The sequence below is a fragment of the Rhinatrema bivittatum genome, chromosome 17 (genome assembly GCF_901001135.1).
Source record: "Rhinatrema bivittatum chromosome 17, aRhiBiv1.1, whole genome shotgun sequence".
Lineage (NCBI taxonomy): Eukaryota > Metazoa > Chordata > Amphibia > Gymnophiona > Rhinatrematidae > Rhinatrema > Rhinatrema bivittatum.
Genome location: NC_042631.1, coordinates 15624281 through 15768459, shown reverse-complemented (window position 1 = coordinate 15768459; position 144179 = coordinate 15624281). Strand labels below are relative to the sequence as shown.

General features: G+C 43.4%; 1 protein-coding gene across 9 annotated transcripts; it reads left to right on the top strand.

Moving 5' to 3' along the window:
* The first annotated feature begins 31237 nt into the window (after positions 1–31237).
* Positions 31238–97149, top strand: WT1 (WT1 transcription factor). Of its 9 annotated transcripts, XM_029582213.1 has the most exons (11): positions 31238–31452; positions 31585–31637; positions 37029–37271; positions 53689–53808; positions 54181–54283; positions 67302–67379; positions 80318–80420; positions 82767–82917; positions 87361–87450; positions 92397–92480; positions 96265–97149. In XM_029582213.1, exons 1-11 carry the CDS (start codon positions 31328–31330, stop codon positions 96384–96386), a joined length of 1272 nt encoding a protein of 423 aa, XP_029438073.1. In that variant the 5' UTR covers positions 31238–31327; the 3' UTR covers positions 96387–97149. The 9 variants fall into 9 exon arrangements, with proteins under 9 accessions (XP_029438073.1, XP_029438066.1, XP_029438068.1 ...); XM_029582206.1 differs by lacking the exons at positions 31238–31452; positions 31585–31637 and having other exon boundaries at positions 36797–37271; positions 54181–54340; XM_029582208.1 differs by lacking the exons at positions 31238–31452; positions 31585–31637 and having other exon boundaries at positions 36798–37271.
* Positions 97150–144179: the final 47030 nt, after the last annotated feature.

The following is a 144179-nucleotide window of genomic DNA, read 5'->3' as shown; positions in this document are numbered from 1 at the left end:
TGCCCTCCCCTTTCTGCCACTTTGTACAGTAATTCGTGATTCTGCATTTCTCCCGCTGAGTGCCCTTCCTCATCTTCCTCCATCCCCTCCTGGCTGTGCAGGAGCCATGGGGGAAGCACGGCAGCAGCCCTGGCAGCAGAAGGGAGGGAGGGAGCCGGCGGGACTCAGGCCGGGCCCCGTCAGCGGCAGGAAAGAGGCCGAGAGCTAGGCGGCCTGGTCTGTATCATTTAGGAAGCAGAAAGAAGGGGGAACTGGCTCGAACTCTGCAGCAGCGGGCGGCGAAACTCGGACAACCCAGGCACGTTTCCTGTGATTCTGTGGCACGTGGTAAATTCTGCGGCAGGTGATGCAGAATCACGGGAAATCTCAGAACCAGAGTACGTTCTGTTTACATATGAAATAGTTGTAATGAATCTAACAAAAAGTAATGAAACCGGGGACGGTAACTTTTAAACAGGCATGCAGGTGCTCACGTACGCGCGCTCGTTGGCCGGCGCCCAGGGACGCGGTAATTCTATAACCTGTGCGAGTATATGCGCGCTTGTTATTAAACAGCCTGGTCACGTGTACGTGTGTGCTCAATTTTAAATGGACGCGTGCATGTGCATGTAAATGCCACAACTACCGCATAAATGGGGACATTTTACAAGGGACGTGCGTCGACGCCATTGTTATTTTTCCCAGTTCGCTCCCAGATTGCCCAGTTGAGAGATAGGACTTCCAAACCCCCCCTAGTTTAATAGCCTCTCTTACCTCCCTGTTAGCCCTAACCCTTAAAACCCTGCTGACTTGTTAGATTTTTTTTTTTGTTTTATGACTTACTCATCATCCATAGCAGAAGTATAAGTTTGCAGAAGGAGACCCCTGCGTGCGCCAGTACGCGTAAGGATTTACGCGTTCATCTCTTGGCCAGATCCCCGCCGTGCCCACGCCCTGCCCGTTTGTCTTCACGTTGTATTTGAGCGTGCAGCGGGAGATACGAGATACACGGGCTTGTGTGCGTATCTCTCGATTTTGGCGCACACGAGGCTTTTAAAATTTACCTATAAATGTACATTAAAATGCAAAGCAAAAATATATTTGCCCTCTGTGTGTTGGGTCTTAGTACGAGACATTGCTCAGAATGAAAACATCCGTCCTCTAGGTCCCAGCAGCAAGCTTACAGGGAAGGAACGGAAAACCCAGGTGCGCAAAGTTCCTCTGGATCCAGGTTTTCAGGACATTTGTTCTGCTGTAGCTGTAAGTGCTCCTCGAGGATGAACAAATATCCTACAGATTCAGCTGAAGGCTCATCTTTGCCACAGGCAGCAACTTATAAAAAGCTCGTCTTGGCGGCAGAGTTACAAGGATGGGCTTGGAATGTGCAGTCTGAAAGCTGTGCTGTTCCTGCCCTGCAGATAAAGTACTTTGTTTACATTTTAGCCATTACAAAAACTGGGCTAATACTTGCTTACATTTCACTGTTCTACCTGGATTATTGGCTCACATCTATTTATTTAATTACATATTTGTTCTTTTATCAAAGCCATTCGCCTGGGTGAAACGACCTGGCAGAAGTCTGCCTCGTCTGCCTCTCTGAACGTTCATGTGGTCCTTCACAGCACCTGGACTCTTAGCCAGGTTAAGAAGCGCTGCGCTGAGTCAGACCCAGGACCTAGCAAGCCCAGCATCCTGTTCGCTGACAGTGGCCAGTCCAGATCTCTAGGAAGTACCTGGCAGATCCTAAAGAGATCCGTTCCTTGATGCTCACCCCCGGGGGATAAAGCTGTGGCTTTCCCAAATCCAGCTGACTAATAACTGTTTATGGACTTTTCCTCCAGGAACTTGTCAAAACCCTTTCTAAAGCTCAGCCAAGCTACGTGCGTTGACCACATTCTCTGGCAACACATTCCACAGCTGGATTATGCGTTGAGTGAAAAAAAGACTTTCTCCAATCTGTTTTAAATCTGCTATTTGCAGTTTGTCACCTATCTACCTGTTCTACCCCATTCATAATTTTATAAACCTCTATCTTATCCCATCTCAATAGCAATTTTAAATAAACAAATATTATGTTGTTTAAGGTCCTTGCTTTTCCTTATGGGCAAACTTGCTGATATTCAGAACAGAAATGGTGAAGAAAATGTCCCCAGATCCTGCACAGTTATATTGTGCATGCTCCATGTTTAAAAGAAAATAATGCAATAGAATTATTGGGAAAACAACAGTCCTAATGCTACAGGATGTTTATCTTTGAAAGCGAGTGTGTAACTGACTAATAACCCTATTGGTCCATTAGAGGACTGGATTATTTGCCTGTTCTGATATTTTTAATTGGACCAAGATCAGAATTCTACCAAGATGGTGATGTACATGAGCTCTGCAAGTCTGCAGTGAAATGATTTTCCATTGATTATAGACAGACTGACCTGCTCCAGGGCCTCACAAGGAATGAAATCAGTTTGCATGCACCAGAGACCTATTAAATGCAGACTTATCTCCTGCATGTTCATTGTGGATATTCTGTAAATCCAGCTAGCTGTGGGGTCACCAGCACAGGGTTGGGAAGCCCTGATCTGTGCAGTAAATGATTTCCTGATAGGTAGAAAGGGAAATGTGAAAAAAATGCATACAGTGCACTACCAGCCACAAATGCTCCGGTTAAGCCCCCGCTATTTTAGCTTAACTGGAAAGTGCAATAACATGTTTTTATAGATCTATAAAACCTCAATTTTGCTTTGTGTTTGGTCAGGCTGTGTCTGAAATAAATCTATGACACCTGCGAGGGTAATCTCTGCTTCTAGTGCATATCTCTGCAATTAGGACTAATTTACTGCCTTCATGCACAACATACTCCTTGGATAAATATACCTGGGGTATCAAGAGCAGAGTTTCTCAGTTAAGTTATCTGCCTGCATGCGAGCAGTTTGGAAAGGTCATTCCTACTGCTGCATACCGCAGACCATGGAGCTGGTGGTACCACTTTGGCTGCGTTAGCTCAGCCTCTGATTCCATATTTCTCTGGTTTGTATGATCAGCTTTGGATTACTGCCCATATTTTTCCATGTACACAAAGTCCTTAAGTCTGTTGTGGAAGAATGCCAATGTTTCGTAGAAACAAGTGAAATGTTGGCTTTTCATATCATACCTACAATCACACGTTTCTTTAGTGCTGCAAGTGTGCACACTGATATACAGACACACGGAAGAGAGAGTCCCTGCTCCTTGGAGCTTCCAATTAGTCCACAAAAGGACAGTGAGGAGCAAACATGCCTCTTGAAGTGTAGTCAGGATGCATTTTCTCTCTGTCTCTATTCTTCTTCCCTTTCGTTCCTTAACAGATGGCAAGATCACAGTGGAATCTGTAATAGGAACTTTTATTATAGGGGAAAAAAAATGCTAAATAAAGCGAACCTGCTGCAGTTAGGGAAGGCAATAAGCACTACCATTGTGGATAAACATCGCTGCAGCCCCATGGAGCCAACACATACGGGAGGCAATCCCCATCCCACGGAGCCCACCAACTGGCTACGACACCCATGAAGTGAGGCAGCCATGGAATTTGTTTGTGAATAATGGGAGAGGCGGGACAGGAATTGAAAGCAGTATTCAAGTTCTAGTTCTATAGCACCCTATATCCTGCACCTTGTGACTATGTCTCTGTCCGGTGTCTGTTTCTTCTTCCTAGATGTCTTTTACACATACAAATCCTTGTCTGAAAGAAGCTCTTTATAAAAGTAATAACTTCAGAATTATTTCTGCAACAGGTAGGTGATGCCAGATACAACTCTCTCTACATGGAATGCTGAGCACTTTAATACATTTTCTTCATAGAAGGTGCCTCTGATTCCTTTGTCTGTTATCCGTGCTTTTTACCCTGTCCTTTCGTTGGTCAGGCAGACTGGAGGGACGTCTCACTCCTGCTCCTTCAGTATGCAGGGGATGCCCACGTAAGGGCCGTCACCTTTCCTTCCTCCCCAGATTCAAGCCCATTCCTGTCAACCTCATTGGACAGGAGACCCAAACACGCCTCTCCTGCACGCTGCAATCTGCACGCTGCACGCTGCAATCTGCACGCTGCACGCTGCAATCTGAGTCTCCAATTTCCGTTCTCTATAATGACTTGAACTGGAATCCAGTTGTGTGACATACACTCTTTGGTTATTGGATGTATTTTGGAGGAATGGCCAGGTAGTAAAGACTTCTGCGCATTATAAGATGTGCACGGGCACCAGAAATATTAATGAACAAAGGAGTACTTGGGATCCTGCCAGGTACTTGTGGCCTGGATTGGCCACTGTTGGAGACAGGATGCTGGGATTGATGGACCCTCGGTCTGACCCAGTATGGAAATTTCTTATGTTCTTATGTTCTTGAGGAGCTGTAGATCAGACCTGTGAATGGAAATGAATTGAATTGCTCACTTTTTCAAATCCAAATTACAATTCAGGTATAGTCGGTAAATCCCTACTCCAGAGGGTCTACAATCTAGTTGGTACCTGAGGCAACAGAGGATGACACGACTTGCCCAAGGTCATAAAGTGGGTCTGTGGGAGCAGCAGTGTTTGAACCTCAGCTTTCTTGGTGCTCAGCCCGCTGCTCGAATCATAAGGACCACTCCTGTTATCTTACAAAAGGAAAGTCTCAAACAGAAGTAAATCGAGTTACTGGGTTTTATATGGGAAAAGAAAGACTATAGGGTGCTTAAAATAGTCTAAACAGCAATGTCAGAATTTGAAAATGTTTATTTTTTAAGTGACACATGGAACATCAACCACCAAAATGATGACCTCTACTCATGATCTCATTGCTTCCTGAGCTCCAGGATTATACATTTTCTTCGAAGCCTGTCACAGTCTCTCTATTGCCTCAACCTTCTTTCAGAAGTAGTAAGTAAGGAAATGAAATGTAAGAAGACTGGGAAGCTGAGAAACTGTTTCACTGGGACGGATAATAAAATATGTTTTACTTTCCTTATGTGCATTTCATTCTCTGGCAGGTAGAAACATGAGAGAACTGGAGGGATTAAGTGAGCAGAGCCCCAAGGTTTGGGGATTTATGACACAAATTGTTAGTAATTTGATAATTCTGCAGCTCTGGTTCTATGGTAGTGATGAAAGTCAAATTTCACAAGTACAAAATTCAAAGTTGGTTTCAGAATTTTAGCAATAATGTTTCCAACTTTTCCGAATTCCATGACTATTAATTATCACTTTAACCGTCAAATCTTTCTCAGAAGGATTGGCGAGATGCATTTTTAATAGCTACTTATTCTTCTGGGATTTCTTTTTTTGATTGATGGGTCACAATAGGGAATCTTCTAATACTTGGGGGAAATAATCTAAAAAGTGTGTGGATTACTTTTCATGAGAGAAGTCAGAATGTGATTGCTAACTTTTGACTGTGGCTGATAAATTGATTTGGGTGGGACATGGACTCAGTAATCAATGAGGGTGGCACTCAAATGCATTCACCTAAATCTAGTCACAGATATATTAAACTAGTTCCATGAAAAGTTGTCACCTTGAAATTAACTTACTTGTTAACCTTTAGATCTATGTGTCCAGACATGAAGTAAGAACATAAGAAGTGCTGTGCTGAGTTAGACCAATGGTCCATCAAAGCCAGATTCCCATATAGAAGAGCATAAGAAGTGCCATGCTGGGCCAGTCCAATGGCCCATCAAACCCAGCATTCTGTACATAAGAACAGAAGAATTGATATGCCGGGTCAGACCATTGGCCCATGGAGCCCAGTATCCTATACATAAGACTATAAGAAGTGCCCTGCTGGGTCAGATCAATGGCCCATCAAACCCATGGGTCAGATCAATGGCCCATCAAACCCAGCATTCTGTACATAAGAACAGAAGAATTGATATGGTGGGTCAGACCATTGGCCCATAAGACCATAAGAAGTGTCATGCTGGGTCAGATCAATGGCCCATCGAGCCCAGCATTCCATACATAAGAACATAAGAAGTGCTGTGCTGGGACAGACCAATGGTCCATTAAGCCCAGCATCCTGTACATAAGAATATAAGAGGTTCTGTGCTGAGCCAGACCAATGGCCCATTGAACTTAGCATCCTATACATAAGAAGTGCCATGCTGGGTCAGACCAATGGCCCATCAAGCCCAGCATCCTGTATATATGAACATAAGAAGTGCTGTGCTGAGACAAACCAAAGGCCCATCAAGCCCAGCAGCTCATACATAAGAAGTACTGAGCTAGGACAGACAAATGTCCTATCAAGACCAGCATCCTGTAGATAAGAACATAAGAATTGCCATGCTGGGTCAGACCATTGGTCCATTGAGCCCAGCATCTTATGTGCCATTCTGGATTAGACTAATGGTCCACTGAATTCACCATCTTTTCTCCTACAGCAGGCAGTCCAGATCACCTGGATATACCTGGCAAGTCTGTTTCATGCTGTCTTCCCATTAATTAAGAGATACCCAGGTCTAGATGGCTAATTCTTATTTAAGGACAAGTCTTTCAGAAACTTTGTTAAAACATTTTTTTAAACTCAGTTACACTATTATCTGGTACCTCCAGGTTAAAGCACTATTATCTGGTACCTCCAGGTTAAAGCACTTCCAAGCTTTAACCCGTTCTCTCTATCGTATCTTTCATAATTAATACTTGCCTTTATCTTCCTTCCAGCTTGTTTTAAGCTTCCAAGTTCTTGACTCCCGTTGATTGTAACTTTGACTTATTCCTATCTATGGTTATTTATTGTTTACCTGAATTGTTCCTTCAGTTATACCCTATGTTAAATGTAAACCGATCCGATATGGTTATTTACTATGAAGGTCGGTATAAAAAACTGTTAAATAAATAAAATAAATAAACTATTAGCCTTAACCACATTTTCCAACCACAACTTCAGTAGTTTAATTGTGTGTTGACTGAAAAAATACCTTCTTAAATTTGTTTTACATCTGCAATCTGCCAACTTCAGGGAGTGTCCCTCGTCTGAGTACTGTTTGATAGTGTAAATAACCGCTCTCTATTAACCTGGTCTGTAGGGTAACTAATATGGCAATTGCATGATTTTATTGTAGGACCACATACAGTGCAAACGTACGATAATCTTTCATGACATTTTTAAAAGCTGAATATGTGCAACTGGAAGAAAAGGAAATTTGCCTGGGAACCTGAGGTCTGCATTTTCACAGGTTTTCATTTTGCTTTGCTTTTCGTTTTATTATTTTCTTTATTCGTTTCATTTGATTTGTTTCACTTTGGTGGGGGTTAAGCTGAGGTCACTGACTTGAGCTGAATGGGCACCACTTATGACCTCAGCTGAACCCCCCACCACCAAGGCAGAGGAGAAAGTGTTCCCTATGTATATATATTGGGGAGCTGTGGGATGCAGGGGGTGTAGGGTGAGGCCTTAGGCAGGTGCAGGGAGGTGTTGGGGGCTGTGCGGCTTTAGAACAGAGGCCTACTAAGTCAGGGATCCCAGGACTGCATCAAAGAGTCTCCAGTTTTTTTACATTAAAAACAGCTGTAAAGTCAGAGCACTTTTTAATTATACGAGTGTTTTTAGCACACCTGATGTAAAATGGTGCACTGTGCTTTTTAACAAACCTTTTTATTAGTGCTTTTTTTAACGCTCTGCATTTGAATACCATTTGCTTATTGCATTGGGAGTTATGAGTAAATTAAATGTGCGTTAATGTTTTAGCTCAGACATTTTACTCGCCTTTTCTTACATCGGGTTCTTAGTTTCCCATATTTAGTTGTGAGAGCCTTTTCACGAAGGCCCCTTCGCCGTCCTCTCCCAGAGATTTATTGAAGCAAAAACATAAAGAAGAGACGGCAGAGTGAGCGCAAAAGAGCAGACTGCGGGTCCCTCTAGCACCTCCCAATCGGGTATTTATAGTGAAGAAAACGCTTTCTGGAAGGGGAAGCGTTTCCAGCAGATATCGGAGTAACCAGACAGGGAAAACTGCAAAATGCTCCCCTTCAATGGTTTGCTAATTTAAAAAGATATTTTGAAAGCAAACAATGCTCACTTTATTTTGTGCCAGCCCACTGATGCTGTTTGCGTGGGTGCATTTAATACACTGGGAAGAAGGAACCGCGCTGCGGATTCGGGGAGCCACATCTACATTACAAAGGGAGCAACAGCGAGTTCCTCGTATCGTTAATGGACTGAGTGAGCGCAGGCAGCACTCGGGTTTTCCTTTTAATAGTGAACATTTATGCTTTGTCCTCATGGTGCCACACGAGTATTCTGTGGCAGGGGCTGCCCCAAGTTGCCTTCTGCCACAGGAGAACGAGCTATGGCTTTCTTCGTCTTGAGAGAGCTCACAGGGAAGCTAGCTTAAACTCAAAATATGCACGAGAAAAAGAGGCAAGGTATTCTAGTTCAGGGTAAATGTAGAAGGGATGGGTACCCGGCAGCGCACTCTATTGCTCACGGATCCACTGCTCCTTTATAGTGGTGTCGCTCTGCTGGAAGATGGGCCCTGCAACCCCCACTGGGTTTTCCTCCTCACTTTCTGCCTCCTGGTGCGGCTTATAATTATTTCGCCAATGCCAGGAGGAGATTGGCCAGACAACGCCGGGACTGGATAGGACATTTGGACAAAACAATAAACAGGACAAGGGGAAGCTTGAAGAAAAATGCAATATAAATGTTTTCAATAAATGTTTTCAATAAGAAATTAAAAGGTTCAAATGCGAACACAAAACAAAAATATGAAAAAAAGAGCAGGAAGGAAAGGAATCTGGAAAGTGCCTAATGGGCCAATGTATAATTTTGCAGCCTGCTGCACTGAGTGGTGTGCACTCAAAAATCATCAGCAATGCTCTAAGTGACCAGCAGGTGTCACTAGAGATGTTGCATTGTCCTATCAAAATCAAACGTGAAACTTAAGATTTTTGCCTCTTCAAATTATTGGAAAAACATACCCATTTTTCATCCCAATTTTCACCTCATTTAGTTTGTGCAGTTTTCTATTCATTTTGCATTATTTTCCCTATTTAGGTTAGCATGAAAAGTTTCCCCAGCTTGTTAACTGTTTGCTCTAAGATTTGGCCTTACATCCTGTGGCGGAAGTTCTAATAAAAATGTAAAACATTTCTTAAATGCATTTGCAGAATACAAAGTGAAGGCTGTGTTTTTCTTGTCGATGTCAGCATCAGGGTGGTTGTGGGTGAAGGGCAGTAGCTGAGCCTTAGAGTCATGTGCTGTGTGCAGAGAGGGGACCTTGGACCTCTGATGCAAGCAGGACCTGGGCTGCATCAGGATTTTCCACATAAAAATGCACATTGTAGATTTATAATTTTGATTCATTTTATTTTATTATCTTAAAAAAAAATCAAAATTGATGTTTGTCCTTGTTGTTATACCTTTGGGACTTTTACATTCTGTTCCACATCCTCATTTACTGCTTTAAAGATTTCTGGGGTCACCTCGAGTACTTTTGTTCTAGAGACCTTTTAAGTGAAGCCACAGTGAGTCTTGTTTAGAGAACGGTTACTATTTGTAGACAAAAATACATTGAAACAACCAAGGGAGCCATTATTCTTCCCCGTAATTATTCTTGATGTCTCATTGGACAAGAATGAAATGCCTTTCATTTCCTATGGGAGAATTAAAAATACTTTTCCTTTTTTTCAGCTTGACTTTTGCTAAATGTTAAATTTCTATTATATTTTCCATTGTGTAACCCTTGAAAAAATATATGTAAGCAAGTCCCTGTGTCTTCCCTGAGTATGGCTGGGTCTCCTTTGGATTGCACTGGTGACCAGCTGTGACCACACAAACCATGTTTTCCTGCATTATAAAATACTTTCTGTATCAGCATAGTAACTGGATTTGTAGCATTTTATTTATTGTTAGCTCACTCTCATTGAGTATAAATAGTAGTTCTGTAATAGACATGCAGTCAGAAATGAAATGAAACTGTTTTCCCTGGCAGCTGGATTGAGAAGTACAATGTAATACAACTTATTAAAATGGAAATCTCTCGGTAGGAACCCAGCTACCTGGCAGTTAGCAAGTGGCCAGAGAAAAGGCTCCAGCTAATATCCTGTGCCCCCATGCATGGTCTAAAGCCACTGCCAAGGCAGGAATATTGCTCTCATGCTGTAATGGAAAAGGAACATTGTTCATACCTGTTCGTGGAACACAGAAGGAACGGCTATGCCATATAGATAATTTCAATTCCTGGCTCAAACTCTGGGGTAAAGAAAGGGGTTTTGGATACATTGGAAGACGGGGCAGTGTATGGAGCAGTAAAAGGTTATATGGTAGGGATGGCCTACATTATTCTGTGGCAGGAAAGAGGATGCTAATCTAAGGGTTATTTCTTAAAGGTAAAGGGCCAGATTTAGACCTATGGGACTTTTTCCTAATCCTTGGGGTCTTTGCACAATTTTCTTGCAATATCCTCTACTAAAATTTGCAGAAAATGAAAAGCTTGGAAAAGATGCACGATTTCTTGTTGTACTATTGCCAAAACTGAAATCTGACCCTAAGCTTCTCCTGTCTTGCATTTGAACTATGCAGTAATTTAGCCTGTGGGTCAAATGGGTTAAAAATGATTGCATAAGAAATAACCCTTGATGTGTCACTAAACGTCTTGCCTAAATTATCAATCTTGGCATAGATGCTCAGACTTGGGGTGCTGGGGCTGGGGTAGCACCCCCTGGATTGAAGCACAGGGCTGCTGGTTCTTTTACACAGAGAGGCTAATGGGTTTTTTTTTAAGCAGCCCCTCCACAACAACTTGTTCCAGATTGGTTTGCCCTGTACTCTCTGGCTCCCGGGTTCTGAGATCATCATGGGTAAGTGTTTAGGCATGGGGGAAACTCTCTTTTAGGGTGCTGTATAAATAAAGCAAGATCGATCTTCCATTCCAGTGTCAGCCTTCACATCCTCTGGGGGAGGGAGTCCCAGACATTGTGACTGGATTTAGGACTCTTGATTGCAGGCCCTTCTGCATGTCCCTTCCCTCCCTGGCTGAGAAGTTTCCCGGCCATGGCTTGGCTAAGTGAATTAGAAAATGGACAGGGAATATACAGGAGGAGGGAAAAAATCCCCAGGTATTTGCAAATGAAGGCTCCTGATGCTGGATCCCACTTCTGGTTCCAAATGAGCTGAAAGTCCAAAAGAGCAGGAGGAAACTATTGAGCCATACTCTTAATACAATGTAATTATGTTTGTAACCTGGGGTCTGCTGTGCAGTAAGGGAACCCTTGGTGCCTGCTTGGAGCAGTTTCAAACTGTTAAGGGGCTAACAGAGAGTCCGAAGTGCATGCAGCTGCTCCCTGCTAGGACGAGACTCCAGCAAATGCCTGAAAGTTATGGAGGAACAGAGGGATTTGTCTCCTTGGGATATATATTTTAATGTGAGACACTCAGGGTGAGTGGTTTAGAGGTATTCAGGTGACTTTCTCACCAGAACAGTAAGTTCTAGAGGTGGAGTCCAGATTGGGGTCCGGTTCTTGCCGTTGGCTACACAGCAACCCCAAGACCAATTTTTCTGCATATCTTAGATATTATTTTGTGGAAGAAATGTTTCATGAACAGTTTTGAGATGTCCCATTCTCGTGATTTATGTTAGGATTTGTAATTCTAGTGATATCGTCTATCCCTGATCTCCTTTACAGGCAAAATAAACAATTAAATAAAGCACAGGAGAGGTGCGTGTGCTGCAACTGAAAACAGGTCTGTGAGAAAACACAAGTCTGACCATTATGTGCCGGGAGCCGCCTTCCTGAGAGAATGGTTGTGTAGGCGGGGGCAAGCAAAACAAGTCAAATGCAAATGCATCTATACCATAGGATTCCTGATTCAAAAGAAATCTTGGGAAGGTTTTGCTGGCTGAACTCATGTGTGTATACATGTAACACGTGCTAAAGGCTCAATCCGTCGTTCAGTACGTGCAAAGGTTGAGAGAAACCGAGTCTGCCACTTTCTGCAGAATACTCAAAGACAAAGATACCTGCAGACTGCAGATGAAGTCCTCCAATGAACCAGCACACTTTATGCATAATATTTATTATCCCTGCTCTTTGGAGGGAGGGGGAAAAAAAAAAAAAAGAAGAGCAACACTGTTGATCGCTTATCAGTAGATACATTCTGGGATGTATCTAATTTCTCCTGCAGAAAACATAAATTGTGTGGTCTGGAAGACTGATCAGAGAGGACGCTCATTAGCTCAGGATTTATGGAGGCTTCAAGTCTCTTTCAGATTGTGAACGCATGCCCTGCTGACCAGTGTCCCATTTCCATTTTGCTTTGCTTTATAAACTTGTCTTGATTTTTACGGGCTTTTCTTCAGGTCCTTAAAGATGATTCCTGAAGAGAACTCGTAGGTTTTGTCTGCAAACGTCTCCATGTGGTTTGCAGGATGCCAGGGGGGCAGGAGCCCTTAGTGCCTGCTGCTGGGCCGTCTGTGGTACCAGCTGTGAGCTCACACCGGTTCTTCCAGCCTGCTCCCTTCACTTTTAGGACAGACCTTTCTAGCTGTCTGAAGTGCTGGAGAAGCACCAGTTGTAGGGTGGACACCGGTGTTCTGAAGCCATTCGGATGGCTTCTCATTTAATTGCGCTCCTATTCTCTCTGCTCTCTGCTCTAAATTAACTCCAGTCTGGTTACTTTTTCTTTCATCAACGGGTCTTTCATTAAATGTTTGCATGCAACAAAATACTTGATAATTGAATTCTTTGTGAATTCAGGTACCAAGATGCTAAACATATCAAGTCCAAGCTGATAAAGATCAGCCCACAAAGTCCAGAATTAGGATTTCCTTATTTCAATTATTTCTTCTGTCTGTGTGCAGTTTTTTCAGATTTCCCCTACGAATTATCTCTTCCTATCCATGGTGCCTTTTTGCGGAATAACATTACACAAAAAAAGTCTTTTTTTTTTTTTTTTTTTTTTTAATCACAAAACTGATTCTACTCAGTCAAGAAGTTGAAAGGTTCTTGTAGTAGATGAACATCCTCCATAGTTTTCTGCAAAATTCAATAAAGGCGCTTAATTTCCTGGGTTTGTCTTGGGAGGCCTAGACCAGATGGCACCTTTTCGGACTGGCTAGATTTATCCTAGTATTGCCTAGGGAGCAGAGTAGCTACTGACTAACAATCAGCCACTGGTTTGTACTGAAGATGGCAAAACAGAGATACAAATAATGATGTGGATACCAAGACAGAAGCTGGGAGCCCTTTGAGTGGCAGAGAGCGGTTTCTTCACGCTCGCAGGCAGAATGGTGGATGTAAGCGGCGTTACTTTCTCTCCCCTAGGGATTTGCATCTGAGCACGTGGACCCTTGCCCTCTGAAGCTCATGCCTCAGTATACTGGTCAGTCTGTAAGGTGCCATCTGCTTCCGTCTCCTTTTTGCTGGTTCAGATTAACAGGGCTCCCTCCTCTAGATATTTTCATCCCCAGGCTTGGAGACAGTTTCTGCACAGCAGGATAGGAAGGTAGGGGAAGCTTGAACGTTTACTGCCTGGGCTGCACCTGCTCTGTGGTGGTGGGGGCGGCGTACGCGTGTGCACGTGTTACGGAAGCTCACGCTCTTACTGCCGCTGCTTACACTGTTCTCTGGTGAGGCAGTAAGAATACGCAGGGATAAAACATTGATTTCTTTTTTTGTTTTTTTTTTCAGTTTGGGGTGTTTTTTTAAATGTGGGCTTCGGTTTGTTTAATGTTTCTTTTGGTTCGTTTTGTTTGATGAACCGAATTAAATTTCCTTTCAAAAGAATAAAAAATAAATGGTGCCTCTGCCCCGGGTCCTGTGCTTAACCCTTCCCTGGGGGTCTCCGATGTAGAAGGGGGGGAGGAGCGGTCCTCGGTCATTCCTGCCTTCTGGCTCCTGGTTCAAAAATAGCACCCGCCATAAAACAAAATGGCATCAGACGCAAGGCCAGCCGGCGCCATTCTTTTTCACTCAACGCACAATAAAGCTCTGGAATTTGTTGCCAGAGGATGTGGTTAGTGCAGTTAGTGTAGCTGGGTTCAAAAAAGGTTTGGATAAGTTCTTGGAGGAGAAGTCCATTAACGGCTATTAATCAATTATACTTGGGGAATAGCCACTGCTGTTGATTGCATCAGTAGCATGGGATCTTCTTGGTGTTTGGGTAATTGCCAGGTTCTTGTGGCCTGGTTTTTGGCCTCTGTTGGACACAGGATGCTGGGCTTGATGGATCCTTGGTCTGACCCAGTATGGCATTTTCTTATGTTCTTATTCTGCATCAGGAGCCAGCAGAGCAGCAGCGACTGGAGATCGCTCCTTCCTTAACTACATCAGAAATCCCCACTGAAGGGGGTAAGTGTGCTCAGGGTGAGGTGGGGAGGAGCGACTTTTGCTTCTAATTGTTTTTTATTTCATTGACTTTCTCAAATAAAAGAAAAAGATTATTCTTTTTTGGGGGGGGGGGGGGGAGATAGGTTTTGTTCTGTTTTTAAATTAATAAAACAAGCATTTTGTTGCAATGTTTTCCAATTCATTTAAAAATGAACGCGCACCCCTATGAAGCAGGGGGAAGAGGGTTGCAGGGCTGCTGCCTGTACTCTACCTGTTCTGTAGAGCGGCAGTGTGTGTTTGTGTGTGTGTGTGTGTGTGTGTGTGTGTGTGTGTAGGGCTGGAGCAAAGGGATTAGGCGCCCTAGCACCTTCTGCCTCACATTGCCCCCCCCACCATCGCGCCAGCCCCACCCGGTCACGCTGCTCCCCCCCCCCCCCCCCAGTCATGCCGCCACCTCCATTAGGGAGCGTGAGCCATGTGGGGTTGCGAGGGGTGGCCCCCACGTGGCTCGCGCTCCCTAATGGTTGGTGCCTTAGGCCTAGTTCAGCTAGTGGTTCCGCCGGCCCTGTGTGGGTCCGTGAAGCTTGCAGGGCTGCTGCCTCTGCTGTATGTGAGCTGTTGATAAATATATAGGGGCGCCGATGCGATAAAGTGCGCCCAGCCTGGCGCCCAGGTTTATGTGTGGTTGGGCAGGCGTTCTGGGCGCAAGACTAGCACCCGATTCAGTAAGGATATTAGGTGGTCCAAAATGCACGCCCTAACAGACGCAAACCCGATAGCGCTCAACGCGTGCAAATTCCACGCAGATGAGGACATTGGATTTTAACGCCCGATGCGGGCAAGCGCTGGGCACTCAATGCACACTTTTTAATGCCAGGGGATTTAACTCCAGCTCCAAGGGTGAAGTAAAGTCAACTCCCAGTCAAGGGATCATGAGAAACATTACAAAATATGGACCTCTGTGCTGCGATAAACGTGTCCTCCTCCTTAGTATGATCCCGGCTCTTGAATTCACTTGCTTGCATGGTGAAAAATAAATATATATTGATTGGCTCAAGAAGAAGCACACATTTCTTATGACCGCAGAATTTAGACGCCCGTAGCAATGGGCGCCTGAGATAATAAACTGCAGCATTGAAATCGGCAAAAGAACCAAAGTAGGCGCGATCTAAAGGACCCTTGTATTGAGCACCCAATGCAATAACCTCATTTGAGCGCCAGAGACGCACATTCTCCTGTAGTGCACCTTTTTTTTTTACACTGCCTCTCATTTACATATTGCATCAGGGTGCACAGGGATGTGGCTGCACATGTGTCTTATTGCACCAGCCCCATAATGTGCCCAGTATGAGCACTAAAATTCAGTAGGAATGAACTAAATATTTAAATAATGGTTTCTGCTCATGGTGTTTCTAATGAAGTCAGAGGGAAAACCAAAACCGCTTAGAGGTGATGTGAATGTGAAGCAAGCTCATAAGGAGGAGGCAGAGAATTCACACATGGATGGCTGTGTACAGTTCCTTGTATTTTTTATAAAGATAACTAAGGGAGAAAGATTTGTGATTAATAAGGTGGTGACACTCCCTGTTCACGGGGACATGCACACAGCACTGTAAGCTCCAGTGGGTATCTTCTCAGTACTCTGAATGGCGCTTAATGAATACCTTCCACCCCAGGTGATTTTGCTGTGGTCACCGAGTGAAAGCCGTAGGGACCTGTTGTAAGTCATTTCTGTCTGATACGTCTGTAAGTGTCACAACTAGAAGTCAGGGAGCTCGTATAACAAAGTGTGGGGAAACAGTGCAGCTTGTCTCTGAATGTTCCCCCCAATCAGTTTTGTGTAATTACACATTCCCTAACACGTAGATGTGTATCTTACGGGGTCAGCATTCAGACAATTGAAAATGGATGCATGTGTCTTGTACAAGAGATGCATTGTAAAACATTTCCTTTTAGTAAGACATAAAAGCTGAAAAGCTGATGCTGTCCACCCTTAGAAAGCAAAGCTGTGAAATTGGAAGATCCAGATTCCTTCCAACACCACATATATCACTTATTGAATGACCTCCATCTCTCTCCCTCTCTCTCTCTCTCTCTCTCTCTCTCTAATTTCTTCAGTGCATGGCTTTTTTTTTTTTTAATGGACCCAGTGGTTCTGGAGCACATGTTAGCTTAGAAAGCTCTTTTGAATAAAAGTAACATAGAAAGGGTTTTGTATAGTCAAATCCTGTTCCTTCTTTTCTTTCTTAGTTGTGCAGCATGTACATGTCACTTTGTTTCTGGCCTGGGAGCTTCCTCCTGCTTTTTTAGGTTTCCAGCAAAATTAGAGTTTGCTCAAAGGGACTAAGCCTCCATGAACAATTTGTTATGTGATGTTACATATTTATTTGCCTTTGTTTCTTTTGTTGTTCAACTCAAAAGCGGTTTATAGCAAAAACACCAAACAACAAATCCATCACAATAACATCAATAAAACCTACTTGGGGCGGCTTAGAGGTATTTCACCTTCCCCTACAGCATCAGTCTTCTGAGTGACAGGCAATGAGGTGGCACAAGCACATCTGTGGTCTGGGGACAACCTGCAAGTAGGACCTTGGAGGCTCCCTCTCTGGGCACAGTCGCCCCAGCCGGGATGAAACCTGCTGCTATCTCTGGAGCCAGCCTCGGGCTGCTGCTGGGGATGCAACTTCACAAGTTTAGGACTCTCTTCCATTTGACCTGCTGTTTACTTTCTTCCTCTCCAGAATTTAAGCGCCTTTAAAGCTAATTTCTAGTAATAGTTTAAGGGCGTTTTTTGCCATAAGTCTGGCCATGAGTCCAGAATCTTGTAACAAAGGAGCTGGTGAGTTCTCTAAACTTTGAGTTTAAAGCTCAACATTAAGCTTCCACTGACATCATAGGGAAAAAGGTTACTTTCAATTTTTGATTCTTATTTTTAATGACCAGAAAGACCCAAATTGCATTCTGCACATCAGTTTTATCTCTTCTAGATATATTACATGGATCTTAGACTTTTTAAATGTCCCGTATATTATATCTGAAACACTCAATTTTATATGAACTTTTATACACTGGATTCTTGGCTTGGAGTCTGTGCTTTAGGAAATTTTATGACCCTTATAGTCTTTATGATTTACATTCAGTTTTGCTGACGTTGTTCCCTAATAAATTTAAGAGATCTATGAATGACTGTACCTTATACTATAATGTGTTCATTTTTTTTTTCTCCATAAGGGGTGCCAGATGAAATGGAATCAGGCAGCAAGGGTTATTAACTAAAGGAGAAAAGATATTGGAATAATTAACAGACGCAATTTTCTGAAATTTTCACCAGCGAGACAAACAATTTAGAGGCAATGGATTAAATCATATATATGGGAAAAAGGAGGACACACATCTTAAATCATTCATTTGATCATCGTTGCCAATTTTATGTGATATTTAATCAGGTGGAACATTAGAACTTGTCAAGTATATTCATATTCATCCAACGCGTAACAAAGAATTCACTTCTGCAGTTTTATTCTGAGTACCTTTGGAATTACATCTTTATTTGCAAATGTGTGTTCAAACAAGGATTACAGATATAGTAACCTGAACTTCTTAATTTTATTTGTGCTTTCTGAAAGAATTGTACTCTAATATATTCCGAGAAAAACCCAAGATGTCTTGGACTTTTCTACAGGTGCAGAAGAGTAGGTTTTGCTGGTTGGCTCAGTGGAAAGTTGAATCTGGGGTCAGAAGCTCTCCTCCTAACCTCAGACTGGAATTCCAGATGGTGATTCAGGACTTGCGGTCTCAGGCCATCAATTTCATGTGCTTGGCAAATCTGCTCTGGTTACAGCCCCGACTCCAGTCCCAATGTGGCATTAATGCAGAACAAATTGAGACATATCCTCTGGATAATTAGTTCCAGAATTTAAAAGATTTACGGTAAACTAATAGCAGGAGCTCTAGAAAATTGTTTTATTTTTGACTGGAAGAGAACCTGGGAATCCTTAGTTGTGCCATGCTGCAAGATCTGGACACTGAATCACTGATGATATTGTGGACTTTTTACATGATATTTAAAAGGTCACAAGGCCTTTTTTTTTAAATAATAAAAAAAGGGTTTGCTCCTATTCTGTATCAATAGCAGAAGTCTTTTGGAAATAAAATCTTATGGGTTTGTGCATCCTGCAGTCAGCAGAATTTTCATATAAATATCCCTGAAATCAGGATGCCCCGAACTTGCCCTGGGGACCCCACAGACCGTTGGGTTTGCAGGAGGCCTGCTATGAATATGCATGGGACATATTTGCATACATTGGAATCCTGGTTTATGCATGTTCATGGAGGATATCCTGAAACCCTTAAATGCATACAAAAGTACATAGAGAAGTGAACAAATGTAATGCCTGCGAAAACGTAAAATAGACTTCTACACAAGACTAACTGGAGTTTTGTGCCATTAACCTGCATTTCTATTTAAATTAAACCTGGTGTACCCATGTGCTGACGCACGTGCTGTGTACAAAGATGATGAATGTGCCAGAGAACACTACCCTTGTTATTCACTTCATTGTTAGCTCTATTTTTTATTGCAACTATAGGCGCCTGATTTCATCACCAGTGCAAAATTATGTAACATGAAGGAATGATCTCATGCATAAATGGATTTATTTGGTTTAATTTAATATAATATAGACTTGGCCGGAAGACTGGGAGTTGCCCGGCCCAGGTTTAGAAGATGCTAGAGATCCCTCAATTGTGGTATATGTAACAACAGAATAATGGTAATTGATTTCTTTTATTGTTTGCTAAGTTGATATACATATTTTCTTGTTTTCATGATGTAAGTCACTGATGAAAATTTAATAAAGATTAAATATATATATATATATATATATATATAAAAAAAAAAGAAGATGCTAGAGGGTTCTTTAAAAGCCTTGGTCTTATTTGGAGGACCAGTTTGATAGTTACTAAAGAAAATGGGAAATCTGGATGTACAGTGCAAGCATAATGGTTCTTTTTTAGCGCATTGTATTCCCTGGGGCTGAACAGGATTTCTCTTTCTATGTCCTTGAAATCTTTCTGCTTGGGAGTTTGCGCGCTCCCTGCTGCTCTGTGTTTCCGACCCTGAGCTACATTTGACTTGATAAATTCCCTCATTACCAGCTGTCCCCTTTGCTCTTTTTTTTTAATTTGCATTTTCTATGAAATCAAAACAGATAGGACTGCGCTTTTTTACTGCCTTTTAATACTTATTAAGAGCTGCACTTAGTGGCTCCGGATGGATTTTTTTTTTTTTACCCCTTTTTCGAACACTCAATCCTTTACTTAAAAAAAAAAAAGAAATCCTGCAGATGTTTGACCAGGAAGCGAGGTTTCACTCTCTGATAACAAAGCACAACCCCATTAAAAAAAAAAAAATCTGAGATTTATGATCCTGAAAGGATGGGTTTTAATGTTAACAAGAACAGATGAATGTAAGACAAAAGGCATAACTGGGTTTCTTATATGTGAATGTACCGGGAGGTGACTGGCGCACAAAGAGCCGCGCCTATTTCACCTTGAAGATTTGCTTCGGTTTTATGTTTTAGCTTTAAGAGTTGCTTCAGTTTTCGCTGGATGGTGCCATGGGATTCCAGCGCGTCTCCCTCCGTTTCCTTCCCTCCTCTTTTTGGATCCAGTACTGCAAAGTTTTGGTGCAGCCTTAGGCCAAAGGGAGGTCAGTGGCACCATTTATTACGCCTTTAAGTCCCTTCACGAAGGAGTACATGGATCTTGACAGCTTGCTGGTCTCCTGCCTGTTTTTACAGTTCTACGCTGCCTGTAAGGTTACAGAGGAAGCAGGGTACAGGCCCACTCGAAGTGCTTCCAATTCCCTTGTGCAGAAGAGCTAACAGAGCCCAGCCATGTTTTCTTTAGATGTTCAGGACAACATGCCAAAGTTACAAGTAGGAGGCTGGGGGCAGAGCGGACTCCCTCTCTCTCCGAGCACACTCCTTTCATCTCGCAATAATATATAGATGTAAGGCTCAGTTTAACAAACAGCGCTCTTTACACTGTTGTTTCCTGCCCTCAGAAATGCACTTTTGGGAGTTCCTTTGCCTTGCTAGTGTTCCCTTCTCTCTCGGTCACGGCGTGAGTTTAAAACCACAGCTTTCCCCAGCGACCTTGCTCGTAGCACCAAATCCTTCTTCTATGCTGTGGGCATGAAAAATCTCTGGGAAAATGTTTATCACTGGAACAGCAGATGTTTGGCATTCATCGTTTGTAATCTATGATATCATTCCATCCACATGAATTATTGCTGAATAATATTAATACAATTATTATTTAGAAACTTTAAAAATGAAAGTTACATTTATTAAAGATTTGTGCCAGACCAAACATTGTGGCGGATAAAAAAAAAAAAAAAGTCCCATTATTTTCAATGGGGAAAAGAATTTTTATATTCAATTTAATTTAGCTCATAGTTTCTCATTCCTAGCTCAAGGTGAGCTATAGTCAGATACATTAAGGTATCTTTCCTGTCCCCGGAGGGCTTACAAGTGTGCACCTGAGGCTACAGAGGGTTAAGTGACTTGCCCAAGACAAGACAGTAGGCAAAATGGGATTTGATTCCTTGTTTCTCCCATTCGCAGTCTGCTGCTCTAACCACCCAAAGTAATAATCGGAAAGGAACCATTGTTTGCTTCAGGCAGGGCTGAGCTTAGAAGGGTGGGGGACCCTGGATGCTGACCTACGTTGCTCCTCACTGTCCCCCACCAAGCTGACAGGGAATTATAGTATTGGGAATGGGTCTACCCTGGCAGCATGGGACTCAGCTTCAGAAACACGACAACCACAAGGCTAGTTCTAGGATCTGATGAGATAGGAACTAATGACCCACTAGTCTACAAGATTTGTGCTCTCATAGCAACAGAATGTTAGGCATTCTTAGCAAAGAATTGGGGAAAAAGAAATTGCCTCTGTATCAGTCCCTGGTACCACTGCATCTAGACTACTGTGTGCAATTATGGTTGCACATCTCAAAAAAGATATAGCAGAACTAGAAAAGATACAGAGAAGGGCAACCATAATGAAATAGGGGATGGAATGATTCCCCTGTGAGGAAAAGCTAAAGTGGTTAGGGCTCTTTATCTTGGAGAAGAGATGGCTGAAGGGAAACAGCGATCAATAAAATCCTGAGTGGAGTGGAATGGGTACATGTGACTTGATTGTTTTCTTTTTCAGAAAAAAATAAAATAAAGACTAAGGGACACTCTATTAAGATACTAAGTACACATTGAAAACATATTGTAGAAAATATTTCTTCACTGAACATACAATTAAGATCTGGAATTCAGTGCCAGAGGATGTGGTAAAAGCTATTAGTGTGGCTGGGTTTAAAAAAGGTTTGGAAAAGTTCCTGGAGGAAAAGTCCATAAGCCATTATTAAGGTGGATTTGGAGAAATCCACTGCTTATCCCTGGGATAAGCAACATGGAATCTATCTACTTTTTTGGGATCCTGCCGGGTTCCTGTGACCTCGATTGGTCACAGTTTGAAGCAGGAGACAGAGTTTTGTGGACCTTTGGTCTGACCCAGCATGCCAGTTCTTATGTTCTTAGAGCCTATGGCAAAACTAGTGCAAACCTTTAATAAATGTACCTTTTTATTTCTTTTTTGGAGGTCTATATTGTACTAGATTGCGCTTTTTTATGTTATCTACAGATAAGTAATGACACTCAGATGAGTATAGTAAAAGTGCCTGATTTTTAAAATTTATTCTTTCTTTATTTGATTTATATTCCACTTTTTGGCACTTCAAAGTGGATTCCTAATACTTTGAAGCTCCTATAGGATGTTTAGATTGGATCTAATTTAAATTCACCTTTTTTTAGCACCTGACATCTTGAGCTCCTTGTGGTTCCTATGGTAGTGGTAGAGTAGGGGATGGGATTTCCGATGCCACTTCTGCTTTGACTGTCCTGCATCTCTGGACAGAGATTGTGGCTCGGGCTCGGTAAGGCAGAATATTTTGGCAATTTTCTCCTTCGGTTCACATCTCCCCCCCCCCCCCCCCCCTTCAATCCACCACAGACAAATATCCCAAACAGAAAAGAGGTGAGAAAGAAAATTTGCCTTCCAGTGAATGGCAGTAAAGTCGCAGACCATCTTTGGAGTGAATGCGATGGGCCAGCAGGTGGTGAAGGTTGAAGGTGGTCAGAGGAGCCAGGAACAAGAGTGGACCCTGATAATGCAGTCAAAGATTGCAGACTTCACATTCACTTTTCAGCCAAGAACAGAACTATTTATTAGAAGCTAGAGGATTTCTGTCTCACCTCCTTTGCTCCTCCATGCTCTCCTTCACACTCTTAGCGCTGCTGATGTTGGCACTCAAGACATAAACCTTGATCAACTGAGTGAGAGGAGAGGCCCCCAGCAGTGCAAACCAAGCTTTCAGGCTGTGGGAAATGGATCTTTCTTTAAAATGTGAAAAGCGGATCATTCACTAAAGCTTATGAAGTCTGCCAAGAATGAATTATTCGTGCTGTTAAGATGGCTGGCATTTGAAATAAATGCGTTAAATACATAAAACTTGTCTTTTCTGAATATTCATCCTGCCAGGTTCGGAGGTTCTAGGACAGCCCGAGAGGCGATTTAACCTCTGGAGATGACCCTGATGGGTGTTTTCAGCCTGAAATCTGCCTTTCTTTAATCCCCATCCCTGTTCCTCTGATTTGGACCGATGTCAGTAAGAATCGGTCTTGTAGCTCAGCAGGTTTGTGTTCAGTCTCCCCTTCCTGATATCTGACGTGCTTGACCTTGGCATTTAATTCCTTCTTAAAAACAGCTTGAACAATAAAAGTTGTCTATTTTTGGAGTATTAACCTTGTGGCCATGTTGAATGTGAGGAAATGGAAGGGAAAGGTAGAGATTGGCCAAGTGTCCTCCCTCTTGGCGTTCCCTTCCCAGTTATTCCAATTGGCAAGGCGAAACTAATGGAGCGGCAAATAGACTCTTAGCAGCTTCTGATTAACATCACTCAATCTTGCCTTACCTCAGAATATCTCGCAAACATCTAATTGATATTTCGAAGCTACTGAAACTTCAGAGCCATATTCATTAAATTCCATCTTATATTGTAGCTCAACAGCCCTGTAATGAAAATCTGTTATTATTACAGAGTGCTCTACAGTACTGTGTTAAAATGAGCTCAAGCCAAATAAATCAACTGCAAATACAATGAAAACGTGAAACTCTCACTAGTTATAAAATATAGAGAAATAGAATTCGGTGCTCATTATTAATGATATTTATTCTTCATGGCAGTGAGGGTACTCAAAGAGCTATTTGCACCTGTAGCCGATTCAATTGTTAATATTAATTCAGTCCTTTTGAGCACTATAAGACAACATAGTTATACAGAGATTGATACAGATATTTTAGTCATTTGAAAAACATACTGAATAATACTTGTTAGGTTCTGGGCAAATCTAGCTCATGCTCTGATATATTTGGAATATCCAATTTTGATTCTGAAACATTCAACAATTTCTATTTTTCCTTTGCTGAGGTAATAAACAAACCCAAATGCAGGAAAATTATATAATTTCTGGAACTTTGTATTTTATAATATATCCATCTGAAGAACATTTTTAAGAATAAAATAAATGATGATGCAAAGCAAGACCTATGCAGGGAAAACCTCTCCTAACATGTCGAGTTTGCTGGACATTTTTAAAACTGCAATATCATAGCATCACAATTTGATTGAAAAATGTTTGTTTTATTGTTAAATCCAAGAGATTTAAATGTTAAATTCATTGGTGATCAGTTTGGTCTGCGAGAGATGGGATTAAGCACCAGAAGAACTCTTTCTGACAGAACACCTGACCTCTTATTTCATGGAGAATATTATTTTCAATTATTATTGCAAAAAGGCAGGAAATATAGTTTGAAAGACAATTGTGGATTACAGGTTAAATAGCCTTCACATTTACGTTTTCTATTCATTGATATTAATATGGTTAGAGAGAGGATTTATAATTTGTAATTTAAATTAATTTGTAATTTAAATTACACAAAACGCCAAATTACTGGCAGAATATCCTGAAATGTTATTTGCACCAACCTTAATTTTTATAATTGAATATATCATTGTAATATTTTAAATGCCCAAAATATAAGTAAGTATAGTTAGAAAAGGAGCAAGGAATTACTCCAGAAATAACCGCAAAGCTAGATTTCAAAAGGCCCGCGCATTCATCCATCTGCTCGCGGTTCCCGGAGCGCACACATTGGCGCAGCTATTTTATAACATGCACGTGTCAACACGCACATGCTATAAAACTGCACCGGATTTTAATGTCCGTGCGGGCAGTGGCCTCCTCTGCGCGTAGGGGGGGGTATTTTAAAAGAATCACGTGGCCACACGATCGGGCCTTTCCCTAACCCTATCCTTCCTCTCTCTTCCCCTCTCCTCCCCGACCCCTAAACCTACCCTAGCTATCCCCCAATTTTTTTTTGTGTTTAAACTTCCTGCTCCTCCGAAAGCCGGCAGCGAAAACACCGCGGTGGTGCGAAGGCTGCCAGCTTTCGCAGGCCCGCCCCCCCCCCCCCCCAATTTTCGCTGGATTCACCATTCTGCGACAGAATGGTGAATCCAGGCCTAAGGTTTTCAAATGTTTTCCTGAGATTATATGACCAGAAAGCTCCTCGCTTGAAAGAAATTCTAGTTAGATGTGATTTTACTTGATTTTGGATGACAGAGGTTTTTCCTAAAGGCATGACAGAACTGTAGATTAATGTAATCAGGCCCAGAGCAGTAGCAGCAAGGTATTGGTACTGCGTCTTTATATTTTATACCCGGTCTGCTTTGGAGGTGAACGCAGAATGGAACGGGGCAGCTCAGGGATTCAGGCACAACCTCCTCCTCCCTGACCTCCAGTGCAGCCACCCTAGAGATGCTCCTCTGGGACATCTGTAACCACTGAACCGTCTGAATGTTGTTTGACAAGGAGGAAAGGATTGTGGGAGGGGGAAATGGGACTTTTGGGGCTTCCTCTCTGAGAGAGGCTCACCTGCTTCTTTCTTTCACCTTCCAGAGAAACAAGAGGCGTCGCTTTCCACTCATTCTCTCCGAGCCCCGGGAATGAGACAGTGCCTGATCCTGCCAAGGAACACTTTGCAATATGGAAATATTGGGAAAAGACCTCACAGTCCAGCTCCACCAAGAATGAAAAGCAGAAAAAATATATTTACAGAAAACATCATTTCATTTCCTATTTTGTATTTTGATGTGCTTATTTTTGCCCCCATTTTGAAAGAAACACATAAGAACATAAGAACATGCCATACTGGGTCAGACCAAGCCCAGCATCCTGTTTCCAACAGTGGCCAATCCAGGCCATAGGAACTTGGCCAGTACCCAAAAACTAAGTCTATTTTATGTTACCGTTGCTAGTAATAGCAGTGGCTATTTTCTAAGTCAACTTAATTAATAGCAGGTAATGCACTTCTCCTCCAAGAACTTATCCAATCCTTTTTTAAACACAGCTACACCAACTGCACTAACCACATCCTCTGGCAACAAATTCCAGAGTAAAAAAGAACTTTCTCTGATTTGTTTTAAATGTGCTATTTGCTAACTTCATGGAGTGTCCCCTAGTCCTTGTATTATCCGAAAGAGTAAATAACCGATTCACATCTACCCGTTCTAGACCTCTCATGATTTTAAACACCTCTGTCATATCTCTCCATTAATGTATTCCTGCTACATCTGTCCCATGTAATAATTAGAAAACTGAAATATTTCCTTTCTAGCAACCAGTTCTAAATATACTGCAAGTGGCAGTCCAGTCCTGTGTTTGTCTGTGTGGAGCTATAAATATCTCTGCATAGATAAATATAATATTACTGACATCCTCAATAATCAGCCTTGGACTCTCCCACAGGTTTTCCTCCTAAACTATATTCAGTCCTATCCTGATCATTGTTATCTCCTAATAGCACTTGGGAGCACACACAAATAATTACAAACGAAATCAGAAACGAGCCCCTAACTCTGGCATGCCGCACACGCCCCCCCTCCTCCCACCAATCAGACAACCATGCCCTTTCTTATTCCCTCTCAAACATTTATTCAGCCACCCATAAAACCAGCAACATTAGGAAACATGGCAATATTAATCTGTTAATAATACCCTTAACACTAAACCTTCCTGACAATGGAGGAATGAGGGCACAGCTTTGAATATCTATCATAATGCAGCACTCACCACCAAAGAGGCTTTTACTGCGTAATCGTATTGTTATTCTCTTTAACACCACATCACCATTATTCGCCTCTTAGCCCCAGCACCAAGCCACCTGAGGCATGGGACAGCCGTGCCATGCTGCTCCCGCCATTTATTACCATATTCCTTATGCTGGCTGCATTCCTGGCCAGTCCGGGTATGTGGGGATATCTGAACCAAGCAAAAACTAACGCCCATTACCAGTCTGCTGTAGAATGGCACCTGAGTGCCCTGCTATTTTTCTCCTTCCTTTTTCGGCTGGTGAGCTGCCGCCACAGGAGGGTCCAGTAACCCCTGCCTTGGGCTCGACCTCTCCATCACCCTAACATAGTGACCTAAGACCATTTTGATGGCTGGCTGCATGCACCATTCAAAATGTCCAGACCTATATCTGTCCGGTGTGCCCCATCTGTTCCAAATAAACCTGTGCATTGAGTAATCAATTCTGCATGAAGTATCTGACAACCCCCTCCAAGGACTCACGTAGCCAGTTATTTCCTTATTCACTGTCTTCCTGCTCTTCTCTATCCCTTTGTGGCTCCCTTCCAGTCTAGCCTAGGAATGACATGGAATAACCCTGCCCCGATCGGTGTCCAACCTCTATTAATCTTTCTTCTCTTTTCTTTTTTTTGCATCATGAAATCATTTCTCCACAAGTGCATGAAAATGCTATCTATCTTGGGGTGTGCTTTTGTCATCAGCCAGAGTGTGGAGTATCAGCTGGTCCCCCTGCACACCTCTCTGGTCCACCCATTTTATAATTATAATTATACTTTCTTATGGTATTCCCAGCATTTCGCCATCTGTCCTCCTCAATGCTCTCTTATTGCCTAGAAAATATAGGAATGTCCATTGATCCACAACTGTTTTTGATGGTGCGCCCAAGCCATCCTTTCTCCTGCTGCAATTGAGGACCGTACGGTCATTGTGTGCCAAAAATCCTCTCTCCCCGGGCAGCCTTATGCTCGAGTAGTCTTCTACTGCTGTAACTGGACATAAAACATGACCTCGTAACCAGCCCAGCAAAACCCCTGCATCCTTCCCCATTACTGTCTGTCTTAGACTTTCTTAACCATATCTGGAGGCATTAATTTTTCATCTCATGCCTCGAATAACACCACCGTGATCTGGGTTAAATATATTCTATATAATACCCCCCCCCCCCCCATCTCCAGGCTCTCCCAGGCCACTTCATTATAATCTGTGTAAAAATAGTTAAGCCTTTGCCCTTCTGATGAGATCAGTGGTTCTACTATTGCTATGTGGTTGCCACCTATGTCCCTGCTGAAAGTAAAGTTAGTATCAGTGTTCCCTGTTTATGGGCAGCTGGCTTTAGTCACCCATAACACCACCTCCTTATTTCATAATCTGACCGCTAGCCAGTGCCTCCTCCCCTCCCATTTACCAGTGATGCTGCTCAGTTCTACTCATTTATATTTATTTAGTTAATTCTTTATTATTAAGACTGATTATGAAAAACAATCTGGGTCTTTATAGCCCCACAAAGTATCTTTGCTTTCTAATATTTCAGGGATAAGTATGGCCGAGTTATTGAAAGTCCTTCCAGCTTTTCTGGGAGGGCAACAACTGTGATCAGAATAGATTCATCTCCCCCATGGGCAGTTATGATACTCAATTTGGAGCCAAATAATTGCCTTTTCTTCTAGACCTTTCAGTAGCCCTTCCATAAACGTTCTACTTTGCTTAGTGGTACTATTGCAAGAACCCCAGACCCAATCGCCATGATGGCATCCTCACGGCTCACCCCTTTGCCTAAGATGTCAGTAATCTGTAATAAGACGACTGGAAATGTGTCAGCACATGACATTCTGCTATAAAATGCAATTATTCTGGAACATTCCAAAACCCATTTCTTGCAGCAGCTGTAGTGGCATGACCGAATGTGAGGAAAGGCATTTATATAGCTTTGTCTATCTCACAATTAGGGTGCAGCTTACTATTGTCTCCAGTGGCAAACAAGGCCCTTGGCTTGAGCTATGGTGCATGCATGTTTTACCTCATGCATATTTATTGTGGATATCCTGAAAAGGTCCTCCAGGACAGGTTTGGAAACCACTGGTATGGAGTATACTCCACTAGCAGAAATTCTCCCAACAATCCTGAGAGGCTTTCTTACCATTGGAAGAAAGGCTTGAGGAATACAGTTCTCTCCCCACCCTAACCAGGAAAAAGGGTGGGGAGAGATAGCCTCCCCCCCCCCCCCCACTGCAAATCTACCTGAATTCCGTATCAGCCTAATTCGGTTGTTGGAGACACAGGAGGAGAGGAAGGTAAAGAATTGGGAACTATTTCTTAAGCAATAGGGTAAGCCAGTCAGCTTGTGAAGTTTAATGCAAAGCAACATTTGATATTTTACAGCTTTTGGGGGAGATCAAGTCATACTGATTGGCTACTTTGAGGCCACAATTAAGTTATGCGTTCAACCTATTGTAGGCAATCAAGTGGTGCCAATGGTTAATCATTATTTGGGCAAAGAATTGTGACACATTCTGAGTATAAGGTTAAATGTAAATGAGCAAACCCTCAATGGATTGCTGGCTAGAATGTGGGCCTCTTGACTCCATCTAATGACCTCATAAGTAGTGTTAATTTCTTTTTTGTTTGAACCCTTTTGTTCATCCCTGCTCTGCAGATATCACTGTCTGACCGCCACCCATCAAGTTCATAAACTCCAGGGCTTCCTCTTGTTCACAGGTCCCTGACCTGTTCTGCTCAAATTATTTCAACTTCATCTCTACCTTTTTCACAAGGTCGGTTCCTGGCTCTTGCATCCACATAGCGTGTCCCACTGTAATTACCAAGCTGGATTTGCAGAAACTAGTGAAGACCTGAAAATACTTTGCCAATGCAATTACTCTGTAAGACAAAAGCCCCATTTCCAGCCTCCTGGGTAAGCTCCCAACGCATGCCGTGAAACCTCCCCAGCTTTAACATTCCTCCACCTCACAACACCTCCACTCACTTATTCTCAACCTTTTACTTTCACAAGTGCCTACCCTTCCGCCTGTCCTGCTTCTTTTTCCTTTTTTTTTTTTGTCTTTTTGAAAGAGGCAGAGTAACAAAGCCCTGACGGTAAATAAACCATCCTTGAATCAATCTGTTAATTCATTGAAAGACTGCTGGTATTATAAAAATAATCCAGAAATGTTTAGAACTTGTGTTTCTTACATTGCCCTTTAACTTATAATTTAACATCAAAGTAACCTTCTCCACAAGTTTAGCAAAATGTAATTTCATTGTTATTTTCTTGCACTGTACGTATTTGCCATTTCTTAACTCCGTGAAGGTAGAACTTGTAGGCAAGCTGGGCAAAATCATCCATGTCTCACACCTCTCCATGTCGCATATAATGTTAGGTAGTCATTTATCTTTCTATACACATATACATAAACCTACAACCTCTCTCCCCCTCCCCCTTCCCCTAACTGGAAACCCCGTGGTGATGGTGGTGTCAGATTCCTCCAGCATTCCCTAACTGGTGAATTTGCTACTAGTCTGATCCTTTCACAGAAAGATGCAGTCTGTTATTGATGGGGAAGCCATCCATTTACCTGCCTTTGTATATCTAAAACAGCTTCTAATATACAGTGCACTATCACTACAGGCAAATTCAGATTACCTGTTTATTACTCCTGGCTTGTTGCCACAGCTCATTCCACCTGCTGCCACAGTTAACTGCTAATACCTGTGGATCTCTGCTCCTACCAATTATTATAAATTATCTTTTTTAAAAAAAATAAAACTCAACCACTAATATGGCTCTCACAGCATTTTTCTTTCAAAAGGGGTCAATCATCTCAGAAGTACCCCTCTCCCAGGCACATGTAGGTGTGTACTTGAACACACACCACACTTCTGTTCTCTGCTCTTGCACACCACTTGATCCACCACCTATTGACTCAGCCGTGAGTGTGCACGAACACACACACCAAAACCATGTTCTCTGCTCTTGCAGACCACTTGATGTCTAGGCCAACAGAGGCACTCTGCAGAGCCTCTCATCTGTCCGGATCTCTCTCAGGTCCCTCGCAACTCTGCACCTGAATCTCTTCCATGCCCCTGTCTGATCCTCCTCCATCTGCCTCTCTGTCTGGTCCATCGACGCTCTGTGTCTGTCTGGGTCTCTCTCAGGTCCGTTCCTCTTCTGTCTGCATTTCTCTCTGGCCCCTTGCCATCCTGTGCCTCTCGGAGACTCTTATCTGCATCTTCTTTATTGCATCCACATCCTTTGCTGCTTCACAGGCTCTAATGCCATGCAGTGAAACTGTAAGTTCAAGGGGCATCTGAAAATCACCCTCTGCCCAGTCTATACTGGTTCCATAACTGCATGTGCCACATAAACAGTCACCTTGTTCCAGCTCCTTTCGCCTGTTTCTCGTAAGAAGGATCACCTTATAGACCACCCCATGTACCTGATATTCAGCACCGGGCAGCAATCTCCCCTTCTGTTCTCCCCTTCTGTTCTGAAAGAGGGTCTCTCTCAGGTCCCTCAATGCCTATTGCAATGCGCCTGCTGGAGCTGAGAAGGGAAGGGAAGGCTCCCGGTGCCTTTGACAGCGGCAGCGCAGCAGCAGCAGCGTTAGGAGCGGAGGGGGTGAAGCCACGCGATTGGCCGCAGCCTCGCCTTGGTGCCTGTGAATGGAGCGGGGGCCGCTCAGGCTCCTCCTCCGGGACGTCAGCGCTACTAGAGCTTTGCAAACTTCAGAGGGAGAAGGCAGGCACCTGAGCGGCAGCGCCGGGGATTTCTGCTGCCTCCAGCCCCAGCCCCAGCCGGCAGCAATGGGCTCCGACATGAGGGATCTGAACCCCCTGCTGCCGGCCGTCCCCTCGCTCCCGGGGAGCAGCAGCTGCAGCGGCAGCCAGTGGGCTCCCGTGCTGGACTTCCCCCCGGGGGCTTCCTACGGGCCCCTGGCCTCGCACCCTTTCATCAAGCAGGAGCCCAGCTGGACCCCCTCGGACGCTCACGAGGACCAGTGCCTGAGCGCCTTCACCGTGCACTTCTCGGGCCAGTTCACCAGCAGCGCCGGGGCTTGCAGGTACGGAGCTTTCGGGGCCCCTCCGCCCAGCCAGCCGCCCCCTGCCCAGCCCCGGATGTTCTCCAACGGCCCCTACCTGCCCAGCTGCCTGGAGAGCCAGCAAGCAATGCGGAACCAGGGTAAGAGCAGCAGCCGGGAGAGGGAGGGGTAACGGTGCCAGGCAGGGAGAGCAGAGAAGGAGCCGGGGGCTGGGAGTTGTAAGAGGCGCAGTATTCCCGATCCCTAAATAATCGTTCGCATTTCATTCACCAGGGTTGTCTCTCCCTCCTTATTAGTCCTGTAGCCCTTCCACTGCTCCTGATACTTTGCTGAGTGCAGAGCTTAGAAAAGTCATCGCTGAGGCTACCCTGACTGCACAGTTCATCTACAAAAGAAATTCATTTTTAAAAGCCCTCGGACATAAGCCCAGCGTCATCTCCGAGGGAAGTTACCCTGTGCCGCGAAAATCTGTGCGCTTACACTGGGCGCCTGGTAAGAGACACAGGGAGGGCTCACCCTGCTGTGAATATGAAGACAGCTCAGCACAAACTCATCTCACTCCCACAGGAACTGAGAAAAAAAAGTTACAACCAGTGCTCAGTGAGCTCACTTACATGTAAACGTCCATGTGAGATTGACTATATAAGCGGCAACTGTTCTCCGATAATACATTCATGATAGTGAAGCTTTTTGAAGCAATCGTTTAAAATAGTCCATCGATGTAAAATCTCTCACTGCTGCACAGGCTGCAAACATCACAGATTCTTTTCTCCTTCTGATATAATTGTGAATTGTGTATTTTGTATTTATACCCATGACTGCTACAGTAATCTCCCTTAGATTGACTGTTCAATGACGTTTCCCTTTAGCAAAGGTCCCCTTTATATAACACAGTTTAATTGCCTTCCAGTATGAATTTTAAAGTTAGGGTTCGAGTACAAAATGCGTATTTCAGTGTTTAAATTCTACAAATTAGATATCAAAGAAGAGAAGTAGAGATTCATTAAAAAATGTCAGACAATGTATTACAGCACTAACCGGTCCTCGGTCACTGATTCAATTACTTCATATTGGTCCAAAAATGTTCTATGGAACTTATTACACAAAATAGCATGAACTTGAAGAGAAAGCTTTTTATTACTTGAAATAACTACACAAGTTTGATTTAATATTTAATCGTTCCCGTGTTAAATTCTTGCACAATTGTGAAAACGTATTTATATATTTATAATAAGTATAGAAAGATTTTTAGTTATTATTTGTAATGCACAAGTGAGGAGCAAAATACAAAACATGTAAAAAGAATGTAAAACACCTCCCTGAATTCTGTTGTATGTCAAAAGCCAAAAACATTTTTTATATTTGAAAGGAAATACATTGAAAAAATTTTTCTGGACCTAAAATTATTTGATGAAAAAAATCCATAAGCAAGCTATCAGTTTCCTTTACATTTGGATGAATGCAATGTACTCATATTGCAAACGAAAACAAAGCCTGAGTTTTAATTTTATTGTACATAGAAATATTTTTGATTGTTCAGATTTGAGGGTAGTTCTCTCTGGGTTTCAGGGTTTCCTGCGATGTTTATTCCACATTTAAAAACGAAATTATACATTTCAGGAAACAAATTAGTGAGCGTTGCTGGAAAGAATGACAATAATTACTGAGGCATTTATATAGAGCTCCGAACAAGAAACTGCATGCAGGTGCAATCAGTTCTGTTCCGAATAATATTCTGGCATATTAGGTGTAATTTAAATACAGTCTGTAATTTGATTTACAATAATTGAGGGAACCGAGGTTATGAAATTCTGCGCATCTCCTTCGGGCAGACCAGATGGGCCGTTCTGGATTTTGTCATAAGCGAGTCCCCGTTTCATATTTAGAAATGAAACCTCACCAGGAATGTTTTCTGTGATGTCTGGGTGATGTAAATAATCCTTTTTACAGCACTAGTAAGGAGATTGGGGAATGAGCTGCGCCAGATATGCACCTTGACAGAGATCTGATCAGCTGCTGGGTTTCCCGGGCTCTGAGCTGTAACTCGCAGCTAAGGGGGTTTCTTTGCGCCAGTCAGAAATGCGATGAACTCCTGGCATTTCATTCTGAAATTATAATTTTCTTCAATTGTGTTAAAGGTTGGGTCCGATGCAGCAGTTCCCCTCTGCTTTTCCGATGCTAACTAATACCTGGGATTAGAGTCTGTTTGAATGCTCTGTTTATTTGCCCAGGATCAGCTTGTTCGCTCAGCTAAAAGTTGGACGGCTGGCTCAGGGCGCTCTCCTGCTGCGACCACAGCTTGGGGTCTTTCCTGCTCAGGAGGATGTAGGGGGCGGTCAGTTACCTGCTCAGGAGTGGGAAGGGGTTAGTTACCTGCTCCCTTGATGCACCTCTGTAGCATTTAATGTATTTGATTTCAATTAGGGAGTTACATTGCTGGGCAGCCTTTGTGGATGTTTAATTTTTAAAATGCGGTGCAATTTTTTTTATCTGCTGTGTTTTAAAAATCTCTCTCCCTTGTCTATAATTTTTAGTTTTCTGCTCTACTACCTAGGTTTTCACGCAGCTCGTTACTTGTTTAACTTACTAACTAGAGAGGTGTCCTTATTACAGAAGCACAAACGTCCCCTGCTCGGGTAAGGCAGGAGCGGGAGGGGTGTAAAACAGGCAGGGAGCCGAAAGCTGCAGCTCGGCTCTCTCCTTATAGTACAGACCTCCGTCTATAAACCTGTTCATTACCTGCAAACTGCACTAGACAGCGGGCATCCGCCAATGTGAGATTCTCGTGCCCGCATACCTTGCTAGTTTGGGACAGGTGAGCTTGACTCCTTTTTGGTGAAAGTGGAAGATACTCAGGTTAGGGCACTTTCTACGCTTGTATAAAGATTTTGCAACAGGAAAAGCATCCTTTATGTTTATTTATTTTTAACATTTATAATCCAGCTATAATGTGTGCATGCAATAATACAATTATTGTTATTTTCTATTAAAATTAGTAAAATAAAACTAAAAATCCTAAAACAATGATATCAACCATCACCGTTACCAAACGCTTCTATAAACAACCATGCCTTCAATTTCTTTAGAAATAATTTTAAATCTGTCATTACTTTTTAGGTCCTCTGGTAATAGTTTCCACAGTATGGGATCAATAAGAAAGAAAACCCGATTATGTGCCTTTTTGATGTGTGGAATATCAAGCAAATGGTGCTACGATGATCACATGGATCATATATATATATATATATATTTTTTTTTTTACAAGTTTAGAAACTATTCTGGTGCGATTTCTTGCAATGCCTTGAAAGCTACGATTATTATCGTAAATTTTATGCACTGTGCAACGGGTAGCCAAGACAGACTTTGCAGAACAGGGGGGGGTAGCCTAGTGGTTAGAGCACTGGACTATGGACCAGGAGACCAAGGTTCAAGTCCCGCTATCGCTCCTTGTGACCTTGGGCAAGTCACTTTACCCTACATTGCCTCAGGTACAAAAAACTTAGATTGTAAGCCCTCTGGGGATAGAGAAATACCTACAGTACCTGAATGTAAACCGGTGTGATATCTCAATTGAGATGAATGTCGGTATATAAAAATAATAAATAAATAAAATAAATAAAATAATCGACATGGATGATCTAATTTGGGGTAGATAGCTCAAGTCAGAATCTAATTGAATCCCCAGATTGCACATTTGCTCAAATTTGCAAGCTCTGAAGTAATAGTCCTGCGAATTCTGGAAGTCTTTTTGGGGGAGAAACCCAATTAAAATTCTGTTTCGGTTAAGTTGAAAACCATAGCATTCACCGACATCCTGTAAACAGGAGGACATTAGTTTGACTAATGGCAGCAGCCCAGGGAAGTAAAACTGAATATCATCAACAAAGCACTTATTCTGGATGTTCTGCTGTCCAGAATTAAACAAAGTGCCTGCATGAAAATATGAAAAATTGTAGCTGATAAAATTGACCCTTTGGTTAGAAGGAATCTGTAAGGCTGAAAACAGTTTTTGGGTCTGAATAAAATCTTCCTGATCCGAATGAGTCGCGGTTGCGCTTGGCATTTTAGAAACTTTTCTGGATGGGGGAGAGATATTACCTTGGGCTCAATAGTCACTTGATGCCGAGGGAGCCCCCCCTTTACTGTGCCTTTCTCCAGCCCTGGCAGCTCTGCCTCTGAATCTCTCCCGTGTCCCTGTCCGATCCTCCTCCATCTGCCTCTCTGTCTGGTCCATCGCCGCTCTGTGTCTGTCTGGGTCTCTCTCAGGTCCGTCCTCTTCTGTCTGCATTTCTCTCTGGCTCCTTGCCATCCTGTGCCTCTCGGAGACTCTTATCTGCATCTTTTTTTTTTATTGCATCCACATCCTTTGCTGCTTCACAGGCTCTAATGCCATGCAGTGAAACTGTAAGTTCAAGGGGCATCTGAAAATCACCCTCCGCCCAGTCTATACTGGTTCCATAACTGCATGTGCCACATAAACAATCTCCTACTTCCAGCTCCTTTCGCCTGTTTCTCGTAAGAAGGATCACCTTATAGACCACCCCCTGTACCTGATATTCAGCACCGGGCAGCAATCTCCCCTTCTGTTCTGAACCAAGCTTGGCACACTGTCCTTGTGATCTCCCTGATGGTAGTGTAATGGGAGTGCCACAGTCCTCCTTATAAATAAATGAAACCAACAGGATTCCCAGTTGTACCTCCGGAAAACTAAAAACCTCTGTGTTTCAGCCTCGCTGCTCTTCGCCTCTGCTGTCCCGTTCCTTCTGCCCTGACCGAGAAGCATTCAATGTCTAACTTCCCCTGCCTGCTCCCTTTTCTCCCCTGCTCCTTCACATCCGCTCCTATACCTGTTCCTGCCTTGCTAATCCCCTGTGCCCCTCCTGTACCGGCTCTTCCTGAATCCTCTTCCACCCTCAATTGTTTGACACCCCAGGGATCCTAACAGTTAGAAGTAAACTACGGGGGGGGGTGGCTGAATGCGAGGGCCTGTTCCGCACCTCTGTGGCCAGCGTTATACTTACCCTGGTGCCTGCCTATTGCAATGCGCCTGCTGGAGCTGAGAAGGGAAGGGAAGGCTCCCGGTGCCTTTGACAGCGGCAGCGCAGCAGCAGCAGCGTTAGGAGCGGAGGGGGTGAAGCCACGCGATTGGCCGCAGCCTCGCCTTGGTGCCTGTGAATGGAGCGGGGGCCGCTCAGGCTCCTCCTCCGGGACGTCAGCGCTACTAGAGCTTTGCAAACTTCAGAGGGAGAAGGCAGGCACCTGAGCGGCAGCGCCGGGGATTTCTGCTGCCCTCGCCCTCTGCTGCCTCCAGCCCCAGCCCCAGCCGGCAGCAATGGGCTCCGACATGAGGGATCTGAACCCCCTGCTGCCGGCCGTCCCCTCGCTCCCGGGGAGCAGCAGCTGCAGCGGCAGCCAGTGGGCTCCCGTGCTGGACTTCCCCCCGGGGGCTTCCTACGGGCCCCTGGCCTCGCACCCTTTCATCAAGCAGGAGCCCAGCTGGACCCCCTCGGACGCTCACGAGGACCAGTGCCTGAGCGCCTTCACCGTGCACTTCTCGGGCCAGTTCACCAGCAGCGCCGGGGCTTGCAGGTACGGAGCTTTCGGGGCCCCTCCGCCCAGCCAGCCGCCCCCTGCCCAGCCCCGGATGTTCTCCAACGGCCCCTACCTGCCCAGCTGCCTGGAGAGCCAGCAAGCAATGCGGAACCAGGGTAAGAGCAGCAGCCGGGAGAAGGAGGGGTAACGGTGCCAGGCAGGGAGAGCAGAGAAGGAGCCGGGGGCTGGGAGTTGTAAGAGGCGCAGTATTCCCGATCCCTAAATAATCGTTCGCATTTCATTCACCAGGGTTGTCTCTCCCTCCTTATTAGTCCTGTAGCCCTTCCACTGCTCCTGATACTTTGGTTAGAAAAGTCATCGCTGAGGCTACCCTGACTGCACAGTTGATCTACAAAAGAAATTCATTTTCAAAAGCCCTCGGACATAAGCCCAGCGTTATCTCCGAGGGAAGTTACCCTGTGCCGCGAAAATCTGTGCGCTTACACTGGGCGCCTGGTAAGAGACACAGGGAGGGCTCACCCTGCTGTGAATATGAAGACAGCTCAGCACAAACTCATCTCACTCCCACAGGAACTGAGAAAAAAAAGTTACAACCAGTGCTCAGTGAGCTCACTTACATGTAAACGTCCATGTGAGATTGACTATATAAGCGGCAACTGTTCTCCGATAATACATTCATGATAGTGAAGCTTTTTGAAGCAATCGTTTAAAATAGTCCATCGATGTAAAATCTCTCACTGCTGCCCTGGTGGATATTTAACCTGTTGCTCACTTCTACGGAAGGCCAGAGGGCAAGGAGTGGAAGAGCAGTGCCAGGAACTTCCGCCACCCCCTCCACCCCGTTATAATCCACCCCTGTCAATCCATTGAGGAGTTTTAGGATGTTAAAATAAGTGCAAGGAAAATATTTTGTTCTTTTTTTGTTTCCTGCATGCAACTCAAGCTCCGTTTTCTCCCCTTCATGAAAAGCGTTTGTTGAGGATATATCCCTTTGTGAAAATAAATTAGAATCCACTGAAGCAGCTTTATAAACGTAATGGTGCCCTTATGGCACGCGGGGGAGATGCTAAAAGGTTACACAGAGGTGGCAGTCAGACCCCTATGCTGGGTCTGTGACTGAAAATACTGTGCAATGGAAAACTTCCATTTTTCTTGAAAAATATTATTCTGGTAGTTTCGCCATAATAGGAGAGATCAGGCTGTGCCTCACCCAGGAATAAAAAAGCAAGCTGGAAACATCACAGATTCTTTTCTCCCTCTGATATAATTGTGAATTGTGTGTTTTGCATTTATTCCCATGACTGCTACAGTAATCTCCCTTAGATTGACTGCTCAATGACTTCTCCCTTTAGCAAAGGTCCCCTTTACATTAATTGCCTTCCAGTATAAATTTTAAAGTTAGGGTTCGAGTACAAAATGCGTATTTCAGTGTTTAAATTCTACAAATTAGATATCAAAGAAGAGAAGTAGAGATTCAATACAAAATGTCAGACAATGTATTACAGCACTAACCGATCCTCGGTCACTGATTCAATTACCTCATATTGGTCCAAAAATGTTCTATGGAACTTATTACACAAAATAGCATGAACTTGAAGAGAAAGCTTTTTATTGCTTGAAATAACTACACAAGTTTGATTTAATATTTAATCGTTCCCGTGTTAAATTCTTGCACAATTGGGAAAACGTATTTATATATTTATAATAAGTATAGAAAGATTTTTAGTTATTATTTGTAATGCACAAGTGAGGGGCAGAGTACAAAACATGTAAAAAGAATGTAAAACACCTCCCTGAATTCTGTTGTATGGCAAAAGCCAAAAACATTTTTTTATATTTGAAAGGAAATACATTGAATCATTTTTTCTGGACCTAAAATTATTTGATGAAAAAATCCATAAGCAAGCTATCAGTTTCCTTTACATTTGGATGAATGCAATGTACGCATATTGCAAACGAAAACAAAGCCTGAGTTTTAATTTTATTGTAGATAGAAATATTTATGATTGTTCAGATTTGAGGGTAGTTCTCTCTGGGTTTCAGGGTTTCCTGCGATGTTTATTCCACGTTTAAAAACGAAATTATACATTTCAGGAAACAAATTAGTGAGCGTTGCTGGAAAGAATGACAATAATTACTGAGGCATTTATATAGAGCTCCGAACAAGAAACTGCATGCAGGTGCAATCAGTTCTGTTCCGAATAATATTATGGCATATTAGGTGTAATTTAAATACATTCTGTAATCTGATTAACAATAATTGAGGGAACCGAGGTTATGAAATTCTGCGCATCTCCTTCGGGCAGACCAGATGGGCCATTCTGGATTTTGTCATAAGCGAGTCCCCGTTTCATATTTAGAAATGAAACCTCACCAGGAATGTTTTCTGTGATGTCTGGATGATGTAAATAATCCTTTTTACAGCACTAGTAAGGAGATTGGGGAATGAGCTGCGCCAGATATGCACCTTGTCAGAGATCTGATCAGCCGCTGAGTTTCCCGGGCTCTGAGCTGTAACTCGCAGCTAAGGGGGTTTCTTTGCGCCAGTCAGAAATGCGATGAACTCCTGGCATTTCATTCTGAAATTATAATTTTCTTCAATTGTGTTAAAGGTTGGGTCCGATGCAGCAGTTCCCCTCTGCTTTTCCGATGCTAACTAATACCTGGGATTAGAGTCTGTTTGAATGCTCTGTTTATTTGCCCAGGATCAGCTTGTTCGCTCAGCTAAAAGTTGGACGGCTGGCTCAGGGCGCTCTCCTGCTGCGACCACAGCTTGGGGTCTTTCCTGCTCAGGAGGATGTAGGGGGCGGTCAGTTACCTGCTCAGGAGTGGGAAGGGGTTAGTTACCTGCTCCCTTGATGCACCTCTGTAGCATTTAATGCATTTGATTTCAATTAGGGAGTTACATTGCTGGGCAGCGTCTGTTTCTTAGTTTATCCAATAAACCTGTTCATTACCTGCAAACCGCACTAGACAGCGGGCATCCGCCAATGTGAGACTCTCGTGCCCGCATACCTTGCTAGTGTGGGACAGGTGAGCTTGACTCCTTTTTTTGGTGAAAGTGGAAGATGCACCTTCTAAGCTGTGTGCAAATATTTTTAGGAGAAGCAAAGCCTCCTTTGGTGTGACAGAGTCTGTAAACTGGAAAGCAGTCTTTGGGTCTGAATAACATCTTCTTGCTTTGAAGGCGTCAAGGTTGCACTTGGCCGTTTCGCTGGATCTCGGAGCGTGGGAAAGCCCTTACCTTGGCTCTGCCATCACTGGATGCCAAGTCCTGCAATGGCAGCGCCCGTTTTTTTTTTTCCCTTGCAAACCTCTCCCCAGCTGCCCTGTGGCTTCCCTCGCACGAGCAGGGAATGCAGCAGATGCATCACTTTCAATTATTTCCAGCACATTGTAATCATCGCTGCCTCTGCTAAGGTCCTAATTAAAGAGACCTTGTTATCAAAGGCTTCGTTCACAACTAAACCGTCTTATCAAATTCCGGAAAATGTGGCCAAAATATCACTCTGCTTTGAGCAGAGTTTTCAAGGTCACTCAAAGTCTGCAGCAGGCCAGAAGTATCCAAGAAAGTGTTACAAAGAAGAAGAAGAAGAAAAAAAGAAAGAAAAGAAGAAGAAAGCGCCCTTTATTGAATGGGTTTAGAAAGCGAGAGAAGGGGGAAGGTCGTGGATGACATGGGGGGTTTACTGGTGCCTTTAGCTGAGATTAATAACAGTGATCTTGGTTTACAGAAGTAAGCTAGGAATATGATTACCACATGAGAAAATATTTCCTCGTGCAGTTTGCGGATCCAGCTTGGGACTATGATTTTAATTCGGGTATGAGAATTACCTGCTCCCTCTTGTTTAATTCAGAGCTTGCAGGTATCGTGCGATCCCTGCCGATCGCCTTTATTGAATAAAAGCCTCTGTCTGTAGTATCCCAGGGACAGGAAGGCTCTGGAGAGAGATGCCCTGCCCTGCCACGGACTTTGGATCTTTTTGTAATAACTGTTAATGCTTTCCATTTCATGTTAGGAGCCAAGATAAGGAGCTGATTTGCCCCTAATAATTGCCACTTGTGCTTTTGGAGAATCATACATGGGTTTCCTAGTTTTCAGATTAAACTATGACAAAAGTATCTAAATTCTGCTGAAGCAGCAGGGTACCAGGATGAGGAAGGGCTAAAGAAGTTAGGGCTCTTCAACTGGCTAAGGGGACTTTGCAGAGGTCTATAAAATAATGAGTGGAGTGGAAAGAGTAAAGGCAAATCTGTTGTTTAGGCTTTCAAAAAAATAGAAGGATTTAAGTAGTACATTTAAGACAAATAGGAAAACATGTGGGTTTTTGTTTTTTTTTACTCAATGCATAATTAAGCTCTGGAATTATTGCAGGAGGATGTGGTGAAAGCTGGGTTAAAAAAAAAGGTTTGGACAAGTTCCTGGAGGAAAAGTCCATAAACCATTATTAAAGTGGGCTGGTGGAAATCCTCTTCTTGTCCCTGAGATAAACAGCATGGAATCTATGGGCCTTTTGGGATCCTGCCATGTACTTGTGATCTTGCTTGGCCACTGTTGGAAACAGGATTCTGGGATTGCTGGACCTTTGGTCTGACCCAGTATGGTGCATCTTTAGCATGTTCTGAGGTGCGATCTGCACCGAACAGGCGCCCGTCAGTGACAGCTTGCACTGTGTGCGGATATAATTCTTTGTAAACCATATCAAGATCTCACAAGATGGGAAATATGAAAAGGTGCAGCACCTTGAATATCTTTGAGCGCGATGTGGCGATGGATCGCGAAGCCTCACAAAGACACCAGCACTTGTAATTACTTTCTCTTGCTGCAGTTGTTTAAGTGACTCAGTGTAATTAATGCAAGTTGGTGTCTGGGTGTCTGATTTACGGTTTAGTGTCGCTCCTGGGTCAGGAAGAGAGGTGATTCATTTCAATGAAAAAATATAACTTGTTTATTTTATGGACAGCAACTTTCGGCTGAAGTAGGAGTTTGTTTTCAATTTGACATTCCGTGATAATTGCAAACTCTTTAGAAAATGTTTGTGCAGATTTTTTTTTTTTAAACTAAATTAGAAACTGCAAACAACAGATGGAGACTATCCGTTTTAGGGTCTAATTTAGGAACTAGCAGCCGTCAACTTTGCAGATATTAGAGGGCTGTACAGGGGATAACATGGTACATTTCCCATAGGCAGACAAGTTTGCATACTTTGTATACCTGATGGAGTATGGAAAGAGTGTACCTTTGTACGAAGTCCTGATTTGTATAGCTCACCAGAGCCTAATTTACTAAGGGAAAAAGCTCAGTAAATGAAGAAAAGGTAGATTCCTTAAATTCCTCTTTGAATCTCTATGAAAAACTGAAAAAAAAAATTTGTAAAAATTGCAGCCCAAGTACTAAACTTAACAAAGGAGCAGCTTCTGGCATAGAAGGTTAATGATACTTGGAAGATTTGGCGTTATTGAGAGGCTGCTTAAAAGGAGCTGGGTCTGACACTACTGACACTGGCAGGGCATCGGCTGCAGCCCTGCAGATTAGAGATCAATGGGAAATTTTTCTGTTTTGGGTTTTTTTTTTCCCGAAAAGATAGGAGGCCTAGGAAACGGTCTTCAGAGCTGTGTAGCCACATTTGCCTCGCCTTTCAGCGGCTGTAAATTTAAAGCAGAGAGAAGAGGGGGCAAGCTGGCGTTTGGCAAATGTGATTAGGCAGCCTGCCTACCCGATGCGCCCTAATTTTAAGGGTAAAAACCAAGGTGCTCGGACAGGATGGACAATTAGGCCTGTTTTAGGGGCTGATGTAAGAAGCCGTGTTGACCCTGGTGCGGGTTTTCGCCTGTGTTGTGCTTAGCGCAGCTTTTCTGGGCTAAAATGGGAAGTAATGAGGTTTTCAGTGTGGGAAAACCATGCTAAGCCCCATGAGCGGGTCTCCATGCAACTCCCATGCAAAGGACTGAGAGTTAGGTTTATCCCTGCAATGCAGGGAAGCTCAGGAAGGTGGGGACTGCTTTGTGCTTTGCACTGTGGCAAATGTAAGTCCGGGGGTCAGAGCTGGAGTTAAACTTCCTGCGGTGCCGCCGGTGGCAGGGCTGAAAACCGGAACCTTTCCTCACCCCCGGCAACCACACAGCCCTTCTGGAAAATAGTCGGAAATTGCCAGCAATTAACTTTAAACATGTTAGCAGCTTACGTTGGGACCGACTTGGACCTGGACCGTGAGAGATCATTGGTAGCAGCGTCCACAGGGCACAACTCTCAGACCCTCCACTGACCATTTATCACGCGCCCTCCGAGCGCGTCTTAATTATGGTCTGGGGGGCGGCGGGGGTCTCTTTTATTCAAACAGCAAGTCTTATTGAATTGTCAAAATGTTATTACAAAAAAAAAAAAAAAATCAGTTTCCATGACACCAAATCAAGAAATCCAGACCGAACCCTTTATTCTAAAAGAAATTCTCTTTATCTGCCTCCGGGAAGAGCTGATGGGAAGGTGGCCGCAGAGTTGTATTTGAATTTGGATACGGATTGTTACTTTTCTTATGAAATAAACAAATACATATTAGTGCCGGAAGAGGCTGTAATAATTTTGATTTCATTGTATCGGGATGGGGGGGGGGGGGGGGGGGAGGTGGACATTTGAATCAATTGCATTTTCCAAACATTTCCGAGGCAAATCTAATTTCAGTGCACCGTAGGTTTTGTAAATTCTGGGAGAAGAGGAGGTGCTGTTTGGGACCGTACTAGAGTGGTAGGTAGGGAGGAGCTGAACGGGGTTTGTAGTCCTGCAGTCTGTGGCTTTTTAAAGTCACTCCCCATCCTTGGCTCTAAATTCACCTCTCATTCATTTAGGAGAAAAGCTTCAGTTTCGGTGTTCATTTCATGGGCCCGCTTAAAAGTGAAAGGGAAGTTACTAAATTGTCTATAAAACATGAATGCGCCCTTTTTGCTAATAGGTTTTTAGTAGATCTTTCTTTCCCGTGGATTTGCATTTCAATGCTTTCAAATGCCCCTGCTTTACAAAGCGCGTTTTCTGTTTAGCGCACTTTTTGTACTCTCGGGGCACCTGCATCCCATGGGGGTCACATAAGTAAAGTAAAACCAGTGCTCCCTTATTGCAGTGATATTAGTAGGATTTTACCACATTGGCCCTGTAAAGAGATTTTTATTCCCAGCGCTAATAGGTGCGTTTTATTTAGCACCCGCGCTAAGCATTCGTAAATGAGGCTTGGTGAGAAACATTGCAGATGGAAAGATTTTACTTGATGCAAATTCTGCCCTGCCATAAAATTCAACAATATCATGACATTTCTTAAAAATGGGAACTTAGCAAGTCACATCACTCTCCATTGCCTCAGGTAGGGGGTAATTTTCAAAAGGGTTTACTCATGTTAGCATACTTGCAATTTTCAAAAGCCATTTACCTGCATAAACTTGGACAGGTTAATCCTAAGGACAATTCAATGACATATACTGTAGCAATTTTCCAAAGCCAGTTTATATGGGTAAAGCATTTACTTATTTTTAAGCGTGTAAATGCTTTGAAAATCAGGTCCTTAGAAGGTAAGCCCTCTGGGGACAGGGAAATTCCCCCAGTACCTGAATGTAACTCATCCTGAGCTATGAATATAAAGGTATGAAGTAAATCTAAAATAAAGATGCCTCTGCTAAGATAACCAGTGGTAGGTAAACCAGCCCTGCCGGTGCCAGCATGAAGAACGTCTTCCTGGAGGAATGTGGTCTGCACTGCTACATTAGTGAGGATCCCCCAGTCTCTGAATAGTGGGAGGCACAGTCATGCATGTCCTGAGCCCCGAATTTCCTGTGGAAAGCTAAGGGATATTTGAATAGCCAGAGGTTTCCCCAGGTTCATGTTTGCGTTTGTACATGAGCAGATCACAAATGATTCTACATTGGTTCGGGGGGGGGGGGGGGGGTGAAGGGTAAAAGGATCGGGGCATGTGTAAGACTGTAAATCTGGGACTGTATATCATAACAGCCAGCATGCTTACTAAGATGATTAAAATAGATTCTCTATCTAAATATTTCAATGACATGGCTAATGAACTCTCTTCTTTTCATTGTTCATCCCCATATAGCCTCCTATTTATGTTATTGTCTGTGAATAATTGATTCCCGGTGCTGAATCAGCTTCCATAGTGCTAGTTGGTTTTCTTAGCACTATACAGAGCACATTGCTGTTTTGGGACTAATAACAAGTCTTGGCTAACAGCCTTCCTGGAGGGGCCACAGGAGAGTGGTGGCTTCAGGTCTCACTCATGAGAGGGCTTGCAGTGTTCCTGGGCTGCACCATTCCCCATGGAGATCTCTAATGATACAGGGGCCGAAAGAAATCCTGAAGTTTCCAATGACCCATTAGTACAGGAGAGCCATAGTTAGCAATATAAAGCCTTCAGTTTATCAAGAAATCTGTTCCACCATTTTGCTTTCAAGAAAACGAAGCTAGTTTTTAATTTATTGGTAAGTAAGTGCAGTAAGTAGCGGGGACTCTCCCTGCTGCCTGTAGCTCCTGCTTGAGGTTCACTTTGCCCTCCCCTCTCTGGCTTTCCAATGAATGTGGGATTCTCCCATAGGAATACCCGGAGCTGGAAGAAGACGGGGTTGTTGGCTGCAGCCATGAAGGAGGAAAAGTCAGGGGCCTCTCCTCCCTCTCTTTGCCAAGCACCCAAGCTGGTAAAGGTAGGCGGGGCAGCTATTGCGGTAGCTTGGGGATGGGAAAGGGCACCTGAGTGAATGCACCCTCAAAGGGTGGCCCCCTTGAGGCATTTGACACATCAAAATGGTAGGAGTAACACTCATCGCTGGCTATCTAGTGGGCCTAGATACTGCCAGGCCTACGGATTGGCATGAGGGACTCACACCCAGTTGATGGCTTCGCCAGGAGGGCCAGAGAGTGTGGTTTCTCTCTTAACAAGAATGAACCGCATTCGTAAACCAGAGTATGCCGGGAATGATTTTAATCTCTTAATTTACTGCTAATGCCCTTCATAATACTTTCATTCTTCTTCTGGAGTTCATAGGATGTAATATGTATAAGCACTATATAATATGTAATATATAATATGTATAAGCAATATATCAAACTGTGCTTGGAAATTCTTCTTAATCAGGCGAATGGCACCCAATATAATTGGGAGCACTTCAGTATCTTTCTGCCACACTTTCTTGGTCTCTAATTGCATTTCTTGGTACTTAAGAGTCTTTGCCTACTCCATATGATCCACAGAAAAGTTGCTGGGTACTGACATCTGTATCAGCAATGGCATTTTTGTGTTTTTCTTCTTTACCACAATGTCCAGTTTTCTAGCATCGACCTTATCAGTTAGAATGGAAATGTCCCAGGTCAGCATGGCTTCCTTGTTCCCTTCAGTTCTGTTAGAACTGAACACTGATTCCAGTGCATTATGGTACAGCAATGCTATGGTGGTTACGCAGTTTCCAATGCATGAGTCGCACAAACTTGTGCCTTTCTGTATGAAGGACTTTTGCCATCAGCACGCAACATGCAGGAACGAGATGTGTGACCGATTCCAGTTCTGTTTTGCAGGATCTGCTTTGCGTGTTACCCTTTTTTCTCTATGCTGGCTGTGAACCATCTTGTCTGTAGTCCCATTATCCTGTACTGCAATTATCAGCTTCTCATCCATAGGCTTGAGCTCACTTCTCCTTAGCCACTGCTGTGTCAAATTTTCATCTATGTGGGGATTCTGAATTAACTTTGTATTTCCAACTGTATTTGTGTTTCCGTCAATTATCTTTCCTTGTTTGCAGGTTTGATTCTTAAGAGGTTTTTTTTTCTCTTGTTTTGCAAATTGGTTGCATCTTTCCCCTGGTGCAATAGTGGATTCTCAGTCATTCCTTCTGTTCGCTGGAATGATTGTCCAAGCTTGATGATGTTTGTTAGCTTTCATAGTTTAGTACTACTTAGGGATTTGGGTCTGTTCATGCAGTAAGAATGCCTGAAGGCCTATTCTGTGTAAGGAGTTTCAGTGAGACTCATACTGCCTTCATCTCTAGGGATACACTGTCTTGGCATACACTGGTTCTTATAGATTACCTGTTGGGTGTGAAGGAGCTTTCTTGTTCTTACATCCAAATGTTGAAGATATTTATGGGAGCATCCTGCTATTCCAAAGCTGTATAAGTGTACAGGAATTGCAAGCTGATTAATAAGCTTGTACCATTTTCCATGCTGTCAGGGTAATAACAGCTTCACTCTCCAATAGCACTCATTACGGATCTTTTCTATCAGAACTTTATGCAGAAGTTTTCCACCTTCCTCTACTGCTAGATATTTATATGCATCTTCCTGCTCCAGTTCCTTTACATTGCAATCTTCAGTCAGGGAGATGTTTTCAGTTTTGTTTACTTTTCCTCTAAGGAAGGTTGCCTTAGCATATTTGTGTAAATGAAATACCATCCTGATGTCATCTGAGAAACTCTTCACTTCTCTGAGTTGTTTTGTTAAATGAGCATCACAATAATTGTAGAGTCTCAAGTCATCTACAAATAGGAGGTGAGATATCATCTGTTGGGGATTGGTAACGCAAAGATTAAGGCTAATCCCATAACCCAAGGAGTTTATTACTCAATGATTTTGTGCCAGACAAAATAAAAGTGGTGACAAAGAATCTCCCTGAAATGCCCTCACTGGATCTTAATCTTAGGAATGACAAATTGTCCATCCTCATAATTCAGGTGGAGTGTAATCTGCCACAATTTCATGGTGAACACAATATTCCTGATCAGTGCAGGATTCTAATACCTTGTACATTTCAAGACAATGTAGAAAGTGGGATGCTATCGAAGGCTTTCTATAGTCAATCCATGCTATACTGAGATTTCGACTGGTTTTATTCATCAACTGGCCTTTGTTTCCATATACTCTTCTTTTGTTAACTTTCTGTTTTGTTGCCAAGATGTTAGTCAAGTTATCATATATTTTTTCTGTGTCTATTGCAGCGAACAGCTTATAGATTGTAGGAGGCAAGTTATTGGCTGATAATTTCGGGGAGTGTTGTTTGGATCTGCCTTTGGAAGGAGGAGTGCTCTCGCTGTTATTAGCCATTGTGAAGTGAATTCTGGCTGTCTGATTGATTGTTTTTTTGGTTTGGTTTTTTTTTGCAGTTAGCCAGGTCTTGGTGGAGAGAAGTAAAATATTTGAGCCAAAAGTTGGGCAACTCCATCAGAGCCAGTCTGGGGCTCTTTTCAACCTGGCTTCCAGTTTAATTGTTGTACCTTCAGGCCATTCCAAGGTTTAGATGTTTACTTTTTCTGTGCTGCCCCGTATCTTGGGCAACCCTTCTGTTTCTCTGTTGTGCTCTGCAGGGCCTTCATAGAAATTCCTCCCAAAATATTCTGTTTCATCTTTCGTTGGTGGTGTTTTAATAGCACGTATGTTTGTTTTCCCCAATTCCCTGTAGAACTGCTTTGGGTTCTCTCTAACTGTTTTATTTTCTTCCTCTGATTTTATATTTTCCTATATCACCACAACTTTTGTGCCTCTACTGTTGTTTTCATTTTATTATTGGAGGATATGAATTTAAGGTCTTTTTCTGTTTGTTCAGCGTATCTCAGCCTGATGTTTTAAATTTTTCTCATTACTTTTAGTGTCTTCAATTCCTTGAGGTATGCGTCTACCAGCAACACCTCTACATGTGGTGATTTAATTTCTTTATTCTGTATGTTTTTTTTTCAAAGGCTGAGTAATTATCTTTCTCCTATTCTTCTGGCCTTGTGTCCTTGTTGGCAGGATTCTCTCAGAAATTATCTTTGCTGACAAATGCTGTATTCAACATATGCCTGTGATATCAATAGATGGCTCCTTAATATGGATTATGGCTTGCTCATCTCACTTATCATGCTTCTCTCGTTGGGTATTACAATTTCCCTTAGGTAGTCTAAATGGACCCTAGAATACATATCCCCCTGCCAATAAACCAGGAGCTCAGCCGCCAACTCATTCTGCTTCCTGACCTGTTTGTTGCTCCCCTTATCTTTCACTAATATCTCACTCACTATCCCAATTGTTCTAGGTGGTATAAAGAGATTAGAAGTTCAACATCTAATTTCTTTATAACATCTAATAGTGGGACCCCAGACAGTGAAAAATTAGTTCACCTAAGATAAGTACTAAATTTTCAAAAAATACTTAAGTATTAACCTCTACCAGAACAGCTTTATGGACCATACGTGAGATTTTAATTGTGAAAAGCCAAAAAAAAAAGAGTCAAATTTTCTTATGAGAGTCCATGACCAATGATTAGAACCACTTAACAAGACATAAGTCACAGAAAATATCTGTGCAGTCGCAGTGCCATATATGATGGTCACATTTTTACAACTGTAATTCTGTTTGTTGCTTGTAAGAGTGAGATCCTATTTTTTGGTAGTTCAATATTTTCTCCCATACAGTTAACTTTATAGTGTTGTTAAAGAAACCAACATTTGTCTGTTTCTTTGTGGGGTTATTTGGAGTTGCAAGGAGCAAGTGTGAGCACTATAGTTGCCAGGATTAAAGAAGAATTAAGGAAATTGATTACCAAAAACTGTAGCTCAGTGATTTTTTTTTTTATATATATATATTGCTGTTGGCATCACAAGTTAAGTGAATCTGTTTCAGGAATACATTTAAAATGCCATTAGACCCAGGGTCCATCAAGCCCAGCATCCTGTCTCCAACAGTGGCCAATCCAGGTTGCATCAGCAGCATGGGTTCTTCTTAGTTTTTGGGTTCTTGCCAGGTTCTTGTGGCCTGGTTTTTGGCCTCTGTTGGAAACAGGATGCTGGGCTTGATGGACCCTTGGTCTGACCCAGTACGGCAATTTCTTATGTTCTTATGTTCAAGATCCCAGCAGGATCTCATAAAGTAGATCTATTTCCTGTTACTCACTCCCAGGGACAGCAATAATTTTCCTTAGTCTACCCTGTTGATAACGTGTTTCAGACTTTTTCTCCAGAAGCCTGTCCATGCCTCCTTTAATTTCTGTATTACTAATCACTTTGACCATGTGATCTGGCAACACATTCCATGGTTTGCACACTGAGTGAAAAAGTACTTTCTATGATTTGTTTTAAATCTGCTAGTTGTTAGTTTCATGGAGTCTCCCCTTGTTTTAGTATTATTTGAAAGGGTAAATAACCATCCATCATTTACCCGTTCCACCCCACTCATGACTTTATAAACTTCTATCATGTCCTCTCTCAGCCTTCCCTTTTCCAAGATGAAGAGATCTAATCTGCGTAGCCATTCATCATAAGAGAGTTATTTCATCCCCTTTATAATTTTTGTTGCCCTTCTCTGCACCTTTTCTAGTTCCACTATGATTTTTTTTTTGAGATGGGTGACCTGGACAGCACACAGTCCTCATGGTGTGGTCACACCATGGGTCACTAGTGGGACAATATGAACATAAGGATGTAACCGCTGCCAGGAACGCAAAGCGCTGACATTGAAATTGTGTTCTGCTGCATTAAGAGTTAATCTGATGACTTCCTCTGTTCCCAGGATAATAAAGGAGTTTTCCACACCTCCATAAAGAAATCTGTACATCATGAAGACTAGAAACATTTTTTTTAAGAAATCCCACATAGATGAAAGCTAAGAAACATGTACTTTGTATGAACAGAATAAAGTCTTTTGTGCAGCTACGTCTGTAAAATGTTAGAAATGTGCTTCTGTACTATTAACAGCTTTGATTTTGCATTTAAGGTTTTCCTTAAACTGCATGCCCAAACAGCTTGCAAACTAAACAAGCAGCAGATGCAATATTGGCTCAGGTTAAGCAGGCGCTCATGACTGACTCACATTTTTCTTTAGCGCTGAAACGTTATGTATAAAGTTCCCAGCGCTGGTGGCAGAAGCGGCTGGGCCAGTGCTGAGGGAGTGTGAATGCCGGACAACCCCAAAGCCACGTTTTGATATTAAATAGGCAGCAGTGGCTAGGAAAGGCTACCCAGAGCCCAGCTCCTTGCCATCTGCGTCGGTCCCGGGCAAAGCGGGTCATTCTCGTCCCGTGGTGGCGGCAGTGGCAGCTCCGGGGAAAGAGACTCTCTCTCTCTCTCTCTTGGAGGCAGCGCTGCAGGTTACAGCGCGGCCCATGTCCTTCTCTTCTCTTTCTTACGGCGCATCCATGCTAAACAAGGCTTCTGGGGGCCTGGTTATCGAAACTGCAGGATACTGCCGCGCCCCCTGTGCTGAACGCACATTTTAACTCGGCGGGCGCACGTTTAATTCCCGCTGCATTCGCATGGCGTTAGCAGTGTGTAAAGAACACAGGAGCTTGTGCGTTAGAGAACGGTGCGCAGTGCGAGCGCGCGGCTTTCTGAATCCCTGCGCAATACTAAAACGCCGTCTGAAGCCCAGAATTAGACTAAGCAAATCCGAGTAGCAGAAATGCAGGTTTCAAAAGCGTTTGAAAGGATTAAAAAACAAAATAAATCTGGTAATGGGTAGAAACAGCTTTGGAAAGGCCATTTCCTGCTTTATTAACATCGGAAATCGCTGACCTAGCCTTACAGTAGAGTTTCCTTCTGGTTTTCAGTGCAAGGAAAAACATTTATTGTTTCGTTTTTTTACATCCATTCGTTTTTCATTTCATTTGATGTTTATTTTAGTTCGTTTCATTTATAAGAAGGAAAATAAACACCAAAGCAGCAAGAGCAAAACAGGGACTCCAGCACCCCACCCTGGGTGCCTCTAACGCTTTCCTGGCGGCTCCTGGACACCTCTTAGATGGGGGATAAGACTGAGACATAGGGAGAGGGAATAGGGGAAGGTCCTGGGTGGGGCAAGTTTTCAATTTTTAAATGGCAGTGCTGGGTGGGGGCTGGATTTTTCAGGGGTTTTTTTGTTTTATTTTCTAATAAAATGGCAGGAAAGGAGGGTTTTTCATTTCTTTAGAAAAGGAAGGCGCATCCCTAGTTTTCAGAGGCAGCAGCTTGTAGGCACCGTTCCGAGCATTTGCTAAATCTCCTTCCGCACACCCGTTTGTGTCAGTGGTGTCCCTTTCCAGTTATTAGCAAAGAATTTACTCCTTGCCTACCTTGCTTTTAATAGTTTAGACACAGGGCAGTCTGCACTGCAGTCTTTGTTAGGATCCTGGGCTATTAGTGTTGCTGCTCAGGGTCCAGCAGTGGCGCTCACCTCTGAGAAGTGGTGGACGCATTTAATGGCATCCAAAGCCAGCAATTTCCCAGTCACCTGTGCCAGAAACCCTAGAGAAAGAAAACCAAAAAAGTGCCTTGTATAGCATGTGCTCCAGAGTGCTCTTCCTTGAGGGCAATCCCTTCGCAAGAATCCGCAGCCAGGACGGGGGGCACCAGCAGAGGTGAAATCCCGCGCTTTGCTCCACTTTGAGATAATGCGCAGGAGCCAACTTTTCAGGAGGATCTGGGGTGCTGATCGCAGCCCACTTACCCCTCCCTGGATACAATAAAGTATTGGAGGTACTCAAACCCCCTCTGCACTCACAGATTTGGCACCTAACATGGATCATGGATTTAGGGGTTTTTTTTCCCACCAATGTGCAGAGGTGTAGCCTAGTGATTAATACATTGGGCTATAAACCAGGGAAGCCAGGGTCCAAATCCGATCGCCACTCCTTGTGACTTTAGCAAAGTCACTTTACCTTCACTTGCCTCAGCTACAAACTTAGGGCAAGATTCATTAAGGCTTTTCTCCCATTTTGTATCTAGGGGAAAACCCCCTTAGTGAATCAGATTCTCAGTTTCAGGCTAATTCTGTAAAGTGTGTGGGGAAACGTCTCCTGGAGCGCGATCCTGTATTTAAATGAGGGTTTGCGCTAAAAAGGAGGCGCTAGGGACCATAGCGCATCCCTAGTGCCTCCTTAGCAACGGAAGCCCAAGAGAGCCCAATTTTACCAGTGTCCGTTTTCCATACCAGCTGACAGGCATGGGTTAGGAAAATGGATGCTTGTAAAATTGAGCATCCATTTTCCTAACCTGACTTGTTGGCATTAAAAAAAAAATTTTTTTTTTGTAAATTTTATTTTTAAATATTTTAATTTAAATATTTTTTTACCTTTTGGTTCCTCTGACTTAATATTGCTACGATATTAAGTCAGAGGATGTGCAGAAAATACTTCTGAACACTTTTCTGAGTGCAAAATATGCGGCTCGGCCGCACCTTTTTTATTTTTGGTATCCCGGGCAACACGCATCCAGCAGCTGGTTAAACAGTGCGCTCAGTTGAGCGCACTCTTCAGTATCGGCCTGATTGTGAGCCCTCTGGGGATAGGGAAATACCTACAGAACCTGAATGTAATCCACTTTGAAATGCCAGAAAACAAAATAATAATATAATGAAAGCAATGATATTTCTATAATCTACCGAGGCTGTGGCATCCAGTAGATTATAGAAATATCATGCACAGAAAAGATTACCCATTTAAAAGTTTCTTTGGTGTTGTTCTTAGGTTCTCAGGATTTTGGACACATTTTGTAATTTTAGAGTAAAGGTGTGACGCTGGATGGAAATTCTTGAGGGATGTTACCTCCCCAGGAAGTTAACGCTGCCTATTTCTTTCTTTATTTTGGAAGGTTACAGTACAGTGGCATTTGATGGGACACCAAGTTATGGTCACACTCCTCACCACGCAGCGCAATTTACAAATCACTCCTTCAAGCACGAGGATGCAATCAGTCAGCAGCCTTCCCTAGGTAAGTGAGACACTTCCTACCCATATCCAAACGCTTCTTGGTTTAGAGCACAACACAAGAATGTTGCATGCTCTTAACGTTCGAAGAGTCACTTTTATTTTCTGCTCTTTTGAATGATGAGATAATTTAAGATCAGTTGAAAGTGAAATACTATTGCTCCGGGTGTTCTGTAGTTTTGCAGATAGTTATGTGCAGCTGCCACCTGAGTGCCAGAGTATTTATTGGTACCATTTCATGCAGGGTGGGAGAGGGGTTTGCAGGTTTCCCGGGTTTCCAGCACTAGAATAGACTGGCAGAGCAGGGTCCCCGTTTGCCTGTCTAGAATCACACCCTTCCATAATGTGCTAGTAATTGGTTTTCATTTCCCTGCAGGAGATCAGCAGTATTCCGTTCCTCCCCCAGTGTATGGATGTCACACCCCCACAGACAGCTGCACGGGCAGCCAAGCCCTGCTGCTCCGAACGCCATACAACAGGTATCCTCCGCTGCCACTGCAACCAGAATGTGCCATTATCCGCAATCAGTATGGGGGGTATGTGAATTCAGACATAGATAGCATAGACCGTACATGCATGTAAGGGAACAGCATGTTGATTGTACACAGACATCTGGGTTAACCCGTTGCAGTGCAGTTCACGTCTTACCAGGGAATATATACTGTGCAAATGCCTTTATCTATTCTGAAGTCATCTCTGGTTCCATCTTGCTGTTGGCTGTTTTCCTACAAATGTTACTAACCATTAATTCTACATTTCTCCCTTACTCATATATAGGACTAAAAGTCTGAACACTTTGTTTTTGGCACCTGAAGCCTTATTGTGTCTTCTGCTACTCTTCCTGTGTTCTCTTACATATCAAAGAAAAAAACGAAATGTCTTGACTTTGGTCAGAGCTTGTGACCCCTCTCACTAAATGTAAAATCATTAAAAATAAATCCTTACTGGCAAACACATCTTAACTATTGTATAGAGAAGGAACAAGGACAAATCTGTCCTGTGCTTATAACTAAACTTTAAGAGAGATCTAAGGGAGTGGAAAGCTGCCACTCACTTCATCTGTGAGAAAACAATGGGGCCGTGTATTGCAGTGCATATAAACCAGCTTGTGTTAGTGTTAACACAATGTCTATGCTAATGAGATGCAAAAGCATGCTAAATGGCTCATTACCTATTAGTGCAGCAAATAATATGTGTTAAAATGCACAAAATTTAATGCATGCACGCAAAGATCTTTGGGTTACCATCTGCATTAACGTGCATTCTTTACCATTTCTTTTAACACATGCCTCATCTGCATCTCATTAATGCCACCTTCAATATGTGCATTAAACACCACATTAATGCATGTTAACAACCCCATTATTTTGCAGGTAGATGATCTATGTAACAACCAGCTAATCGTAAATTGCCTTTTATGTCATAAAAATAATAACCATGCATCCTGAAACTGCAAAAGGTAAGATGGATAATCCTATGGATTTCCAAACGGAATTCCAACAGGTTCTAAAAGCACAGTAGCTTAGAAACATAGGTGCGGCCACCTCTGAGTGGGGTGTTCCAATGAGGAGGGAACAATTTTGATATTATTAGCCGATTCCAGTTCATTAAATTCTAGACATGGTGACTTAGCTGAGATCATTAATCAATAGTATTACAACAGATACCATTACTCTAAATAAGAACCTGTTAATACAATATTTTACAGTGTAATCGAATGCAATTTATGTAAACCGTTGTGATCTTCTGTTGGAATGACTGTATACAAAAAGCATAAATAATAATAATAATAATAATGCTGGTGATTTGGAAAGCACTTACAGGACAAGGATAGCTCTTGTAATGCTTGGAATTGTATCGCAGGATGGTCCTGTCAGCTATAGCTATTTATCCTCCATCATTTTCTATAATAATTACAAGTTATTCTAATGCCCCACTAACTTGCCAGATTCATTTGTTCCATACAAATTATATTTTGAGACATTTCAGGAGTATAGCAGACTATGGCGATTTCTTTTATACTAAATTTCAAGGGGAAAGAAGAAGTTATCCAAATTTATTCTTCAACTTTGTGTGACCTTGCGGCCGATCCCATACTCCTCTGATAAAGTTGCTTAGTGACTGCCCTGCACAAAACATTGTAACTCTAGGAAGCAGCATGGGAGTGCTGCTCCAGGCCCCCGATTGGCTGCGTGTGACATCATTTTTGATAATTAATGACAGGGAACATGAGATAAACGAAGTCTTGTACAACATCCTCAGTCCATTCTGCTCCCGAGCGGAGCTGACGTCAAGGGAAAGCAGTAACAAGGTGATGAAGGAGGAGAGAGCCCCTAGCAAGACAGATTAGGTGGAGAATAATAGTGACAAGGAGAAGTTTTCAGCTCTTATTTAGACGCAAAGAGTTTGGGCACATCCCACCAGAACCCATCCAAGGAGGATTTGGGGCTAGAGAAACAGGATGGCCCCCTCCAGACGTGGGCTGGGTGTGCTTCTCTGTTCAGAAAGATGCATCGTTACCAAACTTTTCCTTCTTTTATTTTCTTGAAGCGCACGCAGTAGATTTTCTGGATGCAAAACTACTGCTAAAATTTTTTTGTGTGTGTGTGTGTGTGTGTGAAATAATTTTGAGAGCAATTAGAGAAACCAGGATCGGTGCCAGGGCCTAGGGGTTCCGTTTCCGTTCCTGGTCGCTGCCGCTGGGCCTGAGAGGAAAGAAGTGGCCAGCTGTGGCGGTTTCTAAAGGCGGACCTGGTCCAGGCCCCTCGGCAGGAGCGTGCAGGCTGCAGAGGGGATTGAAAAGGAGAAATGGTTAAGTCATCTATAAAGGAAGGGGGCTTGCAGGGCCCCATGCTTCTATTAGGCAAACTAGGCGGTCGCCCTGCGCGACAAAATTTCGGGGATGGCAAAATCCCGGCAGTGCGAGGCATAGAGTGGGGCTGTGCCCGTTCTAATGCTGCCAAAAAAAACAGAGCACTTTGCTGGGGTCACTGCTGCCAGTAGAAGGGAGCACTGTGCTGGTGCTGACCCCGGTAAGTAACTTGGGGAGGGGGGGTGCATAACCAAAGGTTTGCCTAGGACACCAAATACTCTTGCAGCAGCCCTGGGTGTTTGGTGTTCCAGCTTAGCAGTGCGCAGTCTCCTCCTCAGCTCTCGATTGAGGCAAGAGGCTGGTAATAATGAAATCAGGATGCTGCACAAATTTCAAGTGCAGATCGGAGATAAAAAAAGAGAAAATGTGACTTTCCCGGGGGGTCACGAGAAGCGTGGGTCAGTGGGAGAAGCATGATTTGAACTCTGATCTTCTGATTCCTAGGTCATTACTCAAATCGCTGGGCCACTTGCTCTCCCAGATAATAAAAGAAAACGGAGAACTCCTGCCTCTTTTTTTTTCTTTTCCCCCAGCTCTGTTCCCAAACAGAAGCGAGTGTCTGAGGGTTTTCAAAGCTTCTCCTCCCTGGCGAATGCCTGTGTAAGTAGCGTGTGCTGGCTCTGTTTAAAACTGTCGCTGATCCGACAGAGGCCACTAAAGGACAACAAGGTCAGGTCCCCTCCCCCCCCCCCCCTTCATCCCGGGGGGACCCATAAGAAGCCGATTTAGCTAAGACTTGCATCTGGCTTTGCTGCCAAGGTTCTTACTGGGAAGAAACAAAGTGGTAGGGGGTGTGCCGAGGAGGCTCTCCTGTTTTATAAGAACTACATTCAGAGGTACCAACCTGGAGGCCCTCAGCGGCAGAGCTGTGCCCTGCCATGCAGAGAAGCCTGGGTTGGCGGGCTGGCTCCCCTCAGTCAGGGCCGAGGATGCTCCCAAAGACGAGAGCATTAACGCTGCAGGAACATTGCTGGTACAGGTCCATGTGCAGTGGAATTTGGTGGTTGCATGCAGATGGTGTTAAACCTCGGAGTCCAGATACTTATCCTATCGTGGTTCAGGAGACAATGAGGAGCGGAGAAAAAAAAATCATTATATTATTTTATGAGCTAACAGTTGAGCAATATCTTGACTCCTATAATGGATGCAGTAGCATCTCTAGAATCTCAGCAGTTTTGACATCAGATTTTTTTTTTTTCCCTGTTAACACTATCTGCAGATTTGCCAGAAAACACAGACTTTATTTTTATTGGCTTCCATCACATTGCTGACAAGTGCGGATGAAACAGCAAACACACAGAGAGGCTATTAAAAAGGCAAAAAATGAACTCTTCTGCCTTGCACGGCTGGGAGCTCTGTAATAAACACATTTTATGTTGAACATTTACTATGACTCACACTCACACAGATTGTAGGAGAGGGGGGGAGCTCTGTGAGAGATTACAGCTCTGTCTGTGCAGAGGTCAGGACTCGGCAATGCTCCACTCCAAGCCAAAACAAACGGCCCATCATCTACTACTGCATTCCTTTTAAGTTTCTTATTTTTTTTCCTTCAGGGTCGATTTCCTTTTATTTTCATCCAATTTGCTTTAATTCTTTTTGGACAGAACTTTTCTTCTTTACTTCCTGCTAAGTAAAATTGCAAAGCTTTTTAGATGACTTCAGGGGGGAGCAAGCTAGATTTCTTTTCAGTATATGGATACCCCCATGCCTTTATGTCCCCTCGAAGTGAAGGGACTGTTGTAGGCAGCGACAGCCAACAGTGTGGGAAGTTTGTGTGGACACTCCAAGCAGTAACTGCCTGTTTAATTTTGAGTAAGATGGTGACATGGATAATTGAGTGTTAACCACACAAGGATAAAGAATTGTGGCTAAGTGACAATAAACTATACAAAGTTGATTTGTATTATTATTAGTGAATTCATCTTGTGCCTACATCCAAAATGCTTCACTTGTTAAGTCAGAAACAATTATCATTTCCGGTAGTGGTGGCTTTTGGAAGATGGCAAGGGCTGCAGAATCACGGAGGGGTGGCAGGGCAAATGGTGCACAGTAAGGAGATCTCCTTGGGATCTCCATCATGCATGAGATAAATCTGCATACATCATAGACCCAGTGTTTGTCAATAAATGTATCTCATGCATATTCATTGAGGGTATCCTGAACGAATGACTGGCTTGTTGGGAGACCTTGACAGCAGATGTGTGTGAAGAGAAGGAAGGTGCGAACTGAAGGGCCGATGCAATAAGATGTGCCCAGCCTAGTGCACGGGATTACTCGAGGTTGGGCATGCAAGAATAGCATCCAATGCAGTAAGGAGATTAGCACATCCAAAACGTGCGCCCTAACAAACATGTACCCGAAAGTGTCCAACTCGTGTAAATTCCATGTACTGTATATAACACTTGTGTATAAGTCGAGAGATTAAAGTTTTAAAATTCATCTTTAAAAACAGGGTCACCTTACCCACGGGTCAATGTCCAATAATTATTCTCATGACTATTCATGGTCATTCACACCTTCCCGCCCTCTCCCTTCCTCCCGATCCATTAACTTACCTGCTGCTATCAGGATGACGATGGCACTTGCGGTTGCTCAGGACATCCTCCCTCCTCCCCTGCCAGGGCCTGACTGGCACACTTAGAACCACGTAGTTCAAAGCATAACACCAAGACCCCAAAGGGGAAGAGGGACGATGTGCCTGAGCAACCGCAAGTCCCATTGTCGTCCTGATAGCAGTGGGTAAGTTAATGGATCAAGAGGGAAGGAGTGAACAACCAAGTTCTACCCTTGACTTATCCATGGGTCACAACAATTTTCATACTTTTTGGCCCAAAAATGCCCTCGACTTATCCACGAGATCGACTTATACATGCGTGTATACAGTAGATAAAGCCATTAGATATTACTGCCCAATGCAGGAAAGTGCACCCAAAGGCTGGGCACCCAACGCACATGTTTTACATGGAGAACTTAACTCTAGCTCCAGAGGTGGAGTAAAGTTAACTCGCAGTCAAGGGCTCATGAGAAACATTAAAAAATATGGTCCTCTGTTTTACAATAAATGTGTCCTCCTCCTTGGTATCATCCTGACTCTAGAATTTAATGCTTGCGGTGAAGAAAAATATATGCGCATTGATCTGATCAGAAGAAGCAAATGTTTCTTATCACCACACAATTTAGACACCTGTAGCAATGGGCACAAGATGTAATAAACTTCAGCATTGAAATCAGTAGGGTTGTGAATCAGGTGCCCCATCGTTTCTGCTATCGGGTTCATGTGGCCGCGGGAAAATCTCGGTTTCCCGCAGATCGGCTTTTTTTTTTTTAGTGAAAAATCGTTTTTTCGGCTTAGTGCGCATAACAAAAATAGCAAAAAATAACAAAAAGTAACAAAAATTAACATTTTTTGTTAGTAAGCGCTAATGGGAGTTAGCGAGCACTAAGCCGAAAAACGATTTTTGACGAAAATTTGGGGGAAATGCGATTGTTTCTCATTTTTCACGGATTTTTAACGAATTAAAAAATACCGTACGATATTTTAATTTGTCAGACAAACGATTCACATCCCTAGAAATCAGCACCTCAGCAAAATAACCAGAAAGAAGCGCAATCAGAATGGAGGGTCGTGTTGAGCACCCATTGAAATTGTGGGCACCCGATGCAATAAACTCCTCTGAGCACCAGAAACGCACAATCTCCCTTGGCGCGCCCTTTTTTACACCTCCCTGATTTCCCTCTCATTTAAATGCTGCATTGGGGTGCACAGGGGAACGTGGCTGCGTGCGCGTTGGGAAAACTGGTGCTCAGCACGAGTGCTCATCTTACTGCATCAGCCCATGAAGGTTTTGCACAGCTTGGGATGGAGAAATGGAAAGAAGAAAGGAAGTGGGGAAGCAGAACATCTCAAAGTTTAGTCTTGCTCCTGTTGAGTTTGAAAGAATCACTCTTCCTCCAGCTTCCCTGCAATTACATCTGGGGTTTGTTCTATAGCATATTAATCAGGATTTAATTCATCTGTTAATTGGAGGAGGAAGAGGACAATGTTTCACTTAGCAAAGAAAGTCAGGATTATTTTTCTGGGTTGTTTTTTTTTTTTTCCCCCACTTATGGATTCTCGATTTCCTTGCTGGAATTGACAGCTGGCTGAGAGCTTGCCTGTCAGGTGGCAAGGACTCAGAGTGGTCATCAAGATGGTTCAAGAACCAGAGTTTGCCGGCTATTTGCTGCCCCTTGAAATTCTCTCAGCCGGAAAGGGTCAGGCATTTGACTTGAGGACCTGCAAGCTATGCGCTGCGGTAGTGGTTCAGTCGCAGGCAGGGGTCCTGGGAGTCCTGGAACAGGGTTATGGTGAGCTCGGCCAAAGAATGGCCGAGCTCACCATTTGTCATCCGAACTAGAAGAAACCACGCTCACATCCTCAGATGTCAATTATTTTGAATTAAAGCAGTATTATCTGGTCTATTTTTTCACTCTTGGATCTGTTGGTCTAATTCTGAAATATCTGTTTTGCTTTCTCCAGAAATCCTAGTTTTACAATGAGTCAGAATAAAGGGTGTGCTGGTATACTGAATGATAAACAGATTCTTGAAAGCTGGGGGAAGGCACTCTTTTTTGCTTATTCTCTATTTATTCTTTAGACACCTGGGAGAGACACAAGCAGGTTTCTGATGGTAATTAACACAGAAATATTCAGACTTACTATTTCTGGAGATTTGGGAAGAAGCATTTGCAAAAACTTCATTGTATTTTTTGAGGAATTGCATAAAATGAGAAAGGAGAATATCTTAATGCAGTTGTTTGTTTTAACAAACAATTGAACTCTTTGTCAGAAAGGTGCTGAACATTAATGTATAGATCAAGGTGGATTAGGAAAGGGAGGGTCGTTTTACAATGCACAGACACAGGCAGATTTTCCTGAGGATTGTTGAAGTGACTTTATATGCATGAATTTATTTGCTTGGAAAATGTGTGGGTAAGTGGCTTAGTCTGTGAGGGGATTGGCTGATGTAGAGTTGCACCCGCTCTTCAGAGGGGGAAGCCATAAAATCAAAAAGTGCCTGCAAATACCGCCCCCTGTTCAGTATGGAGCTGGCTTATGCCGGTTCTTTTACACACAAACAGGCTGATGCAGTACATTAACCCATCATTGGACACGTGTTTTGGATGTGCATCCACAGCCCCTTGTGCTATAGGGGGATTAGTGCATCCAAAATGCGCATCCAACCCTCCACAAAGCTAATAGCGTCCATCGTATGCAGATGCATGTTGATGAGGCTATTAGCTATTCTCCCCCAGATGCAAAAAAAAAATTGTGTGCCTGACGCACATATTTTTACCCTCAGAAATTAATGCCTGCCCAGAGCAGGCGTTAATTTTTGAGCAGCCCAAAAAGTTGGAGGAAGTACATAAAATACTGCTTGCCTGTGCTTCCTCCAACTTAATATCATGGCGATATTAAGTCTGAGGAACTAAAAGGAGGAGAACCTTTAAAAAAAATTGTTTTTTAAAAGTGTGCCGCTGTCAGGTTAGGAAAAGGGATGCTCGAAAAATGGAGCGTCCGTTTTCCTAACTCACTGACAGCCACCTCTCCTGGGCGCCTGCTGCCAAGGACGCACTAGGGCCTCACAATTTCTCCTAGTGCCTTCTTTTTACTGCAGCAGCCAATTTAAATATTAAATCCGGCGCCCTGGAGAGGTCGATTGGCGAGCGTTGGGCGAGCGGGCACTCAATCACTAGCACCCGTTTTCCCCGCGCTGATACTGCATCGGCCTGACAGAGCCCAGGTCAGTTTTGTAAGTTCATTTCTGTGCACAGATCCAGGTTTTCGGTGCCTAAATGACGTTGAAAATCTCCCCCTTTAGATATTTGTGTAGACATTAAGAGGACAATCTTCCAAATCAATTCCATGGCCTCCAGTGATGTACCCAGGCGAACTGGCGGTGAGAAGATTGCCTTCCCTCAATAACTGCAGGCAGGGGTGGGGTTCTGGGGGATCGGAAAAGAACACGCACGGGTCGGGTGTTCAAGTCTGCCCATGTCATTGTCCAAAGAAGATCTTCCAACACGAGAAGCAGATACAAAAGTCCTAACAGCAAGTTTCAAAGTGAAGCTACAGCTCACTTTCTCTTTCTCAAATAAGAAGAACTCCCAGACTTTGCCCCAAAGTGGAGAGTCTGAGAAGGTGGCTGGAGCTGCTGACTTGGGGGAAGGGGGGTGCATCTGATAGGGGGGCCTCACGTTGCAAGGCTTGGAAAAAGCACCAGCATCTTTTACCTAAACTCCCAGGGATGTATCTCATTCTGGATCCTTGTGCGTCTTAACCCACAAACCGCCGAAACTTCTGTGGCACCCTCCAAAGCAAAATCCCACAATTCCTGTTCTAATTCCTCTTCATGCCATGCGCTGCAAATCTGTCCAAGCGCCTCCTGTTTCTGGAATTTTTCTGTTGCATTGTGGGTACATTCCACATCTGCATTAAAAAAAAAATACAGAAACAGTGCAACTCAGCCTAGGTAGTGCCACTATTATTGCACAAACTCCCAGGTTTTGGGTTCCCTCCCCACCCCATAGGAAATGGATGTGGCCTGTTGTGCGCCCAGGACTAGAATATTTTGCAGTCTCTGTGTGGTTTGTGACAAGAGCGCTCCATTGGCTGGTGGGGCAGGACGGTGGGCTCAGTTTAGATTAATGACGAGAGACAAATAAATGAAGCACTTGATGAAAAGGCGAAAGGGAACAAAAAAAAAAAAAAAGCAGCGAGGCTGTGGAGGAGAAGTCTGAGAAATGAACTGTCAGCCCCCGGGGACCCGCTCAGGGAACTCTCCTGCTGTAAAATGCAAATAAAATTCAGGGTCCTGAAGGAATTAATTACAGCAACCTTACAGGAAGGAATTTCTGGAATTGCAGGCCGTGGTGGCACCGACCAGCACGAGCTGCTGTAACAACTGGGGGTGGGGGGGAACTGCAGGACAGTCTCCTCCTCTCAGCCATGGGATGGAGCCTCAGAGCAGCTCAGACGGTCCCACAATACTGACAAATGAGAAGACCCAGATTTGAAGTTTGGCGTCATGCAACTTTTCTTTTTTTTTTTTTTTTTTAATGATTTCTGTGTATGCCTGACACCTGCCCGCCAGAGATCTATTATGATTTATTGGAGAAGGGGTTTAGACATTTTGACTCCTGCTTACCTCTACGGTGAGCCGTCTCGGTGCCCATTGTAACAAGTGATAACAGCTCAGCTACAGTACAGATTAAACAAAGATTTGGTATTAGAGCTGCTCTTTATCATGTGACAGCTAATAATGAACCCTCGCTTATTTGTTATTTTCTTATCTGGCTGCTTTGGATACTTTTTTTTTTTTTTTTTGATTTAGTAATTTCCTCTTGCTCCTTTGTACTTGTATCTCAGTTGGATCTCGGCCTGAGATCTGGCACCAGATGCTTTCATTTGTGACTCAGTTGGGATTTTCACCCCCTTCCAACTTATTTTAGACCAGTCAGCTAGGTGTTGTTTATCAGAGCTCCTTTTGGAGCCCTGCAGTCCAAGGGTTCTCTAGGTGTCGCCATTGCATAATGACTATGACTCCCTCTCTTCCTCCCAAAGACTGTGAATGCTGCTTCTGTTTAGAGCTGTAATCACCGCTCCATGCAAGTTACTCCCAGGCCTTGTGTTTAGGGTTGTAACTGCCGCTCCATGCAAGTTACTCCCAGGCCTTGTGTTTAGAGTTGTAATCACCGCTCCATGCAAGTTACTCCCAGGCCTTGTGTTTAGAGTTGTAACTGCCGCTCCATGCAAGTTACTCCCAGGCCTTGTGTTTAGAGTTGTAATCACCGCTCCATGCAAGTTACTCCCAGGCCTTGTGTTTAGAGTTGTAATCACCGCTCCATGCAAGTTACTCCCAGGCCTTGTGTTTAGAGTTGTAACTGCCGCTCCATGCAAGTTACTCCCAGGCCTTGTGTTTAGAGTTGTAATCACCGCTCCATGCAAGTTACTCCCAGGCCTTGTGTTTAGAGTTGTAATCACCGCTCCATGCAAGTTACTCCCAGGCCTTGTGTTTAGAGTTGTAACTGCCGCTCCATGCAAGTTACTCCCAGGCCTTGTGTTTAGAGTTGTAACTGCCGCTCCATGCAAGTTACTCCCAGGCCTTGTGTATAGAGTTGTAATCACCGCTCCATGCAAGTTACTCCCAGGCCTTGTGTTTAGAGTTGTAATCACCGCTCCATGCAAGTTACTCCCAGGCCTTGTGTTTAGAGTTGTAACTGCCGCTCCATGCAAGTTACTCCCAGGCCTTGTGTATAGAGTTGTAACTGCCGCTCCATGCAAGTTACTCCCAGGCCTTGTGTTTAGAGTTGTAATCACCGCTCCATGCAAGTTACTCCCAGGCCTTGTGTTTAGAGTTGTAACTGCCGCTCCATGCAAGTTACTCCCAGGCCTTCTGTTTAGAGTTGTAACTGCCCTTCCATGCAGTTTACTACCAAGACCTCTTGGAAACACAATGCAGTCATATCACTACTGATTGGGGCTGTAACTGCCACACTGTGCAGGTTACCCCAATGCTTCATTACCATTCTCTTGCCACTAGGGATCCTCTGTGTTTATCCCACACTTTCTTTTATTCTGTACCTGGTTTGTTTTTTTTTTATCATCACTACCCTCTCCGATAAAAAAAATATTTCCTGGATGTTGTTCCTGAGCTTACCCTCTTAAAGCTTTATATCATGACCTCTCATTCTACAGCTTCCTTTCCACTGAAAAAGGCTCACGTCTTGTGCATTAATGCTTTTAAATGTCTATAACATATCCCCCCAACTTACTGCTCTTCTAGGGTATAGATATTGAAGTCCTTCAGTCTCATCTCACTATCTTGGATGCCTTTCTCTGCATCTTCTCTAGCCCTTTCCATATCCATATCTGTGAGAACCAACTGAAGGACTGAAATAATTCATGACTCTTATATGTATTGAACAGCTTTGGTAAGAATGCCGATTCTAATATTGTATTGCTTACACGATGGAGCTTGTAAGCATGAGATCTGCCTTAGATGGGGCTGTGTATGCTGGCAGCATGATTTTTTCCTATATGATGTGCGGCTCTGTGAAGGAGAGTTCCTGGGGGTCATCTGGGTCTCACCCCTGGCTGAGGCCAGGCTCTTCCAGCATGGTCAGGGCTGGAACTTGGGGACCGAGCCAAGCACTGACTTTAGGCCAACAGTGAGTAGCGTTGGAAGTATCTCTTATGGGGGCTGCATCTTGCTTCCTCCAGCGAGGAGGATGCTGTTTTATCGCAGGGAGGGGATGTGGGAGGAAGATCGGGAAAAACTCCGGAGGATGTGAATAACTGCTCCAGATGGGAAAGGCCTTGAAGGGGGAGGAAAAACGGCAAAAGCATCCACTTCCTTCTGGAAGATCAGATGATAATTTCCAGGAAACCAAGATCCATAAAGACAAACCAAATGGATTTTCCATGAAGAAATTTTGCTTGATATGCAGCAACATTTTGAAGATAACAGGGTACTTCTATGCTTTAAAACAATATAATTCTATATCTAACCTTCCTCTGTGAGACCAGGATAGATTGTCAGTGAACTGCGCCATTAACTAATGCATGCTTTAATTTACACTCGGTTTATCTACTGATTTACTAACAAAAATATGTCTTCAGATATAATTAAAATAAGATGAATGATTAGGAAGAAGGCCTTTATGACTAATCTGTTATCATCCAAATATTAAGTTCACTTTGTTTTCTTCTCAGGCGGCAGCCACATATGCGGTGCATCGTTAAGGACAGATTGTAAATCATAAGCTGGCCGCAGGTTATAAGTTTACTATTTAAATGAATACTCAAGATGTAAGAATTGCCTTTCTCACTATTCCTTGTTCTGAATCTCTCATGCTGCTGATTTATAGAAGAATTTCTCAGATGGGATTTCTTTAGCTTCATGTTTTTCAAACAGCAACATGGAAAGGAATACCTTTGCTGTAATGAAGTCTCCATTTTTTTTAGTTGTTTTATTATCATAGGTACAGTATTACTGAATTGAAAGTACTCCTTATTTCATCACAAAGTTGGTCCAATATAACATGGATTAGTGTGAGCGTAGGTCATTGTTGCCTTCTGGTGCTGTCTTATGGCTCATCCTACAGTGCAGGAGATCGCAGGTTTGTGTTTCCTGTGCAAGGGGGCCCTCGAGACTATTGATTCATGGAGGAGATGCAGTCTGGTCATGGGGCAGGTGATCCCTGCTGGCTTCAGATGGTCTCTGACAAGCCCTCAACCCAAAGGGGGGAAATAGGTGATCTGGAAGATGCCGGGCAGTGGAGAAAACCGGGTGAATACAGAACTCAATCTGATACAATGTATCAGTGAATACTGTCCAACATCGCGCAGGAAAGTGTTAATGTATACAGGGACAACATGCAGAATTGTTTTACTTTTAGCACACTGCTTAGTGTACTTGTCTTTACTCTGCAGTAGTAATTACTTTAATTAAATACATACATTTGATATGATATGGTATTTCAGAGATTTTGTTCTGTAGAAAAGTCAGCACATTGCTTTTGTAAAGATGACTGTTGGAATGGGTCAATTAAACTTCTAATTCCCGATATTTTTGTAACAGTGACAATGTATACCAAATGACCTCACAGCTTGAATGCATGACATGGAATCAAATGAACTTGGGATCTTCACTTAAGGGGTAAGGTTGTTATATTATTTTGTAATTGTCTTGGTGACTTGTAAGTTTGGAAGGATAAACTAGACGTCCGCCTTGTGCTTCTGTTAGATGCGCCATTTAAATATCCTGTTCTCGTTTTGGTGTCTTTTCCACCACTGCCCTCCATCTGTCTACTGGCCACTTAAATACGCTTTATACTTTTCAATTAATTCCCCATTATCTGGGAAGGAAGTGCTGGCATATGACAAGGTTTCTAACAATTTGGGGGATTGGGTTAGTAGTCTATGGAGATAACTTTCAAAGAAGGCTGAGAAGTGATGTGATAGAGGTCTTTAAACTATGAGGGGCAATTTTCAAAAGGATTTATATGTGTGAAAGTAGCATATGTTATAGTAAATTTCAAAAGCCCACTTATATGGGTAAAGTATATTTACATGTGTAAAACCCAATTTTAATCATGTAAATCTTTTTTAAAATTACCTCCTAATAATTAAAAGTGCATATTAATGCCAAACAATGTAAATTAAATCTACTAAAACAGAGTAAGAGAGAAACAGGCAGCTTCACATTTTGATGGGAATAATTATTTTCACTTTCAGTCGTATTTTGACATAAGATCATCTTTTGATATCAGCAAGGATAATTTGCTCCAAAAAAAAAAAAAAAAATCAGTCTAAGGCTAAAAATCAAGTGGCAGTTTGTGCTCACCATACCTGATAGGAATAAAATGATCTTTTACAAGAACTCTATTCATAGGCTCTTCTATGACATTTACAATAGTGGAACTTGCATAGTGAGGACAGGAACAGAGTTAGGTGCTTGTCTATAACAAGAGGTTGACTTTAAAAGGGAAGTACCTCTGATTCATGGAAGGTCTCTGCATGCCCTCGGGACAGGAGAAACCCTTTGATAAATACTTGTACCTCTTACCAAATCACCTCCTCCCTTAACGCCACCCTCCCAAAGTGAGAAAGAAGCAGGTCTCTGGGAGCAGTGAATGTCCTGTTCCTGTAAGCACTGAAGTGACTAATGCAGCCCAATGGGGGCAGGTCTCAGAGTCCAGTGCTCTCTGAAGAGAGGACGGGCATTGGTCAGTGGAGGTTGGCTCTAAAGTGTTTATGTGCTGGGGGCTTTATGTTGCATGTGCCGCTTGGTTTCCTCTCCACAATGTTTTTGCACGAACACCTCCAGTTTTGTCTCATTGAGAGAAAATATCCCTTGCAACCACATCAACCTTGACCGAAGTTCAAGATATCAAAGCAAGGAAGAGGCTTCTCCTCAGGGAGCGAGGAAGAAATCGGACACAATGGGAACATTAAAGGAAGGTACTGAACAAAATAAATGTATTTTTACAAGTGCAACAGTTCACAGACTGCTAACAGCACAAAGTATTTGACCCCGTGTATGCTTAAAAGGGGAACGGAAAGGAATCAAAATGAATGATCTGTGGCATTTTTTCAATAGGAGAGAAAGTTAAAAAGTTTTGGTAGGCCAAGAGTAGAATCTGTGGAAAATCAGTCCTAGACATCGCCTCATCTCTAGGAGCTGGAGCCAAAAAAAAAAAGGGATCTGTCTTCTCCAGCCAGCAAATACTGTGCAGCACACCACCTCCCGGAGCAGAAAATCCTGCTCCAAAAAGATTTACATCTTTAAAGTATGTGTGCGCTGTGCAGAAGTGATTCCTGAGTGGTTTTTCTTTCAGATTCCTTCTGCAAGCTGCATTTTGTGAATATTAACATTTTTTTGTAGTCTGTAGCAAGGCTTTCCTTCCAAAGATGACATTTATCTTTTATTCTCTTTCCAAAAGTCCCAGCTGGGATTTCCCAGCAGCAATATATCCAGATGGAATATAAAAAAAAAAAAAAAACATTTGAAAAGTAGAAACGATGGAGCTCTTGTAGAAGAGGTTAGCACCGGCACTAATCTAGTGACAGTGTCCAAGGATGCCTTCGGACAAAATAGAGGCTCAGAGGTCGCTAACAGGGACCGTTGGTGCTTTTCTGGTGCGGCGGGCAGCCGGGCTGCAGAAGGCATATTGCACCTGCCTAGCATCGTGGCTCACTGCGGGGGGGACGACGGCTGGCCCTCGACTTTGAAACTCTTTATTTTGAAGTGTGAGATTTGTCCAAAAAAAAAGCTGTCCTCTTGGGATAGTTTTTACAAGTTCATTTCAGGAAAGTTCAGTTTTTTCCACAGATCTGTAATAAGCAAAGCTCAGGCCGATACTGGCACTTTCAGAGCCAGCTCCTTTTCCTCTTCCGTCGTCGTTTACAGTGCAGAGTCTTATAACAGCGCTGCATATTATTTATTGCCGCCTGGCGGGGAGTTTAGTACTTGAAAGCATGTCGGCCTTGAAGAGTGGTGTGCTCTGCAGATTTAGCACTCGCAGAGGATCTCCTAGAGCCGGCCCATTCAACTCCTCATGTCCTGAAAATTTGCCGTTTCTGGACTTGGGTTCAGCTTGAGTTTCTTGCTCTGGAGGCAGGAGGCGTGGGCTGGTGCCAGCTGTAGCATTGAATTATGAGTCAGGTGCCGGCCACAAGTTTCCAATTCCCCTCTTCCTCTTCTCTCTCTGAGACCTTCTCCTCCCTGTACCTCCAGGACCTACAGTTGCATCTAATTTTCCCCAATCAAGAATAGCAATAGCAATTCTGGAAACGTTGCCACAAGGTCTTATGGCCCCGTTTGTCAACCCAAACATAAAAGTATTATTTTTTTAGGGACTTCAACGCCTCTTCAGTTGCAGGGCTCCCTGATCACATAAGGAATAATGTTCTGTTCTGGTTAGAGACTGAACACACAATGGCAAATGCCACGTTTTAGTACAGCCCAGCTTCCTGCTGGAGAGAGATTTCAGACCAGGACAATCGGCCTTTCTCTCTGGAATTTTTAAAAGAAAAGCCCTTGCCAATTATTTTTCAAAGTAAAGAGGTTTTTAATTTAAAAACATCAGGCACTATTATCTGGCCTTGAAGAAAAGAGAAAGTTCTGAGCTAAATGCATTTTATTTAATTTATCATAATCATGATTAATGTAATACTTTGTTCCAGTGAGTGGAAGAATTTCTTTTTTACAGGATTTCATTCCTATGATAAAAAGATACTTTGTAAAGTCTGGTTATTTTAGGACTGTTAGGTCACAGGGTTTCTGGAGAGCTCAATTTCCCTCTCTATGTTGGAAGAATAGGATAGACAGAGTAAAAGCAGTGTTTCATGTAGTGTCATGTTATACTAGTATTCCTCACCATTTAAATCTGACTGGTTAAGTGATCCTAAACCTTATTCAAATAAGAGTCAGTGCAGTGATGGCTGTCGTACATGCAATGTATGCTATAGTGCATCTAGAGTTGCAGTGCTGGCTGCTGTGCATGCATGCAGTGTCGGCATGCTGCTAGCTATCCTGCATGCAGTGTTCATGCAATGCTAGTTGCATCCTTGCAGTGTCAGTGTGTTGCTGGCTGCCATGCATTTATTTATTGTTGTTTGAAATACATATATGGTTGGTGCAGTACTGCCTGTGTATGTGCAGTCTGGGTGCAATCCTAGCTGCTGTGTGTGTGCAGATTTGGTGCACTAGTGCCTAGTATGCATGCAGTGCCAGTGCAGGGCTATACTTTCACAAGCTAGGGGTGACAGTAATTTAATTATAAAGGATGATATTCAAAAGATCCAGGTGCCTAATTTAAGGAGTTTACTTTCTAGATTTAGCAAATTAACATTTTCTCTTATCTGAGCCCCTAACTTCAGAAACCTCACTTTACTAGGCATCTAAATTTAGGTATCTAAAGTGGGTGGGGAAAGGGGAGGGGCCAGGTCAAGGGAACAGTTTGATGTCCAGCGATGCTTTCCAAAATGAAGCACCTAAGGTTAGGACTAACTTTAGAATCCTCAGTTTTAGGCACCTAGTTATGTTCCATTTCCAACCAAACATACACATTTAAGTTTACAGAAAATAGGAGCTTAACAGGTGCCAAAATGTAGGCACTCAGCTTTTTTGAATAGTAGCCTCACACTTTTTCTTCTTCTTAGACAGGTCATCAGGACAGGCTGAGCCTATCTATGGATTTCTATAAGTACAAACCTTAGAACTACAAGCTTGTGGATACTGAAGGACAAAACTAGACAAACTGAGTCTTTCCCTGAGTCAAGGAAGCATTTAGGGACCGAACCCTTGGCTTCTAGCAGAGGATCTGACACTGATAGAGGCACTAGGACAGCAGCATGGAACATTTCCCGAGTTAGATGTGTTATTATTGATAACAGAGACATTCCTGGTCATCAACAGGTTGTCCACACTCACCCTAAGGCATAGTAAAATAACTGTGATGATGTAAAAGTCAGTTTGAATGAGAAGTTTCTTTCAGAACAAATGGAGTCTACTGGAGTGGGCATCCATTTGTGCATGCACACTTAGGTGGACCCCAGGACGAAATTCTCGTGCCCCATTCCTTAGCTCCCTGAAATCTGAAAATTGATTGGATAGAATGTGTGGATCCCCCAAATATGCTCCTTCATGATCCTCATAGACTCTGAAAATTTGGTGTGGATCAGATGCAAAACCAAACAAAGATGTTAGAGGATAATAATTGCAGACTCATATCAATGCGCTACATGGATAAGAAATACCCAAACCTACCCCAGGTCAGAATCCTTCTGTCCCCCATGGCAAGACCAGGAAATCTGGCGTTGATACAGAATAGGAAAGTTAGTAGGGGAAAGACAGACAGACACCCGTGTTTGCACGCACACACACACAGAGACAGATTGATCATATAACCCCTCCCCCTTCAGAATTGGATCAGTTCTTCTGTGTCTTGCCCCAGTAAAAAGGGGCAGAGAGCACTTCTTCTTTTTCTCAGCCTTTTTGATGCCAGGGACCGGTTGACTTATCACCTGAACTGATAGGGACTGGTAGAGTTGGGGAGATTCCTGAAGATTGGGGGAGGAGGAGGACTCTCCTATTGCTGAAGAGCATGGAGATCCCTATGTCTCCCATGAAGGGGGGTACACGCACACTTGCCCCTCTTAGGAGTCTCCCCCAGTCTCAACCCAGCCACCCCCGGACGTTTGAGTTACAAGAATTATGACAAAGGAGCCGAGCTTCTTGCAGCCAGAGCAAGGGAGGAAACAAAAAATCAGGTCTCCTCATTCCAGAGGATGGTGTAGCCAGGGGCTAAACATACTGAGATTGGTAGCAGTGGGGGTAGATGCTTCCAGCAGCAGCCCCTAGGATTTTTTTTGTAGTTGTTTATTTACAGAGCCAGAGTGGGGGAGCATTCTGGGGCTCAGCTAAGGCAAGTGGCCATAACTAGTCTGCCAGGCTAGACAGCTAGTAAAGAGCTGGAGCGTGCCATCAGCCTGTCCCCTCACCAGAAGCAGCGGCAGCGTACAGCACGGTGGGACCCAGAGCCATCAGCCTGTCCCCTCACCAGAAGCAGCGGCAGCGTACAGCACGGTGGGACCCAGAGCCATCAGCCTGTCCCCTCACCAGAAGCAGCGGCAGCATACAGCACGGTGGGACCCAGAGCCATCAGCCTGTCCCCTCACCAGAAGCAGCGGCAGCATACAGCACGGTGGGACCCAGAGCCATCAGCCTGTCCCCTCACCAGAAGCAGCGGCAGTGCACAGCACGGTGGGACCCAGAGCCATCAGCCTGTCCCCTCACCAGAAGCAGCGGCAGCATACAGCACGGTGGGACTCAGAGCCATCAGCCTGTCCCCTCACCAGAAGCAGCGGCAGCGTACAGCACGGTGGGACCCAGAGCCATCAGCCTGTCCCCTCACCAGAAGCAGCGGCAGCATACAGCACGGTGGGACCCAGAGCCATCAGCCTGTCCCCTCACCAGAAGCAGCGGCAGCATACAGCACGGTGGGACCCAGAGCCATCAGCCTGTCCCCTCACCAGAAGCAGCGGCAGTGCACAGCACGGTGGGACCCAGAGCCATCAGCCTGTCCCCTCACCAGAAGCAGCGGCAGCATACAGCACGGTGGGACTCAGAGCCATCAGCCTGTCCCCTCACCAGAAGCAGCGGCAGCGTACAGCACGGTGGGACCCAGAGCCATCAGCCTGTCCCCTCACCAGAAGCAGCGGCAGCGTACAGCACGGTGGGACCCAGAGCCATCAGCCTGTCCCCTCACCAGAAGCAGCGGCAGTGCACAGCACGGTGGGACCCAGAGCCAGCAGCCTGTCCCCTCACCAGAAGCAGCGGCAGCGTACAGCACGGTGGGACCCAGAGCCAGCAGCCTGTCCCCTCACCAGAAGCAGCGGCAGTGCACAGCACGGTGGGACCCAGAGCCATCAGCCTGTCCCCTCACCAGAAGCAGCGGCAGTGCACAGCACGGTGGGACCCAGAGCCAGCAGCCTGTCCCCTCACCAGAAGCAGCAGCAGCGTACAGCACGGTGGGACCCAGAGCCAGCAGCCTGTCCCCTCACCAGAAGCAGCGGCAGTGCACAGCACGGTGGGACCCAGAGCCATCAGCCTGTCCCCTCACCAGAAGCAGCGGCAGTGTACAGCACGGTGGGACCCAGAGCCAGCAGCCTGTCCCCTCACCAGAAGCAGCGGCAGCGTACAGCACGGTGGGACCCAGAGCCAGCAGCCTGTCCCCTCACCAGAAGCAGCAGCAGCGTACAGCACGGTGGGACCCAGAGCCATCAGCCTGTCCCCTCACCAGAAGCAGCGGCAGTGTACAGCACGGTGGGACCCAGAGCCAGCAGCCTGTCCCCTCACCAGAAGCAGCGGCAGCGTACAGCACGGTGGGACCCAGAGCCATCAGTCTGTCCCCTCACCAGAAGCAGCGGCAGCGTACAGCACGGTGGGACCCAGAGCCATCAGCCTGTCCCCTCACCAGAAGCAGCGGCAGTGCACAGCACGGTGGGACCCAGAGCCAGCAGCCTGTCCCCTCACCAGAAGCAGCGGCAGCGTACAGCACGGTGGGACCCAGAGCCAGCAGCCTGTCCCCTCACCAGAAGCAGCGGCAGTGCACAGCACGGTGGGACCCAGAGCCATCAGCCTGTCCCCTCACCAGAAGCAGCGGCAGCGTGCAGCACGGTGGGACCCAGAGCCAGCAGCCTGTCCCCTCACCAGAAGCAGCGGCAGTGTACAGCACGGTGGGACCCAGAGCCCTTTCACTGAGAGGTTCAGGGCAGTAGGGAATTTCCCACTTGTGGCCATAAGATGGGAGCCAGCACCTGGCCATCTGCAGCATGGGTCGGCTTCCTCTTGCAATGACCACCACTCTGTGGACAAGCACAAATGTTGACATAGACTGCTGTTGGCCCATGGACCAGCGGTTGAGAAACACTTCTTTAGTGCATCTATGGAAATTTGTAGCCTTTCTTTACCCACTCCCAGCTTTCCTGGGTTATGCTGTGTTGTAGGGATGTGTATTAGTCTGAAATGAATGTGCAATCAGAACAAAAAAAAAAAAATCCTATTTTGTTTGGTTCGTTTCGAACAAAATGAATCCCTAGCTCCTTTGAGAAACCTGAACATTTTCAGGTTGTTCATTTTGGAAAATAGTGTGTGCACTGTTTGCTGAGAAATGTGAAAACCCACTACCTCTGCAGCCCCTTTACACCTTCAGTGGCTCTCCGAGATCCCCTCAGGCTCCTGCCCTGCTGGTGCTGCTTTAAACATGGTACCGGCCTCAGGGTTAACCAGTACCACATTATTTTCTGGCCTTATTACTTTACGGCCATAAAACAACTTGGTGCCGATTGCCCCTGAGACTGGTGACACTTTGTAACTGCAGCCAGTGGGACAGGATCTACTTCTGCCCCTTTTACCCTTGGAGAACCACCGAAGGGGTAAAGGGGGCTGTGTGAGGGCCCAGAGGAATGGGGCAGCAATTGTTTGTTTGGTTTTTTTGGGGGGGGGGGGGGGGGGGGGGTAAAAAAATGTAATGTTTAATTTGGTTTGGCAAATGAACCAAACCAAAATAAACATTAAATGAACCAAATCCTGAAAAAGAAACCCTGAAATGTAACAAAACCAAAACTCTTTCCTTGCATATCCTGATTCTTGTGACCTGAGTGTTCTGCTTCTTGTCCTGGACCTCAGGATTCCTGTCCTTCTTTTCTTCATAACCCTTCCTCTTTCCTCTCACATAGACTAGCGGTCACCTTGGTTCCCGATTTATTTTCAGGTGATGTCTCTTCTTTCCTTGATCTGTCTCTCTCTTTTCACTTTGCTGTCTCTCCTCTCCTTGCTCTTTTATGCTTTATTCACCTTTCTTTTCCCTGTGGTCATGCTCTATTGACCTCTCCTCCTCCTCCTCCCTTCTTCTGCTTGTGGTCATGCTTTTTGTGATTCATCCTTTCCAGGCAGTTTCACCCTCTTGCTTCTTGTTTAATGCCCCCTTTCCCAGTTTCTGCATCCTCCGCTGATCTACTAGCCCTTTACTAATGAAGGAAACATGTGTTTATCATTGTTTGGGGAGCTTTTTCCATATTTTTGGAAATGATGCTTTAATGTATTCAAGGTTAATATGACAGTGGGCAGGGACTGTATATGGACTGGGTTTCTTTTTTTTTTTCTGTTTTGGCTATATATAACCGATGATTCATTTGCCACATAAAGATAAATTTGTTTATATGTTTTTAAATGTTGTGAATACATTCAAAAACTATAACAGTAGTGGAATATCTTATTTGTAAAATTACAATTTTTAAATGGCTGGAGCTCTAGGCACTTTCATAGGGCCACTGTATTAAGAAATGGATGTAAAATTATTTTAAAAATTCACAGTAAAGAAATGAAAACCATTTTACATTAGCATTTTAACACAGCACAAAATACTATCGGTTGAAATCCAGGATGGCATTGGAAGGGTAGGACACTGGAACTCGGGCTCCTACCTTGCACTGATTTATTTTCCTCTTTGGTTGTTTACGTGCTCTGAATGGGTAAGAAGGGGAAGGAAGTCTTCAAGCATCTGCTTCATCTCTGGACCTGACTAAGCAGACCTGTAAAAGCATGTTTATGATTTCAGCAAATTTATCAAAGTTGGTGCCTCGAGTTGCTGTCATAGGAGGGGAGGGAGCCTCTTTGCCTGAGGTGGATGTCTCTGTCAGCCCCGACTTGCGGGAGATTCCCCCGTTTCCTGATATCTTTGCTGATACTGGTGAAACATCATGAGGAGAGATCTCCTTGGTGACATGGAATGTGAAGATCCATGCACAAAAGAGGAGAAGGGGCAAAATCTGATAGCTGTCTCGGTGCGAGATGTGAGCCCAAAAGAATGAAAGTGAGCAGGGATTGTCTGGGAAGACTGGAGGTACCATGACTGGTATGGCAGGAATAGGTGCTTCTAGTTTTCCCCACACCCCTATCATGCCTAGAGACAGCTTTTTGGGGGGGAACCACTAGCCATCATTCTAGAGCTGATTTGGATTGCCATTACTTGTCTAGAGTTTACTGTTGATAAGCAGTTAGAAAGTTTGGAATCCTCCATTGAGGAATATAAAGATCAAGTTTTCAAATTGGACAGTGACATGAAGTCTCATGTTAAGAGATTGGAGTCCTACAATGAGGCTTTTAAAATGGCCCAGAAAATATTCAGTGTAATCCTAAGGGACAATCTGAGAATCCAGTGTAGATTAGGAATGACGGAGAACAGGCTCTTTTGACTGGCCCAATGGAACTTTTTAAAAGATTTATGAAAGATGTTCCTAAGATTCCTGCTGATTCTTGAGCACTCCTGACTCAAGCATTTTATCTTCCATCAAAGAAGCATGTGGGGAGTCATAGGGGGTAAAGATCCAGATGGGCAACATGTGATAACTAAGGACTGTTTGGAACTTGCTACCTTTCTTGAAGGTTCTCAAGAGGAGGAGACTAATCTTGCTATCCTACTGGTCATATTGAGTTTTGAGACTGACACAAATTCAGTTATGAGGATTTTCTTCATATTTGAAGATTGCATGTTTATGGGTCAGAAAATATACTTTTTCCCAGAGCCAAGAGAGCCAGACAAGGTGGAACATTTTTTTGCAGATGTATCAGGAGGTTCTTGCCTCTGGCGGTGAATTGTTTGTTTACTTTTCCTCATAAATGTTTTCTTAAGTATGGTAATGTGCAAGATGCTTTTTTGTAACCCTAAACATCTCAGGAGTTTTCTAGATAGAAATTTCTTTATAAGATGGTTTTGGCAATATATTTTTCTCTCTGGAAGTGGCATATTGAGTTATGTTTATATTATTATTATTATTATTGAGTTATGTTTATATTCTATCCTCTGGCCCTTTCTCTTTTCTTATTTTTCATGGGATAAAAATTGTTAGTGTCCCTCCTTTTCATGGATCTCCTTAATTGCGGACTCTATAGAAGACTCTTTCGAGTATGTGTTTCTTTTATATTTACTTTCTCTTGTTAATATGCATTAATTTTCCTTCTATGGTGTCTTTTTTTCCTTGCAAATAATTTGTACATAATTGTTTGATAAAAATTTAATAAATATAAAATATAAAAATTCTATCAGTTTTTACAGTACAATCCTTAATAATAATAATATTTAGGATTTTTATAGTGCTACTGAACACATGCACCATTGCATAATGGTGATAATTATGCAAGTATGATAAATCCCTTCTCCAAAGAGCTTGCAATGTAAGTGGATACCTGTGCCATTGGGAGATAAAGTGTCTTCCCAAGGTCACAAGGAATGTCAGTGGGAGAAGTGGAATCTGACCCCTGGCTTCACTGGTTCTTAGCCCATTGCTCTAACTACTATGGCACTATTCCTCCCAGTATATTTGTACAGTGTTGAAGGCAGATTAATAGTTTTAACATTTTATAAAGTAAGATCATATCTACCTGCTTAGTCACTAAGGAAGGACAGAGATATTTGGAATTTTTAATAGTTACGGGGTTGATATTTAGCACCATTTGTTTGGCCAACTTTGGACTTAGCTGGACAAATGGCTGGATTTGAAAATGCCCACTAGCTGGCCATCTCTGACTTAGCTGCTAAGAACTTAATGGGATAAAACTTAGCTGGATAACATGGAGGTGTTCCGGGGCATTTCAGGATGGAGTTAAGTTAGCCAGCTAAGTGATCTGGTTAACTCCTATATTCAGAGTTAGTTGGATTACATATCCTTCTAACTCTGGTTGTGCCGTAGAGCAATCCTAAAGTAAGCTGGATAATGATAGTCAGGTTTATTCAGCAGGGTTGCTGTGCTGCTGAATATCCTGACTTTGCTGGCCAGACAGCGACTGAAAATGGACCTCTGAATGTTTACGTGGACAATGTGAAGAAAAAGGGCGTCATTAGATGGTTAGCTGACTTTCCCTGAAGGTCTCACTCTGACAGAGGACCATATGTACTAAAGGATTGTCTCCATTTTGTGTTTTTGAGAAAAATGCTTAGTACATTCAGCCCGATGAGTGTAATTTGAGAGGCAGGGAAGATTATAAAGGGATAGCAGCATTGTGCTGGCAGGCACCAGGGTTATCTATAGCAGTGCTTCCCAATCCTGTCCTAGAGGCACCTGGCCCATCTGGTTTTCAGGAGCTCCATGATGAATGGGCATGAAATAGGTTTGCATGCTCATGAATTCCAGCATATGCAAATCTACCTCATGTATATTCATTGTGGATATCCTGAAAATCTGACAGGTTAGGTGTGCCTCCAGGACTGGGTTAGGAAACATTGAGATAGCGTTGGTGCTGATTTGTAATTGCCATGTAGTTCTTAGGATGTAACAGCTGTACTTATTAATGACAGCCATTGACTTACAATCCGATAGTTAATATGAAATGTGCAACATTTTTGCTTCTTCCAAAGATTTAACAATCACCAGCTCTGCATCTGCAAGGTGCAGTAAGATAATGTGACGTTTTCCTATTGCTTTGTGCTTCCAACGAGGTATGATTGCATAGGGGCTCCAAGAAAGCACTGGAGTAACCTGCATGGCACAGCAGGGGTACAACAGCTTTGGGCTTCCGAGAGGCCGGAGGTGACCTGCATGGAGGGACTACGGTTAGAACCCAAACTTCAATGAGCCCAGGGAGGCTGGATTCTATTTATTATTATTATTTTTTTTTTTTTTTTACAACAGCCTCACTAAGCTTGGTGGCTCTGGGGGATTATTGCAACACTACAAATAAGGCACAGAAGGGGGCCCTGGGAGTTGACATAAGTACAAATTTTGTAAGAAGCAAAGTTGAAGATGGCAAGGCTTGAAATGGCCATCCAGCAGAGCTGGTGGAGCCCATCACTGTGGCCAGGGGCGGCACAAGGCAATCTGCCGCCTGAGGCGAGGGACGAGATGGTGCCCCCTCTCTCCCCACCCCCCTCTTCAGCCTCCGCTGGCCTGGGCTCCAGAGGTGGCGGCCCGCAGCAGCATCATCTCTCCTGTCCGGCCCGCAGCGTCCTCAGCCGCGGCAGAGGCAGGCAGGCTGAGGCGGATGCCACCGCGACATTCTGAGAGGGCATTTTTTTTGCCGCCTCACATAATGAGGCAGGGTGAGGCGGCCGCCTGAGGTGGCCGCCTCACCCTGCCTCATTATAGAGCCGCCCCTGACTGTGGGCTTGCTTGGATCAGATATGGAGGGGAGAGGTGGGGACGGGGTTTGTGGCATCAGGCAAATGACATGGCGGAGGGAGGAGTTGATATTGGGAATTTGTTTGAGCCTCTACCCTCAATGAATGCATCTCTGTAGAGCTCCTGCTGTAAACATTCCCAGAGCCCAGCTTTATTCTCTTCTGTTTCTTTCTAGTCCTGGCAGAACCTTCACGAATGGTGATCAGGATCCTGGCAGATGCATCTGCATTGCTGAGGGGAAATATACTGTGATTTATTTAATACTGTTACTGCTTATGATGTAATCCATACAGTGAAAGAAGTATTAAATGTAATTTATGGATTGACCGAGCGATCTATTGAACACACTATATGGTAGAACAAAAGCTTTACAGTACTTAATTTATCAAATGCATCTATTTTCTTTATTTACAGTCATGCGACAACCTATGAAAATGACAACCACAGCGCTCCAATGCTCTACAGTTGTGGTGCCCAGTACAGAATACACACCCATGGTGTTTTCCGAGGAATACAAGTGAGTAAATGGATAAGAAGCAAACTCAATTAAAGTTAGGAGAAGTTTGCATGGTGCCACAGAGGTGGTGCATCCAGACCCATGTTTGGGGTGGCAGGGAAGATGACTGCTGTTACTGCGATAGCCCCTGCCAGCTGAGTGGCACTGAGGGTCTCCCTCGGAGGAATGGCTTCTCCACTCCTTAGGTGTGTGGCCTGGGCAGGGTATAGGAAAGGTGACAGGATTAAAAGGGAGAAAATAAAACAAACAAACAAAAAAAAAGGATGAATTTAAGTGACTCATTGCCCTCTGTATCACCAAGTGGGAGACCAAAGTCTGCTCACATTTTCTGAGCTTGTTGGGGCAGGAAGGTGGAACCTGAGAGGAGAAGCCCGTGAGGAGGGAGGAGTAAGGTGGAACCTGGCAGGAGGGGGGGTACAAGGTGGAATCTGCAAAGAGGAGGCATATGGTGGAGCTTGTGAGGGGGTGGGGGGTTAAGGTGGAGGCTGTGATTATAACTGAATGGATTTTCATGGCTTTAGAGATTTTCCCTGAAAATCGTGGCAATCAGGAAGGAATTTTGTATCCGTTAAACAAAACATAGGGAGGTTTGTTAGAAGTTCTGTGTCCCACTGGATCATCTCAGTCTTCCCAAATGTGTGTGAAGGATAAATCTGAGGGACTGAAATCATTCCTCAGCCGAATGATTGCAACTCTGTAAGTAATATAAGCAGCCATCACAGGGACTGGGTGACCATGTAGATGGCTTTGAATTTAGTGGAGAGATGAATCCCTATAGTAAGTGTACAAAAGGAAATCCCACTGAGAACAACTGCATGGAAAATGGCGATGGACTTTACAAGCTTGTTTTCCTTGTTTCTGCAGCTAATCTAAAATCTAAAGTAATTTTTGTTTGAGTCTTAATTATTTATAAACATTTATGAATCGCTTTACAACTTTTACAATAAAATCTTTCAAAGTGATGCACACATTTACAAACAAAATACAATATGTTCATAATTAGCAAAAGGTTTCATTTAAGGGCTCATACTTCAATGGTGTGCAGGAAATTTACCATAGAAATGATCTTCATGATGCAAAAAAAAATCACCTTTTATATTTCATAAAAATATATTTATGGACCGGAGTATAAGAATTAAAATTCTTATACTCCGGTCCATAAATATGTTAACTGGACTTATTAAGTATTTATCAAGTTCCGTTTGAAGTATTCATTTATTTATTAATTATTTTGGTTATTCTTATTTATCTCAACGGGCAAGTTTGCAGCCCCGGTTTTCCTATTACTTACTTGTACCTCCCTTTGTTCCATGTAATGCTCAAATGCGATGTTATGTTTATTGTAAACCGGTGTGATTTGTAGTCTTTACAGGAATGTCGGTATATAAAAGTTCAAAATAAAATAAATAATAAATAAATGCAAAATTCTGGTGATCCAGCCACTATATGCAGGACATTAAATGACCATACACCTCAGTTCTCTCTTTTCCTTCTTCCATCTTGCTCACGTCACCTCTCTTCCTCTCCTTGTTTGGGACTTCATGGGCATATGTTCACGCAGGGGCATTGCAAGACTGCAGATGTATGCCCCAAGATCATTGCAGTTTTACCTTCTTTGGTCTCCATGTAAAAATATGTGATGAACTTCAGTGCCTAATTTCTTTAATTGAACGCTAAGAAAAGAGTTAATTCCCTGATGCAGCAAGAGAATGCTTTGCTTATGCATCGGAGATTTTAAAAAAAGCACGCTAACCCAAAACTGTGTGCACAAAAACATACTCAGTGTGCACAAAGCATGGTTATATGTGCATTGTTATGTGCAGGAAACATGGTTTGTACACAAATGTTGTGCCTCTAAAGGTTGTGCGCACAACATTTTGAAATAGTTTGTCGAGGAGCTTTTCTTGCTTGCGGTAGATGAAGGTATGAATCAGCTAAGCAATACTCAGGCATTGAATATCTGGGGTAGACACTCTGCAGTTGAATTATACAGAAGCATTTGAGGATCTGAAAATCGATTTGTTTGTGGAACACGAGTAATGAAATTTTTAGAACTGCAGGGTAAAACCACACAAGAAGAGCCCTCAGATTCTTCTGTGGGTTATCTGCTACCACATCGGTGGATGATGAGTAGAGCTTCGCTACCGCTGTGCTTGTGTCTACGTGCAGCAGAAGAAAGCACTCGTGCGAGCCGGTACAACGCAAGAGCTGTGTTGTGTCTCCTCCTTCAACTGGGGTCCGGAGAGTACTGACAAAGGCATCCATCAGCATTTTGGGGAACCTTCACAGTAAATAGGTTCCTTCTTCTGCAACGTTCCAAAGTTCCATTTGCTTTTCCTTCTGTAGGATGTGCGACGAGTGCCAGGAGTGACCCCAGCCATTGTCAGATCAGCCTCTGAAACAAGCGAGAAGCGTCCGTTCATGTGTGCATACCCCGGTTGTAACAAGCGCTACTTCAAACTCTCTCACTTACAGATGCACAGCAGAAAGCACACTGGTGAGTCTCGCGCTCGCTCACTGTTTCCAAATCCCAGCTTAAATGAAATGCGTATACACCGAAAATAGCAGCTTAAATTTTCATCAGCACTTTTCGATACCCAGATAATAAATTTGGTTATAAAGTTCTTTTATAGCTTACAAGATCTAAGAAGTCCATATGTAGTAGGCTTACGAGCAGTAAAATTATTTGGATAAATGTTAGATCTAAATGACTATGTTCAAATGCACTTATTAACAAAAAAGTAGGCCTCATTTCCTTACCACACCCCCTGATGATAACTGGAGGGTGTTATCATTATTATATGTCTGGATACATTGGAACATACTGGATATGCTATAGAGCAATAACAAATAAGGGAGCCGATGCAAAACAGTGTGCTCAGCCGAGCGCCCTGTTTCACCTGCGGTTGAATGCGGGTTTTGGAGGCGTGTCCACAGCCCCTTATGCTATAAGGGGATTAGTGTGTCCACAACGCACGTCCAATGTGCCGCGAAACTAACAGCACTCATCACAAGCAAATGCATGTCAATGAGGCTATTACTTATTCACTCCAAATGCAAAAAATAAAGTGCTCCGGACCCGCACATTTTTACGCTCAGAAATTAACGCCTGTACATCCTCCAACTTAATATCGTGGTGATATTAAATCGGAGGAATCAAAAGTTAAAAAAAAATTGTAAAAAAAAAGTGCCGTGGTCAGTTTAGAGAATCGGACGATCAGTTAAGAAGTATCCATTTTCCTAATCCATGGCTGTGAACTGGTTAGTAAAACAGATGCACATAAAATTGAGCGTCTGCTTTCCTAACCTGTGGACAGCCTACCTCTCCTGGGCGTGCAATCAACCCTAGCGCCTCCTTGGCAGCGTGACCCCTAACTTAAATATTGCATGGCGCCCCCAGGAGAGGTTCCTGGGCACATGTTAGGAGAGCAGGACTCATCTCTCCCAGTACTATACAGTAACCTGCAATCCCCACCCTGTCTTCCTCCATCCACAAGAGCTGGTGGGGGTCTTCTGGCACAGCCTCCCCTCCCTGTACTACCCGAGGGGGTGCTACATTTGCATAATTCACTTCATGCACTAAATGGGAAAATAGTGCATGCATTTGGAGATAACCCACACTATTTGCTGTTTTTCCATGTGAAGTGGACTTTGTGAAAGTTTTCTCCCACTAGGCTCCTCAACCTAGGCAAAGAATTGCAGGCCTAAATTTTGGCTCCTAAGTGAAGTACCGGGTGTTTTTTGAAAATTATCCCCTTTGCTATTTTTTATTGTAGCGTTAAAGGACCCTGTAGCCATTATTAAGGCCTGGTTGTATGTATTGCTGATCAGCTGATGGCGCTGATACAGACAGTCAGCATCTTTGTTACTTTTTTGTTGCTGATAGTATCTTATTAAAGGAGTTTATTGGCTGTGCAAGGCGGGTATTAAAGCAAATGAAAGAGAGAATATTGAAAGTTTCCTTAATATGCCGACGTGCAGTCCTGCACTGAGAATCAGAAAATCTCAGTACACAGGAAATACAACAGTGACACGCACTGTTATGTACATTTGATATGAGAATGGGAAACTTTCATGTTGTCCTACATTGCTAACTGAATTAGAAAGAATGAGAAATGAACATCACAGGCAATAATCTCCACTTGTAAAGATCATTTATTATCTGGAGTACATTCGTTCATTAAACAGATTTATCAAATCTATCAAACTGACATTGCTTCCGAGAAGTGCTTTATGCCTGTGGGTGGGGGGCGGGAGGGGGTTGTGGTTAACATTTAATTAGTTATTTTCATCACCAGCAAATATTTACGTCTCCATCAAATTCTGTGGCAGGGACACTGACATGCCCAGTGGAACGAGACGTACAGTACAGTAAGGCTTATCTTCTGTGGGGGACTGTCACAGGAAGTTGTCTTATACACACCCTTAGCATATTTTGGACTCTACATTCTCAAACCATCAAATAAAAAGGTTAACTTGTGATTTAACCCAGGAGCTCCGGGGGCCGGCAATGGATTCTAACAATGGAGGCATCCATTTTCAAAAACTGCTCAGCACCCAAATTTAGGGAGATTTTCTCCCAAATTTAGGGACCTAAGTTTTCAGCTTAAAATTCTCCTAAATAGAAGAACCTAAAACTCAGAATCCTAAAGTAAGACCTAGTACAATTTATTTATCTACATTTAGTTGCCTAGCAGTGAAAATTGGTGCTAACGCCATCCCCATACTCATTCGTTTTTTTTTTAGGCTCTGAAATGTATTTATTTACGAGGCTCAGCCCTAGTCAGTTTTCAAAGGGGCAAATTCAGGTGCCTAAAATTAGAGAGCTTAGCCCCTTTGAAAATGAACCCCAGGGAAGGGGGTAGGGAAGAGAGAGAGGGTCTAGGAGCCTGTCCTCATGCTGCCATCCTTCTGCTACTACGTTTCACTGGTAGAGCGCTGCTCGACATACTCGGCACAGAACAAAACACATGAGGCGTCCCTGCCACGCAGAGCTTACAGTCTAATCAGGACAAATGTGCAAGGCGAAAGAGGCTTGGGGAATTGCATTTAGTAAGGGAATTTCTTAAATCGATATACGGTAGCTGGGAGCCTGCCTCTCGGTATCGGAAGGAAGGGGGGGGGGATCTGAAGTAAGAAAGATGGGAGGGAGACGAACTTGAGAACAGGGAGATGAGAGAAATATGAACGAGGGAGAGAGGAACCTGAAAAGAAAGAAGATGGGGAAGGTGCTGCGGTTTGCGTCTGTCGTCACTCATTTTTGTCTTATTGATTACGAATGTTTAATTTTGTCAAGCTGCCTAGCGCTGTGGCATGTAAACCTTTGAAATAAATAAAAAACGAAAGCCTAGCAGGTCAAGAGGGAAGAGAGAGGGCACATTGAAGGATGGGTGGTGACGTGAGACGGGGATTGGGAGGAGGAGGGGCAAGAGAGATTAGAGGACTTAAAAGGTGAGAAAATACCCCACTTTTTACCCACTTTAACCCCTGAGAAGTTAGGAAGGGGAGCGAGATGGAGAAGATGAAGGAGACGTCTGATGTGCTGGGGGGAGGGGGGAGAAGTGAAAAGGGGAGCAGGTGAGGAGGTGACAGTGGGCAATGCATAAGAGAACGACACCTTTATAAAATCCAGAATAAAACAGTCTAAGACAATATCTTTCAATCAAAAACAACCAAAAGAGCCGGGATGATAAGGGTGGTGTGAAGTCAAGAATGAGACAAGTTCATCTTGTGGTATTTACAATTTCCATGTGGGTCTAGTGATCTAAGAAACTTTGTATACTTTTCCTATCAGAGTAAAATCAAGTCTTCCTTCTGATCATTCATTCCATCTTTGGGGGTTGATTCACCCACGTTGAGATTAGAAAGGAGGCTGGGGTGAAGACCTATTTGGGCAGGCCTGCAAGTAATAGGATTTGCTGTTCAAAGCGGGAACAGAGGTTGTGGGGAAGGCTGAATGAGATGAATAGAGTGAAAGTGAGCATTTAATAAAGCACTCTGGGCTCTCCTTGCTCTGAGTTAAAGAATGCATTAAGTTCCTATATATGATCCATTCAAAGATTGTATATGATATTGGATTAAAACATAATTGTGACAGAAAAGAGTTGACCTATCTGGAGACAGAAGACTGAATGATGCCAATCATGTCTCCTGCCTCTCTTTGGAAGGACTCAGTAGTCAGATAATGCTTGCTGAGCAGTCAGCACATTCATCTCTACTGACAAGAGAGGGGTTGGTGGATCAGGAAGGCCAGGCATCCACACAACTCCTCATAGAGCCATGAGGTGACTGGTCAACCATAAAGTCAGCCCAAATCTACCTAGAGGCTCTCTCTCACTCAGCTCCTCTAAATCAGTTTCCCAACTCTCTCTCCTGGAGGTAACACCTAACTAATTGGGTTTTCATGATTGCCACTCTGAATATGGATGAGATAAATTTGTATACCCTGGACTCCAAGCTATGTAAATCTATATCATGCATAATCATTGCGACATCCCTGAAAATTTGACTAGATAGATGTGCCTCCAGGACAGGGTTGGGAATCATTGCTCTAAATCCATCTTAGGATGAAGTCTTGGAGTCTCCTATAGAGTACACTATAGAGGAGGTGCCTTCTTAGGTCTTGCACCAGGTGGCAAGGAAAGGACCCTATGTTCTACAGGCAGCTATGGCAAATGACATGGAATGACTTCCACCTGTGCCATTGACCACCCTTTTCCTTCAGCACTTCCCAGCTAGTTCTGCATCTATTTCCTTACAAATATCTTTTGCATAGTTTGAAAACACACTGAATAGTGAGCAAATATTCCCTTTCACAGCAGAAGATATGTAGGAACACCTGATATTTGGCTGTGTCCTGGAGGCCAAGACTGCTGGGGTGATTTGACCTGTTTGTATTTACGATTAGGCTAGTGAATAATGAGCAGCTTTGTACTCGTAGGTGAGAAGCCCTACCAGTGTGATTTCAAAGACTGTGAACGCAGATTCTCCCGATCTGACCAGCTCAAACGACACCAGAGAAGACATACAGGTATGTATAAGGGACACATCTAGTGAGACAGTGCTGTGGATCAGAACAAGTATTCAGGGAAGGAACGTCTCCTATCTATACCATTCATCAGTGCAATGTTTTTGTTTTAACATAGTAAATGACAGTAGATAGAGACCAAAATGGCCCATCCAGTCTGCCTAGCAAGGTGTTCAGGATTCTAACTGTTGCTCTGTGCCTGTTACCCCTCACCTTCTTTTTTAGGCTTGTAACTGTGCTTCTGTGCAAATTTCCCCCTTGCTTTCTGTTTAGGGTTGTAATTGCCTCTCTGTGCAGTTTATCTCCCACCTTTTGTTTACACTAGTGACTGTCACACCATGCAAGCTGGACTGCCATCCTGCGCAGGTACAGCAGTGCTTCATTACCATCCTCTTGTAACTAGGGATATTCGATGTTTATCCTATGCCTTTTTGAATTCTGTTACTGCTTTTATCTCCATCACCTTCTCTGGGAGGGCATTTCAGGCATCCACCTCCCTTTCCATGAAAACTTTTTCCTGAGTTTATCCCCTTGGAGCTTCATATCTTGACCCCTAGTTCTTCAGTGTCCTTTCCATGGGAAAAGATTTGCTTCTTGTACATTATTAATACCTTTCAGGTACTTATATGCCTGACATATCCCCTCTTTTGCTCCTCTCCTTGTATACATATTTAGATCCTTCATATGGCTTTTGGTTGCCTTTTGCTGGGTCACATCTATCCTCTCTGTTGTGCCGGAGGTGGACCCTTGGCCGAGGTGGGTTTGACACAACCAATAGAAAGGATCCTATGGGTCTCCACCGTTGGCAGGTGGAGTGAGCTGAAGGAGGCTGGCTGGCGCTTCACCAATACCAGCCCTCGTTCCCTGCAGGTTGAGCATTTGGGTGCTGGGGCCAGCTGGACTTAGGTGAGCCTCTGTATGTCATCATCGATGGAAGGATCGAGGTCAGCCCAGAGGCAGCAACTGAGAAGAGAAGTCTGTGCTGGATGAAGCAGACTCCCGGAGACACAGGCGCCAATAGAACCAAAGTCAAGCAGGGGGTGCCCGAGCAAGAACAGGCTGAAGCCTGAATGAGCCAAGTCCAGGACGTAGACTGAAGAGGCATCATAGGGCAAGCTGGAGTCAGGGCCGGTGGCGATCTAGAAGCAGTGGCAAGCAAGGCTGAGGTCTGGATGAGGAGAGAGTCAAGAGCGTAGTCAAGCAATGCAGAGATCCAGGTCTGGAGAGAGGCAACAGAGTAGTCAGGCAATGCAGAGGTCTGGGTCTGGACAGAGGCAATGGAGTAGTCAGACGATGCAGAGGTCTGGGTCTGGAGAGAGGCAATGGAGTAGTCAGACGATGCAGAGGTCTGGGTCTGGAGAGAGGCAACGGAGTAGTCAAGCAAAGCAGAGGTCCAGGCTTGGAGAGAGTCAATGGCGTGGTCAGGTAAAGCAAAGGTCAAGATCTGAGGAGGCAATCCAAGGATAGGCTGAGAGTCAGGAACACAGGAACAAGGAAACTGGAAACAGGAGTCAATGAGGATCAGGAGCCAGGAACAAAAGGAGAACCATCAGAAGGCAACGAGTACACGACCAGCGTGGAGACCTGTTACAAAGGCAATCCTAGGAAGCAGAGCCCGGGCTTATATACCGGAGCTCTGATGATGTCATCATCCGGGGCCGCGGCTCAGTTCCCGCCGCGGGCCCTACTTAAGACACAGTGATGTGCGCGCGCGCCTAGGGAGAGGTGCAATGCTGAGTAGCGGCATCTCTCCGCGGAGCACAAGGATCAGTAGCTGAGCTGGAGGCACCAGGGGCGGCCCAAGGATGGAGCCAGCAGCCTGCCGCCACCAAGGACGAGGGACCAGGCACTGGATTCACTTGAGAGAGGTGAGGGGGCCAAGCTGCGGGTCTGCCGCAGCCGGCACATGTAACAACTCTGACTATCCTGAGAGGCAGCCTACAAAACTGAGCACCATAATCTAAGTGAGGTCTCACCAAGAACCTGTACAGGGGCCTCATCACCTCCTGTTCTCTGTCTCTATGCAGCCTAACATCCCTTGGCCTCTAGCCATTACCTTGTCATACAGTTTTGCTACCTTCAGATCATCAGACACCATTGCATCGAGGTCCCTCTCCTGGATAGTGCAGATCAGCCTCCCACCCTTCCATTGGATAGACCTCCTTTGAATTTCTGACCCCTAGATGCTTGACTGCACTTTTTTGCTTTGAATCATAACTGCCAAGCATTTGACCCCTCTCAAAGCTTTCTTAGATCACATCTAAGCAAATAAATAAATAGTTACAATGTAAAGATAATATGACCCTTTGTCATACTATCACACAAGTTCCCATGTAAACCGATGTGATACCCACGGCTGAATGTCGGTATAAAAAAGCAAATAAATAAATACATCTCATGCTGTCTAATCCCTCTGTTGTGCCCACTATGTTGCACATTAGTGTCATCTGCAAAACGACAAACCTTTCCTTCCAATCCCTCCACAATATTGCTCACAAAGATAGTGAATGGAACTGACCCCAGAACCAATCCCTGAGGCACTCCACTAACTACCTTTCTCTCCTCAGAGTGAATTCCCTTTACAACCACCCTTTGTTATCTGTCAGGCAGCCAGTTTGTAATCCAGCCCACCCCCTTGGGACTCACCCCCACACTGCTAAGCATATTAATGTGAGACAGTGTGAAAAGCTTTGCTGTATTCCTGCACACAGCTTTGATCTAATTCTCTAGCCATCCAAAAATTAATTGGTTTTGTTTGACATAATCTACCGCTGGTAAAACCATGCTGCTTCAGATCCTGCAACCCATTGTTCACTATCCACTCTTTCAGCGGTGTGTACATTAATTTTTCCACAACGAGAGGTAAAACTAACCAGCCTCCTCTCTGGTTCCACTTTTCAGAAGAGGGACCATAACCACTCTTCTGCAATCTTGTAGAACTGTTTCCAAAGATCTATTGAACAGATCTTTCAGCGGCTCCTCCAGACCCTTAGTTTCCAGTGGCTCCTCCAGACCCTTGGTTTCCTAGGATGCATCCCATCCAGCCCCTTGACTTAGTCCACTTTCAGATTTACCAGTCCCACACAAATCCTCTCGTCCATGAATGGTGTCTATCCCACACTTATTTGTATTCTTGCCAATCATCTGTGGTCCTTCTTCAAGGTCCTCTTCAGTAAGCAGTGAACAGAAATATTGGTTTAGCATTCCTGCTTCTTTGTTCTCACCGTCCACACATTGCTGCCCAGCACTTTACGGTCTTGCCGTTCCATCTCTGACCTTCCATCTGGAAAAAGTCCTGTCCCCTGGCTCCTCTTCAATAGCAATCTTGAATTCTACTCACAGCTTGGCCATCCCGATTCGTTTCTTTGTCTCAGCTTTACCAGATATTCTTTTCTCTGTTTATTCTTTTGAGTTCTTTTGGACTCTTTAATGCTAATTGTTTTGGTTTTTTTTTTGTCTTTAAGCTTTCGGCCACCTCTTTGGAGAACCTTGTCCATTTTCTTTTCTTCTTATATTTATTATATTCCTTAAATAAGCATTTGTTGCTTGCAGTTTAGCCCACTGTTCTTCTGCATTATCTATCTCCTCCCACCTTCATTTCTTCAGTCGTGCAGTCACATCTGAAGGGACCTCTGTGGTCTGAAAAGCTTGCGCACCACAACATCTTTTGGTTGATACAATAAAAGTTTTCACAGTCTACAAAGAGGTCAGTGCTGGTGCTATTGCATACTTTTGCACTTATTTTCTTTTTTAACACAATAAAAGCTTCATGACTCTTATTCTTAGACTTAATTGTGTTAATTTTCCAAATTACCTGCTCTTGCCACATATTTTAATAGTTGTAGCTGCTGCCCCCCTCTCTTGAAACTCCCATTTGATGCTGTGTGTCTAATTGGTTCCACACTATCTGGGTACTTTGGGGCTTTTCAGGCCAGTGACTGTCAGCAGTAAGTGGCAGCAAAAAGGAAGACAGAAATCATTGAGATAGAATGTTCCAGTGTATTTCCCATAATGCAATGACTATGGTGGCACATCTTTACCGAGCTAGCCTGAAAAGGATCCAGTGATGCCAATTATAACAGGGTTATTAGGGACTTGAGCTCACAGAGTGCCTATAAATGTTCGCCCTTTGTAAGCAGAGCAGAAGGAAGTCAAAATAATTCAGTTATAGGTTTCCCTAAGCATGCTAGTGATACAAGTGCATTAGTCCATGCAGATTTACTGGCAGATGTAGGGAATTGTTAACCTACAGAATTTGAACCTAGTGACAATTTTCATATGTGCTTCAGAAGCAGGAAATGTTACCAGTTCTGGTCATGTTCACAGCAAATGGATGAGTTGCTGGTTACAAAGGTTCACTTCCTGGTACATGACTTTATCCAAATTAGGAATTCATAAATTATAAAGCAAATTGGGAATTCTGCTTAAGGGGAATGGAATTTTAAGATCGCTCTTTAAAAAAATTAAAATGTCCCTTTTTAACAAAATATCACCTGCTTTCCAGCAGGTTTGCGATTTTCAGAAAGAACAAATCATGCAGAAACGTAAATCAAGAGAATGAAAATTACATTTTTTGAAATAGATAATTACAAATGTATAAGAATAATTAAGCAGCAATGCTCTTCATTTTTGGAAAAAAGTAATTAGCAAAAGCTACCAGTAAGTCAATAACTTGCTTGTAAGGCCTTTTAATTCCTATCCTGAGTTTGTGGGGAAGAGCCCTTAAATCAGAACTGTCTTCGCAGAGCAGGTAGAAGGTTCATTTTTTGAGCTTAGAAAGATTACTTGGTCTTGACAAGAAAAGCAAAGATAAATGTGAAAAGCAAAACCTTTTTCTTGCTTGGCTCTGAGCTGCTGCTCCCAGGAAGGCCTGGCATCTACTTGTAGGCCCAAATCTCCTTTCAGAAAGGCCTCAAAGCACCTGTCTAGAAATTCTTTTGTCTATTTAGGTGTGAAACCATTCCAATGTAAAACCTGTCAGAGAAAGTTCTCCCGTTCTGATCATCTGAAAACTCACACCAGGACTCATACAGGTAAAACAAGTGCGTAAACTTTTTCTTCACATTTCTTTCTGATTTATTATTGCATTAATAAGTACAGAATGTATTGTAATAATAATCTCTGGAGGGCATTTTAAATTTAGGAGAAGGTTGTTGGAATTCTGTGGATGTTAATATTAACGTTTTGAAGCATGTGAGGATATCTCTCCAAAGTAACATTTGTTTTCCTAATCTTTCTCTTTATATTGCCTGCAAAAAGGGAGGATTTTGTTATTAAGATATTCATATTTCATATCCTATGCACTAATTTAAATATTTCTTTTGAGGAGAACTGTAAAGTTATGCATACATATTGTAAACCTAAAAATGTTTAGTGCTGCAAGTTTCTGCACTTTGTTATCTCCATTGATCCTTGTCAATTTGAAGACCTCCAGTACAGAAGCAACCGCATACCCTCCCCTAAAATCTGCAGCTAGAGCAAACCAACCCCTTTACCCGGCCCAACCTCATATCTCATATGTGGGTCTCTTTCCTCTCATTTAGCAAACTCTTTGGGGAAAGAATTCTCTTACAAATTTAACGTTTCTGCCTGGTATTAAGAATACATTTTATTCATAAGAACATAAGACCACCATACTGGGTCCATAAAACTCAATATTCCGTTTCCACCAGTGCCCCATCCAAGTCACCAGTAACTGGCAGGATCATAGATAGTAGAAAGAGCTCATGCTGCTAATGCCTAGGGATAAATAGTGACTTTCCCCAAACCTAACTGGTTAATGATGATTTATGGACTTTTCCTCTAAGAACTTGTTCAAACCTCTTTTAAACCCAGCTACACTAGCTGCCTTTAAGAATATAAGAACATAAGAAATTGCCATGCTGGGTCAGACCAAGGGTCCATCAAGCCCAGCAGCCTGTTTCCAACAGAGGCCAATCCAGGCCATAAGAACCTGGCAAGTACCCAGACACTAAGTAGATCCCATGCTACTGATGCCAGTAACATTCATATTTTGTTGGCCCAAAAGATGAATGTTAACCCAGGTTGTGAAAATTAAACAAAGATATGATTATTGATGTGTAAACCATTGTGATCTTCTTTTGGAACGACGGTATATAAAACACCTAAATAAATAAATAAGTGCAGTGGCTATTCCCTAAGTCAACTTGATTAATAGCAGTTAATGGACTTCTCCTCCAAGAACTTATCCAATCCCAGCTACGCTAACTGCACTAACCACACCATAATCTCTGGCAATGAATTCCAGAGTTTAATTGTGCATTGAGTGAAAAAGTATTTTCTCCAATTTGTTATAAATGTACCAGTTAGTAACTTCATGGTATGTCCTCTAATCTTTTGGGGGGGGGGGGGGAGTGCAATATTCAGCCTCTGGGTGGCTCAGCTAGTTAGTCGAATAAACTTATCTGGCTAACTAGCAGGGTATATTGAGCAGTACAGTTTCTATCTTAGAGTTAGCCGGATATATTTATCTGGATAACTTTAGGACAAGTCAGTGGCATGACCAAAGTTAGCTGCATAATTTAACTGGCTAACTCCAAATATCTGACTGTGAATATCTAGTTATCCAGCTAGGATTTAGTCGGATAAATCTCTCAGTATTCTGGTTTTTGCCATTTTTCAGTTCTACATCCGGCTTTTGAATTTCAACCTCACAATTTTTTGAAAGCTTCAACAACACCAATTGACATTCACCTTTTCTTCTCCATTCATGATTTTATAGACCTGTATCACATCCCCCCTCAGCTGTCTCCTCTCCAGAACTGAAGAGCCCTAACCTCTTTAGACTTTCCTCATAAGATTAACATATCAGGGTCTGAGAAACAATAATTATAATAATTGCGATTAATTCAACCTATTGCTATGAACAAGATGGATTCTGTGTTTAAGAGTTTTGTCTACATTATGCCTATGTGGGGCCCATTCTGTTACTTCATCAATTATCCCCACAAAGCTGTAACTATCAATGAATTTCAGTATATTGTTATATATTGTATAGTATGTATACCATTCTGGTATCATCTGGAAACTTACTGATCGCAGATCCAAAAAGCTGTAGGTTCCCAGAATCCCAGCATCAGCCAAGGTCACCACAACTACACTAGCTACAATAATAATAATATGAGCGCTCCCATGTCTGATGGCTAAGGGTTTTCAGTGCCGCTTCGGATTCTCTTCAGAGATAATAATAGTTCACATATAGAATCAAGGGAGAGACTCCTATCCCTGCTCAGCTCATTCTCTCCTTTAAAACACCTAACAGATATAATATGAAACGATTATTGTCCCGTTCGTTTTGGTACTAATGTCCCTGAAACATTTTATGCTAATGTCATGCCCAGCATTATGACTTTTTTTTTTACCAACGCCTAAACTGTTGTGGAAACTGGAAACTTAAGATCTGATTTACTATGGCTTTTTTTTCCATTCTGTGTCTCTGGAGAAGAAGTTTAGTAAATCAGGCCCTCAGTTTGAACAAAGTCAAGCTGAACACTAGTGACACACAAAATTAATTTATCTAATTTTGTCTTGCAGTGATTACCAGTTTTAATAAATTAAAGTCAGGAATGTCCTAAGGAACTTCAAGCCAAGTTGTTGATAATCCTCTTCACCTTGTCCTCCCTCCCGCTGTCCCTTTTCCCTTCCTGCTCCCCTCTCCAATCTGTTCCCAATCCTCTCCACCTTGTTCTCCTATCTCGTCCTTCTCCTCTACACCCTATTCCCCCTCATTAACCTTTTCCCTCAAAACAGATATCATGAGGCAGCACACCTACAACAATATTTCTCATAATACCAATTGAAGTAGCTAGGATTTTAATAATAATTATATTGATCTCCTTAAAATTACGTCATGAAAATTATGTTCTGTTGTGATAATGTGGAACAAAGTATTATGGTAAGCTACGGACTCAACAAGAGAAAACTTATTTTAGTAAGAATGACGTTCTCAGACCTTTCCAGAGTCTGCAATACTGTTACGTGGCATTAACTCCTTAATTCGAATCACATAATTCAAGATGCTGTGTGGTGCGGAGGAAAGGGTTGTTTTCTATTTTTCACCAGTTTTGTCTGTGAGTAAAATACAAAAGCCAGTCGGGAAGCAGCTGTAAGGAAGGCGCAGGTTTGGTTGATAGCCAGGCTTTCTGACTGGTTGGTGTAAAGCTCCAACATAAGCTTGAAGCAAGAGAAGAAAATGTTTTTTGTTTTGTTTTTTCTGAAGTGTTTTTATAGCATAAATCCCTGATTTCATTCAGCATAAGATTTACAGAATGACTCTGTAGCACGATGTGCAGCCTGTACTGAATTTCTGACCTCACGGGGAACATTTCTAGTTTAGATTTACCGCTGCAAGCAGTAAATCCCTCCCTCCTCTCCCCTCCCTCCCTCCCTCCCCCTCCCTCTCCCTCCTTCCCTTCAGAGGCTGCTGAGATTTATCACCTTCCCCTAATGCTTTAACAACTCCTCCGACCTGCCTTCATCACTGCCTCCTAAGAAATGTAACAAACCGAAAGCTCTCCCAAATACATTGCTGTTCCAGTCCAAATTCACATTTTGAGAGACTCTTGATTTAACTTTGAATTCTGTATTATTTCTTTGCAGCAGATGATTATTTGAAAAAGTCATTAAAAAGATAAAAAATTCCCCTCAAGCTCCAAACTCACATTTTCTCCACTGTAGATAAAAGATCTTTTTTTGTAAATATTATTTAAAAGTCATCAGTAAAAGTCTTAAAAGCCTGAGGTTAGATTTCGATGCAGTGTAAGATAAGATAATAAGTGGATATTTTTACGATAACAGGTGAGAAGCCCTTCAGCTGTCGATGGCCCAGTTGTCAGAAGAAATTTGCCCGATCAGATGAATTAGTTCGTCATCACAACATGCATCAGAGGAATATGACCAAACTTCAGCTGGCTCTTTAAACACCATGGAATCATGAGTGAACTGTCACTGGGACACTGGGAACTCCAGGTTCACTCAGTCTCCGCCCCTAACACCTCTCCCATCTTCAGGGCAATTCTAGGACAGGTTGAGTACCCGGTAAGATTCTCTTCGGTCTGCTTCATGGAAAAGCCCAGTTCCTAGGCATGAGAAGAACTGGGGAGGGGGAGCAAACCTTTCTTAGCTTGGACCTTTGGGGGCTATATGCCTCCCACTTATGGGGCAAGGGAGAGGTTGGACTAAAATCCCCTCCTCAGCCCGACATGCATCACTGGCCTAAGTTTCTTGAAAGAGAAAGGAACAGCTTTTCCTCTGTAAGACTGTTAAACAATTACAAAAGCTGTGCAACAGTTTTGAATGCACTGACCTCTCCAGCGGGAAGCGACTGTCCTGTGTCTCACCCAGACTCTTCCAGCCTGCAGGTTACTGGGTGCGTGCCGTGTTGAGAAGTTTTAAAGTATGCATACAGCGAAAGAAAAACTGAACAAGCAAGCTTTGTACTTTTGCAAACATTAAACTTTAGAATCCCGGTCATGGGCTATATTATGCTTATGGAACCATGTGAAATAAAATACTTTAGTGGTTTCTTTTTGCAAACAGAATGAGAATCTTCCTAGTAAGTTAACTTGCTTTCAGTTTTATTGTAATAATCCTCCAAAAGTAAAATTATGTGGTGCAAAGTTGTTTGTGTTTATAGGCCTCTACTCTGTGAAATTCACAGGGAGTGTGAAAAATCCTGGGGGTGGGGGGTGGGGGTGGGTGTGGGTGGGAGGGGAGGGATCACAGTGAATGTCTCCGAGATGGTCCCAGTAGACTTTTATAGCATGAGAAAAATAGTATCTCCCACTCAGTCATCATTTCCAGAGAAATCCAGACCATGGTGATTCAGAGCGGGAGGTCTCACACACAACAGTGCCAAATTATTGCCAAGAACTGGGCGTCTTTCGCAGTGCAAAAGCCGCACTGGTTTTGTGGCTGACAAAGTTGTACAAATGAAAAAAATAAGAGCACAGAGAGAAGAAAAATTGAGGGCTGGTCCATAAACTTTAGCAGATACACTTAAGACAAATAACTTAAGGATTTCCTGTCTATGAGTATGTATGAAAATAGAACCTTATTGGTGTAGGGAATTTAGGTTGTTTCTGGAGGTGAGTCTATTATTTCCTATTAATTGCTTGGAATGATTGTGTATATATCTAATAATGTAATAAATGTATTGCTCTTAGAAAGTGCATAAATATTAGATGCATCGCCACTGAGAATGTAACCTGTATTTTTTTTTCAATTAAAGCCACTCGAAGAGAAACGCACGAAATTCCAATAGCTGTCTTGTCTCTTGGGTTATATCAAACATTTCTTGGGATTCTGTAGATAAGGACCAGGAATTAACCTACATTGGGTCTCCAGCACAGATTTCATGATGTGTACTAGAGCCACAGGGTGTTTCATTTTCTTTTGCAAAAGTCTTGCCTACACTGTTATCCTTTAGCATACAAACCAAATGGAAAACGGTATGTTAGAAGTTGAGTTTGGAAAATTACGTGAAGCCAAGTGTGATGGTTACTTCAGGAGTGAATGCTTAAAGTTCCATTTGTGCTTCTGATGCTTTAAATTAACTCACATGCGACAAGAAACCTTTTAAACTTTATCAAGTATTGCAACCAGATAGCTCTGAGCAAAAATAAATAAAGAAAATTACATTTTCCTATAACCCTGACCCAGGCTCTCCTTAAGAATGTGCACATATTCAATAGTGGTGGATAAACCTCCAAGAGCCTGGGCACTACATGCCGTATCTTCTTCGGTGTGCCAATAAAGAAGTAAGATACCGTGATGGTGTTCCAACACAAAAAAACTGAAGAAATGGTTCCGCATGAAGAAATCTCTCAAGATACCTCCATAAAGACAACTCAATGCAGTAAACCTGTAAATTTGTGGTCCCTTAACTTCTCCCTCAGAATCCTCTTTTTTGTCCTTGGATGGAAAAATGAAGTTGTCCTGGGCAAGAATGGAAAGGGTCCATCTATTCCCTTAAGGACTTCCCTTGAAATACCTAGGATCCAATGCTGGATCTTGAAGTCTCCAATTTTTCCCGCTTCCTTCTTGTTGTACCTTGTAGACACCCCAGTGTGGTGCTCAGTTCATCCTCTCTCCTCCTGGCTCTGGGTATCTACTCCTTGTCCAGCCAACTGCTGAATTTGAATTGACTCCCTCACACTGAGAATTAAAAAAACACTTCGGTCTTCATCCCTTTCTCTTCCTCTCTAGGGTAGACAGAGTAGATAAAACGCCCTCTCAACAAAAAAAAAATCACACAATGAGTAAGCAACTCAAAAAGGAGAGCTACATTATCAACCACCGACTCTGAGATGTAAAAAAAATCTGTCTGAGACTCCCCAGCCAAGTTTGTGGACCTGTTCTATAAACATTTAGAGGAACAGAGAGGAAAAGCTTCCACCCCCCTCAATCTCAAACTAAAAAAAATCCACACAGACACTAGGGGTCGCTTGCTAATACGCCAGCAGGAATATACCATTACAGCAGCCTCCAGTGGGGATACGTGGCGGACATGCTTAGCTGGGGCCCTACATTCCCTTTCTTACACTACATTATATCTAGGGCCAGAGGTTCGAGGGGATTTTTTTCCCCAGTTATGTGTCTATGGGAAAATTGCTGAGTACATCTGATTAACATAATCCAGATTAATCTCTATCCATAAATTCCCAAGAAATGTATTTATTTAAGATGCCATAAACTTTTTTTTTCCCATTTTTTAGCAGGAAATCTCAGAATTCAGTTTAGTTGTGTTAAAAATTCCATTTTCTCTTGTCTTTTTCTTTGTTTGTTTTTTCAGATAGAGTTTGGGGAGGCAGGTGACAGAATAGCCAGAATACTATGAGACGTTAAGAAGAAAATGAGCACTTTTGATAGCTGTCAGGTTCCTGAGTCTGAAGCTGCAGATGCTCAGGGCAGTTTTTGTAAACCTCTGTCTCTGCCACAGCTGCAGGGGGGGATGGACTGTCCATGGCACCATTAAGAGACTCCTGTGCGTGCATCATTTATAAGAGTCCTGGAATAATTGATGAGGAAAACTCTGGGCCAGGGCAAGTGATAGTGCCCTTAGATAAGAAGGTATTCTTCTCTACTAGGTTTCCACCATACTTTAAAATGAAAAAACAAATCCCCACAAATTTTTCTGAATTCATGATGCACATGCCTTTGTTGGTCCTTGTCGATGCTGAAGCTGGTTTCACTGGTCCCATTAAGGTGGTAAAATCACAAAGAAAAGGAGGTGAGGGTTAAGCCCCCAGAAGGGGTGGAAGAACGTGATGGACTAACCCCTGTTGGTGCAGGGGCTTCCTGTGGTCACTTGACATAGACCTGAAAATCTCTCCACAAATTATTCCTGCCTTGCTGATTCAGTTTGTGCCAAACTGCTGTTTGTGATTGCAAGTCATAGAAGTTGGGTCTGTCCATCTCAAGAAAGCACTAACAGAGATTCTCAGGGTGCATCAGGAAGCTTCTGAAGCTCCTTCAGTCTGACAAGTTTGCAAACTATTGTAACCCCATTTTCTACAAGGTTTGCTGTTGACATAAATGTGAAGTGAGAGAGCAGGGAGCTTAAAGCTAGAGAAATAAAAAGGTGTGAAGGCACAATTTTGTTTGATAAAATGCATCCTGTTCTTCATTTGCAAAAGAATTCCTGCATGCAATAGATAAAACAGAAGACATCAAATTCCTGCCTTATTCTGACAATCCCACGACCAATTGGACTTGGTCTTGGATCATACAAGAGTTGACACCAGGTGAGGCAGGGACTGGACAGCCTCAGACCTGGATCATACAGGAGCTGACACCAGGGTTGAGGTGAGGCAGGGACACAGCCTCAGTCCTGGACCATACAGGAACTGACACCAGGAGTGAGGTGAGGCAGGGGTCAGTCATTCTCAGTCCTGGATCATACAGGAGCTCACACCAGGACTGAGGTGAGGCAGGGGTGAGGCAGGGACACAGCTTCAGTCCTGGACCATACAGGAACTGACACCTGGAGTGAGATGAAGCAGGGGGTTGTGTTGGATTTCTTATGTTCTTCATAGAAAGGATGTGTTTGACAAGCTGTTCCACTTAGATATTTGTATGTTTTGACCTCAACTTTAACACATTTTCCTTTGACCTGATGAAGAGAGGGGTTACAAATAGGGCCTGCATTCATTTGAAATTAAACAGGAAATGTTAACAAAATTTCATGTTTCATTTTAGTTCATTTTTAATACAAAATAAAATAAAAACAAATTCAATTGCATTAATTTTCTTTTGATTTGTTTTTAATGTCCCAGCCAACAACCGCCCCCCGCCCCCGGGCTTCTCCTCTGATTCCCCCTCATCTGTATCAAATGCTTTTTCCATATTTTTCTTTTTCATCACGGGGCAGGATCGATCTCCAGCCGTTCCTGCTCCACCGGAGATGTGCTGATGGCAACGGTACCATTGTTCATTTCTTCTGTACAAAATGGTGCCAGGTTCCCTCTGCTCTTCCATCCAGTTCTCTCCCAGGAGTGGGTAGCCGCCATGTATTAGTCTGTTAAGAAAATTGAGAATAATTAGTGATGAGCTTGTCTGTAAAGGACTCCCAAGGACTCAGCAGTCCATGTTCTTATATTGGTTTCTGAAGCCAAAGAATGTCTCACCACATCCAACAGAGCCAGATAAGAGCTTGACTGAAAATAATATCCTCTGAATTGTTAATTCTGCAAACAAGCATGCCTGCCACCTGAAAGTTGAGCATCCCAGCAGAAGGTGGAGCGCCCAAATTCAGGCAAAGTTTGGGCTTTCCTGGATAATTATGGATAAGGTGGTGTGGTTGTGCCAGTCGCTCCCTCCCTACCTCCTTCTCTTGCTCCTGTGGTCTATGCTCACTCTTCTCTGTCTCCTCCCATGAAAAAGTCATGTAGCTGCTGTGTTAGTACACTTGAATGTATCCAAATAAAGGTCAATAAACAAAAAAAACCAAACAAACAAAGTAATAACTTTTTATCAGACTAAACTTAATGTGGTTCTTGACGAGTTTTCAGAAGATACACTCTTCTCATTAGGGAGCTGATGACCTGAGGAAGGGAGAGAAACTCCATAAAGCTCATCAGGAAATGTATTTAGTTCAATAAAAAGGTTTCGCCTTATCATTTTTTGTTTATTTCCATAGAAAATTATGAACTCTACTTTCAACAGGTCTGTAGTAAAAGAAACTTTAGGAAACCAAATGTAGTCAGAGAGAGCTGCCAGCAACATTCCCTCAGAGCCTAAATAGATCTGATTAGCTGGCAGATGCACCAGGAACATCCATAATATCTGAAAAGGATTGTGGTGGCCAGCATGGGATACATTTTTAAAATATCGCCACTTGCTCATTTCCATTTACTTCAGGGTACAAGCTGGAGCTCCCCTTTATAATTGCTGGTTAGGAAAAATGCAGCTTGAGCTTGACGAAAGCTCAGCAGTAACAATGTTACAAGGACTGTGTGTTTGACAGGGATGCTGTGTTACTGATTATTACTCTTGGGTTAGTGTTGCTTCATTTGTATTAGTCAGCTTAACATTTGCTGCCAAAAAGCCTGTGTCTCTGGAATGGCCCATCACAGTCAGCAAAATGGCAAGAAATATTTGCTGTAAATTGGTAGAAGTCTCTGGAGAGAGATTTTCCTTTTTCAGTCACCATCAGCAAAAGGTCAGGTTTAGTACAGGAAATCTTCTACTATATGCAGATTGTTCTTACATGCAGTACTGACCACAAACAGAATAGCATTTATTATTTAAGTATCATTGCGAGGATCCCCAGTACTGTGTGAGAGAACTCGCCTGGATGAGAGTTAAAAAATCTAGTCAGCCCAGCAGCACGTAGTATCTGATTCACTATGACTGGTCTGGGTGGGCATGGGCGTTCCCGGATTTTAGCATTAAAACACCGCAGAACTATGTGCACAAGCGCTTGCCGGGGTCCCTATCCACGCATCTTTACTTCTGCTAAGGATGGCGTGTAACTAGTATAATAAAAAAACACAAGGCTAGCTACTGAGGATAGGAAGTCCTAGCCTTTACCTGGGCGAACTGGTAATTATTGCATCTGCATGCGTATGCAATAAAATCCCATCACTTATGTGATAGAGCCGGATTTGTGCGCACATACATGTGCCCATATAAAATTGTACATACATGTACGTGCATGCTTCCAATTTTAGACCATGCGTGCATATATGCACATATGTTATAAAATGGCCGTGTCCATTTGTGTGAGCTGGCATACGCGCATACTTATACACCTGCATGGCTGTTGGAAAGTTACTGTTCTAGATTGTAAGCCCTCTTGAGATAGGGAAATATCTCTAGTACATGCATGGGATCTGCTTTGAAGTGTCTGAAAGGTGGAATATAAAATAAATAATGTGCTGCTTTGCATCACTCATTAGCATTGCAATAAAACTTGTGAGAGAAAAATTGCACACACTAAAATAGTTATTTGCAAGACAAACCCCATCCTCAAACTAAATGTGCCAACATTGTTATCCCATATAACATGTGCTATTAGCAATTTTAGTGCATGCAACATTGCAAATTTTGCTGCACTTTAGTACATTGACTTCCTGGTTACAAGGTCCTAGAATTTGAACTTATCAACCACAGGATTCATGCTTTTGCTCTTAGCATGGAATGAGCTGCAGTTTCTATTCTAGTCTTACCTCTGACACTGCTTTCAGGAGCTAAATATCAATGTCCAGTCTTGCTGGCCCAGAAACCACGACGGTATTTACTTAACAGATGTAGAGTAAGAAACAAAATCACTGGCAGAGTGGCAGGAATAGACCCCATTTGAAGTGTTATCAACTTAGAACACGGACGGCACCTAAATTACAGGCCAACCATTAATATCATGAAGAGCAAGGGGCGCTGGTTGCCAGTAGCAATGGAAGCTCTGAAACAAATATGTTTGCTTCTTTCTAATATTAACAAATGCCTGTGTGACATGTCCAATAACAATACAGTTTGTCAAGAGTTTTCTCCTATTTCTGCCCAAAATACTTTGATCGATGAGACACAGTATGTTGTAAGAATGCAATAAATTAAGTGACATAACAGATCCATTAATTCTTAACAATGCAAACATGATAGTTTGCTAAACCCGGCAAGGCTCAACCCAGGAAAGCTGCACATTAGACTCTTTATTTAACAGCATATTTATTCTTACTTGAATTCAGAATCTGGTTATAATTTTCCCAAAGGCACTGATGTGCCTGTGCACTGACTGAAAGAATTGAAGGTATTCTCTCCAAATGCCAGTGAGTGTCGCTTGAGAAACAGAAGAATGATGTTAATGCAGGCGGATGAGAGGAGAATCAAGGGAAAGAACCTGACAAAGCAACAATGGGCAGATAAATCCTCAAATTACAGGAGACTTGGAGGAGATGTGAGAACACACACATATGGCAGCAGCGTTGACAGAGGTGCACACACACTATCAGGCTGATACAGTAAAGCGCGGCCGCGGTTACCCTGTTTCTAACCCAATTTGGACACGTAAGGTAAACCCGTGATTCAGTATCGGGTTTTACGCGTCCTTACCGCTTGCCTAAATGGACGCGTATCCATCTCCGCCCGCCACATGTATATGATATGTTAATGATCGGATTAGCTATTCCCTCCGATACAGTAATGTGCACCCAGATTATCGCCCTTTTAACCAGCTTATTTGCCACGTCTTTAACCTGCATATTTACTGCCTACCCTGACGTTAGTGTGGTGTTCAGTCAGCTTCATACCGGATAGCGCCATGGACAACATGTATATTATTGCTCTGGCGCTATTTTTCATTCGGTTGAGAAGCAGAGTGAGAAATGCTCGATATGCTCGGTAGATTGGAGAGGCGAACCGGGGAGCCCAGCAGCAAGGGGAACCCATCTGACCAGAGAACCCAGCAGCAAGACCGGAGGAGGGATGTGATATGTTTCGGTTCGACTGTACCATCCATCCACATCTGTGGGCGTCTCAGAGGCTCCGGAGATGGACACGGTCCAGCGGAGACATGGACACCTGTACGGACGCCGGAGAGATGGGCGTCCGTTAGGCGTCCTGAGGCTCCGGGTCCAGCGGAGACATGGACGCCTCTACGGACACCGGAGAGATGGACGCCTCTATGGACGCGGAGAGATGGGCGTCCGTTAGGCTTTGTGAGGCTCCAGGTCCACGAAGGTTTGATAGAAGCATGCACACGCGTGCATATAATGCTGAAGTGCATACACATGCTCATTCTGCGGTGGGCCTCAGAGAGGGGTTTGCATGCACTTAAGGCTGCTGCCAGGGTCCATGAACAAGCTAATCCCTATTGCATGCAGGGATTTTATGATTTTCTTAGGTAAATCAATGGGGCAATCAGAAGTCCAAGTCCCTGGATGTCAGAGATAAACCCAGGATCGGATTAACCTGTTCCTTATGACATGGGGCCTGGTAACAGAGAGAGAGAGGCACTGGAAACTGCTGTAACCTGCTGAAGAGCCACATGTAGGCAAGAATCTCTATACCATGGGGTAACTGAGTGTCAGGCATAGGTTACAGATTCATCAGTACTTTTACTGTGTGTTGTTTGTAGTTAACTTTCAAAGGGAAACTATTAGGAGTGTGCGCTGAACAGTTTCCCATTTTGTTTTGTTATTTTTCTTTTTTTTTTCATTAAAATGAAACTGCATACAATAAAAAGAAAAAATATATTTAAAAAAAACCCAAAATAAAAAATATCCAAAAACTAAAACAAAAAGAAAAAATGTTGGGTCTGTTCTGCCTTATTCCCCTCTGCTGCAATGGCCAGCACCATTAAAACTCCTCACAGTGTCCCCAGGCTCTCTCATACCCCCAATCACTTACCCTCTCTCCCCCCCCCCCCCCCCCAAGGTCTCTGTCTCAGAATGGCATCTGCTGGCCTTGGCACCAATTTGTTTTATGGAGATATCTATGTGCCTCCCTATCTTCATACAAGAAAATGGTGCCAGCCTCAGGGCTGGCAAGTGCCACTCTGAGACGGATACCTGAGGGGGGAGGAGCAGGAACAGCTGAGGGTTGCTCCTGCTCCTTAGACCTGTGGATAGTGTAAGTGGTTGGGGAGAGGAAAGACCACCATATTTTGAAAATGAAATGCAAACAAACCACATTTCCTTGAAATTAAAGCACATCCCTAGAAAGTCCTTAGGTAGTTCCTCTGTGAAAGTTAGGGAGCATAAACTGCATGAGGTTAAACACCCATGTGCTCTGCACTTGCTATTTGTGAGGCTGGAGGGAGAATTTAAAAGCAGATCTATTTCTGAAAATCCCATGTTCACGCACTGCTTTCCTCCCTGATTAAACATACCAATGGGAATGCCCCTGTTTAATGCAGGTAAAAGTTCACACAGCAGCTGCCAAGAAAGCAAACAGAATGCTAGGGATTATTAGGAAAGGAATGGAGAATAAATCAGAGAATATCATAATGCCTCTGTATCGCTCCATGGTGTGACTGCATTTTGAGTATTGTGTGCAATTCTGGTCACCGCATCTAAAAAAAAAAAAGATATAGCAGAATTAGAAAAGAAGAAGGGCGACCAAAATGATAAAGAGGCTGGAACAATTCCCCTGTGAGGAAAGGCTAAAGAGGTTAGAATTTTTCAGCTTGGGGGAGATATGATAGATGTCTATAAAATAATGTGAGGAATAGAACGAGTAAATGTTATAATCAGTTGTTTACTCTTTCAAAAAGTTCAAAGATCAGTGGACACACAATGAAGTTACTAATAAGAGAAATATGTTTTTACTCAATGCATAATTAAGTTCTGGAATTCATTGCCAGAGGATGTGATGAAACCTGTTAGTGTAGCTGAATTTAAAAAAGGTTTGGACAAGTTCCTGCAAGAAAAGTCCATAAGCCATTATTAAGGTGGAGTTATAGAAATCCACTTGTTATCCCATGCTGCATGGAATCTATCCCATGCTGCATGGAATCTATCTACCTTTTGGGATCCTGCCAGGTACTTGTGACCTAGATCGGCCACTGTTGGAAACAAGTTACTGTGCTTGATGGACCTTTGACTTGACCCAGTATGGAAAGTTACTACCTTTAACAGAAGGCATGAAAGTAACCTGTATGAAGCAGCAGTTTCTACCCTTAACAGAAACATGGGGTAACCTGCACAGTGCAACAGTTAATACCCTTAACAGAAGACATGGGGGTAACCTGCATGGAGCGACAGATCAAAACCTAAATAACTTGCTGGGTATACTGGATGAACCAGTTAGCTCTTTATCTGCCATCAGTCACTATATTACTATGTTTCCTGGGTAAATCAGTATTCACCTGTATACATCGATATTTATCTGGGTAAATAGCTTTGAAAATTGTCCACCACATGACTACAACATTTCCCAGTCATGTGCAGAGTTAGCACCTTCCTATGACTGATAAGTACTGGACATGCTGGATTTCCTTTATACAAAGCCAGTTTTGAGATGTGAACTACTGTTTGGGACATGCAGGTGACAGTGAGCACAAACACTTTGAGATAATAATAATATTAACAGAAGAATGAGAGCACATAAGAATAATTTAATTTTTGGATACATAAATCTCCAGTGTATATCCAAGGTAGAACTGAAAACACATTTGCAAATTCTGTAGCATGCTCTGTCTGCCAGAAGCCATTAATATAAGCATATTTATCTCAGCTGCAGTGTGTTACAAGAATTCATTAACACAATATGTGATATGGTGCTGAAACAGAAGGCTGACTTTCTCCAGCCAGCGATGAGGAAGTTTAAGTCCCTGCTGAACTTTTACAACTGATAAAGACAGTGTCTGCTGGCAGGAGTCATTTTTTACTTGGCCATCTGTATCCAGTCAAGGATAAGTCAGCTTTCTGAAGCGCCATTCATCAGAATCCATCCAGCACAAGCGTCTCTTGATGAGTAAAGCAACACAAAGGAACCAGGATGGTTAATATACTTCTTGCGGAGCAAAAGGTCAGCAGTAGTGTAAACGAAGCTGTGTGACAGTAACATAGAAGCCCTGCAGATTTCTGCCTGTATACATGGCTGATTCCCCAGTTCTTTTCTATCGTTGGTCGTTATCATTTATTTAGCTCTGTTTTAGCTTGCCTATAAATCTTTATAACAGTGTTTTTATTTTCTTAGTTTTGTCAACCCTGTTTATGTTGACCATGGTCCCCTGTCTCTTGATGGTAGTTCCTTTAACTTTTCAGTTGGTCATTTTTACTCTTTCCTTTCAGGTTTTATAGATACTTTTATCTTTACAAATTTCTAAAGCAGAAAGACAGCTTTAACTTTTCTGCAACACCAGCTCAGAATAGCACCTTACCTCTTGTACTTGGTTATAGAAAGGCAGCAGATAAGCTGTCCACTAGACAAATTAAAAACCTACATTTTAGGTCAACAGCAATGGAACTGATCTTTGTATGACATGAACCAGGATGAAGGGTTTTTAAAGATAGGGGTGATTATACTGCCTCTGCCTCTAGGGACATCTTCCTTCTCTTTCTGCTCCTAGAGGTATACATGAATGGGTTTAAAAGAAAGTAAAAAGGGTCACTTTGGATGTCTACCAGCCAAATCAGCAAGCAGCAGATACAAATCAAGAAATAAGGCAGCACATACAACTAACTCTCTAATAGGGACATTGCTTTTCTTACAGGACAATCCCAAGGCAATGCAATGCATGCATGCATCCACTGGTGGTATGCTTGGTCTCTGGAGAGGCTGATGCATGCTTGGAGAACTCAGATGACAAGAGAAGAAGGGAGAAGGGACTTACAGTTACAGTAAGAAGCATGAATAAAGAATACAGAAGAGACAACAGAAAATATAACCAAGAAAGCTAAAGGCAAGTCACACAGCAGACACTACTCAAGAACACAAAACAGCACGTGTTTTTCCATTGCATGCAACAGAAGACCATGCCCAAAGCATATGTTTACAAGAGCAACACAGAAGTGTACAAATCCGAGATTTGTACCCAAAGAAACAGCAAACATTGGTCCAATCAGCCACTACAAAACCCAAAGGTCTCAAAATTTCCTCATGGTCCTCCAGTGGCGACCCCCTTTGGATTACCCCTTGATAAGTGACCACATTGCCTCTGACTGACATGGATTTTAAGGACCAGAATAGATGACAACACCTGGAAAGCAGAGCCAAAATCCAGGCTTCCACCGCTTGCAACTGAAGGAAATAAAGCTCTGCAGGGAGGGAGCAGCTGACATCAAAAGAGCATGCAAAGATAGTCCCATTCCTAATGCTCCCTCCTCCTCCTCCCTCCTCTCTGTTGCCTCTGACTGGCATAGATGACATCACCTAGGGGTGGAGCCAAGGGCTTAGCTTTCTATTGCATTAGAAATAGAAAATGGTTCAACCTTGAGGTCCTGTTGTTCTCAGTAATTTTTTTATTTGCTACTTGATAACAGCAGGAGCTAAAGTAGAAGGTGGGGCCGGGGAGCGATGGGGTGAGGGGGGGGGGAGGGGTGTGAGTCAGGAGGAGGATGTATTACTCTGCTGAAATGGTGTTGGTGACAGGGCCGGTGCTTCCATTAGGCAAACTAAGTGGTTGCTTAGAGCACCACGATTTTGCGGGGGGAAGCAAAATCCTGTCGATGTGAGATCTAGAGGGGTGCTGTTCCAGATCCAACTGTCGATGCGAGATCTAGAGGGGTGCTGTTCCAGATCCAACTGTCGATGCGAGATCTAGAGGGGTGCTGTTCCAGATCCAACTGTCGATGTGAGATCTAGAGGGGTGCTGTTCCAGATCCAATACCATCAAAGAAGGGGGTGTTGTTCTGGAGCCACTACTGACAGTAGTTAAGGGAGGGGAGGGAGGGCTAAATGTCCAAAGTTTTGCCTGGGGTGCCAGATGTGCTTGCAGCAGTCCTGATTGATAATGTATCTTTCCATGAAGGCAGAATCCCCTCTTTTATGGTGGGACTGCTGAAGATGCAGGGTAAGTGGATGCAGTGATGGAGCCATTGCGGATAAATACAGGGGGATCTCTAAGAGTTTAACAGGATAAACACTGTGAATCCCTAAAGGCTAGAGGGTGGAAATGAAGAAAAGAGTGCATGGGGGTAACTTGTTGATGTGGTGGTTACTGCCCTTAACCAATAAGCCTTGATACTTTGATGCAACTCCAACACTGCTCTCTGCGTCAACGGCAAGAGGTAACGGGAAATTGGATTGAAACAGCAACCACCGAGGGCCCTAACTTTTACGGTCTGGGAAACTGATAAGCATGGGGGTAACCTACACAGTGCATCAGATACTACCAAAAGCTTGCTGGGCAGACTGGAAGGACCGCTTAGTCCTTTTCTGCCGTCATTTCTATGTTTCTATGAATTATAAAGCTAATTTAGTTGGACGGATGGGCGGACTGGATGGGCCATATGATCTTTTTCTGCTGTCATGTTTCTCTGTTTCTAGATGAAGCTCCAGCGGCCTGGGCCCCTTGTCTTACTTTGCCTGTGTCAAAGAGGATTTTGAGACCGTGAGGCTGTTAGGGTAATGAAAGGGTTTAAGATTGATGAATGGTGCAAGAGAAAGGTGTCATGTGAATGCTGGCCCTTCAATGAAGAGCACAATAGTGAGGGAAAGGAGGCTGAACCAAAGTTGTGCAGCTAGGAAACAACTGACATCATCCCTTGACATCCAACAGCCAGGTATATAACAGTTTTGTTACGAGCACGCGTGGGCGTCTCAAGCGGGTGGTGAGCCCTTGGGCCACGGCAGGACTCAAGGAGGAGCCCCAAGCCACACCGTGGGAGGTGAGCTGGGCAGGCATGGTGAGCCAGGCGGGTACAGAAGCAGGGGAGCAGGCACAGAGTCTGACCCTCAGCCGGACCTGCACGCCCATGGCAACCAACACTGGGAAGTTGATTGATGAACGGTCCTCCGACTGTTCCCGGCCCTTTCAGACCTGCTGCTGGGAACGGCAATGGGCAGCAGGCCGGACAGAGGCGAGGGCAGACAGAGTCCTTTACACTGAAGACATCGTAGACAAGGCAGGTGCAGACATCGTAGACAAAGGCTAGTGCAGACATCGTAGACAAAGGCTAGTGCAGACATCGAAGAGGAGGGCTGGAAGGAGACACGGGCACTGTCCCTGAGGGCGCCCTACTCAGCCCACCCACGGGACTGAGTCACGGACCACCCCGTCCCATACGCGCCCTACTCAGCCCAGGAAGGCTGGTCGCGGACCATGTTGAGAACAGGAGAGCGCAGGGAAGATCCAGGCGAGCAGGAACTCCGATGCTGGGATACTGACATCCGAAGCCCTTTCGGCTGGCAGGCAGGGAAGCTCCAGAGCGCAGGGAAGAATCCCACCTGTTGGCCACTCCAGGGCCCAACAGGCCAGAAGGCTCAGGAGTCAGACAGGACGTAGGGCAGAACAAGCGGAACTGGATCAGGACATCAGGAACACATCAAGGCAGCCGTCAGAAACATCAGGAAGCAAACATCCAGACAGAGACAGGACAAGGCGCCATCAATACAAGGCAGACCACAGAAGACCTGGATCGAGGAAGAGGTACAGGCAACTGTAGCACTCAATCCAAAGGCGAGTTGCAAGTGACAAGAGAGTCCTTATATACTGGAAGTTGTAGGCAACTCCCTGGGAGGAGTTTGCCAGGACCGCCCCTCACTGGTCCTATAAGTAAGGTGGAGAGCTGCGGGCCAGCCCCTAGGGAAACGGGCGTGGCTGGAAACCAGGAAGTCCAAACAGCCAAGCAAGCCACAGGAACAGCTAGGCCTCTCAGGCCCTGGAGCAAGTCCCGGATGGAACACAGGCGAGGCCCTGGCTTCAGAGCGGCCTCCGGTGGAAGGTGAGAGACCACCTGTAGCGCAGCAACAGGGGGGATCGTAACAAGTTTCTACTTCTGTTTTACAGAATCTGCATTTATCTGTTTTACTGTTTTGTTTTGGGTTTTTTTTCTGTGCTGGCTGTGAACCGTTTTTGTCCATGATGTGCCGTGCTGTGCTGTGATTATCAATCTCTCATCCTGAGATTTAAGCTCATGCCTGTGCCAGGTTTTGATCCATACATTTGTACTTTCGCCAATCGCTTTTCCTGGTCTGGTGCTCCCATTCTCTAAATAGTGTTTTGTCTCTCGTTTCTCAGATTCTCTGGCTTCTTTTCCCCCTCATGCGCTGGTACATCCTCACTCATTCCTTTCACTCACCGAAATGATTGTCCGAGTTTAAAGATGGAATCCGATTATGGCTGTTTACCTTCATACTTCAGTACTTTTTTTGAGCGCTGGGATCTGTTGATGCTGAAGCACTAAATTAATAATAGATTTATGTGCATAAGTCCGTTTCTCTAAGGCCCATACAGAATGCTCGATAGCATGGAGACAATTTCTTGTTCTTGCATCCAGCTGTTTAAGGCATTTATCAGGCTAGTCTACTATTCCAAAACGATAGGAGACTGTAGGTAATTGCAGGTTCTTTAAGAAGCAGAACACACTGAAGGGTTTTCCTCCTGTGCTCTGCAAGCCACAGGGAAATACCTGCAGTACCAGAACGTAATCCATCAGTCACAAAAGGTGGACTATATTATGCCAGCTGGAGACAGCATGAATCGCACCCACACTGTTACAGGCTTTTCCTTTCCACTTAAAACTGTGGCAGTAACGTTAGTGATTGAAAAGCCTTAAAGGTATGCAGACTGCCGACCCTCTGCTCTAACCTGCCAGCCCGGCATAGGGAAAGGTAGTATGTGATATGTCTTAATAAACCAGAGGCAGGATTATCCCCCACTTAAGAATTAACATCTTCAAACCCGTGCAATAAACTATTTTTTTTTTTTAAATCAATAAACATTTCTTTGACAGAGGGTCAAACAGTGCTTACAGGCCTTAATTGTTAAATCCCTGTGACTAATCCCCACTTGATCAAGATTACACTGATTTAACAACTGTCAAGAGTGTGACAAATTTATGATTCAAAAGCAATTTTATTTCTTTACATGAACTACAGGATAATTTGTGGGAATTAAGTAAGTGATAAGATAAGAGGCAAAGAAGCACCTCTGTGTGCCTGAGTGCAGGGGACCTGCTCAGGGATGCTTTGGGGAGACGCCCATGGCCCATTAAAGGATTAGAGCTGCTCCGACTGAGTGGCTGCCTTGTTGTGAGGTTTTACTAAATCACTGCCGCAGTGGGTCCTTAGCCTTCAAATTAGGACATTCTTTTGGAGTCTCTGTCCAGATTCAGGAGGCAGCAGATTGGCGTGTGGAGGAACATGCGCCGAAATCTAAAGCATTCGACCCTCGCACTCCCAGAATGCCGGCTCATAGCCAAAGCTTGTTTACATTTCTTTTTTGGCATGGAAACAAGTTTTTCATATCTGCTTAATTTTGTCTGACTAATTCATTTCTAACCCACTTAATTGTAACAAATTGTATCAGGTTTATTGCTCAGTGACTGGTAAGAGAAAATGCGGATGCAGAGATCACATTTCTGCTTTATGCTAAAAATAAGTGATGCTGGATAAACAGAATCAGAAACTTTCCCCCAAAAAAAACATATTCGGTCGAGAACTGGGCCTGCCTCCTTTACATATTTATGTTGTAGTGCACGTGCAGGAACCATGCAGTCTGCACCTCCTGAAATCCAGTAAATGAAAACAAACTTTCCTAGAGTTTACCAGGGGCAGCAGTGTGCCTTTTTTGGGGGGGGTGCAACCAAGCTCTACTCCAGCTCCTTCTACATTCCCACTGCCAAATGTTTACTTTGCGTTTACAGTTAATGTCATTCTATCTTACATACATTCTTCGTATAAATCATAGAGTGCAATTATTCATTCCCAGGCAAATTAAATGCTTGATGCAAGAAAACTATAGCGTTAATGGAGAAAACGACAAAAACAGCATTACTAATAGAAATGTCAGTTCTAAGTGTCTATTCTCTACTATGCAGGGCTTAATTTGTAGACAAAAAGGAAGCAGAGCTGGGGAGCGGATGTTGGGCGGGGGGGGGGGGGGGGTATGGGGGAAGCAGAGCCAGTGCCGGGCATGACCTGTGTGAGGAGGTGGGTCAGGGCCAGATGCAAATTCCCCCCTTCCCAAACACATACACACATATGAAAACAATCTCTTCCCCCTCCGTATTCCAATGATCCTCCATCCCCGGCCCCCCACCGAGCTTGCCCCCCCCCCCCCCCAAGCATCCTTGCCCACCGGTGCTCACTTCCCTAGTGGATTAGGAAGCAGAGTGGCTGTTCTGTCTGCTCCAGGATCACCCCATCATCTCCTTTCCAGCACAGGCCACCTGGAGAGGAAGGGAGGGGCTGGAGCAGAAGATTCCTGCTGCTCTGCCTCTTACATCTGAAAAGAAGTGGAGGAGAACTCCATTCCTGGCCATTCCCCCCAGTATTAAGCCCCAGTACATTGTACGGAGAGAAAGAAGATCATCAAACACCAAGAGATGCCATCAAAGACCACGAAAATATGGCCCAAAGATGCAGAAACAGTCCTATTTGTTTGGGCACCACTCACCTGATTTAAAAAAAAAAGCTTCCAAGTTCACCGCAGTATTTTGCCTGTACATATAACACCTTAACAAGCTACAGAAAGAAGCTGTTTGGCACAATGCAAGGGTTAAGAGCACTAGCAGTAAAGAGAGGTTCATTCTTGTCGTTGTATGTGCAAGACAAACCCAGTATAAATCCTGTACCTCCACTTCTGTAAATGTATTTATTTAAACCATTTTTGTTCCATTGATCCACAAATCTCAGCAGATTACACAATAAAATATTTAACGACAATAACAGTACATCATGAAACAGCAATTGGTTACAAAAAACTAGTAATAAAAACAAAACCCCCCCCCCAAAACAAAACATAAAACAAGTCATTAGCAGTGAACCTAGGTTCAGTGGGGAAAAGCTAGAGAAAAACAAATATATATATATAAATATATACTTTGTGATGACAGACACAGTCCATGCCTGAGAAGAGAAATTCAGGTATTGCCCCATGGGTGATGCTAAATTAGATAACACATGAACCTCACTTTCCTCCTGAAATTCCTGCAGTACAATGACGGCATTGGTAGAATTCTTTCAGGAGCTGTGACATCACACAAGAAGCTCATTGTCTGGTGACATCATCATGGATTACAGAAAGTGAAAAAGCGGTCTCAGGTAAGTGCATTCACAGATTCCCTTTCATTTCTAGAAGGCATTTCCTTATGTATTTGACCTTTCATTGTCCAGAGGTCAAGGAGGCTTCAGATGAAATGATATAAATTGTTTTTCTTTAAGGGATTCCTAGAGAGCAGACTGGGGACTGTCACTTGCTTTGGGGGATTTTGCTTCAAATGCGAGAAAAAAGCTCTAACTTACATGCAGTCTGTTTGTTAGGAAAAGAATCACTTAAAAATTATAGTATTTACAAATATATAGACTAGTTTTGACATACAGAAGATTTTTCGAGTTAATGAATGTTCCAATTCTGCTTTAATTTTTTTTTAAACAAACTATGCCATATTTTATAAATAAATTGCATGAACGTTAACTTGGATAATGTATCATTTTCTCTAGTTTCGTTCTATGAAATGCCACATACTGTTTTATTTTTTTTTTAACTGCTTGTGCTTTGTGGAATTCAGTCCAAGTGAATGATTCCCCGAAGAGCAGCAATGAGAAAATCCTTTCCAACAGTTATCTGGGAAAGTTTCTTTACCTTTTCTCGGGCCTCCACTTCTGCACCAGCGTGTACCAAGCTCTGATGTAAGCGAAAAGAAACGCAGTGAGCAGACACAGTGCATCTGCTCGGCCCTTGCCCAGAATGTGGGCTTAGCTGACGCGGAGTCCGGGAAACCTAACTCCATCCAGGACTGTAAAATCAGTTCAATGTCCGCACACCTCATCGAGGCTTGAGAAATAGTTACAATACTTGTTACTTGGAAGATGCAGTCACTGAAGTTACTGAGACGATTGTATAAATAGTTTTTTTTATGATTGTCTCCTGGGTTCTGCAGGTTTTCTTTGTAGTATGTAATCGATTTTAAACTCATACAGAGCTCCACTCTCTATCTTCTGTTCTGCGGGCATCTGAGCTGCAGCTGCCTGGATCTTACTTTGGATTCCCTCTTTTTCGCAAGCAAGGGTCTTGGCTAGGATATTCGGTACTAGGGATGTGAATCGGATCCGATATCGGATCCGATTCTGGTTCCGATTCACATCTCTATAGATGTGAATCGGATCCGATATCGGATGTGAATCGGATCCAATATCGGATCCGATTCACATCCCTATTCGGTACTGTATTGCCTCCTTCAACTGGCGCCCTAACTTGCACACATTGGAAACAGCCGGCACTAGAAATGACGTCCATGTTTTAGCTGGGCAAATACATTTGTTCAGACAGCTAAACTGAAAGATTTCTCAGGAAAGGTTTGCATAATTGCACTGCCGCCTTCACCAGGTTTTGACTGCCCAGCAGCGATCTTGAACAGAGATGGATTTAAAATTACGGCACCCATAGGCAGAGGATTCAAGGTAGGGGGATTTTTCTCTGGAAATCAGAGAGCAACTTTTCGGGTGCCTTCAGACTCTGGCACCCCAGACATTATGCCTCTGCCGAAATATGGCTTTGGTTATTTATTTATTTTTATTTATTTAAAAAATGTTTGTATACCGCTTTTTCAAAAAGAAATTTAGTCAAAACGGTTTACAGATTTAAAACATACATAATCTAAATAAAAACACCTCAAAAAAACCAAAATCTATACACAAATCCAAAACAAGTTCGATAAACAGATTCGGTACAAACAAACAGAGAAAGCCTCTCAGGAGTTGGGAAGGGACCCTAACTTGCTAACTGAAATGTGCAGAGTGGACAATAACATTATAAATGTGCAAGATGTAAAGATCGGTGTCTGAGCCCGTAATTGATGGAAAAAAGTCAGATGGATGACTGTGATTACTTGGAGGGAATATTTGTGTCTTGATTGAATCAGGACATGCTGTTTGTAATTGACTGCCAAACAGGAGGAGCATTAATGCAGTGAAATAGAATTTTTTTTCACTTCTTGTTACTTGGAGACTGACAATAGAATGAAAATGATAGACCAGGTACCAAAAGAAAAAAAACAAACAACCAGCATAAGAACATAAGATCATGCCGTACTGGATCAGACCAAAGGTCCATCAAGCCCAATATCCTGTTTCCAACAGTGGCCAATCCAAGTCACAAGTACCTGACAATTACCCAAACATTAAATAAATCTCAAGCTACTATTGCCTGTTAATTAATAGCTGTTTATGGATTTTTCCTCTAGGAACTTATCCAAACCTTTTTTAAAGCCCAGTTACACTAACTGCCATAGCCACATCCTCTGGCAATTAATTCCAGAGCTTAACTATGCGCTGAGTGCAAAAGAATTTTCTTTGGTTTGTTTTAAATGAACTACTTGCTAACTTCATGGAGTGCTCCGAGTCCTTCTATTATCTAAGAGAGTAAATAACTAATTTATATTAATCTGTTCGTTAATCTATTCAAGCTCTTTCATGATTTTGTAGACCTCTATTATATCCCCCTCCCTCAGTCATCTCCAAACTGAACAGACCTAACCTCTTTAGCCTTTCCTCATAGGGGAGCCTTATCATTTTGGTCGCCCTTCTCTGCACTTTCTCCACTGCAACTATATCTTTATTGAGATGCGGCAACCAGAATTGCACAGAGTATTCAAGGTGCGATTGGCTCTATACGTAAGAGACTCTTGATTGGAGAGATGAAAGGTGCTACTACCGTAATGTAGATATTGAGGTCCATATTCAGTCACTGTTCAGATTGCAAAGTTAACTGTATGAACGTATCTGGTTAACTTTGGTAGTATATCCAGTAGTGGAGCCGCACTATTGAATAAAGCTGGCTATTGTAAGGCTAGCTGGATAACTTTATCCAGCTAACTTTAGGACAGATCTATGGGCCGACCAGACTTAGCCAGATAAATTATCCAGCTAATTCGAGTTAGCTTGATAACTTATCTAGCTAAATGAACTCCTCCCAGTTATGCCCCCTAGAACATACCTAACTTATCTGGAAGTTGACTTTTATGCAGTTTGAGAATATTTTAGATGGGATGATGATTAAAATGCAGGATGTTAGCTGCAAAGCGTGGTATATCCTGAGTATGATTGTCCATTATTATTTTTTTTAGAAAGTGTGCACTGGCAATAAAAAAGCTTACATATTAGATTGCATGAAATAGATTGTGTGAATCAGTAGTTAGAAATGATGGTACAGCCTCAGTACACATCAGTGGTTTTCTAAAATACATGTGTAACATTCTAGCAGATCCATTTTTTAAAGAGTTTTGCCATGGACTAAGGCTAGAAGAAAACCTGCTATGAATAGGTACATTATGTGGACTTAAATCAGGGGGAAGATGTGTACAGATGTACAGTACACTGGTTAGCAGTTTACTGACATGAGGTAATTGACCTTCCATACCTGGCAGCTGGAGATGATGTTCTTTGCAAATCTCCTTGGCCAGCCTTCTACAATCAGCCACAGATAAAGGCCTTTTTAATAAGTGACACAGGGAATTTGTAAGTGCTTTCTCTGATTTAATGAAATTGTTTTTTCTTAGATAAAGAAGGTTATTGCAACCATTTGATACATTTATAGCTGGAAAAATAACTGAAAGCAGAAGGGAATTTTTGTGTGTTACCTTGGTAAAAGATTGCCTACAAGTTTAATGAAGGAGCTTTGATGATGAGGTAGAGGCAGCTGGCCCTACACTTCCCTGACAATAAACCACAGTGACAGCTAAAAACAAACATGTAGAAGATAACAGGGCCGTTAGAGACCTAGAGCAGGCACATGCAATATTTGCTGGCTTTTAAATCTCATTGCTTCTGTTGTGGTAACTTCTAAAAGTCAGAAAAATGTAGACCAACTTTTTATAGTTGTTTTGTTGCCGGAGCAGCTGACGTCCAGTATGTAAGTGCATTGGAACTGTGATTGCATCTCCACAAAAACTGGGTTTCTTGCTGCCTGTTTCATGTAATATTTGTTATTGCTCCGGTTCCTTGGTGTAGCTGATACGAATCTGAGCAGATTGCATGTGATGATGTGCTCTAACCTTGGGTCTGCCTTTCAGCTGAGCTTTCTCATTTCTCTACCTTGGAGCAGATGTGCTTTGCCAGCCAGATGTTTGCTACAGATGCACAATGTGGGAATTCCGGGGCTTGGGCAAGTATATTTGGCTTTATAAGCAAACCGTACAGCCTAGGACCCCTCTTCTCCCTAGTTGTGCCTTCTCCATACACACAATAAAAAAAAATCATGGATGAAAATTCAGAGCACTTCAAAACAGATTTGCAACATGTATATTATATTTACATGCACATAAAATAACAGCAATAATTAAAACTAATAAGGATTTTAAAATATCCCCTGCTTTCCATACCTGGGAACTTTTGATTACCAGATGCCCTAAGAAGGTTCTCATATACACAAATAAAATCACATACACACACACACACACACCGAGTCACAGACGCATGCTCCCTTAATCACACATACACACACACACACACCGAGTCACAGACGCATGCTCCCTTAATCACACACACACACACACACACACAGAGACGCATGCTCCCTTAATCACACATACACACACACACACACACCGAGTCACAGACGCATGCTCCCTTAATCACACATACACACACACACACACCGAGTCACAGAAGCATGCTCCCTTAATCACACACACACACACACACACAGAGACGCATGCTCCCTTAATCACACATACACACACACACACACCGAGTCACAGACTCATGCTACCTTAATCACACACACACACACACAGAGACGCATGCTCCCTTAATCACACATACACACACACACACACCGAGTCACAGACGCATGCTCCCTTAATCACACACACACACACACACACACAGAGACGCATGCTCCCTTAATCACACACACACACACACACACACACACCGAGTCACAGACGCATGCTCCCTTAATCACACACACACACACACACACAGAGACGCATGCTCCCTTAATCACACATACACACACACACACACCGAGTCACAGACGCATGCTCCCTTAATCACACACACACACAGTCACAGAAGCATGCTCCCTTTCTTAATCACTTACATTTTCCTCCCTCTGGAAGCACAAGGGCCAGCAGCAACCTCCTTCTTCATCTCCTCACCCCCATGGTCAGGATTCTTTCTATTTCTTTGGGACAGCCCAACTGCTACAGCCTTTTTCTACTCCTCTTGGCCTTCCTACCTCACTGCTTTAGCCTTTTGCTGCTCTGCATGGCCCTGCAGGTCCACTGCTCCTGCTCCCAATGCTGTGTGGTCCGCAGCTCCACTCTTTTGCTTCCAAAAGACTGGAGCAGACCCCATGGCTCCAGACTTCTGTGTCAGACACCCCTGCGGTTCCAGCTGCTTTTCCTCGCCATGACTGTGCAGGCTTACTGTTTCAGCCTTCTGGGTCCTGAAGCCACTTGGGCTCGCAGCTCTAACCTTCTGTTCCTGAACGCTGGGTGGGCCCCGTGGCTCCAGCCTGCTTCTGCTGTTCATGGTCACGCAAGCCCACTTCTCCTGCTCCCAATGCCAGGCCCGCTGCTCCAGATTTCTTTTGCTCCCAACAGCAGCAGCCATGGCATCTCCTCCTTCCAGTGCAGGCACCGCTTTCCTTTCCAAGCCACGGGGGCAGGAAGGAGGAGATGCCACCACTGTGTGCTGCACCAAGAATAGTGGCTCTCTAGGTGGCCACTAGTGTTTTCACCGGGAAACCCCACAGCACATATGGTTCTTTGCCTTTTGTGTACTGCTGTGGCTGTCTGGAAGTCCAGTTTTCCTGTTCTTTGGTGCTGACAGTGCCTGTGGGCAGAGCATTCATGCCTGGAGTCATGTCCACGGGTGGTTTCTGCTGCTCGTCGTTACCTGAGTAAAAAGGGTGAGTCTGATGATTTCCCCCTTTATCCCTACCTGTGCCAGTGTGGGTAAAGGTATATTCACAGCCCACATATTCTTACCCATGTAAAAAAGGATGAGCACAGGCCAGGGGCATCAAGGTACACATAGACGTTGTATTTTTGCATCTCCATGCGTACTCTATGGCTCGTACTTTCTACCTGTGCTGTGCATATTGGCCCTCATCTCCTCAAAGGGAAACGCTACAGACAGTGTCCTCATGTCTTCAGCTCAAGAGAGCAAGCGTGTGTGAGAATGAGAGTGTGCTTGTGTTTGTGTCTCCCTAAACTTTACTTCATCAGTCACCAAGTCCAGATATCACTTATACTATGATTGATGTTGAATAATAGCCCATCTGCACCCTGAATCCTTTCTCTCACGGTGCCCAATGAACCATGCTTCACTGTGACCTTTCCCTGAAAGTATCCCTCTCGTACTGACAGTTTTGATAAAAAGCACTCTCTCTGTGTCTCCCTGTGTCTGTCTCTCTCTTTCTGTCTCTCTTTAAAGACAGTGCTTTGAAATGCACTTGAGCAGTTTTCCATTTGCTGTTCAGCTACTGTACTTTGGGTTTGTTGATTGCTTTATCTGCTCTGCTGAGTAGATATCAGGAATACTGCACTGAAACCTGTATATAACCCAAGCACTCTTGACTTTCTGTCTCAAGGGTGATATATCAAAGACATTGTATAATCCATAATGTAAATGTAACCTGTAACATAAGCTAAATCAACAAAAGATCTACTGTTAACTGGGACCTTAAAAATCACTTTTTATAATGATATTGAGACCATGATAGACATGATTCTCTTCACAAATGTACCATTGGTTATCTTCCTTCCAGCTCATCTCTGAAATGCCTCCAATGTCTACATCCTCCTATAATGCATAAATTCTTACTGTTCAGAGCTCTGGCATTCGATTACAGACATTTTAAAACATTTTTTATTTGTCTTTTCTTTTCTCTTTATATTCACAACCTGCTTGTTAGCAAATGGTACAGGCAGCTTAGAGTCATTCACATCTGAGTGGTCTTTGTCAATATCTGTGTGGGCTACTTCAGCCTTAAACACAACCTCTCTACTGGGATAATCTAACTTCCCTGTTTTGCAGGTATCTTTGGAAGATACCTCCCTCCGAACTATGTGCTTCTTAACAACAGTTGGTTTTCCCCCATGGTTTAATTTAAAAGTTGCTTTGTCTCTTTTTTTAATGTTAGCACCAGCAGCCTGTTTCCACTCTGGGTAAGGTGGAGCCCATCCCATATGAATAGGCTTCCCCTTCCCCAAAATGTTCTCCAATTCTTAACAAATCCAAAACCCTCTTCCCTGAACCATTGTCTCAGCCATGCATTGAGATTTTGGAGCTCAGTCTGCCTCTGGGGTCCTGCTCGTGGAATGGAAAACATTTCTGAGAATGCAAACCTGGAGGATCTGGATTATATGAAAGAAAGGCGTGTGAGAGATTTTATAGTCCATTCCATGTTACCTGAGATAAAAGGTTTTGAGAGTGAATGACCTAGAGGACACAACCATTGTGGCACTTGCTCTAAGAGCAATACCCCATCTAATATATCATGTTGGAGAGACCCTATCTCTGGACATTCTTATGACATCTATGGACACACTAACTATACATCTAAACATGTTATTTATGCTAGTCAATGTCCCTGAGGACTATTATACATTGGACGTGCCAAAAGGATGATGAGGACTCGACTGAATGAGCATAAAAACTGTTTATCCACCAAAAAATTGCAAGCTTCAATGGTGTCTCGTTGTGTTCAGTTTCTGCACACATTTTCAGATCTGCAATGGTGGATTATTGAACAAATTGTACTATCAGATCGAGAATATGATTTACACTTCAAATTAAATTTTTGGAAGCAATTCTAGATATATACTGTAAATTCCATCATCCCCTATGGTTTAAATGCAGAGATCAAATGGTTTTCTCTGATTTGAGACTTTTTACTTCTACAGTTACTAATGATGTCATTGCTGTGCAGCTTTTGGATTTGATAATATCATGATTTTTCAAGAATTGGTATTGGCTTAACTCAATACGTGTTTAGATATTTAAAAAATGCCCTTTTCAACTTCCGGGACTAGACTTGAACTGAGGAAAGTGGATGCTTTGATACCCTGCCATGAAGGAATGGTATGTGCAGTTACTAATGCGGTGAACTATAAGCTAGTATTCTTTTTTCATGATCTTCTTTCTCTCTTATAGAGTTAATAATTCCCCCTGATGCAGAAATCAAATTTTGAAACATGGTGCATTTCAGGACTTTTTGGGGTTATTGCAATATTCAATCACACCTGAAAAGATAAGTTGGTTGATTTTTTATTTGCATCAAAATAACCTAAAAAATAAGAGTAGATCATAACCATAAGTAGGTGCAAAAGACAATCCTTTATTCAGAAGAGATAACTGTGTTTGAGTTAAGAGCTTACCAGAAAATTTTATAACATATGATTCTGATTCTGCTGATACTGTGATCTTGTGTTGGGCTTCGGCCACATCGGTTCTTGTTGTCGGCAATTCATATATCTGCTGTGTTGTCCACGTCGAGGGGCAGGAATATCTTGGCTCTGTTCTAAAAAAGGCTGGGCTGGCATATTGGTAGTGCCATCATCATCTGACCCAGAAGAGTCCGAAGACTTTGCAAAGGAAAACTTTTTAATCATCCATGATTGTCTTTTGTCTCTCTGCCAAGAATAGATATTCCCTGTTTTGTAATCTTGAGTCATCACTCTTGCTTTTTCATATCTTATCTGACTGTAAAACTGATCTAAATAGCTCAGTTGTCTGCATATGTTCTTTTAAAGACTGATCATAGTCTTCAATTGTCATCAAATATTTTAATTTCACTTTACATTCATCTACTGAAATCCGAAGTGTTTCAGATACTTTTTTCGTTTTCTCAACTATAAGTACCATTCGATTTAGCGAACACTCATTAAGAATCGCTAGCCGTTTGTTATTAATTTGGCATCATCAGTAAAGAGTTTAAGTTCCTTCTGTATCCTCAGACCCCTCAGTATCATGAGTTGCTTTACATACTGTAATAGTGTAACACTATGTAATTCAGATCTAACAAGACACATGCACAATGAATAAATCAGGCCAAGATGTTGACACTTTTTCAGATCTGCGATGGTGAATTATTGAACACATTGTGCCATCAGATCGAGAATATGATTTACACTTCAAATTAAATTTTCAGGAGCAATTCTGGATCTACACTGTAAATTCCATCACCCCCTATGGTTTAAAAGCAGAGATTGAATGGTATCTCTGATTTGAAACTTTTTACTTCTACAGCTCTCCTCTTGTTGGTTCTGTACCAGCTGCTCCATGAAGCAGTCATTTATTTCATCCAGGAACTTCACCTCCTTAGCATGTCTGATGTGACATCGACCAAGTCAGTACTGGGGTAATTGAAGTCACCCATTATCACTGTGCTGCTAATTTTGTTAGCTTCTTTAATTTCTGTTGGCATTTCATTATTTCTCTGTTCTTTCTGGCCAGGTGGATGGTAATACCCTCCAGTGCTATTGTAGCCTCTTTTCATATGGAATTTCTATCCATAAGGATTCTACAGTGCATTTTGTTTCCTACCAAACTTTTATCCTGTTTGAGTTTAATATATATACCAAACTTTTATCCTGTTTGAGTTTAATATATAGTGTTACCCCTCCATCAATTTGATCCACCCTATCATTGCGATATAATTTGTACTCTGGTATCACAATGTGTCATTGGTTATCCTACCTCCACCAGGTCTCTGAGATGCCAGTTATGTCTACCTCTTCATTCAATGCTATACACTCCCATCTTATTTTTTAGACTTCTAGCATTTGAATACAGATATTTAAAGTATGGTTTTTTTTGTTTGAATTAAAAACCTGTTTATCAGTTGAGAGGGGTAATTTGGAATCTTTCAACTCTGTTTGATCATTACTTAAAAGCACCTGGGCCACTTTTGCAAAAGTTGCTAGGGTGATTTTGAGAGGTGAGACCTGCACCTCAGAAGGCTTTCTCTCTCTGTGCGGGAGAGATGCTGGTACCATCAGGCACGCTTGTGGTAGTGACCTCAGAGAGTGGGAAGCTATGTAGGAGTTCAGGTGGTGATACAAGTGTAGTGGAGCACAGCCTTTTGGAGTTTTTAAGGACGGATCCAATTTGTAAACTTTGGTGAACTATCAGTAGCCAGTGTAGGGATTTTAAGATGGGTGTGATTCTCTCAGACATTTTAGCATCCAGCAGCCTTTGAGCTTCAGTGTTGTTATAAATTGCAGGAACTAGACATACTGTTTTGGGAGCTCAATGTAGAGTGAGATATGAGGTGATACAGCTCTGAATGTCTATGGCAAAGATGGAGTTGTGTAAGAAGGAGCAGAGATAGTGTAGTTGGAGTAGCTGAAAGAATGTGGTTTTTGCTACAGTTTGGACCTAAGGCTCAAATGTAAGCTTTGAATCCCTTTGGGAGTCAGCTGTATTTGCCCACTGACTGAAGCAAAGTTGTGCTGTCTTGTAAGTTTGTTTTGAACAAGCTTATAATGAATAAAGTAAAATGCTAAATATTTTTTAAACCAATATTTTATTTTATTAAAACCATTTTAACTGTCCTCCAGCCAGAGTATCTCTCTGTGCCCCTTAACCTATGCACTGTACACTTTTAGAATTCAAGATCTTAAAGAGAGAGACTGTGTTGCTGTCTATGTACTGCACCGTTCACCATCTCAGTGCCTTTAAATATGGAGAAATAGCGGTGCAACTAACACCTTTTTGCTGGAATAATCACCTTTATTTGTGATTGGTTTTGAAAAGTCATCCTCCTTTCATCAGGTTGGTGCAGCGCAGTTCATCCCCTCTCATGGGTAAGTGCTGCATTTGCACCCCTCCTGCACATCCATTCAATAAACCCTTCCTAGCAGTTTTATGTCTCTCCCCATTCCTTTTATAAAATCTATGGACTGGTTTATAAAATCATAATCCACTATGCTTGAAATGCTAGAATTGTCCATTGTGTGCTTGATACAGTCCTTAACCTTCTATACCTGTTGTTTAAAATATTTTCAGCCATATGTTTGACAGAATATGGCCTAGTTCTGACTCTGCCAAAGATCCTCAGGCTAGTAGTGCCTCTCCTCTTCCATGTACAGTTTAGGGCAGCGCAGCGGGGATGTGCGCCCTCTAGTGTCCATCTGTGAAAATAGGCACAGGACATAGCAAGGAAGGCGAATCCTGCAGAAAGCAGCCCAGAACCCCATAAATCAGAGCAGCTCGTCTTCAGGTCCAGGAATTATGCTCAGAGAATTTTATTATCAGTTTGAATATAACTCAAGAATTTCAGGCCTGCATAAAGGGAACATATTTGTTTTCTGAAATAAGATAGCCTCACTTTGAATGATGAACTCCATATAGAAGGATTAAGAGAGAAATAATGCACAGGTTATCCAAGTGATAAAGCAGAGTAAATGAAAAATGGTAAATTCCTTTTTTTTTTTAAAGGTATAAAATAATTATCCAAAGAAACGCAGACTGTGGCCAGAAAAAAAAAATCCTCTTGATCCTCAGAATTTCTACAAAGAGTGGAACTGAGTCACTAAAGCTACTGTAAAGCCACTAAGCAGGGAGCTGGTCACAAGGAGCCTAACTTCCATACCTGTCCGTGGTGCAGCATTTATGTGTGGAAGTGGACACGTAGTGATTAATTCTTGCATTTTACAGACTGTGTGGCAGGAGCTGCACAGGAGCACTCACAGTTTATAAAATACCGCATATTTCTCCTCTGAAAGTATGCGCCTGTGTTTCTGTACATGAAAATATTCCCAATGCAAGAAAACACATACTTTCTCTACCTGTTTTATATGCATACACCTGTATATTCAGGAAGGATGACTTTCGAAACTGTTTATGTGAGTCCATTTACGCGTGCATAAGGGCGCAGACGAGTTGTTACTGTATTTTATAACCTGCGTTGCTACAATATGCACAGGTTATATAAAATACGAGTACATATGAGCGCAGAAATGCTTGCATATCTGCAAGCATGATCCACTCAAGTTCGGACTTATCTGGAAGAGTAGGGGGCTGTTATCCAGATAAGTTCTGATTTGTTTGCTAAGTAGTGGCACTTAGCTGGAAAAGTCTGAAAAGCGCTACTTGTTCATCTAAGTAGCATTTTTAGGACTTATCTGGGTATGTAAGATAGCTGGATTAGTAAAAAAAAAAAAGCTACTTATCAAGATAAATTCCAATTTTTCTGTCTAAAGAACTTTTTCCATGCTGGGTCAGACCAAGGGTCCATCAAGCCCAGCATCCTGTTTCCAACAGAGGCCAAACCAGGCCACAAGAACCTGGCAAGTACCCAAACACTAAGAAGATCCCATGCTACTGGTGCAATTAATAGCAGAGGCTATTCCCTTAGTAAACTTGATTAATAGCCGTTAATGGACTTCTCCTCCAAGAACTTATCCAAACCTTTTTTGAACTCAGTTACACTAACTGCACTAACCACATCCTCTGGCAACAAATTCCAGAGCTTTATTGTGCGTTGAGTGAAAAATATTTTTTTCCAATTAGTCTTAAATGCGCTACTTGCTAACTTCATGGAATGCCCCCTAGTCCTTCTATTATTTGAAAGTGTAAATAACTGAGACACATCTACTCATAGAAACATAGAAATGATGGCAGAAGAAGACCAAATGGCCCATCCAGTCTTCTCAGCAAGCCTTCGCACTCTTTTTTTTTTTTTCTCCTCTCTCATACTTATCTGTTACTCTTGGCCCTTAGTAACCTTTTGGTTCTGTATCCCTTCCACCCCGCCATAATGCAGAGAGCAGTGTTGGAACTGCATCTAAGTGAATATCTAGCTTAATTAGTTAGGGATAGTAACCGCCGCAATAAGCAAGCTACACCCATGCTTGTTTACCCAGTCTAAGTAATTCAGTCCTTTTGGTTGTTGTCTGTATATAGATCCACTTTTCTTCATTCCCCCTGCCATTGAAGCAGAGAGCTATGCTGGATATGCGTGAAGTATCAGTCTTCCTCCCTTGCCATTGAAGCAGAGAGCTAACTTGCATTGAAAGTGAAGTATCAGACTTCTCCCCTGCTGTTGAAACAGAGAGCTGTGCTGGATATGTGTGAAGTATCAGACTTTCTCCCTTGCCATTGAAGCAGAGAGCTATGCTGGATAGGCATTGAAAGTGAAGTATCAGGCTTATTTGTTTAGGAGTAGTAACCACCGTAACCAGCAAGCTACTCCCCGCATTTTTTGTGAATGGAAATCCTTTTTTTTTCCACATTACCTCTTGCCGTTGAAGCTTAATGTTGGAGTCGCATTAACTGCGTGTATGTTTATTGAATAAGGGTGTTATCTCCAGGTAACAGCCATCATTGGTATTATCTCCAGGTAGTAGCAGTCATTGGTATTATCTCCAGGTAGTAGCCGTCATTCCCGCGAGCCACCCACACTTCATACACATCCTCTAGACTTTATAGATCCACAGTGTTTATCTCACGCCCCTTTGAAGTCCTTCAAGACCTCTCATGTTGTTCAGAATTTGCTAGGGAGATAGCAATCTGTTCTGAATCTGATGCTTGATGGGAGGAGCAATCAGATAGAAGTTAGCAATCCGTTCAGGATTTGCAGTTATATATGAGAGTTGAGGGTGGATCCTTGGACCAGTGGCAGATGACCATGCCCCCGGGGAATGATCCTGAGAGGGACCGGCTCAGAGTTAGGAGACAAACACACACTAGTTCTTTATTAGACAGTATACTGAACCACCAGAGATGTCATAATGCCTCTGTATCGCTCCATGGTGAGACTGCACCTTGAATACTGTGTACAATTCTGGTCGCCGCATCTTAAAAAAGATATAATTGCGATGGAGAAGGTACAGAGAAGGGCTACCAAAATGATAAGGGGAATGGAATAGCTCCCCTATGAGGAAAGACTAAAGAGGTTATGACTTTTCAGCTTGGAGAAGAGACGGCTGAGGGGGGATATGATAGAGATGTTTAAAATTATGAGAGGTCTAGAATGGGTAGATGTGAATCGGTTATTTACTCTTTTGGATAGTAGAAAGACTAGGGGGCACTCCATGAAGTTAGCATTGGGCACATTTAAAACTAATCGGAGAAAGTTCTTTTTTACTCAACGCACAATTAAACTCTGTAATTTGTTGCCAGAGGATGTGGTTAGAGAAGTTAGTATAGAAGTGTTTAAAAAAGGATTGGATAAGTTCTTGGAGGAGAAGTCCATTACCTGCTATTAAGTTCACTTAGAGAATAGCCACTGCCATTAGCAATGGTAACATGGAATAGACTTAGTTTTTGGGTACTTGCCAGGTTCTTATGGCCTGGATTGGCCACTGTTGGAAACAGGATGCTGGGCTTGATGGATCCTTGGTCTGACCCAGTATGGCATTTTCTAATGTTCTTATGTTCTTATGTTTGCTTTTTTGACTGCTGCAGCACACTGAGCCGACGATTTTAAAGTATTATCCACTATGATGCCTAGATCTTTTTCCTGGGTGGTAGCTCCTAATACGGAACCTAACATCATGTAACTATAGCAAGGGTTATTTTTCCCTATATGCAACACCTTGCACTTGTACACATTAAATTTCATCTGCCATTTGGATGCCCAATCTTCCAGTCTTGCAAGGTCCTCCTGTAATGTATCACAGTCCGCTTGTTATTTATCTACTCTGAATAATTTTGTATCATCCACAAATTTGATAACCTCACTTGTCGTATTCCTTTCCAGATCATTTATATATATATTGGAAAAGCACCGGTCCAAGTACAGATCCCTGAGGCACTCCACTGTTTACCCTTTTCCACTGAGAAAATTTACCATTTAATCCTACTCTCTGTTTCCTCTCTTTTAACCAGTTTCTAATCCACGAAAGGGCATCGCCTCCTATCCCATGACTTTTTAGTTTTCGTAGAAGCCTCTTATGAGGGACTTTGTCAAACGCCTTCTGAAAATCCAAATACACTACATCTACCGGTTCACATTTATCCACGTTTATTAACCCCTTCAAAAAATGAAGCAGATTTGTTAGGCAAGACTTCTCTTGGGTAAATCCATGTTGAATGTGTTCCATTAAACCATGTCTTTCTATATTCTCTACGATTTTGATCTTAAGAATAGTTTCCACTATTTCTCCCGGCACTGAAGTCAGGCTCACTGGTCTGTAGTTACCCGGAATGCCACTGGAGCCTTTTTTAAATATTGGGGTTACATTGGCCACCCTCCAGTCTTCAGGTACAATGGATGATTTTAATGATAGGTTACAAATTTTAAGTAATAGATCAGAAATTTCATTTTTGAGTTCCCTCAGTGCACTAGGATGCATACCATCTGGTCCTGGTGATTTGCTACTCTTTAGTTTGTCAATCTGGCCTACTACATCTTCTAGGTTTACAGTGATTTCGTTCAGTTCGTCTGACTCATCACCCCTGAAAACCATCTCCGGAACTGGTATCTCCCCAACATCTTCATTAGTAAACACGGAAGCAAAGAATTAATTTAGTCTTTCTGTAATGGCCTTATCTTCCCTACAAGCCCCTTTAACCCCTCGGTCATCTAATGGTCCAACCGGCTCCCTCACAGGTTTCTTGCTTTGGATATATTTTTAAAAGATTTTATTATGAGTTTTTGCCTCTATGGCCAACTTTATTGCATATTCTCTCTTAGCCTGCCATATAAATATTTTACATTTAACTTGACAATGCTTATGCATTTTTCTATTTTCTTCAGATGGATCCTTCTTCCAATTTTTGAAGGATGTTTTTTTGGCTAAAATAGCCTCTTTCACCTCACCTTTTAACCATGACGGTAATCGTTTTGCCTTCTTTCCGCCTTTCTTAATGTGTGGAATACATATGGACTGCGCCTCTAGGATTGTATTTTTAAACAATGTCCAAGCCTGCTGAACACTTTTAACCTTTGGAGCTGCACCTTTCAGTTTTTTTCTAACTATTTTCCTCATTTTATCAAAGTTTCCCTTTTGAAAGTTTAGTGTTAGAGCTGCAGATTTACTTATTGTCCCCTTTCCAGTTATTAGTTTAAATTTGATTATGTTATGATTGATCACTGTTGCCAAGTGGCCCCACCACCGTTACCTCGCTCACCAAATCCTGCATTCCACTAAGAATTAAATCTAAAATAGTTCCCTCTCTTGTTGGTTCCTGAACCAATTGCTCCATGAAGCAGTCATTTATTACACCCAGGAACTTTACGTCTCTAGCAAGTCCTGATGTTACATTTACCCAGTCAATATTGGAGTAATTGAAATCTCCCATTATTATTGCACTGCCAAATTGGTTTGCTTCCCTGATTTCATCATCTGTCTGACCATTTTGTCCAGGTGGACGGTAGTATACTCCGATCACTATCCTCTTAACCAACACACATGGGATTTCTACCCATATAGATTCTACTGCGTATTTAGTCTCTTGTATGATCTTTATCCTGTTGGACTCTATACTCTCCTGGACATAAAGTGCCATACCCCCACCAAGTTGATCCTCCCTATCATTGCAATATAATTTGTACCCTGATTGATATAGCACTGTCCCATTGGTTATCCTCTTTCCACCAAGTCTCTGTGATGCCAATTATGTCAATCTCATCATTTGCTGCTATACATTCTAATTCTCCCATCTTACTTCTTAGACTTCTGGCATTGGCAAACAGACATTTCAAAGTGTGTTTTTTGTTTGTATTAACAACCTGCTTTTCAGTTGTTTGGGATAATTCCGAAATCATTAGCTTCGGTGATTTTTTACATATAGGCAATATGGACTATGTTTGCTTTTAATGGAACCTCTCTGTTGGGATGCCCTAACTCTCCTGTTTCATTAGTATCCTTCAAGGATACATTTCTCTGAACCATGCACTGCTGAGTGACTGTTGGCTTTCCCCCTTGTTCTAGTTTAAAAGCTGCTCTATCTCCTTTTTGAAAATTAGTGCCAGCAGCTTGGTTCCACTCTGGTTAAGGTGGAGCCCATCCTTTCAGAAAAGTCTCCCCTTTCCCCCAAAGTTTCCCCAGTTCCTTACAAAGCTGAATCCCTCTCCCCTGCACCATCGTCTCATTCACGCATTGAAACTCTGGAGCTCTGCCTGCCTCTGGGGACCTGCACGTGGAACAGGAAGCATTTCAGAGAATGCCACCCTGGAGTTTCTGGATTTCAGCTTCCTACCTAAAATCCTAAATTTGGCTTCCAGAACCTCTCTCCCACATTTTCCTATGTCGTTGGTGCCCACATGTATCACGACAGCCGGTTCCTCCCCAGCTCCTCCCCAGCACTGTCTATAATCAGAGGATTATCTAACCTGCATACGACAATGAAATAACCAGTTTTACCAACTAGTCTACCATTTGCCCAGTCCATCTGCAACTCATGAAGACCCTCCTGGATCTTCAGCCTGATGTTTCCCCATTTCCCCCAGACCCCCTACCCAGACATTTTTTCACATTTAAGATGTTTGCAAGCATTTATGCCAGATAATGACCAGGTGTAAGTATACACAAGCAAAATAATTGCGCATGTCACTTTGGCAAAATAGCAACTTACTCACATAAATGTTGGCTCCCTCCCCATAATATCCCTGGCCCGCTTATTTTTCACATGCATAAATTTACTCACAGACCCTATTTATGCATGTATGTTGAGGTTTTTAAAATAGCATATATTTACTTATATGCTATTTTACTTGCACAAGTGCTATTCATTATACGTGCATATTTTGAAAATTCACCTTTAAATGCATACAAAACTATAACATTTATGCATAATAACACAGAAACAGGTATTTTAAAAATTATTTAAGTATACTGTTTTAAAAATGCTTACTTGCCACCTTGTTCACCAGTTCCTCCACCAGTTCAACCTGTCTCTCTCCAGGTCACGTAGACCCTCTAGCATTTCACCCTGAACTTTTATCAGTTCATCCAGACCTCCCATCCAAAAGCTGTGGACAACAGGCACGTCTGATTTCACGCGCATGAGTCAACATGGTAGTGTAAAAGTATAAGAATTGTAGCATTGCATATGTTGAGATAAGATTTTTGGCAACATTTTTATTGAGCTCTTGATGAATGCTTCAATTGTTCATAATATGTTCTGGGACTTCTTTGGTGTTGAGTAGGTCCAACGTCATTCAGTTTTGTTTACAGCAACTTTTTTGGTGGATGACTCTATATGTGTGTTGCGGCCCCGGGTCCCCCACCTACCTCGAGGCCGGCCCGGGCCACCGTGGATCCGATTAGGCCTGCTCGGGCCTCTGCCGTGGCTCTCCCTCCTCGAGGGAGACGGCGGTGTTTCGCCGCGGCTGGCCCCGCCCCCTAGACGCGCACGTGCGCAAGGGCTGGAGAATTAAAGGGGCCAGCGCGGGAAACCTCAGGACTGCCCCTGGATGACGTCAGATGCCCTGGCTTATTTAAGCCCTGCTTCTTGGTTCTTCCTTGCCTTGGAACGAGGTTCCTCAGAGTGAAGGGGTGATACTGAAGCAGAGACTACAGAGCAAAGAACAAGTACAAAAGAGGCTGAATTAGCACAAGTTTGAAACTTATGAGCAGCAGCAGGGCCAGTCGCCAAGGCTTCAGCCCTGACCCTGATGATTAGCACTGCAACTCACAACTGTTAATTCAACCTCTTTTTGCCTCTGTTACCCAGGGCTTAATCTCTGGCAGAACAACCCAGAATGGCTTTCTGTCACCTTTCTTCTGGGACCTAAGGAGGCAGAGACAGCTGTGGAAATCAACTCTAGTTCCCTTGCAGAAAAAGAGCAGAACTGGTGGTGGTATGGATCATTTCCTGCCCCCAGGCCCCAGAGGGAGCAGCGTAGAATGTGCTGGAGTTGCTTACCCTGAGACGGGAGCAGCCACATGGCCTTGATTGTTTGGGCAGTTCTCTGGCACAGTTGAGGATGCCATGAGGGAGAAGTGCCAAGGTCGAAGAGAGAGGAAGTGAATGGTTGTGGGCCCCACTGCTTCTGCTGCCACTGGATGTGTTCGCACATACGTGTGTTTAGGAGAAACTTAGGTGGCCCCTTCCCCTCACATAGGTCACACTGCGCCCTAACCCTATTCTCCATTCTGACCCCCCCCCCCCTCGCCCCTCCACTCTTTTGTCTACAAACTGACAGGCCGATGCAATATTGGCGCGTGTTAATGGCCGAATTTTAAACTGTCCATGCGCGAACCGCGCGCACTTTCAAAAGAGCCCGACCACATGAGTGACGATATGCGCATAATTGCCAGGCCCCGAAAAGGGGGCGGGCCAGGGGGCATGGTCTGGGAGGGGAGGGGCGAGGCAGGGTGGGACAGAGGCCAGCCGGTGTCTCGGAGCAGACTGGGAGGGAACGGGGGAAGGCCCGATTTCATCGCCATGCTAAATCTACTAAAATTCCTCCCTGCGCGCGCTGCCTACACATGCATGTGCGTTTTAAAAAAATCCGGTGGGCACAACCCTCGGATTTTATTACATGTGTGCGCTGGTGCACGCATATTATAAAATCGGCACGTCCACGTGTGTGTGCTGGGAAGCGCGCGCACATTATAAAATCCACCCCTAAATGGGCACTCATGATTGAGCGCCCACTCTCGTAACGCACGTTGATCCACCTCTCCCAAGCACCCAATTTAATATTTAAAGCGGGTGCAGAGGTAAAAAGAAGGCACTGGGGAAATTACACGCCCCTAGTGCCTCCTCATCAGTGGACGCTCAGGAGAGATGGCTGTCACCTGGTTAGGAAAACAGACGCTCAATTTTAGTGTCCCTTTTCCTAACCTGACTGCCGGCACCCTTTAAAAACATTTTTTTGGGGGGGGGGACATTTCTAATTTTTTTTTAGCTCCTCCAACTTAATTTTGCCACGATATTAAGTCAGAGGAAGCACAGAAAAGCAGTATTTTCTGCTTTTCTGTACACTTTTTGGGCTCCTCCAAAATTAATGCCTGCTTGGGGCAGTCGTTAATTTTGGTGAGTAAAAATGTGCGCGTTGGGTGCACATTTTTTTTTTTATTTGCATCGGAGGAATAGATAATACCTCATCAGCATGCATTTACATGTGATGAGCGCTATTACCTATGCGCGCGATTGGATGTGCGTTTTGGACGCTCTAACCCCCGTTTTGCATCGGGGGATATGGAGACGCGTCAAGCCATGCGCTGTGGCCAGTGCATGGTATTGCATCGGCTTGTGAGTCCTGCCTACAGACAGCAGTAACACACACCCTGGTCCATTTCACTGCTGACTCATTAGGGTCATAGGTTTTCAAGCTGCTCCCCTGTAATTCTCCTGAGCCCCACGGGCCAGCCATGTTAGTAGCAGAGTCCTAGATTACCTCACAATCATTTGGCTCTGTCACTGGGCCGTATTAGTTGGATGTCGACTGATGTGGGAAGCACCACATGAACTGCTTAAGCTCCTGTTCAGCCTCACTGTGCTGTTAGCTGTGGGGTTTGTTTGCGATGCAAGGGGCTTGCAAGTCAACGAGTTTCTGCTTTAATATTTAAGGTCCTCATTTCAAAAGGCCTTTTTCCTTTCTTTGGCTGTAGGTGAGACCCACGCAAGTTGCTCAGAACGGCTGCCATTCATTTTCTGAAATCGCTCTGCTCCCTCAGTCATACAACATGCGAATTTTATAATAAAACTGATACAGCTCGTTAATCTCTCTTCAGTGTCGCCAGCTCTGGCTCTGCGCTGAATGTTAGCGATAAGAGTGGGCGGTGGGGGGGTTAAATTGCCATGTTCTAGGAAAAGTTAAACTTCTGCTGCTCCTGGAGCTCCTCATCAGCCCCTGGTCACTAGTCAGTGCCCTCCAGGAATGTGCTTGGAGGCAGCTCCCTGGGCTCAGATTGATGAGGTAGAGCAACAGACCTTAGCTTTCTTCAGTTCATCACAACGGCGCCTGGAGCACCGGACTGCCAGAGACATAGAGCACACATGTCAGATTGAGTAGGCCATTAATTTATTGATAAGGAATTTGGATCCCGGGTGTTGGTGAAAGCCTGATCTCTTCCCCGAGAACCCGCTCCAAAATAATTTAATTTTATTTGCGATCATGGCCAGCTGGCACCCTGTGCAAAAACTGAAACTGGTGCCCTCCCCCCCCCCCCCCTCCCCTTCGGCAGTGGCATCATTGGCACAACGCTCTGCCCTTCGGTGGTCACAATGTCCGGCTTAGCATCCCCCTTTCTCTCTCGTCCCCCTGCCCAGCCTCTCCCTCTCTTTTACCCTGCCCTCATGATGTGGAAGGGGTTATTGATATGGCAGTGCCTGCCCCCCTTGTTCATGGGGCCCTGTGCAACCGCGCACCCCAGAAGCCGGCCGTGGATGCAGGGAACGTTTTGTCGAGCTTCTGATGTCCTCTTCGGATACACTGATGTGTCGCACAGCGAGGTGATCTTGCCCTAGTTCAAGGACTGAGCTTCACTCTCTGGGTGGAAGAGAACCTTACTTCAGAATGAATGCAATCCTTGGCCTTTCCATGCAGATCTGGATCATCCACACACTCATTTTAATCCTGATTAAACCATCAAAGGTTTCTTGTTCACATTCAGGTCGATACAGTAAAGTGTGCTCCGTCGGAGCGCACTGTCACCCTGCTCTGGACGCGTGTTTTCCCTTACCCCTTATTCAGTAAGGGGAGGAAAACACGCGGCCCACCCGCGGCACCTAATAGCGCCCTCAACATGCAAATGCATGTTGAGGGCGCTATTAGGTATTCCCGAGCGATCCAGTAAGTAAAATGTGCAGCCAAGCCGCACATTTTACTCTAAGAAATTAGCGCCGCCCAAAGGTCGGCGCTAATTTCTTCCGGCGCCAGGGAAGTGCACAGAAAAGCAGTAAAAACTGCTTTTCTGTGCACCCTCCGACTTAATATCATGGCGATATTAAGTCGGAGGTCCCCAAAAGTAAAAAAAAAGTTAAAAAAAAAAAAAAATTTTGAATTCGGCCCGCGGCTGTCGGGCCGAAAACCGGACGCTCAATTTTGCCGGCGTCTGGTTTCCGAGCCCGTGGCTGTCAGCGGGCTCGAGAACCGACGCCGGCAAAATTGAGCGTCGGCTGTCAAACCCGCTGACAGCCGCCGCTCCAGGCCAAAAGGAGGCGCTAGGGACGCGCTAGTGTCCCTAGCGCCTCCTTTTCCTCGTTTGCACCGCGTCGCCTAATTTAAATACTGGATCGCTCGCACCGGCGAGGGGCCGGTGCGCGCGCCGGGAGAGCGGGCGTTAGTCCGCTCTCCCACGGACTTTACTGGATCGGGCTGTATGTGCTGCCTGCACCCAGACTTCACCATAAAGGAAATTTATGGCACACATGGTTGTTGGCAGTCTCACATAGCCCACGGATTGGCAGAACATAATATTTGTATTTTATTTTTAGTACACGAGACCAGGGCATCATACAACAAAATATATGCAGGCGCCACAAATCCCTTCCCTGGATCTCCAGGCCACAAGGAGTATCATGGGAAGAAGCAGGACTTTCTTGGTTCTCCTGCCTTCTTGCCCATTACTCTAGCCACCAGGTCGCTGTAAGTCACAGGATGCCCTCCCTGGCTTCGGGAGTGACTCATGAAAGTTTAACTCGGTCTTTTACATACTGTATTGATGGGTAAATCTCTATTCCCTTAGGCAGTAAGTTAATCACTGTAATAAAAACAATAGCAGCTAGCCAATGACTATTTGTCAAAGGGGCTGCTGAATACAATGCTGTAAATCAATTAGAGCTGGATTCAATATGAAAAGAAACAGTCTCTGTGCTAGAGACAGCTTGCGAAAGTGCCACACCAATATCCTTTTACTCAGCTCCATCAATTATCTGCAGCAGGAGAATGCCACTGAGAGATCGTTCAGAGCTGCCACCAGTGTTTTCAGAGGTGAAAGGGTAATTATTTCTCTGTTTGTTCTTTATTAATAGTCCACGCTGAATGTTAGGGTATTCAGTTTTTCCCAAGAAAGTGACATTAATTGTGTGCAAGATATAATCACATGGCTGTTGAATAAGCAAAGAGGTGGGGAGGAGGGGAGGCGGGGAGGCGGGGGCCGTCTGATGGCTCAGCGGCAGTGCTATGAACGTTTATGTGGATAATCTGTGTTTGATTCCCAGGCTGCCTCTGCCTACAGGATGCAGCCTCAGCCATCACCCAACAGTGACACCCAGTGGCCAGACAGGGTGTGTGCTTACTTGGCTCTGGAGGGAGCTGTGGCCCCCAGTCAATAACTGTGGCAGCGATGGCTGGGTACATGGGAAGGGTGTGGGAAATGGAAACAACTCCAAGTAGCTGTGAGCAAAGGCTTATGGTACTAAAGCTTCAATAAGGTCAGTCCAAAGACGTGGATGAGAAACAAAAGATACATCTGAAGCTTAAGAGAAGTTTCAGATTAGGATCTACAACAGTTTTTCATGAGAGCTGAAACCTGTGAGTGCAGGGTCTGTGCAAGAAAAGGGCAGATATGTCTTTGTTAGCATGACATGACAGTTGCATATATTACTGAGCACTGGACAGCTGTGGGACTCATGGCCTGGACTGGATACTTCTTCACTGTCTTGTCCTCATCCTTGACAACCCAAAGGATTAAACAGCTGTGGCACTGCATGGGAAACAGTGGAGATGTTCAAAGCTTCTCACTGATGCCTCCATGTGGCCATAGCAGAGAGAGGTTCTGGGTCTGAGCATGCACAGAGGAACTGGTCCCTTGTCATCCGTGGTGTGCAAATTCTACTGGTGACCGTGAAGAGGTCAGAGCGCGCAGCTCACAAGCAGTGCTTAGTGGGTACAAGGCGATACGTTCTTCATAGTTCACGTAAACCCCTCCGGCAATAATCATAGACGCAGATCATGCTTACAGCTGAACATTTGTTATTGACTTGATCTTTCATGACTTGGCCTTCATAACTGTAAACAAATGTACTTGATTATGAGTGAGAAGGGATGCTTCCTGCTCACATATTCAGTCCCTACAGATGAATAAAATGCAGCTGCGGCAAGTTTTTGAGGGAGCTCCGTCTGTAATGCAATTTGCTCTATTGTACCTTTCTATATAATAAGGGGTCAATATTCAAAAGCCTTTAGGTGTTATGCCCACAGAAGTTTTGAATATCCCCCGCCAACCACATACATTTTGTGCAGGTGAATGCCTGGATAATGTTTATTTCAATTCTTCAATATTTTAAAGAAACTAGAAGCAATGATTATTTTAAAGATCTATAAATTGTCTCCAGCCAGGATGGCAGAATTTCTCTTTGAATTTTCTAGGACTGACCAATCAAGTTACTCTTAAATCTGTGGGCGTAACAAAGCAGTCTGGCTGTGAGTGTGGATAATACAAGATAGCACATAAAGGATTTGGAAAGCTGCAGAGCTGTGATTGACAGAGGGCTGCTGAGAGCACCTTCGGGGCATTTATTCCCAGCTCTTAATAATAGCAGATTTCCCAGCCAGCACTGCTTAAGTCAGGTCATGATTAGGACTAATTATAGATATTAGCAAACCTCAGTCTGGAAAAGTTTTACTACTAAAAGAATGTGTAAAAACCTTCAGAAATAAGAGGAGGAAACTATGTTCTTTTTCTTTCACTACAATTGGGTTTTTAATATTTTTAATTTTCACAGCTATGATACCATATACATACTATATAAACACTAGGGCCCCCACCATGTAAAATCACCACAAAACTAGCTTCAAAACAGTTCACAATGCTTTTCAAGATGGCTGAATACAATTCATTCTGTAGTTTAAAACTAGTCTGGAACTGGGTATTTTTTGTAAAATATATCTATGATGCATTTAAAATGTCAGAGATCAATTAAATCAGGGGAGGCAGCAGCAACACTAAATGACTTCAAAAGACTGGATGTGTTTTTGAAGAAAAAAAAGATGAATGAGTGTGTGATGAGATTAGATGCTTTAGACAGTGGTTCAATCTGGGGCATGGATGGGCACACCCCAAGGGGTGGGAGGGCACTAAGAAACCAGCAACGCTGGAAGTGTGCTACCCTCTGCCTCCTTCTCCTCCTACCTATCTTCCAAAGCAAAGGAGAACCAGAAAGAGGCAGGATGGTCTGTTTCTACCTCTGCCTTCTTACCCTGAGAAAGGAACGAGAAAGAAGTCACCTGCCCTACCACTGCCAAAAGGAGAGTCAGGCTGCTTGTCGAAGGGCTACCAAAGCACAAAGGAGTCAAGAGAGGAGCAATTTGTCCTGCTGCCACCCAAAGAAAGAGGATTCAGGAAAGGAGCCACCTGCCCCATGGAACCAAATCAGCCTGAGAGAGAGAGAGACCACCTGTCCCACTGAACAAGAGAGGAGCCAGACAGGAAAGCTGCCTGCCCCAACCAGTACTGAAGGAGACAGGAATCGGGAGAGGGAGACTTCCTGTCCCACCAAACAAGAGAGGAGCCAGACAGGAAAGCTGCCTGCCCCAACCAGTACCGAAGGAGACAGGAATCGGGAGAGGGAGACTTCCTGTCCCACCGAACAAGAGAGGAGCCAGACAGGAAAGCTGCCTGCCCCAACCAGTACCGAAGGAGACAGGAATCGGGAGAGGGAGACTTCCTGTCCCACCACCACCAACAATTATTTGTTGTACACTTTAGCACCAAACTATTCAGACCACTATAACAGTATATTCATAATAAACTTTTTAAAAATCTCATGAAGGCTCTCACCCAAATCATCCAAAAGATCCCTAGATATTACATCGAGGGGAGAGAGGAGCCAGTTGCATCACAGCCACTGGAAGGAAGCCACCTACTTCATGTAGTAAAGGTTGAGGACCACTGCTGTTAAGAAAAGTGCATCCAGGGAGAAACTGAAACTATTTGGGGGTGCAAATAGGAAACTCCCTTCCTTAGGTGATCTACTGCAGCCATTAAGCCAAGTACTTGCAGGTAGGACCATATGGTCAGGTGCAGAGTGTTTAATAACAAACGTAGCTGTGTTGTCAACTTCTGAATTCATGCTTCTGGCAGGAAAACCTTGCCCTGCTTCATGTCGAACTGAACCCCAAGGTATTCCAATGAGTGAGCAGGCTGATGACTGCTCTTGGCCAGGTTCACCACCCAGCCGAGCTCTTGCAACAAGGAGATCACCTTGCGGGACACTATGCAGTTCTCTTCTAGTGACTTGGCTCAAATCAGCCAGTTGTCCAAATACAGGTGTATGAGGATCCCATCTTTTCTCAATTCTGCTGCCACTACCACTGTTACCTTGGAAAAAGTCCTTGGGGCAGTGGCCAGATCAAAGGGCATGGTCCGAAACTGATAATGGCATCCCAGAACTGTGAACCGCAGAAAGCATTGATGCTCTAGTTGGATGGAAATATGAAGGTACGTCTCGGATAGATCCAAAAAGATCACAAATTCCCCCGACTGAACACAATGTTTCCATGTGAAAATGTGTCACCCGCACATGACGGTTTACACCTTTGAGGTCCAGGATGGATGAAAGGAGCCCTCTTTCTTGGGCATAATGAAATAAATGGAATATCGACCCATATTTTCTTGAGACGTGGACACTGGAATCACAGCCCTCAGACTGAGGAGCCTTCCAATGTAGTTTTGTCTGTCTGCTTCTTCTGTGGTGAGTGGCAGGGAGATGCTATGAACACGTCCTGAGGAACACTGCAAAACCCCAGCATATATCCTTCTTGTAACACCTCCAGGATCCATTGATCCAATGTGATCTCAACCCATCACTGATAGGGGGTCACCTCTCTCTCTCTCTTCTATCTCCTGTTCTCAGTGGTGAGTTAGTAAATTTTCATTGGGAGGGTCGGGAGGTTCCACTCCCTGAACTTGCACCCCTTCTTGGCTGTCATGGACAAAAGAACTGAGACCTACCAAAGGTTCAAGTTCTCTGAAGGGTTGTTCCTCTATAGGGACGAAAATGCCTGGATCCTCTAGAATGACCTCTTATGTTAAAAGAGCATGACGTCTGCTTCTTATCTTCTGGCAAACAAGGAACCAGAGATTCACCCATCTTACTGGCCAGTTGACTATAAGACTGCCCCAACATCTGGCTTTTCTTCAGGCTTGTACAGGCTTTATTGCTTTCAGGAGCTTCCAGGAGACAGAAGAAAGATTTTGGGGAGTCACATAAAGAGGTGAGAGATGTAGCTGTCTCTGATTTACTTAACTCATTCTCTGAGCAGGCATTAAGTTTCCAGCATTAGGGGAAACCTGAATTATTCCCAGTGCAACTCTGTGCATAGGGGAGAACTGCTTAATGTCCTCATTTGCATGGGATTTCAATGCAAGGGTGGTGAGCAGTACTCCTGTTTGGAAATGCACATTTCCTGCGTGCAAAACTCCTTGCTGCATCAGCAGTAAGTTTTGCGTACAGAAAATGCACGTTGAAATGCACACAGAAAGGTGTGTTCGGCTAAATGCACCTTTCTGCATCAGCCTGTAGGTAAGAGGCAGTGACTCGGAGGCAGGCCTGGATCAACGCACAGCAGCAGTAGCAATGTTCCTCCAGTGCCCATCAAAATCTGGTGCCGCAGGCAGTTGCCTGTGTTCCTTATGCCGAAATCTTGGTCTGTGTACAAGAGATCTAAATACAACATTAACTTCTGCAGTTCAGTTGTCCCCTACGGTTCTGCACTCACCTCTTTCCCAACCAAACATGAGAAATTCATATAAAAGTCATTGGGTTAGATTTGAGGATTTCAGATACACTGTACAAGTAATGAATTTTACAATGAATGGAACACATAAGCCTAATTCAACATTAATCCTGCAAAAAAATAAAAGATAAATATTTGAATGAAACACTGTGAAATTTACAACACGATGTTTGTGTAGGATTTGCAGGGATTTGGATCTGAAAAAACAGACTGGAGGGAAGTTACATTTGTCACCTTGGGTGTAGATCAGTGCATGAGAAATGAACTTTATAGCAGGAGGCACCTGAACTCCCAATGCAGTTGTATCTGATTTATTTTATTTCCAATTAAAAACATATTGTAAGTGATTTGTTAAGGCGCCCTGTAATTGTTAGGGCTAATTATTTTTTAGTGGATAGACTCACTGAAGCAGATGTACTAAAGGGAGACATTTTTCCCGGTGTTCTCTATATGTAGAAAAACAGCAAATAGTTCATGTTATTTGCAATCGTGCACACTCTTTTCCCATTCAGCACACAAAGAGTATTTTGCACAGTTTTTCAGTTTCACAAATGGTCAAATATTATATGTACTTTTGCACTTGCAAAATGTTATTGACATTTATAGTTAGAGTTGCTGCGATGCAAAATTATGCAAAGCAACTCATTTACTATTAATGCACTGTGAAAGTATACAGGAAATAGGTTTCACAAAGCAAAATGAGATTAAAGTTTTTGTGAAGTTTCCTGTAAAAAAAAAAGTCCATGTAATATTTTTCTACTGGGCTCATTTGCATGCACAGAAAAATGTTGCATGCAAAATGCAACAGTGCACACAAAAAGCACACACTAATTAGCACATAAGTTTCTCTGTAAATTAGCTGCACACTCACTAGTCAGGAACACAATGACCCTAATTTGCTGAAGATAAGTTGCACTGTGGTGATAGGTCAATTTTTTTTTAGTTTTGAGGAAACTCATAAAAGCACAGAGAGTTCGAGAATAATTTAATCATAAAACTGAAGAAAGACCTGAGACAGATCTACAGGATCTGAGAGGCCCAAAAAGGGTAATCACTCTGCAATACATTTATACTGAGGCGCATCCACTCGAATCCTATGAAACTTCAGCAGCAGTGACTTTGTGATGAGCCAAATTTAACGGAGCACATGAGCTGTAGGATTTTTAAAACATGATTCTGCTCAGAATTAATTGATTTATCACATTTTTTTTGCAGTTTATTTGGTGTGTGTGTGTGTGTGTGTGATGTAATAACACAGTAACTGATGGCTCGTCTAGTGTACCCATAGTGATTTTATACCATGCACCCATACTAGAATAAATTCCCACATGGAACCCAACCCTCAGTCTGTCTGTCTCCCCTTCAGAGTTACAACTGACGCGCCCTGCAGGTTACCCTGTGCCATCCTGGAAGCACAATGCAGCCAGATCACGGCTGCCCTGAGCTGCAGCCATCGCTCTGTGAAGGCTGTGCAATTCCTTCGTTACCACTCACTTGCCCCCAGGGATCCTCTGGCATTCCATGCATCCACCATGAAAAAATAACTCCCGCTATTGCTCCTGAATCTGTCCCCTTGGAGTTCCATATTGTGACCCCTGGTTCTACAACTTCCTTTCCATTGAAAAACCTTGGCCTCCTCTGCATTAATACCTTTCAGGTATTTCAAAGTCTGTATCGTATCCTCCTTGTCTTGCCTCTCTTCTAAGGCATACATATTAAGTTCCTTCAGTCTCATTGCAAAGGGCTTCCCATACAAACCCTATATCATTTTTGTTGCTTTTCTCTGGATATCCTGTATTCTATCTGTATCCTTTCTGTCATAAACTGAACATAGTACACCAGGTGAGGCCTCACCAACAACCTGGAAAGAAGCATAATTACTGCTTTTCTGCCTCTCCCTATTCATTCAAGCATCCTCCCAGCTCTGGCCACCACCTTAGCACACACCGTTTTGCTACCTAGACATACCGTGTATATTTATTAATGTACTATCTGCATTCCTCATTGTAAATGGATAAATGTGTCCTCTGCTGATTAGGAGATCTGATTGCATACTGAGTAATAAGCAATA

Excerpts from the sequence above, each read along its gene's own strand:
- WT1 (XM_029582205.1), top strand. The coding sequence starts at position 36,896 with ATGGGCTCCGACATGAGGGATCTGAACCCCCTGCTGCCGGCCGTCCCC. Across the intron at positions 37,272-53,688 it reads GCAAGCAATGCGGAACCAGG|GTTACAGTACAGTGGCATTT; the intron begins GTAAGAGCAGCA and ends TTATTTTGGAAG. Across the intron at positions 80,421-82,766 it reads GTGTTTTCCGAGGAATACAA|GATGTGCGACGAGTGCCAGG; the intron begins GTGAGTAAATGG and ends TTCCTTCTGTAG.